The sequence below is a fragment of the Zosterops lateralis genome, assembly GCF_965231275.1.
Source record: "Zosterops lateralis genome assembly, chromosome: 7".
NCBI classification, from domain to species: domain Eukaryota; kingdom Metazoa; phylum Chordata; class Aves; order Passeriformes; family Zosteropidae; genus Zosterops; species Zosterops lateralis.
In genome coordinates this window covers 6,618,448-6,762,626 of record NC_139767.1, presented here as the reverse complement: position 1 = coordinate 6,762,626, position 144,179 = coordinate 6,618,448, and the positions used below count along the sequence as shown (strand labels likewise).

At 40.3% G+C, this 144,179-nt stretch overlaps 3 protein-coding genes across 3 annotated transcripts; all 3 read right to left on the bottom strand.

Moving 5' to 3' along the window:
• Window positions 1-16,400: 16,400 nt before the first annotated feature.
• Window positions 16,401-53,442, bottom strand: FAM171B (family with sequence similarity 171 member B; the record flags this gene model as incomplete). Its single annotated transcript, XM_083865636.1, has 8 exons — window positions 16,401-24,282; window positions 24,555-24,678; window positions 25,206-25,322; window positions 28,840-29,007; window positions 30,803-30,958; window positions 31,248-31,340; window positions 32,043-32,276; window positions 53,283-53,442. The coding sequence occupies 8 exons, from the start codon at window positions 53,440-53,442 to the stop codon at window positions 22,947-22,949; spliced, it is 2,388 nt and encodes a 795-aa protein (XP_083721762.1). The 3' UTR covers window positions 16,401-22,946.
• Window positions 53,443-57,536: 4,094 nt separating this feature from the next.
• ITGAV (integrin subunit alpha V) lies at window positions 57,537-103,204 on the bottom strand (the record flags this gene model as incomplete). Its single annotated transcript, XM_083865680.1, has 30 exons — window positions 57,537-62,961; window positions 63,329-63,451; window positions 64,464-64,571; window positions 64,665-64,778; window positions 65,080-65,193; window positions 66,174-66,332; window positions 66,955-67,060; window positions 67,974-68,054; window positions 69,781-69,860; window positions 70,879-70,971; window positions 71,310-71,457; window positions 72,616-72,683; window positions 73,194-73,331; window positions 74,785-74,939; window positions 75,951-76,009; window positions 76,728-76,829; window positions 77,365-77,410; window positions 77,524-77,715; window positions 79,701-79,903; window positions 80,293-80,345; window positions 80,738-80,794; window positions 80,883-80,926; window positions 81,099-81,143; window positions 81,839-81,964; window positions 83,467-83,512; window positions 85,055-85,116; window positions 86,374-86,488; window positions 86,997-87,088; window positions 99,146-99,273; window positions 103,038-103,204. 30 exons carry the CDS (start codon window positions 103,202-103,204, stop codon window positions 62,866-62,868), a joined length of 3,120 nt encoding a protein of 1,039 aa, XP_083721806.1. The 3' UTR covers window positions 57,537-62,865.
• Window positions 103,205-115,027: 11,823 nt separating this feature from the next.
• Window positions 115,028-126,291, bottom strand: ZC3H15 (zinc finger CCCH-type containing 15). Its single transcript, XM_083864809.1, has 10 exons — window positions 126,166-126,291; window positions 124,535-124,636; window positions 121,576-121,687; window positions 119,935-120,087; window positions 118,779-118,870; window positions 117,534-117,716; window positions 116,704-116,850; window positions 116,404-116,508; window positions 116,045-116,171; window positions 115,028-115,823 (listed from the first exon to the last, which is right to left on the bottom strand). Exons 1-10 carry the CDS (start codon window positions 126,241-126,243, stop codon window positions 115,630-115,632), a joined length of 1,293 nt encoding a protein of 430 aa, XP_083720935.1. The 5' UTR covers window positions 126,244-126,291; the 3' UTR covers window positions 115,028-115,629.
• Window positions 126,292-144,179: the final 17,888 nt, after the last annotated feature.

The window sequence follows — 144,179 nt, the reverse complement described above, 5'->3', positions numbered from 1 at the left end:
CAGTTTTCTGTTTCTGAGAAAATGGGATAAAAGCACTCTAGGATTCAGGAGCAATTGTGCTTTTACAGAATATTTTTCATCTGTCATCTTGATAGTTTATTTAATTCCTTTTATATCAGCGTGGGGTTTTTTTTGTTTTTTGTTTTTTTTTTTTTTTTTTTTCCCCTTGCTTGTAGATTAAACTTACTAACACAGGACAAATCACTTGGAGTTTCTGCTCCCCTGCATGGCACAATGCATGCAGGGCCCAAGAGCCAAGTTCCTAAACCCTGCAATAACACCATGAAATACCACTGACAGTCATCAGCTGAACTGTATCTCCTTGAAGAACACGCTGCATCAATGTGGCTTAGAATGAATGACAGAACAAGGTGAAACTGAATATCACAGCCCACCTTCAGTGTAACACTTCGTGCCTTGATTTAAAAGCTGTGTTGGGTTCTAGTATTTAATGAAGCGCAGCAACTACACACAAGTTTTACTGAAAGTCCATTTACAGTCAGAACAGCCATGCTGTAATGATGTGGTTCTCCATCAAGAAAAGCATCTAGCCAGAATTACAAACATGCATCAAATATCCTACAGTTGGAGGAGGAGGGAGGAAAAAGAAAGCCCTTTCCTTTCTCTGTCTGGAATATTAAAATGTAAAGCCTTTAGAGCCAGCTCAATCTTTTCAATATGTACTTGGACAGTGCCCAGCACAGTGATCCCGAGTCTCCAATTAAAGTGTCTGTTCTCCGCCACAAGAGGAATGAATATGTATTGAACATATTCAATAGGCATTAATTCACCACATAGCTTAGGGTGATATTTCTGTTTCCTAAAAGAAGAGGAGAGCTCAAAAGGAAGTCACTTGGGCTGTAAACAGAAGTTTATCATATTCCACTTCCTTCTGTGATGATTTTTCTTTTTATGGCTACCTGATTTATAGCACCATACAAAACTCAGCTGCCAAGTAAAAGGGAATCTGAGCAGCAGCAGAGGCTCCTCTCCCAGATTTTAACTCCATTCTCACTATGGCCCACAGTGGCCATGCAGCAGCAACCAAACCAGCCTGTAGATGGAATAAAGGTAATCACAGCACTCAAGTGTGCACTCAGGAAAAAGACACTGCTTTCCCACATTCTGAGGGTGTGCCTTCCCAAAGAAACAGGAACAAACCGCAGAAGCAGCACCTCTAATCCTTTTCTCACTCCAATTCTATGGTAGGAAGGAAGATCTGGTTTATGCCAGTGTATCTAACATCTGAACTTTCAACTCACAGCAGCACGAAGGCACCTCTAGCCTGATCATCTGCATTGCTGTCAGATAACAGCAACAGATGGTGATATTTGATACAAACTAATCAGCTAACGTAGCAAAGAGTTGAGTATACATTTTTATAACAAGGTATCTGATGAGGCTTGATAAATAAAATTTCCCATGGGAACAGAATACTGGAAATACCACCCTTAGAATAGAAAAATAGAACTAATTCAATAAAGAGCAAGTGAAGGTAACCTTAATTATAGAAACCTCAGTGCTTACGATATTTATGCTACTGGAATTACATTTGCAAAATATAATTGCCAAAAGGTGACTTTCCCACAGCTAATAAATGTCAGCAGAAAAATCAGTCATGAATGTCCTGTTCTTTTCCTAGAGAATCCTTTTGCAGTATTACAAGCATTATCAAATAAAATAACTGGAACTAAACTAGCCAGTCAGGAAATTTTTATTAAGTGCTATTCTCCAGAAAGTACTAATTTTTATTATCTTTATCACTGGAGGTTTTGGCAGAGAAGACTTGATTGATTCACCCCACTGCCCCCCCCGCCCCCCCCCCAAAAAAAAAAATACCCTAACCTGAAGTGTCCAATTTCTGTGACTTTGTCACAAAGAAGATTAACTCATCTTTTTTTATTACTTTTGGCTGTCAGAAGAATAGTGATCTAAATATTTTCAGGGTAACAATAGACAGCTTTGCTTGCTGATTTTTCATTTTAGAACTTAAAAATATTTCAGAGATTATTTTTACCCTTCCTTCTGAATGTATTTATACTTAGGGAAAATATTAGAGCTATTATAATGGCATCTCAGCTGTGCTGAGAATGAGCAAAGAAGTTTATTTAGCAGAACAGGATACAATAAAACTTGCTTTGTTTTGTCTGATCTCTTGCATATGAGAGGATATCCATTATTGACCAAGAGCCAACAATGAGTTCAGCTATAAACTGAGTTAGCAGCTAACTCTGCACATCTCAGAAAGCTCAGCTTTTTTCTGTGCACTCTTTGAAAGGGTTTTCTCACTCCTGACTGAGCAATTCATATTTTAAGGGCTATTTGTATTATATTCCAGAGCAGCTTAGATTGTTCTTCCCACAGGATATTCAAGATCACTGGGTAAAATTGCTTTGGTGTCACTGCAAGTTCATGAGATTCTGGGCTGAACACTTAATTGTGCCACTATCATTCTAGCTGGTTCATTGTTCACACTGTAGATAAATTTCACCTGAGAAAAACAGGATTTCACATTGCAAGAGCTTTCCTGTCTGCACACAACATGAAAACAATAATTACACAACAGGAGCAACAGCTGACAGGTCCATTTGGTGTTTTATCAGGTTTACCTGTCTAGGATAAATGGATTTCTTATACCATGGAGTAACTGTCATTAGCACAGAGTAAGAAAGTCACTAAACTGGAAGGAACTTATGGTTGTTTTGTAGGCAAACTTCCTGCTCAAAGCAAGGTCAACAGAAATAACTGTGTCAGCAAAAATATATTTGTCTTAAAAGATAAACAAACCTAGTAGGTTTCCCTGTAAAGTTTTACCCTTTGAGCCTCTTTAAAACTTGATATCTTTGATATTGAAGACAATAAGTAAACTAACAGCATCAGTAGAAAGGTCTTCCAAACAAAATGCTATTCTGCTTGACCATGTAGTATGACACCTGTTTCTTTGGGCTCATGTACCAATTTCTCAGCAGGAAGGCAGGAAGCAGAGGTATGTTTATTTGAACAGCTGAAGAGCAGTGCAAAGACTTGATGGGAAGACCATGACCTACGAGAATTTCTCTATTGCCAGCTGTTTTTAAAACCTGTATCGAGTTGAAACTATCACATATAACAAAGAACTAGGAATTTCTTACTTAGTGAAGTGAAAGATACAAAGTCTCTACCTGATGCTTTGAAGAAAAATTAAAACCAAAAATTTACAAATTTTTTTTTGTCCTCATGGATCTTATTCTTATCAGCAATAATCCCCACCAAAATAAAAAGGGGTTTTAGCCTTCTTCACATCTTTCAGCCAGGGATCAAAGTTACTACAAAAAAATAAGCTAGGAGGAGGTAGATGGGGTGTACCCTGCAATTCATGGTAGACAGCCAGTGCCTACCCTTACATTTTGAATTCTTGGTCACAATAAAGTGCTGAAAAAAAAAATCTTCATGTTCAGGCTCTCTTCTAAATTTATAAAAAAAGCCCACTGTTGGAAAAAAAAATAATTAAAAAATTCTACAGAGGAGATTGCAAAAGAAAGAAAAAGTATTTCTGACTTGAAAACAAGAGGAGGAAAGAGTCCTCATTTTACTGACAGAAACATGACAGAATTAATGACAGTATCTCATAAAACTCCAGTTTATGAATATTATGTGTCACATTTCAACATAAAATAACACAATGGACATCAGTGAGCACCAGAGAGATTCCTTCAGCTGTGGGAAGAAGAAAAGTGTGGGAAAATACAGATGGGAGGGGTAATGAAACTAGTGCTGACCTTTGTTCAAAGTTCCCAGGAGTAAATACAAAGCAAATCATAGCTCACACTGTGGCAACCGTTTATGGTGCCCTACATTTGATTTGTGAACTCTGCTGTACCCAAGAACAAGCAGAAAAGAATGAGGATATAATCCCTCTTCAATTCTTCAGTAATTCTAAGACAAACCCCACTTAAGTGTGAGCTATTTACCAGTGCAATGCCCAAGAGATCTTTTTTCTGTTATTATTTTTTTTCTCTATTTTTTTTCCTTTATTCCTTTTATTCTCTTTTTTTTTCCTATTTTGGTTGCAGTTCTCAACAGAATATCAAAATGAACTAAACAAAGTTGAAAAGTTGTACTCTTTTTCAGGAACAAAAAATGGGCCTCCATTATGCTGTTCCTCAGAAGAGATGCATGCAACCTCCTGCCTATATGCTTTCACATGTGTTAACAGTGTTTAAAAATTATTCTTCATCATTTTGCATTCATTAAAGTAGTGTTTCTCAAAGTACATGAGCTGCTACCTTAAAAAACATTTCTCTCCTATACTGTAAATTTTTTGTGTTCTATTATTTTAGTTCTAAGAAAACTGACACAATAAATATTTTCAGACACTGAAAACATTAAGGCATAAAATGAAAAAGCCACTGCCCCCACCCTGAAAAGGCAGTCAGCTGTGTACAGAGATCTTCCAGGAGCATTGTTGGTGTTTTAAAACAATTGAATTGCTGCCAGATGTGCAAGATAGGAAATCAGTTTATTGCTGCAGGGTGGGATTTTCTAGAGAAAAGTCCAACCCTCGTGATGTTTACAGGCATTTAATACAACACAATAGAAACTCAGAATGTGACTAATGTAGATATGAACGAGAAAGGTTTTCTAAGAACTAAAGCATATAAATCAGTATTTCAAAGAGAAATTACTAAGCTCTTCCCAGAATTGGAAAGAACAAGAAGGTTTCAATTTTCTCACAGACAGAAACAGGACTTCTACATTACCTTTCTTGAATCATAATAATTCAACACTGATCAAACAAAGACTTTGCAATCATTTACCATTTTAGACAAGTTTTTGTTTCTCTTGTAAAGGTGGAGACTAGACCTTTCCAGACCTTTTATCCATTATATGTAAAAGACACCACCTCCTCCGTCACATCAACCTACTCCATTGGCAAAAGTGGGGACTCAGCCATTCTCCCAGCACTGTGTGCTATGAAATATATTCCTCCTTCAGGGTCTGCATGCTAAAAGGTGAATGTGTGAGGCAAGGATTTACAGAATCATCCAAACTGTCAGATCCTTCTGAGATTATCTACCCAATAAAATTGGATCTAGAGTTCTACTACTACTTTTTCCAAAACTTGCTCACAGTTAGCATTCCAAAATAGGCAATGATTTTGTCACTCCATTACAAAGCAAGCACAGAGCCTTTAAAAAGGATGCTGGCATGCTAAAAATACCAATAAAAACAGGGATAGTGTCTCAAGAGGACAGAGCATCATTATTTCATTTACTGTAGCTTGGATAGCTCATGGCTTGGGTTTACTTCATGATGGTTCCCTAAAGAAATACAATTTCTCACCGATTTTTTTTTTTTTTCACAGCTCCTATTTTATGAATTTCACTGCCAGACAGTATGACCATGCCCAAGAAGCTTTTTTTCATCATTATTTTTGCAATTATGTATTTGGCATCAAGGTACAAAATAAAAACCAGAATAGAACAATTGTTTTCTTAGTAAGTGCCTTTTGTTATTTAAGCTTTTCAATAATTTTTGAGTCTATTCTTGACAAACAGTACAATCCAACAAAAAACCCATATGAGGACTTCCTTTATCCTCACAAAAAAAAAAAAAAAAAGGATCAACCAATCAACTAGAACTCAGTTAAAACAGATCAACTTTTAGACATTGCAAAGAACTCCAGCCCCCTCTTGTGACAAACCATCAGAAGACAAGCACAGTTTCATAGTGTGACACTGCACAGTTTGAAGCTGTTTCCATTCCAATAAAATTCCTTTCAAAAGACTGTGAGCCTGGAAGGAGATAAATTGGCTTCCTGTAGTCACAATCCTCTCTACCTTAACTTAGGTAGAAAGGCAACATTCAGATAAAATTGCACCAAATAAGAACAAGAAGGCTTCTGAATTCCTTCCACCTCTTGTCACTTAAAGGCTGCTAAGCCCACTGGATATAAAAAGTAGTTTTGGTGTAACATCTCATTCCAGTGGTGCATAATGAACACAGCTTTCAGGACCACAACATTAGCAAATCTCTTTGATCAGAGCACTTTTAGCATAAATTCTTCATGAGCATGGTTGGCACAAGGGCAAAGGACTAAGAAAAGAAGAACACATGGCAAAATGCCCATTAAATTTTGACCTGGTCTGATGTATCTCTGTATATGCATCTGTCTAGATACATACACATAAAACTATTGGTAGACTTTGCATCTCATAAATTACAGTTCAGCAGTGAAGAGAATTCCAGCCTGAACTGCACTGACTGACTGACTCTACAAATGGAGCAATTCAGCACTGGAGCATTGGGAAACCACCAGCAGCCATTTTCACTGCTGTAAAGGACATTTGTGAAAGACCTATCTAGGGTATGAAAAAGCTAATAACATTCATGACTCAGGCAGGATCCCAAACATAGGGTTAATTATCATAGTTCAAAAGGATTGGATTGACCCTCCCTATGTAATAATTTCTAGTCCAGGTATTTTACCCACAGGTAGGTAAAATACATTACAGATATTCTGCAGATGCAGAGAAGGGGTTTGTCTCTGCTATGCAGACTTGAAGAAGCATTTGGGGCCTTGAACATGACCAATGTTCATGGTGTGAACATGACCAATGTTCAATGTTCTGGTGTGACAACACACCAGAGCTGTGATGAGCTGACAACTCTGTAAAGACATACAGGTCCGAGCTAACAAACCTTCTACTGAGCATAACTGGGAAACAGTCCATTGCATCCAAATGCGCAGCAACACTTGAAGTGCAAACCACTTTCTAAAACTTTTCCAAATACAAATGCTCTGAACCACTCCCTCAAACACCGATGGTATTTCAAAGTCATCAATATAACTCTTCATAACAGACACATTCATTAAGACAGAAAAGGCCCCAATTATTCCCAAAATGTATAGTCAGAAAAGTGCAGGCGTCAGATGTGTTTGAAAACCTTTTGTAGTTCAGAACATCTCAGTAGCTCCAGCTTGCATCCACATACAATGCAGGGTTTCACTGGAGGCTAGAGATCTGTATTAAGCTACACAAAGCTTTGAAGAGAATTGCTAAGAATCAATCTTCTAGAGTATCTGAACTGGAATTGTTTAATGCCATTTCCGTGAATTGCAGATAGACAAAGATCAAAAGTTTCAGATTAATTAAGATGATCAGTTGTACACACAAACAGGCTACACCTCAGACAATATCAAAACTAAAGTACCAGACCTCAGCAGTTCAACTCAAATGACTCCATTGACTGGCTTTGCTCAAAGACTGAGCAGACAAAAAAATTCAAAGATGGCAGAAGAAAAATAATATCCCTCATGTGTATTGTAGAACCAGAAGCACAGTCCTCCAAGTACCTCTTCTCTGAGTGAGCCATCTGCTCTGAATAGGCAGTTTAAATGCCAATTCACTAAAAGGTTTCTCTCAGCCTCATCTCTTGTTTCTCTAGTTTCATCATCTGTTTAATTCTGGTCACTTCCACACTGACACATTTTATCTTTTACTCTGTCAATGAGCACAGGTTTTTCAGCACTTGGACTGTAGTTAACACAAAGGGATGCCAAGTATGACTTATAGATTGCTGTAGCAATGGATAATTCAGTTTGAAGTAATGGAAAAATGTATTGGTTTAATTCAAGTTTAAAGCAGATGTGTAATGACATGGCAATATGCTTGGCTAAAGCTGTTAATGCCATTTAATTTAATTAATCATTCAATACCCTATCTTCAGTTCTGTAGCCTGCCCTTGCTCCTACCTCTAGCCATGCTTGTCACTGGTACAGGTGCATATCTACTCATCATGTCTGCACAGCCTGGAGCTCTGAAATGTCATGTGATGTGATGTGGTCACACATCTCTTTTCCAGCTGATAGAAAATATTTTATCTCTTAGCAATCCACTTCCTCTCCCACTTCTTTTCCCTCCAGAAAAATCCTGACAAACCTTTCTGATGTGATGTAAACCCAGACATTTACATATACACAAAGTCTGCAGTACTGATACAGACCTTAATATAAAATAATATGAAATCACTCAAGCACTTTCACTTTTAAGTAAAACAGAAGAGATTGACAGGATTATAGCAGGATGTGACAATGGCTAGCTTCTATTCATAGCAGTAACTATAGTGGAACAGCAAGAGTTACTTGCCATAATGGTTTATTTCAGGATTGAAAGCTCAAGTATTATTGTTACCCCCATTCTCCACCTCAGAGCAGTGACCTACAGTAGTGCTAAATGCCAGGAGTCTTTAGGGACAACCTCTGAGCCCAGCTGCTGCCATCCCCTGTGTGAGATGAAGAGCTTTACCAGCAGTGTCTCTGACCTGCTGCTGCTGTGAATACACCATTCCTTGCTCTTGGTGCCCCTTGCCAGATAAACAGCTACCTTAGGAATGCAGAAGGTTGTGTTTGAGTCATAACATGATCCTGCTTACTCATCTCTCACACCTCTTCACTAGACTTTCACAGCTGCTTGCTGTTTCCACCCACACTGGGCTCCAATGTGGCAGGACACGGGCACTGGAAGAAAAATCCATACTTTTGAATGGAAAAAGCTCAAGTGCTGGTTTCTCATTTAAAGTAATCTAGTGATCTCAGTAGAGGAAGAAAACCATTTTAAGGCCCTTCTGAAAGTATATTTAGCTCTTGGCATAGTCACTGATGGTGTGAAAACAGTGATACAATAAGTAGAGAGATGGGACAAGTTGCAGTATGGCACCCACTGGCACTGTCACCAGGCTAAAGAGCCCATTCCTGACTCCCCTGAAGGCATGGACAAGCAGTCAACATCACTCTACTACTCCAATACTCTATTCCCACAGCAATCTGTTGTGTTATTTATGGTGTGGCCCAGAAATTCCAGGTAGAGGCAATACATCATAGCACAGCTTGAAGTGGTCCTCAGAGACAGAAGCTGGAACTCAGTGTGCTGACCTGATTTGTTCTGTGCTGGGCAAAAGCCAGAGGATAGGAACTAATATAAAGTATTGGGAAGACTTTCCTGAAGCAGTAAACAATGTACCGGAAGCATAAGAGAAGCTGCAAATAGACCCAAATTTAACACTAATCACTGTGGTTCCAAAACACTGGACATCAGTGCTGAAATAAAAGGTTCTCTGAAGATTCCAAATTTCCAGAGAGGTGGAAAACACACTTTTCCCAGGACTGTGCTGTCATGACCCACAGCATTTCACAAGATGAGCTTGCTAATATATGGTGCATCATTTTAATCTCGATACACATCACACTGCATGTTAAAATGAGGATATCCAGAACAAGTTTAAGGCATCTTACATCCTGTTTGTTAATTGACACAGTGAGATTGTGTCTGATCAGATGACCTTCATGTTCAATTCTTTACCCTTTAATCCCACTGCAGCTTTGCTCTTTACTAACCAAGCAATTATTCTTCTAAAGCAATGCAGCCCAACCACTGGAGATATTAAATGGATACCTGTAGTTATGTTATAACAATATTAAACCAATCAGCAATAGATAAGCACCCTCCCTTGAACTGAGACATCCCCAGCATGGGATTGCTGGGTTGTATTAGCTCTATACTGCTGGGTTGTATTAGCTCTATACTGCCTTAGCACAGCTCCCTCAGCTTTTAACCAACCTGACGCTCTTCCTGCATTTGTCCTTTGTTGAACACAAGCAGGCTCACAGCTTCCTGTGTGATGGTGATAACATATGTCTGACTTTGTTGTTGTCAGCTGGAGTGAAGGGGAAGACAATGCCCTTTGAACTGTGAAAAGCAGTATAAAGCTTATCAGATCCTCTCCAGATATCACTGAAGGAAATGGGTTGGAAGAGTTGGCCCCACATAGGAAATATATTTAAAAACCTGTCAGTACTAATCTTTCTGAAATGTCATTAAAACATACTTGTGCAAATCTGGGTCCTTGCTAGACAATGTCACTTGTACAAAGCAAACTGAAGTCAAGTGGAGAGGAAGAGCTGTGCAGCACACATTAAACTACAGCACATATCACTCAGTAGTCAGAAGTATCAAGACCACTTCATTTTATAGTGCCAAAATAAACTGCTCTTAGTGATTATTTCTCTGGTCCTTTTCTGAAGTCGAGCTTTAAAGGTCATGTGCTGTATAAAACATTATACACAACTTTTCCCACTAAAAAAAGTTTTGTTTATCTGCAAAGCCTTCTAGATGAACTGCAGCAAAATAAGATCATGAATGACCCCCACAGAGTCCCCACACATAATAAAAAATATATTTTCAGGCTAGTGTTAGGATATATGTCCTTACTGTCCTGCCAGATACTGTAGGCAGCATTAGCATATAAAACTTTTAATATGAACCATGCAGTTTTATAATGATAAAACACCTATGTGATTTACCTTGTACTGCATAGTCACAAAAACAGTTAAACAGCACAAACACAGAAGTTGTAGAAGAAAAAAAAATCACTTGGACATTTTTATATGATAGTTGGAAAAAAAATACAAACAAAATACTAATAACAAACACAAGATGGAAAAGATTATGAGCTGACATCCAGGAAACTCAATTCTTCCTTTTGATGTGCTCCCTTTGTGTCTATGACAACACCAGTTGAAAAGCAATTTTTCAGTATCGTCACTAACTGGGGAATATTTCTAGTTAATACAACTGGAGATGAATACAAGGGTAAAAAAAGGTATAATTTCTATTGCTCAATTTAGGTAACTGCAAGAAAAAAAAAAAACAAACAACCAAATCTGCAGATGTCAGGTGAAGCATCAGCAACAGGAGTGCTTCATTCATAATCTTTTAATAGAAAAGATTTTCATTTGCTGTGGGGTTTTGTTGCCCCTATAGCAGCATTCATACACAGTATATATGAAAACCTTGTGTTTCACACTCAGGACACTTGCTCTCTTAAACAGTGATTAAATAATTTAGGAGTCATGAAATGCCACTGGAGATCATTCTGATGGTTTCTATATATGAATGTAAGCAAGAGTAAATATTATTCTCCATATTATTTAAAAACCTATTTTAAAATAGCATCCAGGCAAGTTTATTGGCAGGGCTGAACACACAACATTCCACTGCCAAACTGCCCCAATTTATCAATGCTGTTCTCTGTTCCAGGTCTCTGTCACAATGCAAGTTTCATATTTCCTGTAGAAAGGAAAAGGAGAAGTCACTTTTTCGGATACGGGGTCTTTGTTGTTTTGTTTGGGTTTTTTTTTTTTTCCCCTTGTATTTATAGCTTTTGAAATTATGTGGAAAGAATGCAGCTGGCTGATGTCAGCCAAAGACCTGGACCCATGTGGCTTTGCTCAGAAACTACTGCCCAGTGTCAGGAGCTGAGTGTTCTACTGGATGAATCCAAATCCCAAACTCAGGACCATTGCTTAGTGATTGTCAGGGAAGCAGAAAGCAGCTGATCAGAACTCCACTGTGTCACTGCCAATACATCACTGAGACCCCTGAACTCTGTCTCCTTGAAAGGGGGGATCAGTCTGTCAGACCAGGCAGGGAGGAGGAGAAAGGAAACACTCCTGGGAGGAAACTGAGGCACTGAACTGTTTTGCTCAAGGCCCCTCAGGAATCCTATAAAAGATCCAGGATGAGCTTCTCCTTAGTCTTGGTCTACCACAAAGTCATCTTATTTTTTAAGTCTCACAATGCTTAGGTTTTTTCACCACTAAGTTGCTGTCTCTGACAGGAGTTATATCTTCTGTTTTCGTTATTTGCAGGAGATTTCAGAAATATCAGGATTACATATCTGTTTTTTGCTTGCTTGTATTTTGTTCAATTTTGTTTGCTTGTAGAGACTTTCTCAAAAAAAGTCCAAGTGTTCACAGAGCAGTATATAAAGTAGCAAGGTAAAAAAGTCATCTTTCTACTCTCTGGCCCAATAAATCTTGACAAGGCAACAAGAGAGGGGTGAAGTTCCCTTTCCTGTATTATTTCACATAGCTTAAATTCTGGAAATCAGAAAATAGAGATTTGACCTTCCAAGAGGGGTGGGAACTGATTTTTTTTCCTACTTTCTATTTCAAAATGAAATTCAAAACTGGGATCCCACAGTATTCAAAATTTCATCCCATGAGGGCAAAATAATCCACTGTTACCTGGACACTTGATGGTAACAATTTAGAGAGATGAACACAGACAGCTGATGGCACCCAGCTGTACCTTTTACATAGCCAACAGATCCTAGGGGTTCAGGAAGCTTTTGTGCAGTGACACTAAAGGTGAACCTGTCATTGCCTTAAAATGAAAAAAAAAAATAAATTAAAAGGCTTGTGCCATCTCAAAAAAAAAAAAAAAAAAAAAAAAAAGAAAACTCGGACAAAATTAGGACAAAACCTACAACAGTTATTACTTTCAGACACAGTTATTTCTAAAGAGCAATAATGACAGTGGATCCTGAGACAAACCATGAGACTGCCCATACTCAGAATATGCTATTCAAGCTCTGCTGGGAAAAATCAGTAGAGGCTGATCTGCTCCAATGGGGAATAAACCAGAGTAATTTCAAATTCTGTAATGTTATAAGGAACACTTGTACTCTGAGGCCAGAAAAGCCAGACAGAACAAAAAGTGAATAAATATCAGACCAGCTCTGGAACAGGAATAACTCAAGAGGCAAAGAGTTAGTAAGAGCAAATTGATGCATCTTGCGTCATGCATGTAATTTTGTAACTGCAAAAGGGAACTGTTTGTCATGTGTTACATATAATAAACAAATTGAACAACATTCCCTGGGTTCTCACTAAAAGGGCTGCCTATACAATGACCTGAGAAAAATGTGTCCAAAATATGCTCAACACAGCTGTTAATCTGTAACATTTACTGCAACAGCTTCTTTCTGAAGCTCTTTTTGTGGAGAAGTTTGAAATAATCTGTAACTTAATCCTTTAAATATATTTTTAATTCCATACTTCAAAACTTTTGCAAGGTACAAGCATTGTTAGGTACCATTCTCAACCCTAGGATTAAGAATTGTATAAATCACAAGATCATGGATTGATTTTATCCACTCTTAGGATTCCTCTTCCTGCACAGCAGGTGCAAAACATTTCTGCATGGCTGTTAACTCTATAACATCTCATGCCTAGCAGGGAAAGAAAAGTGAAAGATAACTTTTTATTGACTCAAACATGATTCAGGAGAGATGACACCCTGGTAAAGACAAGGGAGAGAACATGAACAAGCTGATCCAGGAGATTTGACATGAAGTCTGTGATACCTAGCTGAAAATGGTACCTTGAGGACCTTGCTTAAGACTGTTGCACCTAGGGACGTTGTCTACTGATCTTCTTCCAGCTCCCTTCCCGTTATCCTCATTCTGCTGGCAGGATTAAAGATTAGATAAAGTTAGATGAAAGAATTAACCCAGAGGACTATTCAGTACACAACTTAGATAGAAACAGCCACTTCAATTGTTCCAGTTTGAGCTGACTCAAGTGACAGCCGTGACCAGCTCACCTGAGTTGTCCCCTGTTGTGGCTGTATCAAATCCCTGTGCAGTCTGTGCCTTTCACACCACACTTCTCTCTCACTCAGGCCCGTTTCTTTCATGAGTGAAGCAGTCAAAAACCTTTCTGTCTCAGCTTATTCTCACCTCTGCACCGATCTGGATCCTGCAGCTTGATCAGCTTTTCTTCATCAATGCTTTTCCTTCAGCATCTGGCACAGGGAGGGTTTATCAATTTTGGCATGGCACAGTGAGTCCCAGAACCTCACCCCACCTGCTCTGGCAGCCCCGAGCCCCTCTGCTGACCCTCCCTGCCTGCCTGGGAGCTCAGCTCCATCTCTGTCCTGTTCCAGCTGGACTCGGCCACCTCTGAATCCAAAGGGCACTTCAGAGAAGCCAAGCAGAGGGAAGGAAGAATTTCTTATGCCTTAAAAAACATACATGGGACTGAAACCTCCGTTACCACATTATCATAGAATGGTTTGGGTTAGAAGAAACCTTTAAGGGCACCCAGTTTCTGCCATGGGCTGGGACCCCTTCCACTATCCCAGGTTGGTCAAACTTTTTTCCAACCTGGCCTTGAACACTTCCAGAGATGGGGCATCCACAGCTTCTGTGGGAAACCTGTGCCAGGGCCTCAGCACCCTCATAGGGAACAACTTTCTCCTGATATTATACATATATATATATATATTCCTAATGTTATATGTATTTATAATTTACACGATACTATAGATATTATATGTTAAAATACATATTATAGTATATATTAAGTATACTGCAATATATTATAATATAGGTGTTATATATAAATATATAGATATAAATAAAAAATATATTAAATAAATATATTATATATATTTTTATATATAATATATATGCAGTATATAGTATTCCTCTTCTATTACCAAAAGACTCGTAACTAACAAGTGTTTGAAGAATCGTGTCAAATATTTAACAGAGAGGGTAAATAAACGAGTTTTTGCAGGCTGGAGGGGTGCAACAGCTCCCCCTGGCGACCGCCGCGCAGAGCGGATACCCTGCTGCGAAGGCTCCCAGGGCGGCTCAGCCTTTAAAAAACACGGAATGAAACAGCTGTATTACAAGCGTATTCCGAACGGAGCGGGGAGGGCAGAGGGCAGGACGGGTGAGGCGGTGTCCCCTCGGTGCCCGGTCAGGCCATGGCCCGTGAGGGGAGCGGTGTCCCCTCGGTGCCCGGTCAGGCCATGGCCCGGGAGGGGAGCGGTGACCCCTCGGTGCCCGGTCAGGCCATGGCAGACGCCCGCTGAGGGGGCCCGGAGCTCCGGGATCCCGCGTGTTCCCACCGAACGGAGGCTGTGCCCGTCCGTCACTGTTCACATCCACCGGGCTGCGAAACTCCTCCGAGACCAGCGAGTCCAGGCTGTGACCAACACCAGCGTCACGTCCCGAATTTCCTTAAACACCTCTAAGGGGCAGTGACGCCTCCCTGGGCGGCCCGTTCCAAATCTAATCCCCCTTTCTGTGGAGAAATTCTTACTAATGTCCCGTCTCCATCTCCCCTAGCGCAGCTGAAGGCTGTGTCCTCTCGTCCTGTCACTCGTTACCTGGGAGAAGAGCCCGACGTCCATCCTTCCTTCCAGGGTGTTGTAGAGTGACAAAATCTGGATAAACAACCCCAACTCCCTCAGCTGCTTCTCATCACCCTGGTGCCCCTGTGCCGTCTCTGTTAAAGTAATAAGGATGTATTACTTACCTCAAAATTCAACGGGATGAATTAAAACCCAGTTTTAATCAACAGCAAATGAGTGGGTTTGGCCAGGTTAGTTTTTTTGGCAGTCCTGGAGAGCAGGATCAGGTCACTGAAGAAATCATTGACAGGAATATAAGCTGGGAGGGGGACTAAGCCCTTGATTTAAATCTATTTTTAAAAACAGATTTAAATTTATGAAACTGAATTTGCTACAGTAAGATCACTCAGCTTCTCTCATATAATCACACAATTAATACTGCCTCTGTAAAACAGTTTAAGACTCTTACAAGGAAGGGAAGGACAGATGCATTGATCAGGCAGAAATTGACAAAGAGGATGTTTGTCCTATATATCAGTAGATGTTATTAAGGAAAATATTTCAGCTCCCTTAGTACAGGTTAGGAATAAAATTAGTTCTCTGACTTGCTACACTTCTAATGATAGAATAAATACACAAGGAAAACTACCTGACAGTTGTTACAGCCCTTTTGCAATCTGGGAAAATGCGGCAATCTTAGGAGCTAAAATGTGGGTGGAGAGGAAGCAGGGAAAGAAAAGGGGAGACTATTTAGTATTGCTATGTGATTTTTCTTATTTTTGGAAACTGGAATTAATTTTCTGTAGATACATCTGTGGTAATGCTCACATTAAATACATAAAACTTTGGGTGGACCACCAAGATGAACTGGAGAAATGGCTCTGCAATGAAATGTCCACTTTACAGAGAAAAACACGCACTTCGTATTCTCATTCTAATAGAATTTAGAAACTAAACTTGTGAATGCAACAGAGAAAACAAGACTGAACAGCTACCTTGGAAATCCTTGTAATAACTGCAGAGCATTTCCAGCATAGGAAAGTGCTACAATAAATATTTTTAAACCAATATTTTGAGTCTTTGAGTGTATCTTATAGTTTGTCACTTACTTCTCTTATTGTAAGTAACTGACTTTGATGCCTAAAATAACAAGCCAAACAATATTAAATGATAAAAAGTGGTTACCTTCAATGAAGGTCCTTCAGGTGCAAGTGTGGCAAAATGCACACAAATACAGGGCTCCAACAATTTTAAAGGTTGAACAAATTAATATACTTAACAGAAATCACCCAGCTGGAGGAACAGTTAATTAAGTAACCCCCCCTTTTCGTTCTGCCCCCCACTGAAGCCCCCAACATATGGCTTCAAAGACACTCAAATTTCAGGCATCAATAACTTTTTCAAATTTTTTATTATATTGCATAAGCTGTAACATTTTACAAATCTTAGTTACATTTTCAGCAACAGATACACTGATACTGTAGTAAATAGAGAGTTGAAAAGACACCTCTGACAAAATATAAAAAGGTAGAAATACTTAAAACCAGGATGCCGATATCAAGAATGTTTTACATAAACAATATCCATACTAGAGTTTTTGAAAATAATTGCCAAGGTCATGAAGCTTTTGTTGAACATAAGGCTCCAGAATCCAAGGCGGTGAGCACAGTCAGTGCCATGAGTTCACCTGCCTTGCAACATCCAGAGCCAGGCTTTGTATGAACAACATGCTCTAGTGAGCACTAAATTCTGCCTTTCTACACAGTGACATGTAAAAATAGTACTGTTCTAACATGGACTGAAGTGCAACAAGTGCTTCAAAGGAACTAAATCAATTACCTGGGGAATAAAGTACCAGGATGTTTTGGGGATAGGGAATACAAGAATGTTCAGTAAGTCCTAAAACTGACTGAAAAAAATCATTTGGTAAAACAGTTTTCAGGCTGAGGGTGCTAGCACAAGAAGTAATGACAGAGTTTTGCCCTGCCAGCCTTAAAAAAAACCTGAACCTATTTTTTTTTTTTTTTTCAGAATACAATGAATACTGTTTTTAAAAGAAAACAAAGCTCAGATTCTAATCATTGGAACCGGCTTTCATATAAATTCTTTAACACAAATGTAGCTGCCTACTGTTAGAAGTGTGGCACAAATTAGTACAAATTACTATCAAAGAATGCTCATCTTTAACTCCGTAGGCATAGTACTGTGTTTTCATAATATCACTGAATTTAAAAAAATTAAAAAGCTATTAAAAAACAATGTAGGTTAGGCTCCAAATTGAGATAAAAATCGGTTCGAGAAAATAAGAATTACGTACCCATCTCCATACACTTTCTGCTGCTACTGGCAAGCAAAGTTAGCAGCTGAAAAAAGGACTTCTATCATTATAATAGTGTTTATATATAAACATATATTAATTTCATTTTTGAAGTTAATATCCCAGTCAGTTTCATACCTGTAAATCCAGTGACTTCAAGATGCTTGTACTTGACGTACAAAGTTGAATCAGATCCCGTATGCACATTTTTAAAAGACACTACTGTTCAGATTGCTAAAGATATATTTTTAAAATTTCTTTTCAAACATAAAGTACAAAATCCAGGTTTTACAACAATTACCATCATCATCAACATGCAGAAGTCAGTATTCCAACATAAAAGCTACTAAATCTGCCTCTTAAAATATTATAAAAGCTACATAATTGTATGAATTCAGGGTTTCTTTGGCTAACAGAAAAAAAAAACCCATAATGTGCTTTTCGGGTGTCCCACTGATAAAGTAAGTCTGATGAAAGAGAAAGGCACTTCAGCAGGCTAATTTATCTCCAGGTTTTCCTAATGTAAAGTACTAGACAGCAGATGTAATGCACTGCCTTCTCATTTGCACAGTGTTTGATCAATAGTGTTGTGAAACTTTGTCACTTTCTAACTAACAAGAATTTAGACTAGTGCCCATTCATTTCACCCTCTTTGGTACAAAAGATTGCATAAAAACAAAAGAGACAACTAAACATTTCTAGATCCTTTCTAGATTCTAGATTACTAGATCATTTCTAGATTATTTTTGTTGGGTCATCTCTTGCTTTATAGTGGTAAATAAATGTCCCTAATCAACACATCATTTTTACTTTCAGGTTTGTAATACCACAGTTCTATTTTCTGACTGTACTATAAAGATTTTTTTTTCGTCTTAACCAAAATGTAATTTTTAAGTGATTCCCCCACTTTTTTTTTTTTTTTTTTTTTACCTATAATATCTAGCATTTGCTAATAATCTAAAATTTACTGTCAATTCTCAAGGTAAGCAGCCTCCAGATTCAGAGAAGTCAAAATCTCTGAATGTTTCTCCAGCCTTTCCAGGAGCTGTGTACCACAAACCCTTGCTAATTTTTGTACAGGCCTAATTCTGGCATCAGAATTTTAACAGTCTGTTAATGCCACAAAGAACAAACAGGAAAAAAAATCTTAAAAAATAAATTCAGTGATTCCTATAAATTCACATGTTGAAATCATATAGAGAAATATAGAAAACCATTCATTTGACTACCAAAACAAACTTCACTGTGATGTTCTGTCTTCTTCACATGTTACACATCATGTAGAATTTTTTGTGGAATTAAAATTTTTAGAGCTCAGCATAGTCAAACTCCTTTTTTTAATGATCTAAAGCCAAAAAGAATTCTAACCTCTAGCAGGCAATACAGGTTTTTCCAGTGCATAAATTCCAACATACAGCTGGAACCTGAAGACTGAGATAATATATTCTGAAATATTCTGTATGAATATAAATCATAATCATAATGATTTTAGAGTTGGATTTCTAGTCCTTTTTCTTTGATGACCAGATAGACAGATCTTCGTCAGAGAATGAAAACAACGGAGTGCCAAACTTGTTTCCTTTGAACTCACATAAATAAAGCCATTTACTGTAGTCTGTATTTTTTGATGGTACAAGTAAGTTTGAGAAATTAAGTTTTTTTTGTATATACAATGAAAAATCCATTTAAAAAATCTGAAATATTACTGCAGGTGAACAAAATTTAAGTAAAGACATATCAACTTAGTATGAATTCCTCAAAACCATTATCTTGTTAGGGATTTTCTATAATGTTCAACAGAATGTATAATAATACATTCTGTATTGTATGTATGTGCATATGTGTATGTATAATTCTTTTTGAAAAGGGAGCCAGCAGAACCAATGCAACTCTGCAAACAGGGCAATGCTGAACATCAAAAGCAGCTTTCAGAAGAAATGTGAATATATAAATCGATTCCTACTAATGTATACAACAAAGCAAAGGATGAAATGATGATATCTGGGCCTAGAAAGCCATATAAAAAAATCCAGCAGAACAGCACATAAAAAAAAAAAGTTTTGTGAAACTGTATGTGGTATTGGACAACAAAATTCCTGTTACCTAGAAAGAGAACCAAAGGCATGCTAATAAGACAAACCATCTTCACATCTGAAATAGGTGAATCATAATTAAATCTCTTTTAGGTTCTTTAGGCCAACTTAATTACACACTTGTTTACACACTGTAGTGGTTTGGCCCTGGCTAGATGCCATGCACCCAGCAAAGCCACTCTGACCAATCCCTTGCACAAAGTGGACAGAGGACAAAAAATACAATGAAAGGTTCATGAACTGAGATAAGGACTGGGAGAGATCACTCACTGAGTACTGGCATGGGCAAAACAGGCTCACTCACCTTGGGGATATTAACTGAACTTATTACTGACAAAACCAGAGCAGGATAATGACAAGTAAAATAAATCTTAGAAACACGTTCCCCCTGCCCCTCCCTCTTTCCCAGCTCTACTTCCTCCCTGCAGTGACACAGGAATGGGTCCGTTTATCACACGTGGTTTCTGCCACTGCTCAGGGACACAAGTCTTTCCTCTGCTCCAGCACAGGGTCCCTCCCACAGGAGGCTTCTCCAACTTGAGACCTTCTCAGAGGCAACAGCTCTCCACAAACCGCTCCAACGTGGCTCACTCTTCTACAGGGTGCAGTCCTTCAGACGAGTCCCCCACAGACCCACAAGTACTACCAGGAAACCTGCTGCAGCATGGGTCTTCTCTCCACAGGCCCACAGGTCCTGCCAGGAGCTTGCTGCAGCACAGTTTTCGCAGGGGTTCACAGCCTCTTTCAGGCATCCTCCTCAGGCTGCAGGTGGATATCTGCACCCTGTGTGAATTGCAAGGGGGACAGTTGCTTCACTGTGAGTGCTGGGTTTGGGTAGCCAGATTTTGACAGTGAGGGGGGTCTACAGGAGTGGCTTCTGTGAGAAGCTGCCAGAAGCTTCCCCAATGTCCAGCAGAGGCAATGGCAGCAGCTCCAGGACAGAGCTGCTGCTGATCAAGGCCTGGCCAATCAGAAAAGATGGTAACACCTCTGTGGTAACAGATTTGAGAAGGAAAAAAATTATGGTGCAGTTGGAGTTGTGGCCAAAGAAGAGTAGAGTGAGAAATGTGAGAGGAACAACTCCGCAGACACCAAGGTCAGTGGCAAAGGAGGGGCAGGAGGTGATCCAGGCACAGGAGCTGAGATTCCCATCTGTGCTGGTGCTGCCCATGGACACTGGGTGTGGCGGAGCTGGAGTTCCCATAGCAGCCTTTGCAGTGCTGTGCTTTGGGACCTGGAAAGATGTTGATAGCACCCCAATGTTTTGGCTACTGCTGGGCAGGGCTGGCACAGCATCAGGGCTGACTCTCAACATTCCCTGCCAATCAGCAGCCTGGGGTGGGCAAGATCCTGCCAGGGGACACAGCTACGCCAGCTGACCCAAATTAACTGAAGGGATATTCCATACCATGTGATGTCAGCTCAGATATAAAGGCTAAGGAAAGGAGGAGGAACTGGGGGCATTTGTTATTGACAAGGTTTGCCCTCTGGAGGAACCACTACACATGTGGAAGCCCTGCTTACCAGGAAGCTTGCTGACACACATTGCTCGCTGACAAGAAGTAGAGAACAAACCCATTTTTTTTTTCCTCTTGGTGCACATGCAAACTTTTACTTTTGTCTTAGCAAACTGCTTTATTCAGTCTAGGAGTTGTTTTCCATCTTCTTTTCTCTCCCCTGTCCAGCTGGGGAAGGGGAGTGATAGAGCAGCTTGATGGGCATCTGACATCCAGCCAAGGTCAACCCACCACACACACACCTATCTCAAACTTAATTTGCACTTCCGTACTTGTGAACTCAATAGGAACATTTTGTTCACGAAGCAAATTCTCAGTTTGGATTGATGCATTGCTGGTACCATCCTGGCTACCTTCCATAATCTTCTAGAAACAGCACTAGACAACTGACAATCCCAACACAACAGACATATTTCACAGTAATATTTCCTGAGTAAACATTCCCAGAAGCCCAGCTGCATAGGATCCTTCCCAACTCTTGAGTGCACTGCAGGGCAGACAACCAAGCACCCCTCACATCACAATTCAAATATAGGCATTGTATGTTTGGGTCTTGGTACAGAACCTAAACCAAGCTCTAAGGGAAATATTCATAAAGCCTTTTTAAGGATGATTTATAATCAAACTGCCAAAGCCAAAATGCTGGAAATTATTTCACCAGGGAAACAGCCCCAAAGCCACAGAAATACATTCCGTTTGCTATATGAAGCACATTAAGAGATGCATCTATTTTTCTGTTAGCCAAAGTTGAAATGATCATTTTGACAAGATGAACATTAAAATTAAAGAATATTCTGATGGCCTTTCCTTCCTCTATACATATCTTAGTTAAAATTCATGCATTCATGACTTTTGGTAAATTTAACTCTAAGATGAGTCATAAATAGTATTTATATTGCATTATAGACCAAATTTTGCAATCTGCTGTCTCATGCTCATAAACCCTCCCTCCCAACTTTTAAAGCCTGTTTAACTCCTCTGCAAACCTAGACAAAAGCAGCTCAGGCTGGCAAAATATAGGCACATAATCCTCAAATGATCTCCCATGGTTTTAAACATAAAATAAAAAGCAACGGTGCCGATCTTTCCTGCTCAGGAAACTATTTCCAAGGCATGATTTGTCTAATCTTGCACACTTCATCATGGGCCAAACTCTCTCTTGTAAATATGCAGAGATTCAAGGCTTGGAGCACAGCTGGCCCAACAGCATGCAGAAGAGAAGATGTTCACTGACAAAGAAGCCAAGACAAGACACTGGGATCAGGGGCAGCTGCAGCTTCAAATGGCACCAGGACCGGTCCTTTTCTGCTGGATGTGGACCCTTCATAGTGATGTCAGCCTTCAACATCCACATGGGCCACAACAAAGCAGATTTAAACAAAGCAGATAGGCAACATCTTTAAACAGTGGGGACCATGAACTGCAGCAGCCACACTTGCACACTTCCCCTTCCCCCAGTGTTGCATGGAATTGCACATGGATGGGCACACAGGGAGGGCAGTAATGCTATAGAGCTCTGCTGATAAACCCAGCAGAGCTCATCTGCTGGTGTCGTGGGACCAACACATGAAACATTTCACATTATACAAAGGAGTAGTAACAGATCCTTAGAAAAGTTCACATATAAAATACTGTACAGATGGTCTCAATTAGGAACAAGGCTGAGGAATGGCTTTAACTAGGCTACCATTGCATTAGCAACAATACAAAAAAAAATTAAATCATGTGCCTACATTTCTCACTGTGCATTCCCAAAGGTGTGTCCAAGAATGACAGGCTAAGTAAAATGTGGGCCTTCCCCATACTGCCAGTAAAATTAGGAACTGGAAAAGTTTAATAGTATTTTTATTAACATTTCCCTATTTTCAATTCACATGGAATATCAATCGCCCAGCTGAAGTTTGGTAACTCAATCTGTATGTTAGAAACAATGAAACTTTTCTTGATACTAGAAAACAGCATTTGCCTTGTAAACCCAACACTGCAGAATTACAGAAGCAGGCAAGAGGTCAACAACCAGCAGGGAGAGCAACAGCACAAAGCACATTGTGTTTTAATTTATAGGAATAAGCGGCCTCTCCTCTCTTTTCTTCCAGATATTGGTTTTGCTATCTCTTTTCATGAGGGGTGGTCTATCCCTTTTTTTAGCAGAAGGGATACCAGATTCATGACTTCCTGGTAGAGATTTTTTCCTTAGACCTTCCTCATCATGCTGTTCTAGGACTGGCCCATTCCCTCCTTCCATAATGTGTCTCACAGCCTGGTCCTCTGGAGTGCAAACAGTGGTCCCACTTTCACTGCTACTCAGATCCAAATCTTCCAAGTAAAGAATCTTAGAATGTGGCATACTTTTAATGAAAGTTTTCTCTCTCTCCAGTTTCCTGTTAGGATGATGCTCATTCATGTCCACACCAGAGTCCAGACTGGTATCATTACTCTCAGTTTTTTTGCCCTTTTTCAGATCTATGAAAGAGTGCCTCACTTGAGCAATTGGCTTTCCATCCAGGGACACAAACCACGCTCTAGGATGTGGAGATGGTTTTCCTTTAGAGAGTTCCAGCAACGTTTGTTCTGAAATCCCCTGAAGTTCGGATGAAAACGGGGTCATTACAACTGCTTCATTCAGCGTCCCAGGAACAGAGACAGATTCCAGTAAGCTGTTGGTGTAGCGGCCCCAGTTGGATGCTTGGGAAGATAAGCCCTCTTCCCCATCCAGGGCACTGCCTTCATCTCTGCAGGCAGAAGGCTGGGGATGAGAGTGCACTGGCATTTTGGGGAGTGTCTGCATGTAAGTGTCACGATTCATGGGTTCCATCATGGGGCCGTATACCAGCTGCCCTTTCCTGGGCAAAGTTGCAGATTTAGCAGGATGCAGTTGCTCTGGGGAGTGGAAAAGGTCTGAGGTTTGAAGAATAGCAATAGGCTGGTTGTAAATGTGCATTAGATGTTCTGGGATATGAGAAAGCCCGTACATCTCCTCTTTCAGTGAAAGGTATCTGTTCTGGTCTGGAATGTCCCTGGGAGCCTGGGAAACAGTACTGTTACTGTGCTTGGCCTGCTGTAAAAGCCTCACTGCAGCACCAGGCTCCACTGAATGGGCTGAATTTCCTGCCTGACCAATCTGACAGGATGACTGATAAGAAGCATCCTCTGAGTAGATTTTAAATTTGTCTTGTGATTTTCCATCTTCTGTGTCTATGGACAGCCTTCTTTGGGGGCTGTATGAAGAAATCTTCGGTGTATATAACTGTGACTTATCCTCCAGCTTTAAAGACCCTTTAACAGCATTGATATGATTTATGTGAGTTGTTGATGTTGTCTGGTCTTTTTTTATGACCTCCAGCTTGGTTGTGTTTTTTTCCTTCTTCTGTGTCCGACGACATTTATCCCTATGCAAAAGAGAAGCAAGGTGACTGCAGGGCGTATTAGGAAATACTGGACTGTTGACTACCAAAGCAGAAGGTTAGACTTTGGTTAAGAAGCTGAAGTGTAATTTGACATCACAAACTTAAAATGAAGTTCTGTAACAAGTGTGATTTAAAAATAAATATTAGGCTACACATTACAGTTTAGCTAAGAAAACAAGTCTTAACCTCAAAAGACTGTTTTATCAACCTCAAATTCCACTTATAATGAGCTCACTGGAACTTCTTTGGCTTACCTGCAGTAACAAAGAAGAACAGCAAAAAATCCAATGATAATGACAACAGTTCCTCCCAGTATGGCCGTAAGGAACACGGTGTGATAGGCTGTTATGTCCTTGGAAACAGCACTAATAATGGATTCTAGATTATCAAACAAAACCAGACAAGCATTAGTTCTTAAAACCAAATGATTCCACTTGATGTGCAGAGCTAATAAATTGAACGGTACTTTTCCAGTGATTTTGTGTTCCAATGGCATTATGTTCATCCTTCCCTTCTCACCTTGCTATTTCAGCAAACTAGAAAATATGCAAACAGGTTACAATATAATGACAGGTTCATCTCAAGTACTAAAGCCTTACCATGACATCTACTTCCTTCCAGACAAGTTATATTTGTATTAACTGTCCAAACTACCTTAGAAAAATGGTTTACATTTTCTACTTAGCACTCTGTCAGAGAGTGCTATCTATTTTTGGAATTAGCCACACTGTTTCTCTGATAGATCCCTTCACAGGAATTTACAAAACATGCAAGAAAATCACTATAAGGACTCAAATAAAAGTTATCCAAGTGGTGAAGTTGCATGCCACTTCCTCCTCTCTGCTGTTAAATGCAGCAATCAAATGCATGGCATTCAGCAATTGTTTGGGCAGTTGTTGCCATACCTCTGGTTCCAGGCAGTGGAGCTGCTATCCAGTAGCCCAAGTGCTGAGCAGTGTATGTCCATACTAACTGACCATCCACTTCCCTCACCATGCCTAGCCCACGGTTCACCCAAGCACCTGGGGGGAAAAAAGGACAAAACATTGCACGTGCCATGCAGGATTCTTCTGTACCTCAAACCATCAGCAATTAGATCATTACCAAAAATACACAAGGTCACAGGAAAAACTGACACTTCTGATCTAGCCACTGTTTATTACACAGCTTTAGCTAAACAAGCAAACTTCCTCTCCTGACAATTTCATTGTAAATATCCCTTTGTGGCAGTTTACTTTGAAACAAAGCATCAACGTTACTTACCAGAAGTAAACTTAATATGATTCATTTTCTATTAATAACTGTCTTTCACAGATATGCACATAAGTAATCTGAAAAAGCCCATTATATGACCTTGAGCACACATGAAGGACAAGACTAAAAAATGAGGGAGCAGGTAACTGATGCAAAAACCCACAAGTTTAACATCAGCTAGCAGAACTTAGTGGGAAAACATTTTAATCTTATTAAGCTGCAATACGATAAACAATGTTTGTCTTGAATGTTTCTCTCCTCCTCCCTGCCCTGAGGCTGTAACAGTCCAGTTAGCCCAAGGAAGTGCTATTGTTAGGACACAGATTCCACACCATCTGTTTGGCAAGGCAAAGGAAAGGCATTATGGTATGCCAGCTTCTACAATAATAAAGCACCCATTAGGAGACAGAGAACTATACTTAACTCACTTAAAGACATTTATTGAGGGCCATTTGTGAAATTCTAAGAACAGAAAACAGCCTCATGTAACCAACTTTACATATGCAACCTGCAAATACTGAGAGGCAGAGAGAACCACCAGCTTTTTAAAAAACACCAATAATCGAAGTATGAAAACAGTATAACTCCTGTCAGCTGGAGCTTATATGATTTCAATTTGATTTTCTTCCAGGACCCTTCTTTCAGCAAAGAAAGGATCTCCCAGCCAGGAGGTAAAGGTGAGGATGGATACCTGCCACAGATGTCACAGGCACACACAGAGAAAATATCATTTAGCAGTAAAACATGCAGCCTTCTCCTGGTGCTTGTGAGGGCTGGCAGAGGAAAAGGCAGCAGCAACCACCTAGAGCTCTGAAAGTGCTTTCTCAGCCACCTGAGAGACCTTGTCCAGAGTCAGGAGCAACACCAGCAAACACTGTATAAAAGGCAAAAATAATTTCCAGGTCTCCAGAAGTTCTATCTTGACTGAAAAAAATCCATAAGAAGCTATACAATGCTTGCTGTCCTTTTCAGCAAATTACATCTTCCTCAATATACTCCATAGAAAATACCTGGTATTAAGAAAAAAATATTAAAATGTGATTCAGGAGTAAGCCCATTTTCTCTATGGTTTACTGCCATTCAAGCAGAAGGATATAATTCCCAATTTAATGCTGAATGTAAGCTTTCTGGGTTTTGTAATTCTATTAAAATCCACAAAGTACTTTTAGTACAAATGCAGCAAAATATTTCGTAAGAAAGAAGCCACACTCAATATAGAGGAACAAATTCTGCATTTACAGCAGCTAGAGTACAATTACCAAAGCTCATTTTCCAGGAACAGCCTCAGTACTACTCCACTTGGAGTAAGCCCTGGGAACACTGCACAGGCAGACCTGTGAAAGCAGTTTCTATCTTTTTCCTGCTGCATATGGGTCAGCCCACACCACATCACACACAGACCTGTTCCCTTGCCACTATCAATGCTGACATGGGAGCTCTGATTACCATCATCACACATTACCCAAGGACTTCAGAGTTTAAAATTGTGTCAGTGTCTTGCTGGGGACATCCCGCATGCAATGCCTTGGAGGCAGAGCCTCATTACTGAGTGCAGCAGGAGCTCTGCATTCAGCTCAGGTGGGGGTCTGCTGCTCCTTATGGATGCTCTGGAATGCCTGCTGCAGAGCTGAGGTGTTCAGCTGCCCTCAGTCACCAGAACCTTGGCTAAAACACGCCTTGCTATCACTCAGTTACCTTGGGGAAAAGTCATTTTGCGTGTGCCAGATCAAAGGTAAAAAAAACAAAAGAACATATTTAAGAATAAACATCCAGAAAGCGAATATAGTTGCAAATTTTTACTGTTAGAGAGGAAGAAATGGGAGAAAAAGTACAAGTTCAGTTATGCCCCAAAAGTTGCTGTCCTTTTTCACCATCCTCCTTTTCCCCTCCTGAGGTAGCAGAAGCAAATAGTACACCTCAGAGAGTATCCCTTACAAACAACTTGCCTTTATGGAATCTCTGTAAAGTTCATCCCATTGGAGAGGAAAAAAACAACTGGTTTTATTGGGGTCAGGATCAGCATGCCACGCTCCTGGGTCCTGTTTTACTTCCAAGGCCAATGTTCCTCTGTAGGGACCCTCAACACTCACATAAACACCTAACAATATTCTAACCCGATCCTGTGCTGCTCCAGTTCTGTCAACTCCTTGTTTTAACAGCAGTGTTGACTTAGCTTTGTTTAGGGAGGTAAAACAGCTCAGCACAGGATGAGCATAGGAGCTGGCAAAAGTGGCTGTGGCAGTAAGAAATTTAAACTCTGAGTGGTATTTTACCACTTCAGACTAAAACCCTTTCTTTGAAGAAAAATGCTCTTTCCACCAATTACCCCTCTAAAGTCTTTTAGGTGTATGGTCAGACCTAATCTTCTATGCCAAAATTTATCCTATTTACTTCTTCCCCACAAAACAGCCTAGCCAGATTTTATTGGCACATTCTTAATTCAAACCCACGTTCTTCAGTTTTGTTTTGTTTTTTTTCATTAAGGTGATCAGTTTCTTGAACATGTAAACAAGAGTTTGTTAGAGCTGGTGTCCCTCTCCTGTACTTCCAACCACTGAACAAAAGATTTTTGCCTTGATAAAGGAGCAAGATGTGACCTCCTCACCCACTTGCACATTTCAAGCTGAAGTGTGAGGGGCAATGTAGGACAATCAGGACACTAATGCACCCAACACCTAATACAGGTCATCTAAATGGGTTACGTGGACGTAGCTCATTACTCACTCTTGACTAAAATTAGATGTGAAGGGATGACAAAAGGTTTAGAATGACTAATCCCCAGCCTCTTCTTTGCACACTGGAAGAACTATGTTGTTCCCTTGGATAACTCTTATTTCCCCTTCATTTCACTTTCTGAATTGTTTTTGTTAACTGAAGCAGTCCCAGTTCTAGCTCAAAGGATCTTTAGAGCTACACTCCAGGAAAAGCATCCAAACCTTCAGTTCTGGTTTGTTTTCTTTTAAGAAGGAATTCACAAACTACTAGGCTTCAAATTTAACATCATCTGAAATATATGTTCTGTGAACACTCGGGCTCCCATGAAAATAAAAATCCAGTACACTAAATGCAGGCTAGAGGAATGCTAATGAACTTTACCAAAGCTTTTTGAACTAATGAAAGCAGGGAAATACCATTGAACAATTCAAGCTAGTCCATTAAGAAAAATGATCATCTATTGACCATCACCTCATGGAATAGTGACATCACTGTTTCATGACCCACAGTGCCATGTGCCCAAACCTACAGGAATGTGCTAGAAGGCAAAATAACAAATAACCCACTTACCAATTTTCATATCAAATGTCCAGGCAGGTACAGCATCTCCTGATTTTATAGTAGTTGTGGGGAGAGGAAGTGTAACCTGAATGGGACCATTTACATTCAGTTCTTTCCCAGCCAAAATAACGTTTACAGATACGGCAGCAAGAGGAGTTAATTCCATGCTTTTGAAACCTGAAGGCAAGAAAAATTAATGTAATTCTCCATTCACAGTTTATTCAAAAAGAAATAAATTAAGAATTAAGCTACTAAAGTCAAGTCCTCATCCACATCCAGCTACACAGTCAGCTGTTACCAACTTGGTCAAATCAAAATTAACATTACTTTTCTTCTGAACTTTTAATAACTGATGACTAAAACAAAACACAGCCATTTCTATACCAATGCTCTGAGAGAAATAGATTTGTAACATCCAGGTTCTATGCTGACTGTAGAATTAACAATGAGGCAAAACGTGGTTTGGGGTGCGGGAGGAAAGGTTTTTCCCCTCAGGTAACCAGATTACAAAACTGATGTGAAATACAGATCATACAAGGATTTTGGTATAATCACAATGTACATAACATTTAATGAAACTGAAGGCATATGGAACCTCTCCTGTAAGGATTAATTTCCTAATTTGGCAGCCAGAATTAACTGAATAGTTAGTTAATCATGAGGCTTGTCAAAGCACTCAGAGGAAATGTTGCATTTACAAAGCAGCCTGAAAGTTTCTTTCCTTTGTTTTCCTTTCACCAGTTTGCAAATGCTCCAGAATGCCCAGTATGACAGCATAGAGAAGTGAGAGAAGCTGAAACAGAATTACTAAGTAGCAGAATAATGTTAAATCTATGCGGGCTGTTAGAAGCTGGTTGTGAGAGAACTCCTGGCACATCAGATATCAATTAGCTTCCACCTGCCCTAAAAGGAAGTCTATTCCTTTAGGGGTATATGAATAATTTAAAACACATGCCAGACAGATTGAAGGGAAAACTCAGAGAGGATAAACACTGCTTATTCTCCTAGGCTTCTTTCCTTCTGCCTTCCATTTAAAGAGGTGAAATACAGATAAGAAAGATCTTAAAATATCTATATCAAAAGATCAGTATATATACTGCCTTTAATGGAATGAAAATTAAAGAATAGAGTATGATGAATTTAAATAAGCCATGTAGTGCCCTGTTCCTGCACCAGGATAAATTTAAGAGCCTCATGGCTTCAGATCCACTGGGAATAGAAAGAAAAGAACAAAAGATGGAACTGCACGCGGTACAACGTACCAGAGATTACTGTGCTTATGCAAATTAAAAAGCTATCTGATAGAGTGACAAATGCTAAAAAAATCCAATGGTGTAAGAGCAGAGTTACAACTCATGAACCCACTTAGTGCCTCTCCAGTGAAACAGATGCACAGAAAACATTTTTGCAAACTCTGCTCTGTACACACAGGGACCACTTGGTCCCAAACTAGCCCAGACTGCCTGACTGTGAGCCCTGCAGGGGGCTCCATGAAGTCTTTGTGCTGGCTGTAACACCCTAGAACCAATCACTCCAGTGAAAATGCAGAAACTCCACAGCTGAAGTCAATTGCTGCTGTTCACTGATTTCTTCAGGTTCACTTACTTTACAGTCTGGCTATAATTGCATTTTTAAGGTGCTTACTAAACCAATTCCACAGTCTTATGAAATCCTGAGCATACACACATATACAGATATATAAATGTAAAAAGCAGACTCTGGACTTGTATTTCACTGCAGAAAACTATGTTCCATATTGCGTGGACCAAAATAGAGTAACAACACTGATTACTCACCTGATGCGTTTATAAACTCACTCCTGTGGAACAAAGCTTTCTGAGCTAATACAATGGAAGCAGGTTCAGGCCCCTCTTAAATGAAGCATATTTTCTTCTGAAACACTGTGCACTCATATGCATTATAATATTATAATCTTTCTTTACAAGAATTTCTAATCATCATATTCACATACCTGATTTATTTAGAATAATTCCTGTTGTATAGAGAAAGCTGTCCACTTTCAAAAACTGCTCTGGCACTGTCAGGTAGGCTGTAACATTTGCAATATGATTTGCTGGAAGCTTTATTAAAGATTTTGGAAACTGAACACTCGGTTGAGATTTGGCATCTGTAAAAGAGTAATATTTTGTCTTAGCCCCAGTAAAACAAACAGTGTTTTTATTACCCTTCAGAAATCCACTTAGCCTAACAACCTGTTTTCACCCATTTTCTCCCTGATTTGTGTGTTTCCAGTCTAGCACTTGTCACAGCCCTCGTACAGCTACATAATTAATAGAAAATCTGGCTTAAAGTAGATAGGTATTATATGAGAATGAGATGATGCCTAATTTTTTTTCCATGTAGGTACAGATGGCTATCACAAAGCTACAGTTACAGTCTACATACACAGAACTTACCAGACAGTTTTCCAGTAATTAAGACAGTATCTTCAAACAGCCATATATTAGCTTGACTTTGTGGGAATAATGAGAGCGTCACGGATGAGTATACTGTGGAAAGTGATAATATCTGTTACACTGTGCAACCAAAAAAAAATCCTCCAAGGCCTCCAAAGCAAAAGAACTATTGAACAGAGCAGTTAATAAACCAGAGAGCATATGAAGACTAAATAAATTTACTCATGTTATCCAGAGCAGCAATTTTAGTGTTTAGGCAGAAAGATCTCTGTTGAATGTTTGCTACTGGTTTATACCTTCTATGGATAAACAAATTACTAGAATTCTTAAAAGTCTGTTTTTTTTAAAAAAAAAATCATGTGCTTTTTTAAGAGCATGCAGTAGTTAAACAAGAAAACCTATGAGGAAACACTGTTGAAGCAGAGCTGTAACATGTTATACCTGTCTTAGAGGACAAAAATCATTGGCACTCCAAGAATCACTCAGGTCAACAGGATTTTTGTCAGAACACATTAACAGCTCTTTGTTAACTCTAGGCAAAAATTCTCTAAGAATTCACTGTGTGTCACAACATAACCCACTTTGATTTCCAAAGGGCTATTTTCTGGTTTAGAGCAATCAGAATTTTGACAAGTTTAACGGACCGTTCACCCTTAGATCTGCATTGACAGGCACCACCTCCCTTGACCGACTTCACTGAGCTGTGCTCAGCGGACAGCAACTACCCAGACAGCTCAGGAGAGAAATTTACTGCCAGGTCCGGTTTAATAATAGGGCTGTAAGACGCTTACGCACTTGGCATTCTCGCAGTCTTCCAAGGCAAAGGTGTCAGCAGGTAGCCATCCTTGTATGAGACTATAGTTAAGCTTAATCCTAATTTGTAGGGGACTTTGATTAACACTGCTCCATTGTTTCCAGTAAGAGTAGAATTTGTCAGGGTGTAGTTAACAAACACCTCCACCACGGCTTGCCGCAGGTACTGATGACTGATGATGTCATTTACTTGAACTTTCAGTGTGAAAACAGATCCTATTGACAAAAAGAAAAACAGGAGGTCATGGTGATACATCACAGCTAAGCACCATCGTTTTGTAAAGAATCCTGGAGTTCAGGTCTTTGCTGTTCATCCAGTGCACACTGGATCTCTGTCTCTGGCCAAAGGCAGAGATGTAATTGCAATATATATACAATATATATGCAATTATATGCCCCAGAGAAGGGGGAAACAAAAACCTTAAGAGGGGGCAGAAAGGTATCAAAAAGTGTTTATCAAACTCAGCAAATATAATAACTAACCAGTTAAAAAAACCCAAAATAACAAACAAACAAACAAAAATCCAAAACCAAATTACAAAGTAATCTTCACCTTTTTGTTTAAGCTTGCAGAATGCATCTGTGACAGGGTGAGATTTACTGTGGTCTGCAATATCACACTGATCATACAGATGGTCTTGTTATCCAGCCCTTGGCTTGGACACACAGTTCAAGATGCACCTTGAGTTTGTAAAGGCAGAGAACCTGATGTCTACAGACAGTGGGTCTGTATACCTTCATATTTATTTTGGGGTCTAAATATACCTTTATATTTACATGTGTAACATTATTATAAAGGAACCAAATGAATCCAGACACTGTTTTAAGCTACCATCTCCCACCAGACTTGCACTGGGCTACTTTTCACCTTCCTACATTGCAACTTCTAAATAGTATTTCTCTACTCTAATTAGAGGGTCTGATAGTTCCTATCATACCCAGTGTCTTGCAGAGATCATAACTACAGTGACTAAAAAGTATGTTGAAAATAATAAAGCCACTTGAACAACAGTCTCAGTGTGCTCTGAATCACATTAAATTTCTCTCCCACCCGGATGGCAAATAAACTACTAGGGAGTCTTTTCACAGTATGTGAAAAGGGACAATTCCACATTATTTCCAGAATAGAGTTGATTTCTTGTTAAAATATCTATGGATCACTGTTAAAAATATTTTAAATAACAATTTTTTTGTACAGATATACTTCTATGCAATATCAATGCACTACTTTGTATCTTAATACTTTCGAATACATTCATCATGAATATGTATTTCTATTTAGGTCAAATGTCAAGTTCAGTTATTTGAAATGTATCTACCCAAAATCATACTTCAATTTCATCAGGTTATCCCCATTATAATTGAGATTGACACTGCACCAAGAGATTACTGCCACTGACCTTAATTTAAATGAATAGGACTTGAGGAGCCGAGTGCAATCCATCAAAAAACCCCAGTATGTAGTGGAAATGCCCTCCATGTTGGGCCTCTCTGAAATCAGTATTTATTTAGATCTATTGTATGCATGGAGCATATTGTACATTCATGTACAAAAATGACCTGCACACAACAAAAGCTAAGCTGGCCTCATTTATTACTGTTTACCACATACACAGCAAAAACTTACCAGCTGTGCCAGATTGATTCTCTGCAATGTTATACAAAAATCTACACCTCCTTCAGCAAATTGATACACATTTTCAGTAAAATAAAAACCACCCAGTGGCACTCAAATGTATTTGACAGAATTAAACAGAAAATGGACAATAATCTTTGAACAATGTAATCTGGTGGGGTTTTTTTCCTTATGTAAGATATTTCGAGAATAAAATTGCTTTAAATTGCTGTGCTAGAGGGGTTTTAAATCATGTAATAATGGGGGGGGGGGGGGGGGGGGAAATTATGTCATGTCAGCAAATTACAGGCTCCAAACAGCTCCTGCAGGCATTGATCCAGTTACACAGATACCAGCATCATTCCAGTGGCTGCCAAAACTTGAAAAACAGGCCATTTGCCCCTGGCCAATGACTAGTTAAAAGGCTACAGAGGAGAGGAAACAGGCTGTGTACAATATTATTATCCAGGAATCATTTGGAAGTCAGGAGTCTATCATGAAATGGTACTCAAAAGTAAGAAATACAGTGGTAGGAAATTGAAGCTCATGCCAGTAATCAGGAATACCAGAAATGCCTGTTATAAACTGATATTTTAACAGCTGGAATCAAGTCAGGAGAAAAAGAGCCTAGTTTTAACATCTGATATAAGTCATAAAAAATTAAAATGTACTCAGAAAGACAGAGTCTTTCAATCATATCATACTTCTAATGAGTATTTTCCATTTCCTGCTGACAAAAAGCCTAACAAAAAAACACAGGAGTGAGGGCAAATCCCACAGCCCTCCTCCAGCTGTTGGTAAATTCAAAAGCAAAACTGTTTCTTCCTCTCATCTCCTTCAGTTACAGCCATATTAAACCCCACTTTCTTAGAACCTTTGGGTTCCAAAAACTAAAAATAAAAGACTGTAAAACCACAGAAAGCTGTGCTATTTTCACTCTCTCATGGTGAACTGAAGAATGTCATTGGCTGTTTTTAGCCATGCTGAACTTTGATTACTTCCTTCTCTTATGGGAAATGCCACAACATTTCCCAAAAGTGACACTTTGCCTGAAGGGGTGTTGAGGAGACACAGAGCCAGGCTGGAAATGCAAATTGAAATCTCTTTGGCTGAGACAAAGCTCTCCAGTGGCAGCTCTGAAGAGTCCCCACCTATGTGACTGTCACACACAGGCAGCAGCCACTCCACAGGAGTGTTCACTTCACGCCCCTGAACATCCAGACATGGATTAAAGGAGACTTGAGCCCAGCTCTCTCTCTGTGCCTTTGGCTTTATCTTTTGTGCTAACGAGAGTCTCCCTGACAAGAGGGAGTTGTGTCCTGCCTGCACTGGGATTTGCTAATAACAACTAGAACAGACTTTGCCATCGAGTCACTTTAAACTCCCATGCAATGGTTTTGAAGAGACTTTAAAAAAAAAAAATTCTTTCCACTCCTCAACAGTAACAGCACAGGAGAGAGGACACATCATTAGGCCTCCATCCAAATGCTTGTGGAATGATAACATGTTAAAAATCCAAGTGAAAAAAGAGCCAGAATCCAGCAGTAACCATTTTCCACTCACACAGCCACATTCACCATAGTTTTGCAGACCAGTTGTTACAGCCTAGTCAAAGGCAGGACATTCCCAGGGCCCCAGAGCTCACTTTGTAGGCACTTCTGGTCCTACAGCACTGATCGTTTCTTTCCAGCCTTGAGATCCCCTGACCAGCTCCCTCCTCAGACTCACTGCCTCACAACCCTCAAATGCATTTAATGTGCAAATTTATCATGGATTTAATGGCATTCAGTTATTAACAATGTCAGATTAGCATTCAAGACACCTAATTTTCAAAGAAAATACTGCCTTTCTTTCTCTTTTTTATAAATATCTTAATTTACAAGCCTTTAAGGACAATTTTAAGTCTCAACTATCATGGAAACTGCAGTAGGATATTTTAGTCACAATAAAATATACCAGAAAAAAACAATTCAAAGAAAAATAACCAACAGTTGGTTCACTTTTTAACAAAAGCAAAGCTGAAAACTTAAACAAGGGATGAACCTTGTGCTTTTTTCTGGTCACTGACACGTGCCAAACACAAGTGGGTCAGCTGTATCTCAGCATTAAACACATTTGACAGAACTCCTGCAATTAGAAGAAAGAACTCAGTCCTCGCTAATTTGATTTGTGCTGCCTCAGAGGAAGGGATTCCTCTCTTGGCAGGTCCACTGGAAATGGCAGCTCCTACAACATTAAAATGTTTCTGATAAACATTCATACAAGTGCAGCAGTTATTCAGAGAAAGGGAAACAAAGCCTTCTACCACATTTAGCTACTTCAGAAATGTCCTGGTCAGTAAAACTGATGACATCTCATTTCTTTGAGAAAAAAATATCTAATGGCTGGAATTTGGCTCCACATCACTGTCCTAACTCAGAAGTCATATCACAGACTTAAGCCAAAGAACTGCTTGGAATTGTAAGCTGGGTACAAACCTAACAGTCAAAAAAAAAAAAAAAATCTCAATTATGGTCCATGTAATTTGTTCTTAATTCTGCAGACAAGCATCTCATCTGGTTACCATTTATGTGAGATTTAATTAACATGGTGAAGGCCAGAGCCCTCACAGGCACCAATATGTTCCAAAGCACATATATCATTAACTGAGAAATGGTGGTGAAAACACACACACAGAGGAAGAATTCCTACAGATTCTGCAACTCAGCCCTAAGTCCCTTTCTCTATTTATCACCCAGTTCCTACAGCCAGAGGTTCTGCACCTGGAAAGAGACAGTTACTCCTCTCAAACACACAGACAACTACCCACTTAATTATCTTATGGCAGGAACAGTAACTAAAACCAAATTATTCTTTAGTTCCTTCCTTCAGAGGGGACTCCTCTCACCCTTGTCCAGAGATGTTTAAACCCATGCCAGAAAAGGCACACACTGATACGAGTTCTGTGGCAACTGACTACACTAGGCTCCCTGCTAACCAGGCAGAGAAGACTGGACTAAGACCATTTCCTTGGTCTTAGCTGACTGAACAACCCTTTTCCCACCTTTTACATTCACAGAACACCATTTTTTTTTTTTTTGCTTAACACAATTAGTGAGATGAAAAGTGCACTGATCTGTAAAGAAAAAAATGTGTAATAAGAGTTAGGGGTATTACTACACATCCAATATTGCTATGGGTATTGCCACAGGGGGTGGAAATCAATGAAACATAATCTAGACAGCCAACACACATCTGGCTTCAGTGAAAAAAGGTCACATAAAAGCCATCCTCCGGCCCACAAACACCAACCCTTGCTTCTTAAAATTTCCTTAAAACTACAGTAATAGCAGTGACAAACTGCAAAAGCATAGACTGAAAAAGTAAAAGACCTTCAGTTCATTAAAAATCCACACTGATAAAGGGGAGCTGTGGCAGCACCTGAGGGCTGTGGGGGTGATTTAGTGCAGGGCCAAGGCCCCTCCCCACAGGGCCCCATCCATCCCTGGGTACCTTTGTTCTGCAGGAAGGGACAGAGCACTGACACAGGACTGAGCTGGCTGCCTTGCACTGTGCATTAAAATGGCATCATAGGTGACCCCTAAACTCCCATGACTATTTTATGGGGGTATTGTGAGAGTTATTGTCAGGCACCGGGGTGAGCTCCCTGGATGGTTTTCAATTATGCTTCTCATGGCTATCAAAGAACCTGTAAATCTAATTAATAACCTCTACAGCCAAATGGAGGCTTCATTTGTTAGCTATCAGTGTTCTTTCATCCTGTCATACTCCATGCAGTAATTTATAGACCCTAGTGCAAATGGGCATATACATGTATAAAGATCTTTCTAACTCTACACAAATCATTCTATCTATTCCAAATTGGTATCACAATATCTCATTTAGAAACTAATTACGTGATTTTTTATAAGGATGTTTTGTATGCTGCTCCTCTGATTTAAAACAGTAGCAGAAAATAAATAGCAGAACATTATTTTTCCTCCCTAAAACAGAACAGGAATACTGCTAAAATAATAAATACACTGCAAGTGTTTTGGCCAGTGCAATTTTAACATTGTCTTTATTATTTAGTTGTAAGTACAATCTGCATATTTCATTTTCAACAAGTTATGAAGTGAGAAGCAAAGAAGCTCACACTGTTCACAAAAGGGCTGAGAAAATTCAGCAAATCCCCAACCAGCTGTAAAAATCAATTCCTTGGGAAAAGAGAACTTTAGATTTAGATAAGAACAACAAATGCTTAGGACAACAAATACAATTATTCCACTTGGCTGCAAAAAGAAAATATTTGGAAGTTGACAACTACTGACAGTCTCACTCTTGCACTTAGCGGGAGGTGAAGTTTGTACCACTCCTCTCCAGAATCACTCTGGGAGTTAAAACTTTCCAGCCAGGGACCCAACACTAACCCCAAAGTGATGGGTAAACAACAGGGCACATAAGGACAGACACAGACTGCAGCAATTACTAAAAATTGCCTTATTTAGGTTGATCTTTAAGCAAAGTGGCAGCATTATGGCTCTAATTTTAAACTAAGTACAGGCTGCTCCTTGAAATGCCCTTTGGAGAAAAGATATTGATGGTTTGCTGCTCCATGTCAGGGGTGCTAGTCACTACTGTTCAACTACAGACACAGAAAATTGCTTTCAGATGAGACAAAGACTGTAAAATAGACTGTAAATATTTTTTTAAACAAACTGAAGCACAGAGTTGATCAGAATTTGTTGCATTTGTATATGAACAGCCAATGCACATAATTTGTACAGTACAGTGCTGTAGCTCTGCACTCCCTTAAAATATTTTAATGCAAAATGAAACATTAGGATGTATATTTAAGAGAAAGGTTTGGCAAACATCTTTTCAGTGACACAGAACACATTACCAATTTCCAAGGACAAAGCAGCAAAACAGGCTCCAGGAAAGTAGGACACCACAGAATTCCCACTGCCCTATTTCTGGTCAACCAATTTCCACAGAAGGCATCTACAAAATCTCAATTAGGAGTGAGTTAAGGGTAGATCCTGGGGGGAACAGGCAGTCCCTTTTACACAGAGAAAGGCTGTTACAGTCATTGTTACTGTAGGAGGCAGTTTAACCCAATCTAGTCAGATCTAGGTGCTCTCACCAAGCTCATGCTTCACAGTCAAGAAAAAGTGTAACAGACTAGAAATTTTTTAAAAATTAGCACACTGTTGCCTAAGCTTTGTCACACATCAGGATACTCAAGTGAGATTTTGCTGGGGAAAAAAACCCAATTATATTCTAACTCTGAGAGCTTTTCAAACTAATTCTTTTATATTTGCTTCAAATAATACTTTATTTCAGATAGAGGGAAACACTTCCTTATTTCACCAGCATAGCTGTGATAGGCACCTGCAGACCACAGTGCCAGAATTATCAGGCATCTGTACTTGGGTTAAGAGGAAATGGAAATTATTTACTAGAAGCTCACTCATGTCAATGCATGCATCATTTCAGCACACACTACAATATTCAGGTGACCCTTCCTCCCATCTTACTGGGAAAATTAAAAACAGAGCCTAAGAGCACCTTTCACACACTATTCTGACTCAGTGCCACATCGGGGAGGGGCTGCATCTCTTGAAACAACTGGATACTTTTGCTGTTAAGAGCTGAACAAAACAATGCAGGAAGAGATGTAAACCCAAGTCTGCCGCCATCTCAAACAAAAATACCTCTGCTCTCTGCTCATTCACTGTGTTCGGAAAACTCCCTTTCCCACTTCCTATTTCCCCCTGCCTTTCATGGTGTCCTCTTTCCTTTGCTGAGCTCTGCTCAGTCTCCTTCCTCCCATAGTTCAATCCATCCTGGGGTAATCTCTGTGATGAGGAGTCCCTGTAATATTTTAGCCAGTGAGATCATTGATTATGAAAAAAGACCAGTACTTTTCTAAAGATGAGGTTTTCTGCCAGCCTCACGCTAAAAAGAGTGGTGAATTTATGACATGAAATTACATGCACTGAATCAAACCCATCAGGATGAGCACTTTAAAGGGACACTTCTAATCTAGCAGACTGAAAAACTGCCAGGGGTTTGCCTCTGGGAAATTAGCATGATCCAGAGAAAACTTCAAGGTTCTAAGTAAATTAGTAGGTCAAAGACTAATTATTCATTTAGTTCAAAACAGACCCCAAATGCAGTTTCATATTATAATAAAACTGTATCAGAGAGTAGGAGGAAGCTGATTGCCTACTGACCTACTGGAGCAAGATAGGAACAAAGCCCTTTTCCCTTCTTAAAGGGATTTTGATTGGAAACAAAAGTAAATGAAGAAAGAAAAAACCCCAACACATCAGCAAAATGGAATACCTTGTCCATTTTTTCCCCAGCAAAAGTATTCATAGGCACCAGTTTTTATCTAGAATTAACACTGCATTTTACTGTGCTTTCACAAAAAAAAAAAAAAAAAGGTTGTTAGTTGCATTACTTTACTGACAACAATTTTGTTTCACTTCAGTAGAATAATTATTTTATTTCACTTTAACAGACTAATTATTTTCCTTTTATACCAACCAGGGTTGGTAATAATAAACCAGGGGTTTATATTTTGTATGGAGTTGTGTGCATACATAAATACAACTCTTAAGCAAACAACAAGAGGAAAAGGAGATCTGTTTTTTGAAGAGAGAGGTAAAGAAAACTGCAAAATATTCTTACTAAAAATCTTGCCCTGGAATATTTGTTGAAAAATATTAATTTACGCCTCATCAGTACTTAGGCACTGAAAGAATTTCCAAAGTAGTCAACAGGCATTAGGTCAGGGTACACCAATAAACAGTTCTCCCCACAACTTCTGCTTTTTCCAAACTTTTCCAACTTTTATTTGTCCCAAATTCAGACGTAACTTAAAGGAAAGATAAAATTTCATCGGGACTAAATATGGCCGATATTCACCTCTGGCAAACTTGAGCTGGCACATTTTGATGGGATATTTGCCCAGCATGAGGTAATTTCTTACACATGAGAAAGACTTTAGACGCTCCTAGTACTTCCCAACAGATTCCCATCCCATTTAATTCCCATCCATTTCACTCCATGACACACTTGCCCAGGTACTGATTGCAGCACTACCTTGAGTTCATGTTCAAGAAAAAAAAAAAGGAAAAAAAAAAAAAAGGCAAAACCCCCACCACATTTAAAAACAAAACCACAAACTTCTAATGCTTACAATTATTTTAATGTATTTGGATTATTTCATAGTCCAGATGGCCTCAGTATTCAAAATCTGTACAATTGCATAGACAAATTATAGCTTTTTCAATTTGAAGATGTGCTGTATATATGAGAGGACTGATCTGGTGACTTATTTGAAAAAAGAAATAAAAATAACTATTTTCTACAACCAGATGTGTTCTGCCATTCAAAGTAGTTACACCTCCATCCAAGCTCTCAGATTCATGAACAAACTGCACAAGCACAATAATCATCCCACATATGTTGACAGCAACCAAATATTGATGAAATTAAGGCTGTGCAAAATTCAGTAAAAGAAAGCAGATGATCATAGGCTGTATCCCTAATGATTACTGCTGCATAATCAATGAGCACCTTCCTGGAATGATCCCGCTTGTAAGAAGTGCAGCAGAATGCCATCAGGCTAATCCATAAAGCTGCTAACGACTCACTCTGCTACCCAGTGGGAACACACCCCCAAGCACTTTGAAGTGCTCCTGGTGAGATACAGAAAATAGAAGGAAAATTCCCCTTTATATATTTTTATGGGCTACCTAAGCAAGAGGCATAAAATTCAGACAGGAAAGCAGCCATGAAGGTTAAATGGGATTTTTTTTCCCCTGTATTCCTTTAACACTGCATGGCATATATATGTCATTTAAAAAATTCACTGGAATAATTTTAAGTGCACAGCATGTACTGCTGCAAGGTAGTCATTTGTTAAGGAGTTGCAAGATGTTTTTTCACCATTAGCTGCCTTCTTCACAAATTAAAATCAGACTGTGTCATCACCCGAGCCAGAGCATAAGAATTCACAGGACACAATAAACCTATGAGAATTAAAATTACCATAGCAACTTTGCATTTTGATTTGCTGCTATTTTGTTGAATCAGCCAGCCTGGTTCTCAGAGCTGTGGTTACTATGGAAGACTGAAGCAGAAATTCACCTTCCTGGGGCAAGGGAGACAGGCAGCAGACAAGATGAAATGCTGCAGCCTGCAGAGCTTCATTTATTTAGGAGTCATTTATTTTGAATATCATCTTCTGTAATTTGAGATAAATGAGATAAATTATTAATATTACAAGAATAAAACCTTAAATAAAACTTTCCTTTCAAATTAAGATAAATTTGCAAGTGGAATAGATTAAAATGAGCAAGTAAGTACTAGAAAGAGCTCCTGAAACCTACAAAATGAAACAGCTTTGCCCAGGCATTTCAGAGGCCATTTCTAAGGGGTTTATTTTCATGTCAGTTTACTCACTGGCTAATACTAAACCTGTAATGCTGCTCTTTCATTTTTTTTAATCACTGCCAGTATCATTTTACCTTGCATGAGAGTTGAGGGAATGAAAATATGAAAGATACACACTTTATTACAGAATACAGGGAAAAAAAGTACAAAGGGAAATATTACAAAATCTTCATAATGCCCTACTTTAAATATGAGAGGTTTATTTAAATACCACAATATACTATACACCTTCAAGAAAAATGGGCAAATGCCTATTAGAGGATAAGCCAACAACATGGATTTCCCACTCATGAACTTTACAATTAAACCCTCAGCATTTAAACAGCAAAAATGAATCAGTCAGCAGCAGCATCTTGACAAAATGCAACCATTTCTTGAAGAGAATTTCTAAGGACTTGTCAAACCGGCCCTCTACCAGTCACTATACATGGACAGAAAGAATATTCCAGTATCTTTGCAACATGAACCTCTTATTTTTTTATCCCAATGGGTCAGGTACGGGATTTTTCTTGTGGAATTCCTAGTGGTGGTTTGTGAGTGGAATTGGCTGAAAAAAAAACCCTGTGCAATTTCAAACAAACCCTTAATTTGACAGAAGGAAGAAAGAAAAACACAGGAAAACAAAGCAGCACCTGTTTAAACATGACATTTAATGCTGTGAAACCCTAAGACAGATATGAATCCACAGACTCTGTGGCATAATATACCCCACAAACCAGAAATTCAAACATCAGTGCATGTTACTCACTAATTGCAAAGGACAGCTACTGTTGGATTCGGAGATATTTTTCAATAACAATGTGGTCACTACTCTTGTCTGAAAATACTTTTCCTCCCCTAAAGCTGTAACATCTCATATTACACCTTCAAGAAAGATATTTGTAATGCCGCAGCAGCAGTGTCTGTCTTTCACCTGCAGGAAAAGATCCTCTAATCCCTTGGTAGAAGGCCAGTGTATAAAGGCATATAGGGAGAAAATATAATTTAAAGTTTGCAGGACATTTCCTAGGGGTAGCTCTGTACATGTGGAATGGGAATTTTTTATTGCAAGAGTTAGGAAATCCATATTGCAGCAACAAAGCAAGAGCACCCAACAAGCTACAGCCTCTTTCATATAGGAATTTTCATTTAAGTTGAGTCTCATAAAGTGAATGACCAAAAATCACTAAAAAAACAAGGAATACAACATCGGGTATTAGAAAAATGCAGATTGCTCCTCATTTAAGTAACTCCTCAGAGTTTAAAAAGGTTTTAAAAAAAGGAGAAAGTTCTGTCAAATCATATCACAGGCTAAAGCAAAACAGGGGCTCAGGACTGCACCACAGTGACATAACTGCTCTGCATCCATGGATGGCATCCAGGGGAGTGTCAGCGCTGCCTGTGTTAATGACTCAGCCGCTGCTGCTGGCAGTGATCACCGCTGCCCACAGCTCAGCACCAGGGGAAGGGCTCAGCAGCCAGCTGAGGGCCCCAGCTGTGCCGTCTCCAGCACTAACACAAGCTCTCCCTCCTCAGCAGGCAGCCCAAGTCCTGTGGGGGACTAATGGGAAAACAACTTAGCACCATGGAAACCTCTCTAGGATGATGGAGATGGTTTGATTGACACCGAGGCTAAGAATGGGGCAGTGAGCACTTTCTTCTTCCCCCCAAATACTCAAAATTCATTCAGCATCTCTGAGATTGTGCCAGCTGGACTGGGGGGAAACAAATCCACTTAAGTATTTCTGGGACAATCTGTTCCATGGAACATGAAGAATCCAGCAGACAACCAGTCCCTCGACAAGCCTTTCTCTACTGTGCTTAAGAAAAAACACTCAACAAAAACACAAGAGCGGGAGAAGGAACTGACCACTAATTAAGAGGCAAACAGCCATGGCAGATTCTTTTGCCCAATGCTGCTCCCAAACTATGCAGGATCTCACAAATGCTTCCCTGGGTCTCGCTTCCCTGAATTTAATGAGAGGATTTTCTCAACATCACTGGTCTGTAATCCAAAGAAACTCTCTACTGCAGCCCAGTGAGAGAAAGTTTTCTCCTTTGCTCCCAGAAACAATGAAGTAAGCTCCTGTGATATTCATCACAAGCCATAATTGATGTTATTAACAATTTTTATTGTTCCAAACACACAATCTACCAAAATCCTGCATTTACCCAACATAAAACTACTCATTTTGCCTGTTCAGTCACTTAATGAAATGCTTCAAAACAGAGGAAAAATATTTTCCACAATTACATGGAAAAACTTCTTTAAATTCCATTAGAGTCCATAATAGGTGGAGAGGGCAAGCACATCATTCTCCACCCCAGCAAAATGGCCAATATTTTCAAATATCTTGACATTGTTGACCTTCTCTCCAGTATAGCTCAGATTAGGACGTAGAAATGATCAAGATTGGCCACCTCACAGAAAATAACTTTCATGAGGATGTTCCAATCAGTTTCATTTGGGAGTCTTGCTCATGCAGAGTCATCAATAATAAATAGATTTGGTGTTTTGCCAAGTTTCATAACCATGCTACACACTAGTATCTATTTCAGCAGACTGAGCCAACTGTGTGCATCATATTTATGAAACAGCCCCAAATCTGCAGCAGAGGAGGTAACTCCACTCTGTCCTGATTTGCACGCATTAGGGGAAGACAGGAACCTTGTTTAACCTCGCAAAGGAAAGGTTTTGGGTGCCCTAAAAACCAGCCTTCCCTCAGCCAGGTGTTTACCAGGGAGAAAGAGCTCTGGGAAATGCTTGGCAGGGTAATGAGGGACAACAATCACCAACTGCAAGGAAGGATTTGAGTGGACATGAGGGATTTGCTTCTCTCTCTAAGGATAAACAATTGTGGGAATAGGTTGTCCAGAGAGGTTCCCCAATCCTGAAAGCTCTCATGGCCTGACAGAAAAGAGCTCCCAGGTCTGAGTTCAGTGCCAACCCTGCTCCAAGAATGCCCCTGATGGCCCCTCCAGCCTAAACACCCACCCAGTTCCAGATCCTCAGTTACTCTCAAATCACAGAAAATAAAACCAATAAGGATCACCTTCACTTGATTGGTTTATTTCAGCTGCTAATTTTAATACATTTAGCAAATCTGTCTGGAAGTTTTTACCTGGAGTACACCATCCTGTGATAAACTGGGGCTCACAATTTGATGCAAATTCCATGCTTCATTATGGAAATAGGGTGAAAAGATATACTTTATTTTGCATGGCCTGACTCGATAACTCTTGCAGTAAATGAAAACAGTAATCCCAATGATTCTGAAAATAAAATCAGTTTGAGTAATGAAAGGCTTCCTCAGACCTGAAACTAAAATAACCTACAACACAAACCCTGAAAGCTACATGCACACTCAAGTGGGCAAGTTCAAGCATTAAATACAGGTAAAAGATTAATGAGAAATAAAGAAAAGTATGTGAAATACAAGAAAACATTTCAGAAGAGGCAGATGGACTATTAAGGACCACAGTGAAACAAACACACCCAAACAAAACCCACCTAAATTCAGCTCTTTCCTCCAAAATAAGCTGCATCACAATGAGTCAGTGCTCCGACTGACCTGCCTATAACCATGCTGTGTTTAGTAAAAACACCAAAGCCAACACTCAGAGGCATAGGCTGGAGCCCTCATCACCTGAGCAACACCTCACAGACCTGAGAGCACTGTTGGGTGCAGTGGTCACATCAATAATGGCTTTCAACCACAGTCTGCTGGGGACATGTTGAAGTGGTTCTCAGATTCTCTCTACTGTTTCATGACCTCCTAATGCACATGGTGCAATACATGCCTCACACTCACATCTATAAGCACTGCATCGTGTTCAACACGCACAAAAAACCCCCAACTTTCCCCACCACAGCTGCCATGCAGCTTAACCTGTATAGCTGCCCATGGTTCAGGTAAGACCCACACCAAAACCAGCAGCTTTTTCAAAATGGGACAAGGAAAAAATCACAAGGTAGAGGGACAAAATTGTTTTTTGCTCTCTAACCCACTACAAGCCAAAATTTATTTCATGTAATCTCAATGAGAGGCCACCTCTTGCCTCCTCCCTTGATAGAACTGCAGTTTCTTAGGCACCTGGCACTATCAACAGTGAATGCAGAATGCTGGAGAAAGGGTCACGGGGAAGTCCAGCAGGAGGAACTGACCCTATAACGCATCTCCTGCAACTGCCTCATTTCCACATTGTGACAACTGTGCTCTGAAGTCTGACTTCTTTCACACAGCAGAGGCTCTCTTTGAGTCCATGTGATGAAGCACAATCAGGGAAGAGAAAGAAGGACAAGAAATTGAGGGGAAAGAGTAAGGGCTCATGCCTGCCCTTGGTGAGACTTAGGGGGCTTATGCACACACAGCCAGGCAAGAACATCACTCCCAGGCATGTCCACCCCAGCAGGGCACACAGATGGCCTCCAGGAGCTCCATCAGACCAGGCCACACATCACCAGGGTGATGCCATGCAAGTGCCACGAGCTGCAGACCCGTCACTGTGGTGTTTACAAGAATGCACAATGTGCTTACAGCCAGAGGGAAAGTTATGGCAGCTGGTCCAGCTAAGACGGGGAGACTTTCTTCACATCCTCTACAAACAACTGACAGCTGCTTGTGAAGTTAACAGCACATGATTTTATTAGTGGACAGAAGTGCTGGTGCCACACATTCTCACAGCCCTGCACTGTGGCTGAGAAGCTGTGTAAAGGTGAGTGGTGCTTTGGACGGTCCTCCACACACAGGACTGTCCTTGTTGATGCTGATCTCGAGCAAGAACCTGCTCACACTACACTCCGTGTGTGCTGTGTTCTATGGAAGATCTCTAAGTCATCCCTTCCTGACCTAAATCCCCCAAATGACAGCAGCAAACTGCCCAAAGGTACCCTCTGTGTGTCTGGTGTGGATGTGGAGGGGCTGTAGCAGCATGTGCTCTGTGCTGCAGGCTCAGTTTGGAAGCCCTGCCCTGTCCCAGGAACCCAGCTCCGCTGAATGGATCTGCAATGCCTACTCCGAGTTCACCTGGAGTGAAATCTGCCCTACTAAATACCAGGCTCAGGGACCTCTGCAAGGTGAATTCATCCTCTTCAACTTTCCAACCCCAAATTCCCTTGCACAGGTTCTCTCAGCAGACACATTCCCTACTGCTGCTCATAAAGCTGTGCTCACTCACATCCTCCCCTCAAACGTGTGCTAGCACAGAAAAGTGTTCCCAAATCTCTTGTTTTCTGCTACAACTAGTGCCAGAGAAGCAGGGCAAGAAATCTAACAGCTGCTTTGCAGCCTGCTGAATGAAACTTCTTGCAGCCATGTGTGGAACTGGCTCCAGTTTAGGGGCATGCAGGACCTGTGCTGGAACACCCCTGGCAAGCCAGGATTAGGCAGGAGGAACTAGACCTGGTGGTTTCAACCTACTGAACACAGAAGAGTTATTTGAGAGTAAACTAACTCTGATGCTTCAAGGGAAATGGTTGATCACAGAACACCAGAAGCAAAACCTGTGAATTAGGAATGAAACACAGAATCAGGAGCAATAAAGAGGACACAGTTGCTCTGTCACATTGTGCCTCAAGTCCCCATTCATTACAGAAGGATCCAGTGATGTAAAAATATGCAACTTTCAAGACAACAAAGTAACCTGTGCTGTTTTGCTAAGTTTGATACACCTAGAATTAAGTTTATTTTGAATAAACTTTCCTCTCAGATCTTTGCCTGTGTCTTCAAAGACTTCATCTACTGAGCTAGTTCACAGAGAAAGCATGCTACACATCCCCAGTGACCCAGATAGCAGCTGCATTCCAAATTCTCAACCTGCCTTTTTCTCAGCCTGACAGGAATTCTGTGAATGTTTTTACATAGCAATTGGCCTTTGATGATGCACTTTCTGCCAACTGATTGACAGGAAGCAAACTTTAGCAAAACAAACAAGAGCTGCAAAAACTACCACCTTGCAATAGGTAGCTTCCTGGCATCGTTAATCCCTTGTTTCCTGCTGCTTCTGACCATGTAACCATGGGCCCTGATTCCATGAATGCTAAAACACATTGGCTCTCCCAGTTCTTTACCATGAAAGCTACGATCAAGGCAAGTTTCTTGAAATCAAGCTTTCTGAAGTATAGAGCATGATGCTGTATAATGTACTACAGTGAAAGCAAGCTTTCAGCTCAGGAGAGATGTCTTACTCTTCAGAACTCCTCAGTACCCCTGTGCTTATGCAGATTCTCTTCCTAAATTAAAAAAGTACATATTTTTTTCATGCGTGCTTTACCATGAAAAACCCCAAACTCCTCTTTTTCTTGTATTAGCAACTAAGTGACCTATATCCTGGAACATGTGCATCTCTGAATATTTCTGTTTTTCCTTATTTATTCCCATTTCAAACTGCAGATGCTTTATCCTCTCTCAGCGTCCTAATGCCCACACTGATATTTTGTTGCATTACTATGTCCTAGAACAGCACAGAAAGCTCAGACACTTAAGAACAGCATCTCCAACAAATCAGGACATGTCTAAACCTTGCATTCTTTCTCACCTAGCTGAGAAGCCATTGTTGTAAATACCAGAGGCTGGGAATCCTGAGAAAAATGGACAGCAAATCAAAGGCCATTTTATTTCTATAAGTGGAGTTAGCTTGCTTGCACCAAACCATTTGGCTGGGGTGTGCATCTAACACTTCTAACTTGAAAATAAACCTTTTCCCTGACACCAGTTATATTCCAGTATCTACAGGATAAAAGGGTTGTGTTGCTGCTGGTATAAAACAAACAATGCCAGTTCTGATCAGAAGTGTCTGCTCAGACAGCCCAAGCTTCTTGAGCTGGAACTGTATCCTACATAATTGCTGAGGCATGAAAATGACTGAATTTCCTTCCTTACTGGAATGCTAAAGAATCTCCCACACAGTTTTTAATTCTTCACTCATTTTCTTGTGGTATCTGACTGCAACAAAAGCTCTAAAACAAAACTGGATTTATTGCTGCCCTACTAATCTGCAATCCAATGACTTTGGAGACAGTAAACCACAAGACTGTTCCACCAAGTGACAAACAAGACAAACAAGTCACACTACACCATGGGGGTTTCTTTAAGTGCATTATTATGTATTACTACTCAAATTCAAACCCAGACAAATGTAACAAGATATCAGAACCAAATACCACTCTAAATATCTAAGTATCAACTATGCACCAAGTCGTTAAGAAAAATATTCTACAGCAAGAAACATGGAACACCACAATTAAAAAAGCAGTGAGTCACATATATGTTGTTGTTTTGGAGAAATATTTCTCTTCTGGTATCTCAAATAAAATGGGAGCATGAGAAAGTTTCCTCCTTCTGGAGTGATTAGGAAGAATAAGACAACATACAAAAGAGTTCAGAAAACTCTGAAGCAAAAAGGAATTATCTACAACACAGCTCCACATCAGGCAGCCACTCATCATCACATGCAGGCAGACAGGGCTCAGAAATGGGCTCAGAGTCAAATTCCACAGGCAGCATCCAGGCAGTGAATTTCTTTCCAGCAGGTAAAAATGTAATCTCTAATTTTCTTCTGGGTTTGTCAACAATCACATATTTATCTCATCTGCCTCAACAAACAGGGGTTTGTGTATTAACAAATAAATGCACATAGTAATTCCAAATCCCCCCTCTCCTTTGTTCAGCACCACTCTTAGCTGCTACAGCTTTTGAATTTCACCCTGCAGAACCAAGCTAATCTCCCCATTGCATGTAAAGCCCTCAGCCTTAAAAAAAAAAAAAAAAAAAAAAAAAAAAAAAAAAAACCACCAAAATAAACCCCTTTTTCCCTGAATTCTGGAACGAGAGGCAGATTGGGTACGGTCTACAACAAATAACAGGGCAAGGTTTTTCTTGTTCATGGTGGGATTACAAAAGGTACAGGGACTACCCACACTTGAAAAAAACCCACCTATTTTAAAACATGGTTCAAGTCTAATTTAGTGTCTCAACATGGTAAAAAAAAGCCAACAAGAAGATGCTGTATGTGTAAAGTGACAGTTTCCACTGACACAGCTGCTTTTCCTGCAGGAGCATGTTGTTCATTCAGTACATGTCAGACCTGCCACAGATAACTATCACTTATTCAATTAGTGGTCTCTGCTCTATTTATAGCACAATATCTGCATTATAAAGAGAATAATAATGCCCCACATCAGGCTATCCCAGGCCTCATGAACATTAAAGAATGCACCTCAATAAAGATAAAGAAAGGGAACATGGAAAACAAAACCAGATTTGCCTGGATCAGAGCCAGGACTATAATTCACTGAATTCTGTGCTCAAGCCTGCTGACCTCAGTGATGAATATCTGAAGCTCCCAGCGGCTTCTCTTCAATTGCTCCTGCACACCAGAGCCCAGATTTCCAAACTGCCACATGGAAAATGCAAAAATCACTATGAATAAGGAGGAACCAAGGCAGGTTCTCCACTCCAGCAATCACCACCCTAACCAGAGAGGCCTGTCTCTCTTGCTCTCCAATGTTTTTATTTCCTTCTTTATTTTGGAAGAATGCCTGTATCTGTGAGATGAAATGAATCAGAATGAACTGGGTCCCCCTTGTATGTGTTCTCTGCCTTGCTACAGAATTCACTTACTTCTCTTGGCAGTGGTAAGTTTGTTGTTGTTTTTTTGGGGGAAAAGGAAGAGATGGACAAGATTCCCAGTCATGATGTGCCTCTACCTTCCCACTGCTGCACTCCCATGGCAGCACGGGGCGTGCAGCCCATCCAGCTCACACAGCTGTGCTGACCTGGGCATCCCTCCTCGGCCAGCACAACAATTACAGCGGCAGGAGTCAGTTAATCCGGCAGGGAATTGATCTGTAAAACGCTGTAATGAGCTTCGACAGAACAGGGCCATCGATACAGGGACAAACGTCAGACCACAGCAGGCTGTGAACTCCAGCCCCAGCTCTGCACCTCCCAAGCCAGGCGGGATAAGCCTCCTCTGCTGGGGCAGCGCCGGGGTCACAAACACCCTGAATTTGGGTCACAAACTCGAATTCAGACAGAACCCTCCTCACTTTTAGAAGGCAGTGCCTGCCTGGCAGTGCCCCCTGGCAGGACCGAGGGGCCTCTTCAGAGCATTTCCCTGAGGGATTGCTCTGCTGCCAGTCTTGTGCAGCAGCCATTTATCCTGCCCACCTATCAGCTGTAAACCATCAAATGCTAAAAAGACATTAGTATCCATTATAGACACATCTGGAGTCACGTCCTCCTTCGAAAAAATGTCAAAAATGTCAATAAAGCAAAAAATTGCTTACATGCTTTGCTGAGATACCACACAAAAAAATAAAGGTGGTTAGTAGCTTCTTCAGAATAATAAAAGTTTCAGAGCAGTAATTAGCTTACCTTTTTCAAAGTCTACTATTGGCTTTTTTCAGTTTTTATAAAGGAAAAAATTAATCAAGATCATTTAGAAATCCAGCCAGCAATAAAATCTTTATCTATATAAAGATTTTATCTTTATCTGAAATAAATCTTGAACTATATTTAAGCCTAACATAAACCAATGCTGACAACCAGCCCAGATGATAATTTTTAACATTCATAAATGGAGAGTGATTATGAAATCTGTGGACTAGAAGATACTTTCTGGACTCTCATACCTCAGAACCTATGATGCCAAATGAGCAAATAAAAGAAAGCAGCAAGAGCTGGGCACGTGAGTCTGCAACAACAACAGCAAGCCAACAGAACAGGCATCAAAATTCTAGTTACCAACAAAGACCTTGGCCAGGGCAGAAGGAGATAAGGTAACAGAGCTTCTTGAAAAGAAATCAATACCTGAAACCAAAGAGGATCATTGAATTAGAAAAACTGTCCTTCTTTTTTTTTTTGCCATTCAATTTTTAATGAGCAAAATGTTCACTGCCCAAGTCAGAAATGCTGCCAATGCCTTTTAAGTGGTGTTTGCTGGTGATTAATGGTATATTCTACTGAAAGTATGATAAGAAGCAAACTAATGAAAAATCATCAGTGAAAATTAAAAAAAAAAACAAGGACTAAGATGTTCATCAAATGCTCTTCCTTAAAATGCTACAGTTTTAATGTTTGGAAAATAATAAAAAACACAAACCCAAACCCACACAAAAAAGACCTGAAGAGCAAATCAAGGCATTTTAAGAGTGTATAAAGAAAAATTTAAGACTGTTCATTTTCTACTAAATCTAGTTACTTGTCCTACATCTTAAAGAAGTTGCAAGCAAATTCTGCAATTTAATATCTTTGCTAATATTTCCTAATTAACAAATATACTTCAGCAGCTTTGTAAATTGGCTTCAATTCAGGAAAATATTAACCATCTGCCTAAAACCAAGCACATTTTATACCTTCCTGAAGTCAACTGGAAACAGAAGCATGCCTATATGCTAAAAATGAAACATATGCTCCAGTGATATGCTGAAAGGGAGCCTTGGTGTTAAAAGATCCCAATTCATGTTTGATTTGAAACCATCTTGAAATTTTTTGGTGAAAGGGAGCATGTCAAGAAAAACACTGGGTTTATCCTCATTTGAGGCACTAAACTTCAGACTATACACATCTTTTTTAAACCCTATGACAGTACAGACACCTCACCGTTTGCTCTGGTTCTGCAAAGGGCTGCCCCTCAGATATTCCATTGCAAACCTAAGGCCTGAAGCTGAAATGAGCACGTTATTCTCGTGGTCTCGGATAAGCATCTGCAGAGGGGATGCAAAAACTAACGAGCTCAGCAGCCCCCATCACTCATCTGACAGGCTCAAGATGCTCGCACACGTATCAGCTGGTTTATCTTTAAAGCGACACAAATACACACAGAAATAAATACACGTCTATGATGCACATATCTATATACACATATATATTCATATTCCACGGGCGCTCGGCTATCTCCCTGAGGCGACTCCTGGCCTCAGCTGCCAGCAGCAATCCCCGGCGCCAAGGCCAGGCCGGGGCGGCCCGAGGGCTCAGCCCGGTGCCGCTCCCCGGGGCGCTCCCGGCCGTGCCCGCACACACACCCGGGGGCTCCAAACACGGATCCCGCTCCAACCGAACCGCACCCGCTCCTCTCGGGCCCGGGACCGCCGCCCGCCGCCCGCACAGGCCGGGGCTGCCCGGGGAGAGCGCGGCCACCCCGCGGGGAGGCAGGTGGGGCAGGGGAGGGCTCGGTACCTGGTGCCGCGGCGGGGCCGCCCCCGGGCAGCGCCGCTCGCTGCTGCTGCTGCGGCCGGGTGGCGGCGGCGGGAGGCGGCCGCCCCGCCATCAGCATCACCAGCAGCGCGGCCGCCAGCCCCGGCAGCAGCGCGGAGAGGCGCCCGCAGGTGCCCGGCATGGCGAGCAGCCCGGGGGCAGCGGAGGCATATTGCGGGAGGCCGCCACAGCGCTCCGCGGCCCCGGCAGCGGCGGCTCTGCGGCGGCAGCGCCCGCCCGCCCACAGACGTGCCGGGGCGGGGCCGGGCCGGGGCGGGGCGGAGCGGGACCACCGCCCCCAGGGGCCGGGGGCAACGTCCTGAGAGCCGGTGGGCATCAGAGCCCGCCCTGCCGCCCCAGGGCCCGGGGAGTGTCCCCTCAGAGCCGCTGTCTCTCAGAGCCGGCCCCGCCGCCCCAGGGCCGGGGAGTGTCCCCTCAGAGCCGGCCCCGCCGGCGTGGCCCCCGCGCTCGTTCCCGGCGGTGCCGGAGCCCCTCATGGGCCGCGCTGGCCGGGGCAGCCCCCGAGGAGTCGGTGAGCCTCACACTCACAGAACCACAGAACCGACTGGGCTGGGAAAGACCTTCGAGGTCCCCGAGTCCAATCTACGACCCAGCCGTGTTAACCAAACCACCAAACCATGGCGCCGAGTGGCTTTCTTGAACACCTGCAGGGATGGCGAGCCCGCCAGCTCCCCGAGCGGCCCGTTCCAGTGTCTAATTACCCTTTCTGTGGAGGAACTCTGCCTAACATCCAACCTAAACCTGCCCTGGCACAGCTAAGACTGTGTCCTCTCGTCCTGTCACTGATTGCTTGGAAACAGAGCCCGACCCCCATCTGGCTCCTTCCTTCCCTTCAGGGATTGCAGAGAGGGATAAAGTCTCCCCTGGGCCGCCTTTTCTCACAATAAACACTCCAGTTCCCTCAGCTGCTCCTCGGCACATTTGTTTGTGCTCCAGACCCTTCCTCCGGCTCCGCTGCCCTTCCTTAATTAAAAAAAAATATGTTCAAGAGAGCTAAAAATTTTTATTCTTTATATTGTTGATGAGTCCAATGTTGGATATGAGAAACTGCTAATTGGAGTAAACATGTATGTAAGGCAGAGAGATGGCTGTGTGTAGAATCAAGGCTTTAGGAGATACTGATGTCGTTTTAAAGATTGTCACAGTGACTGGAGCACACACCTGTGGGGAGAGGCTGAGGGAGCTGCGTGTATCGGGATTTTTCTGTTTTTCCATTTTTCCACAGCCCAGGGTGGGGTAATGGAAAAACCACCCTGTTGGTCACAGAGATAAGGCCAGGAAAAAAACCCCAAAACCCGAGGAAAGGCAGCGCAAACCAATGTCATGTCATGCCGTGGTTTCAGTGAGGCCAACATCCCATTCACTGTAAGCACTTACAGAACAGGCTAACACTAAATTTTCAGTGTTTAAATAATGAATAGATACTTCTTTGGAAAGTATAAAATTACTCGAATTGCCTTTTAACAAAACAAAGATCAGTCAAATAAAAGGTTTGTTTTAGACACTATAACATGCTAGGCCAAATCCTGTTGTTTTCAGATCACAGAAAAGTTTTTCAATGAAAGACAAACAGTCACAAACTATACCGGGGTATAAATTTGCACATACTGAAAGGAAGAACTGGCAGATTACTGTGCATATCTTCAACATATTTCTTATAAAATCTGAAGAAAATCTAATATATTTTTCCTTATGCCTCCATGTCATTCTATACAGTACAATGTAACTAATTCACTGCCATTAACAATGGCTTGAAACAGATTTGGGATTGACATAGAAAATACAATTTGCTTTTATTGCAGTTGCTGATAGTTCATTGGCACCATTTTGGGACAGTCACTGCTTGCAGGGTAATGCTGCAGTGGGAAATGCACATCCTCCTCAGCAGGTACTTCTCAATACTATTCTTTTTTGTCAATCTCCTTTTTCTTCATCAGCACCAAAAAAAACCCTTTGCCATGAAAACTTAATTTCTTTTGACAAGACCTTTCTTGAAACAAAGCAAAGGACCACAAAACCCATACAAATAAAACAATCATTTATTTGATGTGAAACTCCTCCAGGGGCTCATAAAGAAAAAAAAACCCTCTCTTTTTAGTTTAGCAGACATGCTCAGTGCCTATTTGCTTAATTAACATCCTCTCACCCAGCTTCCCATTTCCACCTTTTATGTGGGCACTGTGAAGGGAAAGTGGGTGTTCCTGCACAGCCACTCTCAGAGCTGAATTAATTTTGGATTCTCTGTGTGGTCCCAGGTGGAAAAAAGGGGCCTACAGAAAAGTTGCTGCTGCTGTGAGCTTCCTTTGTTCAGGAATTTGTCTGGTGGCTGAGGGTGTGGCATTGGGAAAGGGCAGATCACAAATTCATTTCCAAATGTTTGCAGACGTGAGCTTTTAACAGGATATAAATTATTTGGAGTGGAACAGTTGAACCAACTTGGCAGCTGGAACATTTTAAATTAATGTCGATGGTAGGAATATCCACAATTATTTATTTATAAAGTTCTAGGGGGAAAAAATCTGTTAAATGTGTGATAAAAGCTCTCTTGGAAATGGCTCCAAAAGGGGAATAACATGTGGAAATTAATTGTCTGTACTACATTTAGAAAAATTAGGGTACACGATAACATTAATTTCAGCAAAAACATAATCGCAATCAGGATTGTCTTCTTAAACAAATTTGCTTTGAAAAAATGAAGGTTTGTAATAATTTATTTCAACTACCTGAGGATTTTCTTGAGGAATTGTGTCCAGCAGTAACTCCTGCAGTCTTTAAAGGCTGCTACACACTCTTCAAACTGTAAACAAATTACAACCATTGTCATCAACCACTGAAGATGGCATCTGCTGTTCTGCCAGAGCTGAAAATGTGTGACAAATGACACAGAAATGTCAATCTTTATGGACTCTGCAAAACTCTCCAAAGCAGTATGACACAGGCCTGGTCTGCATGTGAAATTACAAACACTAGGAATGATGTATTTTACTGTCAATAGTCTTCTGCTTCTCACATTTTCAGGATCTGTGCTGTGCTTCTGTGTCTTGTAAACTTAGTCTTAGCATGTCCTGGATGTTTGTCAAGAGGGGTAAGAATTCAGCACCAAACTTTCAGAACGTTTATCAGGAAGATGCAGTGGAACAGATTGATTGTGAAATACCTTGTGAGAAGATGGGTAGCTGATAGCACTAACTCTAATTCTTTATGTATATCAAACAATATATTGATGAGAAGTTCCTATAAATATTTTTTCAAAGTGTTTCCAATTGTTGACAATGTTCTTGAGAATGCTTGGACTCGTGATTTGAAAATATTAATGTACTAATATGCAATAAAGTATGAATGCATTAGCAATTCATTTACAAACTAACTAATGATCCAAGCACACAATAAAGTATCATTGAGGTGTTCAAAGAGTCAAAGTACAGCAGCACAGCTCCAGTAGAGATGTGTAAATACAAATTACTGAGAGACATGGACCATCATTTTATCTGAGGTGGCTAAAATGGGAATTCGAAAAGCCCCTCTGTTGCCTTGTTCCTGTAACAACACAGCTGTTATCACTAATTTCTCAATATATTCATACTCTCTTTAGGTTGACAAATTCTCTACTACCAAGCCAGAGAACTCACTAGTTTGGAGCTTTTCTGAACTGTTCACGAGCATTGACATTTACTTCTCGCTGTTTGTTTTATCACCAAAACATACTCATGTGTGCCTTTATTGTGACACAAAATATTGCTGTCACCCCACTCACACAGGTGAGTATGACTGGTAATCAGAAAAAATGTAACACTGAGATAAAATTAGACTAATAATACAACAAGAAAAGAAACTCCACCCAGCTCTCTGAGAATTTTCCTAACCTGAGGACAAGATGTCACCAGTTTCTACAGCAATGTGGCACCTAGAAAGTCTAAAATATTTATTTGTGGTATGTAGAAATTTCTGTTGGAACTCAGTTTTCTGGTGATAGAATATAGTCTGTAAATAGATCATTTTCCTTGCTTGTGATTACAAAATTTTTTGACTCCAGCTGCCACTTGAGGTGTGAATTTAAAAGTTGTGTAAATGTAACATTTTTCAATTTAGCACATAATTGTGGAGTACAAACATGTACTATGAAATATTTTCTAGTGAATTATATGCATTTTCAAAAATACACCTAAAGAATAAAAAAACCCAAAACCAAACCTACAACAGAATTTCTGTTGATTAAGAGGTATTTTATTCCAAAATTCTAAATATCAGAATCAAATCAATACTTACATTTTTCAGTTTACCCAATCATAGTATTTTGAAATTGAATATATACATAGAAAAATACAACCTAATAAAAACACTCAAATTTGCATTAGAATAAAAAGAATGAGTTAAAAAGCAAACCATAGCTTTAATAGCTATATATTTCATATCAGTACAAAATTACTGTGCCACAATACCCACTTCTTTGCACAATTTATAATTTAATACAAAATAAGGTGACTTCAAATGTATATTGCTCTCCTCAAATGTACCGAAGACCTTTGAAAGAAGTTCGTAGTAAGTGAAAATATTCCCATTTATGCTGCAAGTATTTACTGCATGACAAAGAAACATAAAATGCAGCACTCACGTTAGTATGTTAATTTTCTGCTTGTGCAAATAATGCTCTACTGATTTAATGCACGAGCAAACACACAAAAAAAAAAGGCAAAAAAATACATTATGAAGAAATAAAATGTTACATTTTCAGCATATCATAGCAAATACAGGTTTCCTTCATGGACTAGAAAAGCAAAACCTGTAAAAGTTTTTTGAAGATGTAAATGCTACAGGAAATCTTCCATTACTTTGCAAAAGCCAAGGGTCAAGTTATTCACCTTTAATGCAGCATTATCTGGAGAAAGTCATTGCATGAAAGTTTAGATTTCCTGTGTTATGTTACAATTCGACATTGGGAAAAAATAGACCTAAATACCACAATCACATGGAACAGTAGTAGTACTACAGACTCAACCCCATTTTTGTATAGTCTCTAGTCAAATTTCCCACCATGGACTTAAAGAAGGTGGTACCACTTCTCAAGCACTCAGGAGTTAGTACTGGATACACTTCAGAATATACACCAAGCTTCACCCAATGTGGGTGGTCAAAGACTTCCAATTAATTCATCACCTCCAGTGAGCACGCTGGCTGTCATGCCCTCACCAAAAGGGAAACACCACAGCCCCCCTTAGGCCAGCAAACTGGGCAGAGGACTTGGCAGTGAACCAGGCCAGACCATGTCATATTGCACGTGGGGGTTTGAGGCTAAAGGTTCAGTACCAAAGAGTTCAGGTCCCACTCACAGCCCCAGGAGTTACCAGAGCTCAGCAATAGCCACGATCCCAGCTGGGACAGGGGCCACTGCCAGCCCAGCACTAACAGCTCTGCACCTCCCAGAAACAAACCAAAATCATCTCTTTGCTGTAAGGCTCATCTGGGCCCTGCCATTACCTTCTCTTATTTTTTGGATTCCTGTGTTTCCTTTGACAAAATACTTTTTGTCCAAACTCATTAACAGCCAGCAGCACTGGACACAAAGGATCACGTTTAAAGGGTCACATTATTCTGGACCAAAGACAACATCTGCCTTGATTTTCACCAGTGTGATGCTGCTCTGTGACTGTTTGGGAGGGTGCAGGAAAAAATACTGCAGGGCTCTGACAGGGCAACCAACAACAAACCCCAATGCTGCAAAAATCTAAGTGCAGCAAGATTCCTTCAAATCACCAAGAGCATGCTGATTGTAGCTGAAATATTTTCACAATACCCTTTAAGACTATTTAAGCATGGACACAAGTTTAGAAACTATTAAATATTTAATACCTTTGCTTGGAATAAATGTTTTATAAAGAAAGAGCACATGTAGTAAACTTTAGGAAGCTTCCACAAGCATTATGTGAATTAGAGATCAATGTGTAAATCAAGATTTAAAACAGAAAAAGCCCTGATAACTTGGCAAACAATGTTGGCAAACTTACTCAAAGATTTCAAATTACACTGAGAAATATAGCTCATGTTTGACTTCACAGTCATGCTTAAACAAAAGCTATTTCCACAATTTCATCGTTTCTTGAAAGAAATGTAAACCTATAAATTAGGTTCCTTGCTTTACATTTTCTAAATATTGTCAAATATAGCAATATATAATATGCATTCTGTAATATAAATCACTTTTCAGTATTGATCATGAGATGCTGCATTAATTGCAAAATGGAGTACTTACATAATTTCATATTTCGTTATAAAATATATAGCTCTTTTAAAATGGTTTTATTGTCTAAATAAGTACATACCTGTTGATTTTATATTCGTAAAAAATCTGCTCCTGAAACATAGCTCTCAAAAGAAGACTAATTCTCTGTTACTGTACCTGTATTTTTTTAAAATGTTTTCAGTATGCATCTTATGCATATCAGTTTTAACTCAAAGGCATTAATTTCCTTCTAAAATACCTTTTCTAAAGTTTCTTTAAAAGCTTTAACAACATTCTACAGTACTTGCTGTAAGAATAGATCAATGCCTGTAAGTCAGTATGAAATTTATATTGACACTAGTACATACATAATCTGGAATCTTATTGCTGAATCTAGAACATACTATCAAAAGTTTCCTGCACCCCCATTCAGGAAAATTTCCAGTTTGGAATCTCCCTGAAACACAAATGTTACTTTAAATTGGATTTGAGGTGCTACATCTATGCTCACTAAGTAACCTGTATACTCCATTTACATATGCTACTGTGGTCTTTTTAACCAAACTGGAAATTAATGGAAGTGGAAGAAACAACTATTTGCTTTCGTTCTCCAGCAGAAGGCAAGAAATAAAAATCACTTAAATAAGTCTTTCTTTATGTAACTTCAAAAATGGAAGATACTTTCCATAGCTACAGTAGTTGTACCAATAAAATGTACCTTCTTAACCTGAAAATCAGCAAAATGAGAGTTTCCAGTTGCCACAGTAAAATTAGGATGCAGTTAGCACTGACATTAGCAATGCTATGGTATCCCATCCATGTGAGCAGGAGGGACCTCGACTGTGCTTCTTTTAAATACTCTTTTTTGTCTCCTAATAATGCCTACACATGCAAGTAGTCTAATAAATTTCAAGTCACCCTGGAGTGTACATGTAATGAAAGCACACATGTAGGAATTAGAGCTATAATCTGTCTGGCAGTCTCTTAAACCTCTTACCCTACTGAGATTAAGACTGGGTAAAACCAATCTCCTTGCACACAGATAATCAGCTGACAAAGCGTGAGAACACAAGCCCGTGTAAGTAACTAAAAATGCTGTTCTATCAAAGTCACATTTTGAGGCCAGGATCAAAGCCTGACTCCTGATTCTCTACTACATTACTAGTAACAATGCTAAAAATAAAGACAAAAATAAAACATTGGCCACACCGAAGACCTTGAAAGTTCAGTGAAAGCGGAATTCTGCCCCACACCCTTTCATGTAAACTAACTTTATCTAAACTGTCTAAACCCAGTCCATGTAAATGGATAAATATGCAAGCCTATATCTGGTGAACATACTGCCCCCTCAGACTCTGTGCTGTCTCCCTAAGGACTCAGATGCCATCATGGATCAGCAAGTAAGAATGGACTTAACAAAAGCCACTGGTGGACTTTAAATCTCTGAAAGGATGCAGAAGTAAGAGTTGAAACAAACTGCTCATTTCAGAAAATTCTGGGTTTAGTGAGCACTGCTGTATTTATGGTGGAGATGCAGCTATGAACAAAAACTCCAAGGTACAAAATCAAACCATAGTTTTTGCCCTATTAAGAGCCTGTCTGCATAGAAGTGTCACTGGTGTAAGTACAGTAGAAGTCTTCCTTTGTGTACCTGGCTGCATACAGGGAGTTTATGCTGTAATTTATTCCCTTTTTGGAAAAGAGAATAAACACATCTCATAGAAGGCACCTTAGTAATGTTTTAAGTATGTCCACCCTAGGATCTGTTCAACCTGTGGTTGCAAGCTGAACAACCTCCTGCTCTGCAGTTACTTGTCTACTGAAATGCACAGACAATGCTCTTGTGTCCATCAGTGTGGGAAGCTTCCTTTTACTACACCAGTGGTGAGGGAAATAAGCTGAGAGTGATGTAAACCTATGGCTTTGAACCACTGACCTTTTGGTATGTTCAAAAAACAACAATGAATCAAAATGCTTAGTGTCTTTTCTGGTAATGAAACGCATTGAACATAATGAAATGTCTTGTGCAATGAAATGCTTTGTGCAATGAAACATGCAGTGACTGAAACAATGAATGAATCAAATGAAACAAGCCAATGAAACAATGAATGAGTGAAATGAAACAAGACAAATCAACCTTTGCTTTTTGAACCCTTGTGCAATGCCAGCTCTCCCCTGCTTCATTTGACTCACTGTTCTCTGAGGGCAGGAGGTGAGGGAGATGTGAGTGTGGGTGAAGGACAGGTGTAATCCCGATCCATGGATGTGGCTGGCAGAGAGCCTAGTCTAAACAGCCCCTGTGTCACTCCATCCTGCACCTGGGCATGGTCGAGGAGGGAAAGTGAGGATTAACAGCTTCCCTACTGAACAGCTTCCCTTCCCTTCCTTCCTGAAATACAATCCAAGTAATGTACAGCCTTCCCTTCAAACCCTCCAGAGGTTTGACTGGTGGACATCAAGAGTTTTCTCAGACATGTCTGCTGGCAGCCACAGCCCAGCATCTTGTCCCTGGCAGTGCATGAATGCATCCATGCTGCCAAGAACTCTGTGGAACACCTGGATCCTGCGCTGAGGAAATGCACATCAGAGTCTTGGAATCTTGCCCTGAATCTTTTCCCCAAGTCCCACAGAATGTACATCAGCCCCAGATTTCTATCACTCACTTGGTGTTTGTAGGCTCAATCCCTACAGTAAAAGACCTGGAGAACAGTATTTGTAAGGTCTAGAGGGAAACCACAAGACAGATGACTGAGTAGGCAGGGGAACAAGTATCAAATTCCACTGAATATTTCCTATTTCTTGAGCAGGAGAAAGTCATCATCAGAGCTAATGAGTAAAGAACATTCTTCAGCACTGTAAACCAAGCTACATTCATTTCTTTTTGTGCAACTGATTTGCAAGAGCTAGGCAATGAAATGTAGTGTACTCCAACGAAAACCAACCAAAACTGAACGTGTAATCCAGCCAGTACCTCTGGAGGCTGTTGGCTCCAAGAGCAAACACAGAATCTGTGTGGCAATTCACGGAGAGTCAGTAGATGAAGCAGAAAAGATGACTTTTCCTGTACCCCAGTAAGCAAAATGCCAACACTGCTGTCGCTTGATTTTGTCACACAGGGTCAGTGCAGGTGCATTAGTGGCAGGTAGGAACTGCATTAATACAGGAGGGAGGATTGAAGTGTATTGCCCTTGTTTTGCACGTGCTGATGTCTTCCAGGACCAGCAGCTCTGCAGTGGTGAGTGTCTGTTCATGAAGAGGGAAGCCAATGTTTGTAACCAGGATGTAAGCAAGTGTACATTTCAGAATGTCTGACAGATAAAACTCTGCTTAAGCTTCTGATGTTCCTTCCCCATTCTCGTGCGGTTGCAGTTGTTCCCTTTCTTGTTCTTCCTGAGGTGGCCTCACACGTTTGAAAAAGCCCATCTGTGATTCAGAGAATAATTAAGAAGTTGCATTGTGATTTGCAAAACACACACACATCCTTTCTCTTTTCTTCATCAGATCTTAACTGATTAAGCTGTCTTTTCATTCCTACTCTTTTCCCTCATTTGTGACTTCCAGTAAATATCAGTTGAAAAATTAAACTGAGTTCAGCACTATCACAGACATGCTCTTTTATTCAGCTTCTTCCTGACAAAGGTGAACAGCTTTTACAGTTATCCCAAAAACTTAAAATTATTCAGATGATTAGGGGACCAAGGCATTTCTGCAAAGTGCTGGTACTGTATGAAATCATACATCACTAGTAGGGAGAAGCAAACGACAAAAAAACCCCAGACACAGAACTTACCCTGTACATGACAAACACCAGAACAGCCAGGAGCAGTAACCCTGCTAGGACAGCCAAAATTATAACCCACACTGGCACAGGCATGGGCTGTGGCTGAATGCCCCATGTAATATTTGTAGTAACCTGAGAGAAAAACACAGTAAATCACAATTTGCACCACAGTGACATGCTGACTTCATCTATGCAGTTTAAACCTTCAATACCTTTATCCTATCATGATTATAATCTTAATCCAGTATAAATTACTTTTTCTCTCCAGAATGAATCAAAAGTCACAGATTCTTGGTGACTTCACTGACCCAAATTTAAAAGGATTTTAAAACTGAATTATAATAGGGGGTTGGGGATTGCTTTGCCTGGGTTTGCTTTTTTTGAAATCAGTAACGGCATGGCAATATCTTCTGTAATTCTTGATGATTTTCACTAAAACTGTAGCAATCTGAAAATATTCTGGAATTAGAGAAAAATAATGAAAGGCTTTTCCTTTTTTTTTTTTTTTTTTTTTTTCTTAAAAGGCAGTACTCTTTGAAACAAAAGATCAAGTCCACAATGCGTGGGAAAGAAAAAACCCCGTTAATAATAGGCATTAAAACAATTTTAAAAAAATCAATCATAATCGTTTTCTACCTTTTCCTTAAGATCCCTTAATCCTATGAAGTTTACAAAAAAATTTTCAATTTGCCAGCCCAAACAAGTGGCTTATACCTTGATTTCTGTTTGCACCCTGTCTCCTTCCCTTTTGAAACCCTCTGGGACAGAAGGTCTTTTTGTTCCACCCTCACATACATAGTGCTTCATATAATACAATGAAAGTTCATTATTTAAGCTGTAAGTGCTACTACAGTTGGAAACAAATTTCAAGTAAAATATTTCTCTAACAACAATGACATTAACAGGAATATGAGGACTGTTCATCATAATTTTTTTTCATTTTCAATTAAGTCTTTCAAGCCACAAATATTGTCAAAACCAGTCTGTTTTACCCTCAACTATGTGTACAACTGAAATAAATACATGAAACAAATAACTGATAAAATTAAAATTATACCAAGCCATAAAAATGTTACACAATTGTCTTTGCACTCATTTTGAAGTGATTGTATATGGTAACTCAAGCTGGATGCAAATGACTTACCTCTGTAGAATTGTGTATATCCTCAAAGGAAAGGTTCTTATATGGGAACTCTATAACACTGAAAGAAGCAGATGATTTGAGAGAGTAGGAATGATTCTGATTTTCTTTCTGCATAAGAAAAACAAAATTAGTATTACATGTGGGTACAAAAATCGCTTTTAATGTTTCAGAAACAGTGACAAGATATTCGCAGTCACTCACATTCATGAAAGTTTGGGTCCAAAGGCGTGATTTTAAATACAATATTGCACTCTTCCCCCTTTCCAGGTGGCCAACTTGACAGACAATCTTTAAACAGTCAGCAGTTCCACAGCCCTGTGTATAAAAACAGGAAGGATATTCCAAGTATGAAAATATTTGAAAAGTCCTCAATGGCATTACTTTACCCATATATCTACACTGGCAAAGCACCATAAACTGATAAAATACATTAAATACCCTCCAGTATTGGATAATTACTTATAGTTGGCAGCTAAAAACACAGTGCTATGGTAATATGTTTATTTCCTGATACAGGTTATTACCAATCATGTTTAGAAAGGAAAAAAATCTTCCTTACATTTGTTTTTAAGGCCTTAGCACAGGATTTTAGGTGTGTTAAGTGCTGAGAGCTCACCAAAGTGTGCACGTCCCCCTCGGCGGCAGCTACATCCCGTCGGCTGATGCGGTGCCCACGATGGTCTTCCCTGCCAAGGGTTTCATTCCTCTCATCATCCTTGGAAGCAGAGATCTAGGACACACCAAGGAGACCAAACAATGGTTTAGTTAATTGCACACTTCAAACTGAAGGTCAGGAAAATACCTAATTGCAAGTTTCTCTCTTTCTATCCTAGCTGAAAATAAATCATTACAAATTGTAGAGCAGCAGTACAAGAACTTAGTATTTACAATATATTATATATTCACTGAAGTTGCTTTTTGGTTATCAAAGATAAACAGGTATTCTTTGTTGTTCTATACACTGGATATCTTCCCTCAATCCTTTTGTTGCTCAAACTCTTCTTGAGCTAACTGACTTCTACTGACACTGCTGACTTTTATTGCTTGTTCTAAACTATCCTAGAAATATCTATACTCAATTAAACTTGCTGAGGTTTATCTGGTGTTTCTTTGCCTAGTCCAGCCCAGGAAAAAGGAGTTTCTTTTGCTCTGTAAATACCATGTTTTGCTGGCAGTGATAGCTAACCCCTATTGTCCTTTGGAAGGATAGTTAAATAGATAAATATAATATAAAATTAATACCAGATAACAGATAAATGTAATATAAAAAATGATAAACATAATATAAAAAATAAGAAACAAACCCCAGATAATTTAGATAAACAGTGTGGTATGTTTTAGGTTTTAATTCATGGCCACATTCATTATAATTCTATTGCGCTGGACTTAGAATTCATATAGAACAGCCTTGAAGTAAAAAAAAAAAAAAAAAAAAAAAAAAAAAAGAGAAAAAAAAAAAAAAGATGAAGAAAACCTCACAATAAAAAGAAATAGACAAACTGATCTTTGAGTTGAAAATTTTGAGCTGCTGTTTACCTTTTATTCCACCTGCTACATACCTTTATATACTGTGGAAAAGTGTAGACTAATTCATCAGCCACAGATGAAAAACTATCTCAGTTTGTCATACTCTCAGGGATTTGGCTATTTTGAGCATTTACAAAACAACCAAACATACTTCCTTCCACTCAAAGGGAAAGTCCTTCTTACCTTAATTTTCAGTGGGTTGATTTCCATGTCAGAAGTGCAGTTCATGGGACCATCAATTTCATACTGCACAATGTACAACAGTGTGTTGTTTTTATATTTGTAAGGCCACTGCAGAGTCATCATCACCTTGCTGAATGCACTTGGACCATTGTTTCTCAGCTGATTATGAATATAAAATTTACAGATATAGAAGAATTAATGCCACTTTCTCTGTTAATGTGCATATAGTTGTTACTTTATATTTGAGCCACAAATGTGATACTGCCAATTTCCCCACCCCCAAACACTTATGGCAACAGCATCAAAACTTTACCTAAAAGTGGTAAAACCTTTAACTATTGTTATTCACACTGCTCTCTTGGTAAGTTTTGCTTAATTAAACAATCTAGATTAAATCTGTGATAAATCTTTTAAGGAAATTTTAAATACTTAAATTTTTTCACAGCAAAAAACTTCAAAGCAGTGATTCAGAACAGATAGACTACAATAATTTACAGCCATAAGCCATTTCCTCAGCTCACATTACTTCAAATGCTTTATCTAGATTTCAAAAGGCAATAAAATAAAATATGTGTACATATGTGAGCAATCAACCCTTGTTACAGTAATTGCAGGCATTCCAGCCCTTCTTGAATATACCAGTTATTTATTGGCCCAACATTAAAAAATAAAATCTCTGCTTACAAAAAAATCATAATTTATTCCAGAGAAAAGATACACCAAAAGATTTATTTTCATTTGTCACAGAACCATGTCACTGACATCAGTAGTAATTCCACACCTCATAGATATGCTGAACCAGGGGCCCAATGTCATCCTCTGTTTCGGGATTCTCCTTCGGCTCCCAGTTTGCAATGGGGAGGAATATGTGGTCAGGGGACGACACACTATAAACAGCAGAGCAAAGGAGGTTTCATTAGCAAGTGTGAAACAATAAATGGGATTCTCTAGAGTGTCTAAAGAAAAAAATCAACACACTTAAAAGACAATCTCCACTTCTTCAGCCTCTCTATAAAACCCAAAAGAACGGGAGTGGTTTGAATATTGAATGTTCAGTTCTGTTCTCTATCTTAAAAAAAAGATAAAAGACACACACGTCATCCAAACAAAACCACAGAGAAATGCTGTGATGATGAGAAATATTGGTGATGTAGAGCCTTGGCAGTACAGTCCTCAGACTAATTCAGCCCTGCAAACAGTGAAGGTACCAATCATGCTTTTCCAGTGTGCCATCCCCCACCTCTCAGATACTGAAAAAAATCGTCATAATAATGAACACAGTGGAAAATTTAAAAAATTATATCTCAGAAATCCAAGTTAACTGGCTAAGCAACAGGACTTTTAGGTGGGAAGTAGAGGTGATGGAGTACCAAGCCATTACAATATTAATACTGTGCTTAAGACTGAAGAAGGTGAGGACATTACAAACTTAAATTCCACAGAATCTTCAACTTTGGTTTCAGGGGTTTTCAGAGGAAACCCCAGTCAGTTTGTGGGGGAGAAAAGTGACCTGCAGAAATGTAAAATTGCAAACAAGAGAGGTGATTTTTAATTTTTCTAAAATATATCTCTAGTAATGGAGGCACAATATTCCTTTTTGGAATTAATTTTGTAATTATTTAGAATTATTTAAGATTCAGAAGTCCAAAGGCTGGCTACAGAGCACCATATTGTCTTTATGATTAAAAATTCCCTAAACCTTCCTGAGAACCTATGCAGACCTGAAAAGAAGTTCAGTGAATATAAAGAAGCAAATGTGCAAAGCTCCTTAAAAGTGTTTATTAAAATAGTATTGCTTACCCTCTAATTTCAACAGCTGCTAAAATTGCAAGGTCAGCCTGATAATATGCTACTGGGCTCAGGTTGTCATACAGGTTGGAACTGCAGGAAAAATAAAAGGGAAATTCTTAAATGAAATAATCAAAGTATTTAATAAAAAACCCCTCCACGCTTCAAAGTAACTGTATGTAACATTCACAGCATGACTCCTGAGCCAATGTAGGAAAGCACGATTGCTAAAAACCAGATTCCAGCAAGAGATCCTCTCACCTAAATACATGGAAGTCCCACCCTCTGCACAGCCTGGGGGAGCCTCAGCAGGGAGGGGTTGATGAGGGACACAAAGTTAATGCTGACTCTGTTACACAGCTGTCATGTAAGAAAGTACAGGGGACACTCCCCCCTCAAAGTGGTGCTGGGAGCAGAATCCTGATCTCCTTTGACACATCTGGTTCTTTTGTCTCCCTAACCAAACATTTCCACTTACAAAGGCCTTCTTGAATCTTCTCATTATTCTTCACTGCTGCTGTAATCAACAAACATACGCAACAGTGTTTTCCTCCTGACCTGTAAATACCTCACTCTTTTAGAGACTGGACCTGCTCTGCTAGGAGCTGAGCCAGCATTGGAAATCTAGCTTTGTGAGTTTAAGACAAGCAGTGTGATCCTTAAAACCTCTCCCAGAAAATCCCCTGGTAATGCCTGTCACTCTGAACTGTGATTACTGTGTTCCATTGCACCACCCTTCACCCTTCTTGCACCCACAAGTCACGGAGGGAATTTTCTTCCATAAAAGGCCTAAAATACAACAGGAACTTCCCTTCTCTTCCATCAGGAGACAAGCATGACTTGAGCAACCCCACAGACTGTTTCTGACCCAGTGGCAGTGGCAGGTGGCTGCTGTTAGCCTAAGGAAGGTGACAGACACCCCAGAGCAGATCACTTCCTGCAGAGCATTCACATGCCACTGGCACACCTTACCAGCTGATGGAGAAGGGGAAAAACTGAACAGACAGAAATGGAAAATCAAAGAGGTATTTAATGTGCCAAGGCCTTTGATTGGTATAGCAATCCACTCTATCATTAAGATACAGTGGCAGCTTTAATCTTTCCTAACTCCCATAGATGACAAATTCATATGTGGATGAGATTAATTTACCCACTACATTATAAAAAAAGCCCTTAAATGGAAAAAAAATAAGTGCTTTTGGTCCACCATGGGGAAAAAACAAAACAGCTGTATTTGTACTGTCCATTAAAAGCAACATAAAACTGCATTAGGTAAATATACTCCTAATGATCACATCTCCTACCTTAAATATCATCTCCAGAAGTTACCAATTCAGATTTATATATCAGATTTATATGACAGTGCTGTGCTCATCTGATAATTACCAGGAACACTACTGTTTTGTTCCATTTAATTTTCAGGTTCTTTTAGGCTGGCTGCTGTGATGGTTCACTGCATGCTGCTTCTGCTCAGACTACCCCATACATTGCCTGCCCTGAAAGACTCTCCTCCTCTAAATACATAAAATTCTGGCCTTACATCAGAAGGAATTCAGAGTTCAAGCATCAGGTTTAAAAGAGGGTTATAAACCCAAAGTCATTCTGTGGCACCACAAGTGTCAGCAGAGCACAATATGCACCTACAAATATTTTTATGCTTTTCCCTCTGTTTTAGGAAACCCAAGCCTGTGTGTTTATTTTTCAAGCCACGATGAGGCAAAGACAAGAGAATTAGACCAGAGGGATACTGTGTGGTTTGCAGTCTATTTACTGAGAGTGTCTTCTCCCAGGTGAGGAACATACTCAGAGATTTCCATACCTCCGGATTTGCAAGTCAAACTTGACAGAGGTGTCCATCTCAGACTGCTGGTTCACGCTGAAACGCAGGCCAGCTAAGAGCTGGGGGGGGAAAAAAATCACTGTGGTTCAGTTGGAAGCACAATAAAACACACAATAAAATCTTCTCAGTGCTATTAGACTACAGTGAAATTGCTTGAGACTCCTAGTGATGAGAGAACACAGAGAACTGGCAAATTAAAGTTGTCCAGTTCATCCAGGCTGGAAATGTACTGGGCTCTCTTAGATTACAGCCAAGGCATCACTGCCATAAAATACAAAAGAAGGATTGCATCATGCTCCCCACCCTTACTTCAGCCATTTCTGCACAAAACTGAGCCTCCCCAGGCACTGCAAAAAGTATTGCAATGTAAAGAGCAGGGAACACATTAATGATTCACAATTAATTCCCAAGGTTTAGTCTAAGTCAATTCATATTTGCTTTAACATCCACGCAGTTCTGCTCGATACACTTCAAAAGACTTTGGAAGTAGAATTTATTCATCTATACAAGATGGCTCTTGGAACAAAATTATAACAATGAAATTGTTATAATTGTGACTGATTTTCACTTCATTTCCTCAGAAAATAAGACTTCCTATGTCATATCACCTTAAAATCTGCCAGGTCTCCCTAATAATATTTTAATTCTTCCCATTTCAGCTACATTTGGTGGAATTGTAGTGGTTTCAACTAGACAAAACTCTGTCCTTCCTCACAAAAGTAAGCAGAAAAGAGATGAAGTAAGAGAAAGAAGTGTTGTGAGCTAACTCTTGATTACATCCTAAAAAATACATATCAGATAAATATAAAAAATTCATGAGGAACCAAAGTCCATTAATTTAATGAACGACTCATTTTGAGCTGCATCATAAAACTCACAAACGCTCATTTCAGCCTTTAATTTAGCTGAGGAGTTCAAACCAACTACCGCTGTACTAACCAACCGTGGGCAGCTAAATGCCAGATCTAATCTTAAATCCCTGTGAGAAAACTTCCTGCTCAAACACTGCTGTGATTAAGGAAAATGCCACCTGCCCTCCTGGGTGAGCTACCAGACACCTGTGGGGCCAAACCTTACCTTAGTTCCTGCTTTCATGGGATTTCCCAGGTCACAAACCACCATGCGAGTCTGATTCTCTGTTTTGAAAGCACATGACAGTCTGGCTAGAGCCTGCAATAAACCACAAAGAAACAATAAGGAATGTCATTCTTTACATCTGAACACCTGGAGGAAAGTCTGGAGAGAAGTCCTATTAATTTCAATATAATTTCTCAGCCATAACACAGTCAAGTATTAAAATGAAATAAAATCTGAGTATGGAAATCTCCAAGGAGACAAAAGTTTTTGATACAAGACAGATTTGTTTTCAAGGTTATGAAAGAGAGGGCTTTGAAAAAACTGATCACTTTTTCAGTAGGTTTTGGCCTAAGACTGAAATAATAGAAATGACTACATATTTCTACAGCAGCACCTGAAATATGACTCCTCAAAAACAGCTGGAATTTTACCTCGTTGTTCCGAACAACTCCAATGAAATCTGCTTGGGGTGGGACAACGACAAACAGTTCTGCTTCATAGGCTCCCTCCCCCTGGTTCTGAGCACTGACAATGAGGGTCAAGGGATTGTCATCACCAATATAGATCTGCTTCTGATCACTACAAAAAAAAAGGGTAAAAATGAGCTCTGAATTTGAGTTTTAAATTGTATTGAAGTGGCTGAACTGAGAGAAACAAGAGATATTCTGAAATTTCACAAAGACATTGGAGAAATCTGGAGGCAGTACCTTTTCTTCAGGAGTGTCAGGAGAGCTCTAAGGTACTTTTAAAAAACCCTATGTGTGTAATCACAAATGGAGCAAGTATTACTTGTTCTTTTGTAAGAATCTTTCCTATAAAATGCACCACAAAACAGAAAAAACCCACAGACACCTTTTTCTCACAAGGAACAAACAATTACGAGCAGCTAAATCCCTGTGTACAGTTTGAATTACAGGCCCACTTTGCAGAGGTACAAGCATATATTTGTAACAAAACTCAAAGAAAGGCTCAACTACCCAGAACAGAGCCAAGACCTCTGCAAAACCTCTGGTTCCAGATACAAAGAGCCTATCTTTGCAAACAATGTATTTTCATTTCACCAACTGTAAGCAAACATCAAGGTATCTGCACTGATGTAAGATGTTACTGAAGTGTCTGCATGAATTAGAGCTTGTGATGTGTCCTATCTACACACAATGTGCATATGCTCTAATGCATTAAAAAACAGATTATGAGATAATACAGTAAGAGAGGTTTTAGGCCACGCCAAGTACAAAAAGCTCAGACTCATGAATGAATTACCACTGAAAACTTGTCTCATTTTTTTCCAGGTTTGATAAAAGAGACTATCAATACCAACAATTTTTTTTTTTTTCATACATGTGACAAAAGAGCCCTACTCCTCCCCTTGCTGGATGAAATCCCTCTTCATGTGTCTACCTAATATTAAACAACAGAACAGAGATTACAATGACATCTAGCTGTGGTTTATTCTCACTGTACATGTCCAGCTTAGCAAATAAATAAATAAATATGGCCTACTTGTAGTGGAGGCTGGGGTGGGAGTGGGAGTGGTGCATTACATGCTAAAAACATTAGGTTACAAGGCAGAAAATAGGTTTTCATTAAAGCATATAGGCCTGAGTTTAGATCATATACAATGAGGAGTCCTACTTATTCAACACATCCCTTAAACAAAAATACTACTAGCTACTGAATTTTAGACTTCAAGTTGGGAAATTGCTTTTCCTTGTTGTCCTTTTGTCATGTATTTACCTTTCTACTGACACCTCCAGCTTTGGTTTGCAGATATTATCTTCCCCACAATCCAGCAGAATATGGGCCTATGCAAAAAATCAAACACATAGTGTTGTAATAATTCCTTCATCTGTTCTAACATACATTTTCAATAAAATTGCTTCACCACCACATAAAAAAAATTCTACACAGCTGGTTATGAAATGTTTTCATTTCATTAGTCTCAGAAGGGAAAAAAATGAGTTTTTATATGTGGGGACACTGTGCCAATTGCAATTCTAGGATGGATGTTTACACTTTAACCATCTTTGTGTACTTTCAATAATCTTGTCATATTAAGTTGCATCTTCACTATCCTCTTTACAAATGAGTATAAAAATTTTTAAAAAGGGCAGAAATAGAAAAACTATGTCTATTACCTTTAGAGAACTATAGGGAAAAACATAATGTACATAGAGTAGCATAGCATGAGAAGGGATGAAACACTCCAAGCCTTCAATATTAACACTTCCAGTGCTGCTGTAACTGATTTTCTCCCTAAGATAAACCAAAGTATGTTGTGAGTTCTCTCATCACAGGCTGTGGAAGCAGTGTACCTGTCTGCTCATATTAGCAGGGGTGAACTGGTTGAGGATAGGGTGCAATCCTGTTGCATCGGCAGCTGTTCTGTAATCCAGACGATATTCCATAAAAATAGTGATGGGAGTTAGCTTGTCTCTGAACTCAGACTCATCCTGAGGAAACCAAAGATTTGAATCACAATTAAAATGTATTTAATTTTAATTGAGAGGCATTAAACAGCATTAAACCTCTTTTCAAAGTAGAAAATCTCTTGTCAGTAAACCTGCACAATTTTAGCAGTAATATGCCTGTTTAACAAATGAAAAACTGGAGAACACAGAAATATTAAGTCATGGAAATCCAGTAATAAGGGGCCTAACAGCAACACAGCTCTGCTCCTTCCTGTCAGACCAACCTCAGTCTGCTTCTAAGATCCCTCAGAGATACTCATCTTTGGACTCACAATTTTTTCTTCCTAAATTTTTTTCTTGGCGCTTGGAAGTTGCTGACTTTGATGTTGTTCATTTGAAATCATTCTGTTTATCAAATGTTGATCCTGCCTTTCAGAGGACTTACAAACCATATCTTAGCTTTACTTTAGCCACAGATTTGCTCAGTGTAAACTCTGAGAGTAATGAAAACTACTGACTCCAGCACAGCTCACTTCAGGATCTTATTTCAGAACATGTCTTCTGTGGGCAGAAACTTATTGATTACCTATAGTTTTAAACTGGTTCTGCACCTCATTTATGATCATTTCATATAGGTCATGTGTCATTACTCTCTTTGAAAATGGGCTAAATCTTTGCTAACCCTGAGATCTGAGATGTCTAATTCCATATATAACCCACTCACAAATGTCAGGACAAAGAAAGTATTACCCGCCCTCAGTGAATCCTTAATGATTGCTAGCATTTTTATTTGGTGTGGGGTTTGTTTTTGTTGGTTTTTTTTTTTTGGGGGGGGGGGGTTGAGGGGTTTTTTTGGGGTTTTTTTGGGGTTTTTTTAGTGGGAAGGAAGTATTGTTTATATTTGATTTATAAGTGCTCAGAGATAAATCTGAGCTGCACAGAACTTACATAGCTGCACACAGTGTTTCTTCTACTTATTTAAACTCTTTAATTGTGTGAGCATCTGTTCGCATTTGTGGGGATGAAAACAGAAAGACTGAGAAAAAGCAAACTTAGTATTTCAGCTTTCTCCATCTCTTCTGCTATTTGCTTATTTTGGTTTGTCAGCTGCAGGTCTGTATTTTTCTTCAATTTTTAGCCTCCAAAGTAGATGGGACAACCTCTGCTTATTGACTTTCATGTTCCTTGGAAATTGTAACTAATTTGATGCCTGGATGACTTACCCAAGAAGTTCAGAACAAAGTTCTGAATTGAATTTCCAACGCATTTAAGGACCAGGACCTTGGCCACAATAAGATTTATCGTTCATCCTGCGACAGCAGCCGTAATTTGGGACAGACTTATGGTTTTAGTAATTTCAGGTCTATCCACTGAAAATGAAGTTTCTCTAGTATTTTTTTCTTGGTTTGGTTTTTTTTTTAACACCTAATACAATGAACTTATAATAGACAACGCACCAAAACTTATTTGCCTTAAAACATTAATGGCTACTTACCCTCAAGAAAGCGTCAAGTTCCTCACAGTTCATTTTGCCCCCCTTTGTAATTGTCATGTTCTTGGAGTGGCTGGGCTGTTTGCTGTGGAGGAAGAGAGCTCTCCTGATAGCTCCTTTCTGCTTCAGTTTATCCAACAGCAGCTCCACCTGGAAATCTGGCCAAGCCAAAGGGGTTGGGTCAGGGATATTTCATTCCATTAAATGCAACACAGATTGCCCTCAGAAATGGAGCTGAGCGCTGATTTCAACTACAATGAAAACCTAGTGCTTGCCCCTCTTAAACTTCCAGTCCTTTCCATGTAAAATCTGTCACTACATTAGCTCTCAAGCACTGCTGCTGTCCTAAATTGGATTCTGCTTTTTCCTTGAACACTGGAAATATGTAAGAACACAGATATGTTTATAATTTATAACTGCTATAGAGCTGCAAGAAACAAAGTTAGAATTTTTTCCCCTAGAAAATTTAAGGCAATCTTGCACATAATACTTGCATTTTTAAATACTATTGCTAATCTAATTACTTGAAATATTTGATATAGATAGTGAAACTTAAAATACATAACAGATATGCATATGAGCCTTCCCAGATCACACCACCTCTGTATGTGCCACAGAAAATAAGGAAAAGATTTTACAATCAGTAGACAAAACCTGATTGCAGCAGGCTGCTTGCCACACTACAAAATCTCTTGGAGCTTTTAAAACTTGAAAACTTCTTTGAAACAATCTTTTCCTGATTCTGACCCAAGAATCTGATGAAAAAATGTCAGTGATGTCAATCAGAAAGTCATGATCTCAACAGGATGTGACAAGTCCCCTGTGACTTGTCTGTATCTCTCAGGCCTAAGGATGCACATACTTGAATACTCTTGTCTAAAACTCCCCTCAATGACAGTTACCATAAATTCTGTAAAACACAAAGGGCTTTCTTTCCATGACTAGTTAACCACATAGTTGAACATATATTTAAACTCTTAGGTATGGTCAAATGATTTCTATACTACAACAGCCAAAAATACCTGCTGAAGAGCCCCATAGATGTACATGCCACCCAAGTGGCAGCAGTGTGCTGCAAAGGCACCCAGCTGTTTGTCATGAAAATAGAGATCAGTGCTCGTGTCTGCAAACAATACAAGACTTCCAATTTTTAAATGAGCAGAACTTACTGAGTGAGTTCGGGAGCTTTCCTTTGCCATCCGCTTTTAAGCAGAACTTGACTTTGAAGCTGTTTGAGAAGGGAAAAAAAATAATTTCACACACTTTTTCCCTCATTTTCTTCTAAAATTCCTCGCTATTTATTTCTGTTCAGATGTATTCTCTTTTTGAGACTCTAGCTCATTCCCAAAAGCTATTTTCTACTGATGGAAGAGAAACTATAATCTATTAGTAAGTAGACAGAATTGCAGGCAATGCAAAGCTTTGAAGTCTTGATTCATCTAGGGACAATCACCTGTGGACTGAAATGTTTATTTCTGTAATCAAATGGGTCTTATTTTTAAAGCTATCATAGTGACCCTGAAAAGAAAGTTAGCAGTAGGAAGGGAAACCAATGGGTTTGGATAATATCCTGGGAACCAGAAGCAAGATCAGTTTACAGAGCAGATCACTGCCCAAGTGCGTATGTACATAAGTGGGTAAAAACACTGCAAATACTCTGTGATGTGCTGACATCTTGGGAAGACCCTCCTCTGCTCAGCAGGGACAACTGGCAGTCTCTGCAGGTTTGGGAGTCAATCTGGCATCTACTAGAGACAGTGCTAGTCCTCCAACTTCTGTCAGAGAGTTCTTATGTTGTTTCGTCTGCTCTTTCAGAAAAATCTGTGTTTGTCTCTTTTCTTCAATTAACTGACTAGTCTTCCTGAGACCTTTCAAAATTGGAAGCTTACAAAATTAAAACCCAAGAAGACCCTCCCCTCAAAGGAAAATATAGATACTCTTCTTACCAAGAAACTTTTATATCTCCCAGGGAACAGGCTTTGTTTTCTGGGTTTAGAATGGTTGGATTAACTTCCAGGGCAGCATTTACTCTAATAACTGGCCTAGCCCTGCAAAAAAAACATCCTCTTGAAGAGCATTCAACACCATGTTTGACAATGTGCAATATACATCAAACTGTGCAATATACACAAACACAGAATATTTAGTGAAATCACAAGAAAAACAAATAACCAGTGACTAGATGAAGCTTTTCTGTGCCCTTTCACTTCCATCAGCCACAACATGGACAACTGTGTAAAGAGGAAGTCCTCTCTATTTATAGCACAGACCAATATATTCTCCCAAAATGAGCAAGCTGGGATGAGAATATTTGGATTGCAGCTGCTGTGTCAGAATCTAGAAAACTGTCACTCAGAAAGCCTTGAAGACAGCTTGCTTATGTTTTCTCCTGACTACTTATTATTGAGAAAGATGAATTTTAGACAGCAGATAGGTTTACTCAGTAAAGAAAGTAGTACAGTGTTTTTTAACCTCCAGAGGTTTTGGACAGCAGATTTTCAGACTTCCCTGACCCTGCTTTCTTTTGTAGCTGCAGAACTCCACTGAGCTTTCATACAGGTACAAGCACAGAGGGATCCTTACCTGTACAGAACAGCTGTGTCAACACCAAAGGCTCCAACAATCAAGTCTAGAAAGAGAGGAGACACATTACATATTACAACTTGCTTTTTGAAATAAGCTGTTTCTCAAGAGGTAAGACTGCTATTGAGTTATTGTAAAGTGCCATTTGGAGCAGAGGACCTGGATATCCATTTTTGTCCACATCTGTGGCTCCTTTCAGCGAGTACCCAAAGCTGGGGGGCATAGTGCGAGCAGCCCACTGCCCTTCCAGGATCTGGGATGGGATGGTATTCAAACCATTGGCTCCTCCATTGTAGATGTACACAAGTCCTCTCTTGTCCTCTCCACCATATGGTGCAGCAACTGCAATATCTAAAACCAAAAGAAGAATCATCAACATCTGCAGACACAAACTAGAACATATTTGTGCTTACATCAGTCAATAATTTCTGATATTACAGTTTCAAGGTGTGTCAGTAGGGAGGAAGTGCAACCAACCTTTAAAATGCTCAGCAACATTTGTTTGTTTATTGCTCCTTTTATTTGTTCTTTCTGTTATTATTGGATGCTGTTTGTTCTAGAAAGTATAAATGTTTAACAAGAACATGTTGTAGCCTTTTATGGGGAGAAGAAGGAGAGAAATAGTGCTACAAACACTTGTGCACTTTAGCGACTGACTTGCAGTAAAATCATACGGATTTGGAGTGCTTTTGAGCTTTTTATTAAAACAAGCAGTTAGTCACTGTGGGTGCCAAACCACAAAACTAAGTGTGACTCTCTTTCCATTTCATTTACACGCTCATGTTCCTCCAAAGGGTGGGACATGTTAATAATTCTGGAAAATTTAAATCATCCTAAACCAATGGTAAATATTAAAATCCAGTCTATCCCAGTCATGGCTTGGCAGCATGCTTTATGGAGAACCTCCAGTTACTGCAGTTATTCTATCTCTTAATTTTAAAAGTACTCTTAATGATTAATAAACAGTAAGAAAGAAAATGCTAATTAGACTATCTGTAAGGACAGCTTTAGAAGTGTACACATGATCTAATTTCAACATTTCCACAGACAGTTCAAGGACCAAGCATGAAACACTACCTGGAATAATTCCTTCCTCTTTTCTGAAATTTGGGGAAGTTTGACGAAAAGAATAAGGACTCAAAAGTTTACAGTTTTGTATTTTTGACTTATTTACAAACTTCATGAAGACAGTAAAAATTCTTATCTTGCACCATGCTGTGATGGAAGGCATTTTAATTAACACTTCCAAAAATGAGGCAGAGCAATAAAACCCCAAACAAACAGACGAAGTAACAGCAAAGCAATTTAAATTTCAAATGTTAAGTATGGTGGAAGCAAAAAATGTTTGGGATAATCTTATTGAGTGACTGGAATTTGGGCTATCAGCTGTCCAATGTCTTCTGTAAATAGTTACAGAATATTGCATCTTCACACTGATTCTACATCCAATTAGCAACTAAAAAGGTCCCTTCCAATTTCAACTACTGAATTTATGACTTCATAAAAAATAAATTAGAGCTACCTGGGAATTTGCAGTAACCATCTAGTGTAATTTTTGATCTCACAGAAAATAGTTAGCTTGCAAGCAGAATGGAAAAATGAAGATTTTTGGCAGAACTCAAATTCCCACTTTAGGCAACACTGGAGTTTAATGGGAATTAAAAAGTGTTCTCCCTAGAAATCTCCATTCTAACATTATATGCTTCTTGTCTGCTTTGTTGCTCTTCATTCCTATCAGAAGGTAACAAGAAGCTCAGGCAAGGGGTTTGAGAGTCCTCAGCTCCAGTTGTGTCAGACTCAAACCTCTCTTCCTATTACTCACTCAAGACACTCAGCACTTTGTACATCTGGCTGTGGCTGCTATGCAGTATTTCCACCAAACTCAAAACCTTTTTTATATGAACATTTTTAACTAGCAGTCTGAAACAAAAACCTTCTTTTCTGTCATCACTGTGTTTCTAGAGAGTGAAATGGTCTTAAAACAATGAAAAGAGGAAAATGATATTGAAGACATCCTAACAGGTCCCAGTGGAAAGTCAGGTAATTTATTGAAGTTTCTATTGTGGTCATGACTCAGAAAGCAATCAAGCGGTGAGTGTAGGAGCTAAGCAGTCCATGCTGTTGTTTCAAGGGTATAGTCTCTGCTCGATGCATCCATGGAACTCCTGTTAGCATTCCTGGGAGTAGCATACAAGCATCGAAAGGAGTCTAGACCTCAGCGTCCCACACTCGCTCAGGGCTACAGCGCTGAGGGTTTGTGTGCAGAATCCACACTCTCTGTGCTGCCTGGGCTCCCTCTACAACCAGGAGATCCTGACCAGGAATCCAGATCCTACCATTGAAGCCATCCTGATCCAGGTCCCCCAGGGGCGCGATGGAGCTGCCAAATCTGGCGAAGATCTCGAAGCCGTTCAGCTTGGCCGTGTGGAACCCTCCCGAGGCTCGCTGCAGGCAGATGGTCACCTGGCCCACCTCCTGAAGCTTCCCATCTGAGCTTCGATCCATGAAAAGAGGGGCTCCAATAAACAGGTCTGTGTAACTGGACCAAAAAAGGACAGAGCTCTTCAGCAGCAGCATGAAAATTCATTCTCTTCAGCACCTGTTAACTCAGCACTGAAGTCAACACTCAGATGAAAGTTAACTATCTCTAAATTCAATTGAAGGCAAATATTTATGGACAAAGTAAGCACAGATATACAAAAATTTAATGGGCTTTAAGCACGTGAATATACACACTTATTTATGTAGACAAAAAACCAAACCTACAAATGTTAAAACAAATGTGGAGTGTTAGCAAAAGAGCTGTGCAGATGTGTTAAACCAGCAGAAATCTAGATTGTGGGAAAGACTTTTTAACAAAAGCTATTTTTTTCTTTCCAGAAACAAGCTGGGTGGCATGGGTGAGAAGAGGGAGAAGGGGACACTTACTCGTCCCCATCGATATCTGTGGCAGCCACCGAATACCCAAAATAGGCGGCCATCTGGAAAACAAAATTCAAACCAAACCTCTGAGTTGTAGTGATACAAACATAAACAAGTTTACACAAATCTGTACACAAAATACATCAGGGAGATGATAATATATGCCACAAAAGTTTTTTTTTGTTTCTTTATTTTAGTTTCTCTTCCACACTCTGTTAGAAAGTAAACCCATCCGTTACTATTTCCCCTTTCATGATCCAGTCTCTTTCCCAGCTCGCAAAACAGGCAGTACTTCCTTTATTTAAATAAAATAAAAATATCCTCAGACTTCATAAAATTTTGCTTTGGCAATCAAGCCAGTAATATACAGACTATTATCTAGTCCCCTAAACACTGCTGCAACATAGGAAAAGCTTCCTGATCACCCACCACACTCAGCCAAGCCACGCACCTGCTCTCCAGTGAAGTTGTACATGGAAGACATGTTTTTCCCATTGTAAATGGACACCTGCACATGAAGAAATACACATTACAGCATACCAGCAATAGTCACTTTTTTTATTTATTGTAAAGTTTAATGTTTCAAATATTTTTACCATGCCCAGAGTTCTTGCTGCCCGTGGGACTCCTGATACAAAGTCTGAAACATAAAGCAAGACACAGATAACAGTCAGGTCCCAAAGCACAGTGACTTTGCTGAACAGAGCAGCTCATTCCTAGCACTTGATGCATTTCCCCGTGCACTGTACCATGGATTTGAAAGATCTGCCCAGCCTATTAAAAGGATGTTCTTACTGAAGCAAGGGGCTCACCTTCAATGCCATCCCCATTGAAGTCTCCAACGGCCACTGAATAACCTGCAGAGACAAGGTGAGGCTTTAAAAACCTTATTAAACCTTTCATCACTCTTTACACTTTTCATAGGTGTCTCTGTGCACAGTTCTCCTCATCTTAAAATGCACTGGTATAAATACTGCCTCGAAGCAGCTTGGACTATGAAGAGCTCCATGAATGGCTATAATTCATCCAGCAATTTGAGATCAGAAGATGAAAATTTTAAAATTATCATCTTGGGAATTGTCCTGGTATATCCTTGCTTTTTTCCTGAGCCTGGTTAGACATACAGGAAGCAAGATGATGATTTCCCACTCCTCATTGTTTTTCTTCCAAAACATAATTCTTTAATATAATATATTTATTTTGTTTTGGTAGGTTATTTTGAAATAGCTGTTTTTAAATAACAAACAAACACCTATGTGACTAACCTGTCATATAAAAATCATACTTTTGCCATTCCCATATTCAGCCTGAATCACAGAGCACAGAAAATCATGAAAATATTTCCATTTATTTTGTCATCAGGTGCTTTTTGAGTCAAGCCTATGGCAAAATAACTACAATAATAATTACAATTCCATCATATATAAATGACTGCATTTTCAGGAATTTGTTATCTGTTAGATGTTGACTTATTAGTTGTATGATTTAGATGTAAGCATCAATAGTGCCAGGGAGTGTTCCAGGCAGAGGTTTCTCATTTCTCACCACGTACCCAAGTAGCTGTCATCAAAAGCAGCACTGGCAGGTCTGGTTGCTAACTGGTCATCATACTTGGTGCTGTAGACTTTGGAGTCATACTTTTCCACAATTTCTGTCACTCTATCAGAAATAAGCTGGCCTAAAGAGAGAGAAAACAGCTTAAAAGCAACAGCAGAATTTGTGAACTTATTCACTGAAGTGGCTCTTTTACAGAATTCTGCCCTCAAAAGCAGTAGATCTTCCACAAAACCCACTGGAAAAGGACCAACTGCAGCAGTGCCAGGAAGGACACAAGTGAAAATATGGATCCTACTGCAGCAAAAACCTGTGCGCATATTGAATCACAGGTACACACAGGGTTCTCACTGCAAACAGAGGCCAATCCTGCAATAAGGCAGGACTTAAAAAGCAGTGCTGAGATATCATGTGCAGAACTGAGCCTTTTGGGTGCCTCTTGCTCAATTACCACAACAGAAGAGCCTGTTTTGGCAGACAAAAAGCCAATAAAATGAACAAAAATGAGATGAGCACAGTGTACTGCCATGTTCTCCATTTTCACTTCATCAGCCACTAGGTGGTGACTCCATTACATTCCTTTTTCTTTGAGTTTAAATGAAAAGTTGATTCACCAAAAATCCCCATTTAGAATGGCACTCACTTCACATGCACATATTCATACGTGTGTGAAGTGAAGAGAAAACTCCTCCTCCAGTATCTCAGGATGTGGAATAAAAGTTAAGGATGAAAAATCTCATTTTCAGGAGTTTTCTTTTCAGAGCCAAGTGGGTTTTTTTGGTTGTAGTAGAAGAAAATAAAGTTGTTTTGGCAGATGAAGTGTCCCTTTTGCCAAAAAGCAATGAAATGAATGCAGCAACCTAATTCATATTGTATCTGCAGTTTAGCTTCAATCATTCAATTTTGTTCATAATTTAAAACAGAGGACTGGAACAGGCCTCCTGTGCTGTTGCACCTACAATGTAGTCTGGCTTGATACAGAAAATCTATTAATAAATGTTAGAAGTTACAATAACAAGCAGGCAACAGAGTTTGGCAGCTGTGTCCTGATTACAGCAGCATCCTCCTTTGAACAGAGCTGCAGTTAAAGGCTGAAAAATCCTGCAAACAATCACCAACTGAATCCCACGTGAGCAAAGTACACAGGTAATGCCAGGTGGAGGTGAAATGTGCCCCACGGCACAAACCAAGTAATACAAATGCAAAACATCTTTGTTGTCAGAGGAAAACTATGAAATTCTCTTCAGAGGGGATATTTCTCACTGAAAATGCACACTTTGTGTGGGTGTCAAATTATAAAACATGCAGACAGCAAACAAAATACACTAAAGGAAACTTATCCTGCTGATGAAAATAAATTCCATGTTCCAGGGAAAATGCCTTTGTAATGATCATGGAATTATTTAAAACACAAAGGACATCTACATGTCCTTTATTACTACAGTCTTTATCAGTGGTTGCCCTGATTATTCAGGAGATATTCTTAAGGACAAAGGAACATTTCTATCAGTTTTCTTACTGACAAAGACTGACAGCAGCTGGAAGAGTGTGGATCAAAGTGACTAGGAGGATAAAGAGAAAAATCATAAAGGTCAACTTCTTTGGGGCTTAAATGATATATCTCACCTTGCCAATAAAAACTTCCAGGTCCTCCAAGCAGCACCCTGTCCCCCTTGGAAGGGAATAAAAAAAGGAAGCGAGAAAGAAAAATTAAAAACACATGAAGCATATCTAAATCCAGATAGCACATCCTCTGTTTGTGGGAAGAAATCCCAAGCATGTGCATCACTGTAGCTCTGCTGACCACCACACATTTTCCTTTTTGAAGGAGCGATGAATAAGAAATGCATCCTGTAAAATGCTAACCAAAAATCTTCAGTGACTATTTCACCCATTTAGAATTCTTGGCAGAATTCTGTTTTTATTGTAACAGACCCTTCTTCCCCCATAAATGTATGGCAACAGGAATACAATTAGGAGAAAACTTAGAGAGTGTTACATCATGTTTTTAGGTCAGTACACAAAACAGTGTCATCTTCTGCCTCTGCCATTTTCTGTAACTTATCCTTAGAAAAGCTTAATTCAGAATAACTGTGATGTAATTCCCTCACTCCATATTTCTTGGCACAATTGCAATTCACAAACCATTTTATGAAACTTTAACCACATTAGCTGTCCCAGGGTTGGGAATTTGCTCTGTAAGTATTGAATTAGGCCATAGGCTTTGCTGCATAATTAAGCCACTTATTCAGGTTTTAATCCTAAAAACTCCTATATTCACCACTCAGAAAAATCTAGGTCAGACATTTGGAGATACACTCTGGCTTGCCCACTCTGAGGTTTTGGATTAGAGCCCAAAGTTGGTTTTAACTGGGCCTGGAATCTGCTCAGTGACCCTGAGGGTGTGTGCAAAGTAACCCAAACACTCACAGTCCTATCCTGCACTTGGCAGTTTTCTCTGGAGGAAAACCAAGAGTAGCCTTGGGCAATGAGTGACAGGACATGACCTCATCCTGAGATGTGAGAACCCAAAAAAGGAGCCACATCACAAACAGGGTCTTAACACGTCCTGACTCTGCTCAACAATTTCACTGGACAATATAAAACACCACAGTACGTCCTCAGATCTGTGCACAGTTTTACTGCGTTTGGATTTCAAAAGTAATTGTGAATTTGAAAAAAAACAAAAGAACTAGAACAGGCAGGGAGAACACAGAAGTAGAAGAAACACAAGTCAGTAAAAAGCCCCTGTACTTCTGCTAGCTGAGGAGAAAATCAAACATGATTCACAAGCACATTGTTTACCAGTTCCCTGAGTTGTTATTCCTCAAGAAGTAACACTAGCTGTGCACCAACCCCATGTCTCAAAAATGCTGATTATTACAGCTGAATTCACTTGAGGACCAGCTGCAGCAGAGGGGTATGGCAGGAACCTGGGGAAGCAGATTATTTGTTCAGGACATGGCTCCTACAAGAGGTGAAAGTGTGCTGCTGTGAAGATGTAGGAAGAAACAGGTTTATAAAAGCTCTTTGAGTGGTTTCAAGTTATTTTTTGGTTTATTTATAAATTTTGTTTGGTTGTGGGTTCGCTCTCAGCCAGGAACAGTAACATTTGGTTTCATAATAGCTGTGCTTCTAAGTGCTCTGTATCAGGAGTGTTTGCCAACTTGCAGCTGTCTGCTGACCCACAGAAATGACAAAAAAAATCACATACCTTTGTAAAGTCAATGCTAAAGCCACCTTGACAAAACCCCTGTCCATCTGCATCGATTGTTGCTACCAAAGGAAAAAAGGATAGAAAAGAGAGAGGAGAAAAATAAATAAACAAAGTATTATCAATACTCAATCAGTTGATTCTGCGGATACTTTTCAAACCATCTTCCTATGTAAACTTCCACTCCTAAACTTGAACCTTGGAACACTTTTCTCCTTAATCAGTGTTTTCTTTTTATCAACAACTCCCAACCAAATGTTGTAACAACTTTAGGGCTGGCCTAATAGACATGTAACAACATCAGCACATGTTCTAGCCTAGCACAGTCAAAGCAATCAGCAATCCCATATTCCTTCGTATTTAATCTTCAAAAGTCTTCGGGGAAATATATTTGCAATTTCTATACAAGAAATAAGATATCTGGAAAACAGGGGATAAGTTTCTCTTTTGGTATGGAAAAGAAAGCTGAATTGGCTTAAAACAAAAAGAGCATAGCTGGCTGAAAAATACCTCCATAGTGACACTCATTCCAGCAAGAATTATTATGGCTGAATCAATTTTAGGATTATACAGCTTTAGAGCAGAAACGCTGGGAGCTCCTTAACTGAAAGTGTGACTGCTTAACTAGCATGATTTAGTTTAATATTTACTTTTTTAATTTCTTGTTCCGCTGGACCAGGGTGGATTTTATTCCTGCTGTTCACAAATGATTTTCAGCAAATAAAAAGTCAATCCTAACTTCAACATTTAAGTTTTAGGTTATAAACCTCTGAATAATCTATCAGCCCAACTAGAGGAAATAAATGCAAAGCATTTGGAAAACAAGATTCCAAATATCCAACAGTTAATATAATTTAAACAATGCATCACTACATGCGCATGTGCACAGGGACATCAGAACCTATTTTTGTAAAACCTTGTCTTCTAAAATGAGCTTGCACATTAATGTGCTTGAATAATGATAAAACACTTGAGATTCATAAAAATTCTAGAGTTGGTCTTTGAAAAAGCACTTGCTACATAATTTTGCTTCAGTGATTACTACAAGAATTGGTCCCTTCAACAACAGAAGTCCTCAATTCCAACGATACTTGGACCTAAGATTTTCCTCTGGCTTACAGCAGAGGAAACAAGGCCTGAATCATGAACCTCAGCTGGAGGAGGATTCAGATGTCTGGGTCTGGTTTTTAAGTTTTGTTTTAATTGCTATATACATGGAAGGGAGAAATAGCTATAAAACCTCCTGCTCCAAAATGTACACAAAATGTGACACAATAGGAATTCCAAAGAGAAAAGGAGCATAAGAGCCCTGTACTTACTTGACCTGCAGGGAGCATATTCCACAAATTTTGACCCAGCAAGCAGGTAACAAGTTCCTACAGGTTCTCTCTCTTGTTTTGTTTCTGTTCTCCAGTGGTACAGTGGGGCACAGGCCTAGGGAACAACACACAGCAGTGAGGAAACAAACTCCTCTTCAAAATGCTGGTGGGTATTAAATAATACAACGAAATTCCAATTTTCTACAAAAAGGCAACAAAAAACCCCAAACTGGGAGACGTATCTTGTGTTATTAGAGGAGATTTATACTATCAGCAGTGGGGCAGAATTACCACCAGCTTGTATTTTATAAATAACTAATTTATATTGAGAATTCTAGAAATAATATTTTCTTAAAGCAACAGCTGTGAAGTGTTTATCAAGAATTTATAACACATTTTAACCTCATCAAACTAATTTTATTATATTCCTTAAAACTAGAAAAAATGCTCCTACTTTTGTTTATAAAGTGTTTAGGAAAGCCTAGCTAAGAAATTCTGAAGAAAAGACAATTCATGCTGATTTGTGGGATTTTGTTTAAATTCTAAGTTATCTGGATCTCTTAGAATTTTCTTCCACTTCAGTATCTCAGTACTGATGCATCTGAGTGGCATCAAAGACCTACCAGAATTTTATCATTTTGAGATCTCACAGAGGCTCCAAACCACTGATGAGACTTAAATTCCAGCGGATCATCAGGAGCAAAGTCTCTGTTACCTGCAAAGAAAAGAAAAAAGAAGTATAATTTCACAGGAACCTGTACAGTAAAACTGAAAAAAACCCCAAACTAACTAAACAAACACAAGCCACTGGTTTTGATGCATACTGAGAAAACCAGAAACAGCAACATTGGAGAGTATCACTCTTTGATGAAAACAGGCTTTAAAAAGGATTTATTAGTGTTTTTTATATCAAGGGCCCAAAGCAGCTATTTTTGCACACAGAGCATCGGTACAATTGTGATTAGTTGTAAGAGCTCAAGGTTTATAGCATGTTTGACAGCCACACAGTAAATACCTCATAGTTGAGATATTTGACTTCCAAGCAGATTACAGCACTGCTCAGGAACCAGAGCCAAAGCCTCGTTAGGACCAATGCTTTAAAAAGAAATATTGCCTCGCTTAAATCATGTCAGCTTTGGCTAGAATCAGGAATGAGATCCTTCTCCTGATTCTACCCAGCGGTAACATCTCTATTCTGAGTGTCACTGCAATGCACAAATGAGGGGATTTGTAAACCTAAAAGACATGGGGAGAGGGAGGAGTTAAAGACTGAGTCATTTGCATTTGTCTGTTCCCTGATGCTGGCTGGTAGAAACAAGCAGTATCCCTGCAGGTGTGAATGTGAGAAGTCATAGAATTATTTGGTGTTTCTTGTGTACTTCCATTGGCAAAAGGAGGGAAACTTTGCCAGCGTAATGAGAAATCGATGTAACACTTTGAAAAACATACCTTTTCTAAAAGTTCCCTAAGTGGCTGGTTTATAGAGCCTAAAACTACAGGAATTGTTGAGGCAACAGCCACACATCACTTCCAGAGTGCCAGGGAGATCCCCAAACCCAGCCCTGCTATGAATCAGAGACTGTGGACACTTCAAACAAAACTTGCCTGCTTGTTTTACACCTTGTAAAGAATGTTTTGTCTGCAGAGATTGTGTTACTTCCTTTAGGAAAGTCCCATGAAAAACACAAAAGAGATTTTAATCTGCCGAGTCAGCCAAAACAAGCAAGAATCTGGACTATTTTTCCTCTCAGATTAGAACTACACAGAGACCAATGCCAAGTCCATTACAACACAGAGAACTATTGTGGTTTTTTTTCTAATGTCATCAAAGGCGACAAAAACCCCCACCTCCCTTTGTCACCTCCCCTCCATCTCTTACTGGACTGGTGCTAAAGGTTTGGAGGGCCTGATGATCAGCACATCTGCACAAATTTATGGACACTGAACCATTATACTCTCACCCCAGCACAGGATAAAATGTGCCTTGGAGACCTGCAGGGCACCTTTTAATGGCACAGAAAAACAAAACCAGATCAAGATGTTTTCCAAATAGACAAGTATCTTTGGCACACACAGAACTCCCTGGTTTTATCACCATTTTTTCTGTTCTTTGCCTTTAACAACGAAAATCCAGCCACAGATAGTTTTGCTGAAAGGTATGACTGGGTTCAGATGAAGCTGCCACCCAAAGGGGCAGCAGTTCCCATTTGCTCCTGTCCATGTGTTCATTCCTGCTGCCCATGTCTCTCTGGGCACTCCTGGTCCATGGCCACAACATGAACTACCTAAGAATGAACCCTCCTAAGAAAGTAAGGAACCTCACCAGGATGAGGTTCCAACCCCAGCAACACAAGGCTGGAACAATATCCTTTTTGGCACCAACAGGGATTTAGAAGTGGTTAATTCATCGTTTAACCACACCCAGGGTTACGTAGCCTGGAAAGACAGATTTGGCTTCTGCCCTCTGCTTGTCCAGCTACTCTTGAATACAAAGAAATGTCTCAGCTCTACTTGCCAAGCACAGCTTTAAACAATGTAAAACTTGGGGATAGTTGCAGAGTGGCATTTTATACTTTACTGTTGGATACTTATAGAACGCTGTGTATGTATGGCAAAAATGAAAGCTGGTCCAGCAGTCCCATAGTGTAAAGCAGAATCCTATTGTCCTAGGTACTACAAAGGTGTCTAGGATGCAAACCTCCCATTTAAGTTTGAAACAGCAGACAGGAACAAGAAGGAAGGTTGTGTTGCAATAGCGAGTAAGCAGCCATTCTGCATTACCAAGAACCTGATTTTATCTCAGCTGTTAAGGAAATTAGTTCCTTCAAGTCTGGGCTGAATAACAAGGATAAAAAATACAATAAAAAGCAAACCAAGTATTGGTTACTGGTGCCACCTGCCCATGGTCTATGCTGACTGCACTGGAGAAGGGAGGAGACAGCAGAATAACCAGCACAGGCTGCCAAAACAGTTCCTCTCTGCCTCTTCCCTGTGCACTCTTCAGCTGCCAAGAAGGATCAGTGTCCAGGACAGCATCTTCCTTAGTATTTAGGGGACAAAAATACTTTTCTACAGTATTAAAAAGCCCTGATTCAGCTCTAAATTGAGGATAATATTAGAAATCTCCATGCTTTCTGATACAACCAGAAGCTGGCACATAAAAAACCCCAAATCTCCAAACCGGAAAGCAAATGAACATGACCACAAAGATAATTATGTGCCAAATGTGGTTCATGTGCCAGATGTCATGACTTCAGAAGCCAGCATCATAATTTCTGAAGGCCTGAACAACAAATGAAGAATTCTTACAAAACTCCACCACCCCACAGAAAAATGTGTTCCATTAGGCAATTTGGCAAAATGGATTGGATTTATTTATAGCACACTGCTATTGTGGAAACATATTACAAACATCTCAGTCAAACGGGCCCGTGTCAGTGCAGACACACACAACAAACCAAGATGTGCTACAAGGCTAAGATGCCTTAGATTGAGTTTTTTCTTGTATTCAAAGCTTCTTTAGGCTCTGTAAATGTAAAGCTAAGTGGGGAGGTCTTAGAGAGAGGGCCTTGAGTTCAGCTTAGAAATGGCTAAAACACTGAAAAGTGGATGAGGATAGAAGAGCTAGATCATATAGAAAGTATGTACACTGGAAACACTGACACATGTCTCAGGTAAAAAATTGATACAGGCCAAATCTGATGTTAACTTTCCATTACAGAAGAAAAGTAACCTTTTTTTACCATATTCACTCAAAATTCTCCCCAGGAAAAACTGTGCAAATAGATTATGAGGTTTTCTCTCAGATCCAAAGAGAAACTGATTTTATGGGGAAATCTGGAAAACACCCATTCAACAAAAATCCCCTCACTTTAAACAAGAAACCATTTGAGTTTTTCTTCATGACTGGAAAAACAAACATTCAAACACTTAAATGTGAGCCCTCACTGAAGCAGTTTTAACCACAGTTAAATGCTGAGCTATACCACAAGGTAGATGTGCCATGGAAAGGTACAGGACTGACTTCAGCATTTCTATGTTTTATTACAAAGAGCCTGACTTGATTATTATTTTATCTTAGTATAATTTTTAGCAGTAGCTATATATATATATATATATACACATAAAATTTTTAAAAAACAAAAATAAGCCTTCCCCCTTACCCTTTAAAAAACAGTAACTACCTTAAATGAACCAAACTATTACAGGTAAGATTTAAACATCCAGGGATTTATAAATCCAGACCAATGCTTTGATGTATTATAATCAACCTTAGTACTATAAGGGCTCTTGTAGCCTTTTTGTATTTCTTACAGCCTTTTCTTGTATTTCTAAAATTTCAGAGTATCCCAAAAATACCATACACATGTCTTTAAGCCAATGATGTACATTTTAATCACAGAATGGTTTGGGTTTGAAGGGACCTTAAATGTCATCTGATTCCAACCTCTCTGCCATGGGCAGAGACACCTTCCACTAGACCAGGTTGCTCAGAGCTCCATCCAACCCTGCTGTGAAAAAGCCTTTAAAAAGGCATTCAAACAAATATATCTAGGCAGGACAAACTATATTCTGACTAGATTTAGACAAGAAAACATTCAGAGGTTTTTATACAATACTATTTGTCAGACTAAAGTGCAACTGCTACAGGGACTTGTACTTGATGGGTCATTAATTCCAGGATTATGTCATATGCCCATGGGGTATTATTTCCTATCTGTAAAGGCAGCTTATGGCCTGGTCTTTCCTTTGCTGCTTCTGATTTTAGCACACATCCCACGTTGATTTTACATGACTCTTCTCTTTGAATAGGGAAAAAGGGCTGACATGGCAAGTCAACAGTGCTGTCTCACAAGGTACCTTCCAGGTGGAGGGATGGGATAGTCAGGGCAAAAACAGAATAAAATTAAAAAAAAAAAAAAAAAAAAAAAAAAAAAAAAAAAAAAAAAAAAAAAAAAAGAAAAAAAGGCGTGTTGCTGGTGGACCAATGGAACACTGTATCTTTACTACATTTCATAGGATTTGAATTTATAAATGAAAATTAATGTGGAGAGGTGCTGGGTAGAAATTGCAGAAAAAGAAAATAAATCCATCTTCCAGGTATAATAAAAAAATCGCAGTTTTTTTCAGTGATGGATTTCTTTTAACTATCACCTTTGGATAGCCGGCACCTTCTTTTCCCAAGGTAAACGTTATCAGTTCCAGGAACAAAGGAGTTACTAGGAAAGTCCTGCCCTTGAGTACGTGGATCCCGTTGTAACTTGCAGCGCTCCTGTTTTTATGGTAATGAGCAAACTGAACTAAAACATTTACCCCCATCTTCAGCCAGACCTAGCAGAGGTGATGGTGAGTCAAGAGGCACCGAACTGATGAAACCTGGTTCAGTGTCACCATTCTAAGAGCACTTAAGGAGTTGCGAAACGTAAATAGTCACCCAGTTCACAGACCTCTCTCTGAGGTTAAAATAAACCTCTTTGTGGCTATGCCGATTCAAAGCGAATGAAGTTGCCCCGCTAGGTAAAAGGGAACTATGCAGCTAGCCAAAAGAAAGACAAAGCTATAAAATATGCAAGAGCCGTCTTTTCATAACAGGAGAACTCTGTGCGGTGTAAAGTATCTTTCATCTGTCGTTACAACCAAAATCGGAGCGATTCAGCAGGAGCAAGTGGACAAGAGCTCATCCTCACTTGGAACTCCCCATGCTGGGAGGCAGCCGATGCTTTAGCAATCTCGGCTTAGCCACAGTGTTTTGCAATGACTCAAGGAGAAGGGAATAGAGACCTTCCCACTACTCCCCTTCCCTCTTCTGAGGTATGAATCCCGCGTTTTTCCCCGGGCGGTGCTGGAACAAAAGCATCTTTTCCCTTGCCTAATATAAGTAAGCCGCCTTTTTTTTTTTTTTTTTTTTTTTTTTTTTTTTTTTTTTTTTTTTTTTCCAACTCGTCATAGCCCTGCGATCCAGCCAGATCCACAGAGAGCCAAGAACGTTCACGCAGGAGGCGACCTAATCAGCCAGGCATGAGCAGCTCTGTGCTGTCAGCCCCAACAACAGGCCGGGGAGGCTCCATGGCTCCTGCTCTCCTCTGCATCCCCAGGCACGCTCCAGTTACCGGGCACAGCACAGGGATAATAACCAAACTCCAGGAGCACTGAAGAGATGAGAGGTTTAGCCAGATAAAAATCAATCAGCCGCGCTCCCGATCAATGAATGGTCTTCGCAAGATTTATTGCTTTATTGTTGCCTAAATCAATGGCCTTTGAGATTGAAATTCCCCTGTGGACTCCATGGTGATACCAATAAAGCAATCGGCCAAAAATAAAGCAGCACTTTGCTAAAGCAAGCTATTTTCAAAGAATAACGACCTATCCCACACTTCCTTTACTTTTTAAGTGGAAATGATGGAGTTTTGAACAATTGGCTGTTTTGCACAAACGATCAAAATCTCCAGGAGGGAAATGTAAGCTCATGGCACCCACTCCAGCCATAACTTCATCATCACCAGCAGATCTTACCGGTGCAATGCTACAGCTCAAAGCTGCCCGAGGCAGTTAAAATACCCACTTGGAGCTAAATAGGTCACAGATAGATCCAGCCAGGCCAAACTGGTGCTTTAGGCTTCCAAACAAAGCCTTCTATTGTCTAAAACCACCCACTTGGGGGACAAAGGAAAACAAATCTGCAAACATAAGGAGGAATCAGGAGAGTTCTTACAAGGGTATTTCCTTTGCAAAAGTCTCCTTCTCTTTTAGCGCAAAACAAAATATCCAATCTCCAAAAGAATTGTATCCAAAAGCATTTAAGAACAAACAGTTTCTCTAAAATTACATCGTTGTATCAAAACGTGGGAAGGGGGAAGAGGGGGGACAGTACAACTGTCCCTGATAAAACTTTCTGCACGCAGAGGCCACACTGAATTCTTTCCTCAAAGCAGTAAAAACACACCACACTGAGCTGAAAACATTTGAGATGCTCCTAGTTTCTAGTATTCAACAGCTTCTGTAAGTCTTCCCAGTCTTGAATTTTGAGATCTGCTAGAGAGAATGAAAGCAGTAGGGAGAGCTTTCCCAAGAGAAGGAATGACCATTCAGCCACGCATCCCTGGTTTACCACAGGTCTCAGAAAAGCAAAACAATCCATTGTCTGAACAAGCCAATCTTCCCGGGATAAACACGAAAGCTGCTCAAGAAATCTGCAATTCATTAGCATAGAGGTTCAAATTGTTTTTATGAGCATATTTTCCTTTGTAACAGTTCATAGAGCTGTCTGCATTTCATCAGATGATTCTAAAGGCAGCAGCTCTTGGGGCAGTCTCAGGACTGCACTTTCTGCTGCTGACATAAAGAGCTACAGTTTCAAGCATCTTCGACTGCAGCAGATACATTTCTCAATTAAAATTTTCTTGAAACAAGCAGCAGATAATAAAATAATTTGGTTAAACTTCTCTGAAAAGCCATAGACACATGAGAAAATGCTATTTCTACCAACCCACTTCCCACTGTTCTTGACTGATGATGAGCTAGGACCCCAATAAGAAAAATAAAATAATATAAATAATTATGAAGATTAGGGTGTTTGGGGTTTTTTAAAACAAGCACACAGGAAACTTCTGATTTGTATTAATTTGCCACGTGTATAACCTGATTAACTCCAACCGGTTACATGGGTCTCTGAAGAATTTTTTGTTTGTTGAAATGAAAACTCAGAATGATCCTCTAAAATTCCAGGGGCAAATAATGGAGGTACTTATCTAGATGTCAGACAATTAGTTAAGTGTATCAACCGTGCCATTCCATGCATGCCTAACTGTAAAACACATAAGTAAAAACATAAAGATGATGTGTTCATTTTCCTAAAAAGCACATTTGGCCACCCCTCTGCTCACTGGTTTTGTTGTCTGGCTCAGTGAACTTTTGATCTTCCTGTTGCACAGAAAAAAAAGTTTAATTTTATACACAGAAAATGGACAACTACACAAAATAAATTTAACTTGTGGAATACCCTGTAACTTTTCAAGAATCTTTTTCCTGAGGAAGATTATGGAAACACTGCTGGCAATATCTGGTACTGTCTATGAAAAATTTGCTGTGCCAGCCTGTGAAGGCTGTGGAGATGAAAAAAGGAGAGGGAGACTGATACATCTTTAAAACAAATGGGTTTGGATCTTGGTCTCAGAAGTGATCAAGGCTGCATTCCCTTCATGGTTTACCCACAAGAAATGTGTTTTTCCTGGAAAAAGTTGCTAAGCAGCTGGCAGAAAAAGCCAAGTGCTAAGCTTTTTAAGAGAGGAACCACGTCTCTGGTCAGTCTGGTAGAAATGGATCAGCCAGGTGTAAAAGCAGATTTTCCAAAAAAACCCTATTTCAATGGATTTAAACAAATAATAAACTGAATTTTCAGTCACAAAATTACCCAGTGTGGAGAACAGATAAGAATGACTGAAGATAAATATTTACCTTGAGCTACAACATGGAATTTTTGTAAATATAACTATGCAATATAAAACATCTTGCAGAGGAAAGTATTTATTATCACTGCTTGTGCTTATGAAAATTTTGAAGAATAGGCTAGCTTGAGAATATGAATTTCCCTTCAGTGCTTGTCCTGAAAAAATAGGGAGGGCCTCCTACACATTCTGAAAGTCTGAAAGTTAACTGGGACAGAGGGGAAAAATTCCAAGTATTTGATGTAACAATTGAATTGAAATTGTGGTAATACTTTGTCACTTCCAGAGAGAAGTTCAAGATATAGAAGAAAACCAATACCAAAAATTTTAGTTTTGTGACAGAGGTATGTTTACTGCTGAATTAACAAGGTAAACAGGAATGGGGTTAAAAAAGTGCTAAAATCAGACCTGTTTCTATCTAGACTTGCAGGATAACCTGTTAAAGTAACAGCAGCACTGCTTCATATTTCAGTTTTGCAATAGGACCAACAGAGGTATGCAGGTGAGGAACCTTGCTCTGGTGCTTGGGTCCTTCTTAACCTACCACCTTTATGTGCTCCTAAGAGCAGAAGCCAGCCTGAAACACTTGCCTGACAACATTAGAAACCCTTTTTTTTAAAAAAGTATTTAATTTCTAGCCCCTGACATGCAGCACAGCCACGTGCACCCCTGAACTTCAGGGCAGATTCCACCACACACATCTGTTATGCCACTTTCACAAAGTCATAACTGCGTTAAATCAAAGCCAACTGATGTCACTGCTGAAAGGCTGAGAAGCCCCACAGCAAAGCATTTTTACATTTGGGAAGTGTTAATGTGCCATGTAAACATTTTGCCTTCCAAAGCCACCATATACACCAGAATGTCAAAAGCAATTAGTGTAACGTGCACAGAAACACACAGACACACACGGACAGAATATTCTCCAGTGTATTTTCAGTGAGTGTAACCACTGTGCTGAGAGATCCAGGACAAGGGGAGATTCCCTTTCACAAATTTTGGCAGGGGGTGGGAACTGGGTTGTCTTTAAGGTCAAACCATTCAGTGATTCCATGAGATACACTGCTATTTTAAATGAGAAAACATGCTGCAAAAGAACATTGTTTTTTTAGTCAGAGGTTTAAAAATGATAATAACTGCTTTTGTTTGATTTTGGTTTTTATGTTACAGGCTGATGGGAAGAGCATGAGAAAGAAGGAAATACATTTAATTTGAGCATGAGGGCTACATAAATGACATTGCACAAAGGGACTCCTACTGCCCAACTCCCATCCTGACAGAGTTGAGTGGTCACCCACAGGAAGAAATAAACCAAGTAGTAAATTCTGTGGTACAGGAACTGTCAGCTTAATGACTTATCGCTTTCCTCCAGGGCAGCTGGGGTGAGGGTAAGTGCAAGTAAGCAAGCAATACTGCTGCACCATCAGGGCTGGATCAACTCTCCCAAAGATTATCCTCCAGCAGCTGGTACCTTCCCTCCTGGGCTCTGGAGCAGCCGTGGTGTTTGATCACAGAAATGACCACGCTGCTCTGCAAATATTATGTTAAAGCCAAAAGCAAGAGCTAGAAAGTAAAACCCAGCCCTGTCCAGCCAGGGAGCTCAGCATGGCCTTGGTACAGATGGGGAAGATAAATGGACCCATAAAGCTAGAGAAAAACTTAAATTAAAAACAAGAAATGTTTAAGAAGAAATATTCCTAATTAATTTAGTGGAGCTGTTAGGGTTGGGTTGGACTCAATGATCTTTGAGGTCACTTCCAACCCAGTGATTCTGTGTGTGTGTGCATAGTAATAGAACAACATATAGAGGAAAAAGCCTTACTTTCTGGACCTCAGTAAAACCCTAGCCTCATATTTATTTGTGATACAAGACAAAGGGACAAACACAACCCCACACAGTCAGAACAAGGCTGGCTCTTTCCTCCATTCCCTTGCCACGTTCCCAGCACAGGAGCATGGCCTCTGCCCTGCCCTCACTCTCTGCTTGGCCTGCTCTGGCTTTTCCAGCTGTGCTACCTGGCAGAAGGAAGCAGGAGCAGAAATGGGGTCATGACTCCTGTTAATTACGGGGCATCCAACTCCACATTGGGAGTTTGGTGTCGACAGGCAAACAGAGGAAAGCCACAAGTACAAGCATTCTCATTATTTTCACAGGTCAGATTTCTCACTGGCTGTAAGTAATTAGAAAATAACTCCGAAGAAACACATCTAAGTAATGATGCAGAACACACTTTTCTCAGTAAATCCAGGAGGCAATAAAAAAATCTGCCTTGTATCACAGGGCTAAGCAATACCTCTGGAGTTACAAATGGTGTTGCGCAAGTGATAAGCAATGAGGGATGAGCCTGGCTTCCTGAAGAGGCTGCAGTTAGTCATCTACAAAAAGCTCCTTTGCATCAGCACCATAAGTTAGTGGTCAGACCTTCCACTTCCTGTTTCCCCAGAGTGGGTGACAAGTGTCCCTAAGGAGGCGGGGCAGGGGCTTGCAGTATTGGCAGGGACTTTGTCACCACAACACAGGGAATCAGCATTGTGTTATGCACAAAGAAAAAGACATTTTTTTTTTTGTCTCAGGGCGTTTATTATTTTATCAAGCTGAAATACAATGCCCCTTTTCACCAGGAGAATAATTGACAAATGCATTATTCCCCCATTCATTGCCTCAAAGCTGGAGTGAGTTAAGGCCTGCCTGAAAGAAATCCTCTTAAGCTGTTATGACCTGCTATTTTTGCTGGTAAATTTCAAGCACAGATTAACAGGCCTCTTCCTTAAAGGCAAATGATGAGCAGAACACTGTCTGTTTGCCCAGGAGCACAAACCTTAAGCACAGACACCCAGTGTGGCCTCTATGTGGCACATGGAAAAGCCTACTGCAAATGTTCACAGTAAACTCATAAATGCACTGTAATTCCCATTAGAAGGTGTGTCTAGAATCTACATGTGTGGGTCATCTTTCCCCACCAGAATATTTTTGGCTATGATATTAATGATGATTATTAACTAGGGACATTGAGATTCTTTCTTAGAAGTACCCAAACTAACAAAACTACACTTGTATTCTAACAAACAATAAGCCCAGAGAACGACAACAACAAAAAGATAGTTATAATCTGGTTTTGTTGTCTTGACACTGATGCAGACAAAAATGTCAGACTTACTAGAGATTTTTTAGCAATCTGGCAGATATGCTTCTATCGAATTATATGAGAGAATGATAAATGAGTGAAGCAATGATAATGACTTGGGGTTTGTGGGTGCCATTACATACTTTTTTTTTATTTTTCAGTGGAACCGGTGACATTTAAATACTTTTTTTGTTCCAGTGGAACAGGTGACACAGTGGTTTTCACAAAAAGATATGAAGATTTCAGAAACCTGAACACCAACCACGTTTTGTGGCATACCATGACAATGGAATTGGAAGAAGGGCTTCTCCACTCCACTGCACATGATTTAAAAAGGCTGCATCAATCTAGCAACTTTTAGGCTGCCAAGTCAAAATCCTGGCAAGAGGCAAGAATGAATTACAACCAACCAGACCTTCAAGGCACAGGTGTTTCCTCTGCCCTACACCACATGGGTCTTGCTAATCCCCTCCCATGACATGGGGAGGTTTTTCTGCTGCTCTGAAACATGCTGTGGAGAACAGGATTGAGCTCCGAGTGGCTGGAGCAGAAAAGCACAGGCCGTGCATTCTCATGACCTGCCACAGCCTGTGGAAATCACTGTGTGCACCAGAGCATGAAGAGTGACTGAGAGATTTCATGTCCACACTGCTGCTGCTGCTGCTCAGCTCTCCTGTGCTTCAGAGATGGGCAAGGAATGCCTATGACCTGAGGCACCTGAGTGCTATCATAGAAAAAAATTTAAAAGACATTTTTCCACTGTTTTTAGTTCACATGAACTGGTTTCAGATGAAATTTCTGGGTATTTCTGCCTGTACCACCTTTGCTGATATTGGAAAGCATCTTTTCCTCACATGACACGTTCTTAATAGGAAGAAAACCCCTCGGGGTTCATTGGGAATTAGGCTGCCAAATGTTTTAGGATTGCTGGAAAGTACAGAGGGGAAATATAAATAGGTTAAAACACAAGAAGAATAATGTTTGCTCACTCAGGCTTTCAGCACATACCAGGGACAAGAGAATTCTAAAAGAGAGGAGAGGAAAAGGAAAGCACAAGCAATTCTTGACCAGCTGCCAGTCAAAAACCAGCTCCATTCACACTGACCATGAACAAACCCCACAGGGACCTGAATCCCTTCTGCTTCCCCAGAGCAGCATTAGAGCAGGGACATTCCCTGTGCCCCACAGTGACCCACACATTACCTGTGGCATCAAAGATAATGGGCTGGCAGTTCCTGTTGGAGTTCCAGTTACATTTGAGCACCTGCCCTCCTTCCACGATGTTGTGCTGGGTAGTGTTTGCTTTTGGAGCTCCCACCAGAAGAAATGTCCTGCAGGAAAAACAAGGAGCAAAAACAAAGGTTTCAACACCTAAGGCACAGGTGCTGTAACTTTATGACATCTGAAGAGTTAATAAAGCAAAAATCTTGCCTACTCTAATCTAAATCCAACTGGAACTACTCTCAGTTACAGAGAAATTCATATGAGGTTCTCTTTTCTGCATGCAAAAGCATGCAAACCCCCCCACATTTACCAAAAGGAGAGAGAGAAAAAGACGTGATAAATTTAAAGTATCCAGGCCTCCTTAGGATTAGGATATTTTAAGTGAGAGAAACACCTTTTGTATTCTTCCTTTTTCCTTTCAAAAGTATGTACACGTACAGCAGAACAGGAAATTGTGCACTTCTCTACCTTACAAAAGCCATCAGCTGGCATCATTTCTGGTTAATTTTGTGAGTAAGGGTAACTCAGGGAAGTCAGTCAAAAATGGAAACAACGTATAAACAAAGCAGCAGCGGGCCGGGAGCTCAGCATGTACTGAACGTGATGAGTCAGCCCTGCCCCAGCAAGTGCTCTTGTAAAAACAATCTCCAAGTGCCAGCCACTCTCAGCCACAGATCTGCATGTTAATGAATCGTTACCCACATTCACTGCACAGTCATCATTTTATTATTGGGATCTGCTCTGCTTTTCTGCATCTCTGCCTCTACAGACACTTGTTCGGTGCACTCCGGGCAGGAACTGCCAGGAGAGTGGCACAGGTGGCAAAATTCACAAGTGTCAAAGTGAAAAACAGACTGAACAAGGCTCTTGGCATCTTCCAGCACCTTCCAGGAGCCCCAGCACCTCTGAGACCCACTTGACTCATCAGCACTTGGCTGAGAAAGTCAATTTGAAGCATGAAGTCATGCTTAGAAGACAAAATCGAGTGCTTCCTTTCATCAGAATCACATTCTGCTCTGTGGCTTTCCTTTAGACTGCTCTAAGAGGGAATGCAGCTTGCAAGAGCAAGTCTTGTCAGGCATTACAGCTCTCTAGTTTGGAAACTGGGAGAGCTGAATAGGCTGCAGGACTGGTTGGAGAGAATGTCTACAGGCAGGCAAATCCAGGCTTATCAAACTTGCTCTGCCTTTCAGAGTCATCTCCGGGCTCCTTTTCAGGAAAGAGATAAGTATAGGTGTAAACATGTAGCACCTCTTCAAAGCTCAGTTCACATGAAGACCAACCAGTTTTCAATTTGTGTGAATTTTCAGAACCTTAAAAATGCCCTGGCATGGACCCTGATAGAAAATCCAGGCTAAATGGCAATCTATTTGTTTTCCTTAGTTGCCATTCACAGACTGTCTGGATTTCTAGAATAGGAATTTGAAACACTTCAAACAACTTAAAATCAACTCTCCAGGCAGAACAGAAATGCTTAAAAATAAACATTATAATGCCAAGTAAAGAAACACATCAATTATTATAATTACAATCTATTAAACAAGTGGTAGCTTACCTCCCATTTTACTCTTGTACCACTGACTTTTGAGAAGTCTCCCAAATGAAACTCTTGTTTAAAAGATTTAATAATACCCATTTTAATTCTATATTTTAAATTTTTCTTAAGCTAATATTTGTGATGAAGTTTATGAAAAAGATTACAAATAAAGTAATCATTATGTGGTTCCACAAAAGTCTTTTCCTCAAATTAAAGAAAAAAGCATTTTTATCATCAGAGACCAAGCAAGCTGATTTTGTCACAGCTCTTACAACAATATGCAAATTATCCAAATACTGAGAGCTCCTAATCCACTTACTTTGGGAAAGAGGGAATAGAGGGGCAATTGTATTTCCATGGGAATACACCAGCTATGCTTTGATACTGCCAATCTCCTGAATCATGTTCCTCAGCCATCCACCCCAACCCAGTGCTGGGGCAAGGCTGGGAGTGTTCTGCTGTGCCTGCAGGAACAGCCTCTTGCTTCCCAAGGCCAGCAGAGAAACTGGGGCTTCCATGGAGGCGAATCCTGGACCTGCCACATCCTGTGACATCCTGCACATCAAGTGCCTCTCCTCTGAAACAGAGGGTGTGTGAGAAACCCGTTTCAGAAACAGAGAAACCCCCTGACACAGCACCACCACTTCCACTCCTGGAATGGGACTTCCATGCTGCACTTCTGAACAGGCTCCAGTCTGGCATCCAGCAGGTCAAAATAGACTGTGAAACAGCAGCTTGAGCACTCAGGAGCTAAAACCATGCCTTTGTTGTCAGGCTGGACAATCCAAAGGGCTTTAGCCCAGCAAAACTGATGTAATATCTGGTACTTATGTATAAAACAGGTGATAAAAAAAACCTCACCAAAGCAAAAAGAAAGGCCATGACACCCCACATGCCTGGACACTTCATACAAGTATTTCTGGCTATTTCAGGAGGCAAAATATCAGTGCCCATAGGCAATAAACTGAAAGTCTAACACCACTGGAATCTGTTCCTGTAAAAGTTGCATATCTACTTGGTTCTGTTAAGAACTTTAATGTAAAATAAAGTGTTTAGCTTAGCAGGTACAAACAAACTTTTAGTGATGACAAAAAAAATGGAGGAGACAATTCTCCTGTAAATATACAGAAGTTTCTCATGCTGCCTCACAACCACACTGTATTCTTTTACAGCAGGGCTATTATAAGAACTATTGACTTTGAGGTCAATAGTTCTTATAAAAATAATGGAAAGGTTCCAAACAGTGATTTCATGGAGAGCTGGGTCACATAATTCCTTATCAGAAGGCAAGGAAGAAAGTTTATTACATGCATTTACCAATCTCTTGATAACTCTGCAGCCACACATGCCAACGTAAAAATAAAGGATGGGACAAAAATAGAAGCTTTTTTCTTTTAGTACCAGGACTTACAGGATTAAGATAGCAGAGAAAGATGGTGCAACATATGCAAGTTAAGACAGGATGGCTTCTAATATATGTAGGCAATAAAAAATGCAAACAAGGCTAGATGATGCAGAAAGACTTTCTCAATAGCTGTACAATTTGCTTATAAAGTTTTACAAGCAAAGATTAAGGGGGGAGGGAGAATATCCCTTCAGCAGGATGAAAGCCAGCACTTTTCCAGTCTTACAGCCCGTTCTTAAGATGAGAGAGGAGTGGAGGAAAAGTGACAAAAGCTGGGTGTTACTGTAGCCCTCATTTCAGAACCAGAGCCTGATCCATCCTGGCAACGCCGAGGGCTGTGCAGTTGGTGACACGAGGATCCAAAGGTCTGAAACGCAACAGCGACTACACTGCCTGATCTTTAGCGTGAAACGGGAACACACTCAGGAAGCAGACGTGCAGGGCGCTTACAGGGAACTTCTCCTTCTCTCGGCTCCTCGGCACTCGGTGACTCGCACAGGCTCAGCACAATCCAAACACAGCACTCCCGCAAAGCACACTCAGAGGGGGAACAGCAGAAACGCCACGGGACACAGCTCCGGGACCCGGAACGCCGTAACTACATCTCTCTACACTGCATTTACCACCACCATAATTCGCGTGAGAGCAGGCTGTGCAGAGAGATGGGCTCCGGCCCCCGGGCAGGGTGTCCCGGCCCCGGCGGGACAGGGATGCGGGGCGGTCCCTGCCGGGGACAGCCGGGGACAGGCGGCGGCTCCATCCCCGCCCCGGGCAAAGCCGCGTCCCCCCGGGAGCCGCCCCGGGAGCGGGGCAGGGCTCGGCTGCTGCGGGACCGGGGGCTGCTCCCCCTCCTCCGCCCGGCTCTGCCGGGACACCGCCGCTCCGGGCTCGGGGAGCGGCTCGGCGGGGCGGGCGGAGCGGGCACTTACGAGAAGGGGTCGGGGGCGAAGAAGTCCACGGCGAAGCCGAAGTAGCTGCCCGCCGGGCCCGAGTAGACGGCCGGGCGCTCCACGTCCAGGTTGAAGGCACGGCCCGGGGCCAGCGCGGCGCCGAGCAGCAGCGGCAGCAGCAGCGGCAGCATCCCCGGGCGCGCCATGGCCCGGCCCCGCGGCTCTGCCGGGACGCGCCGGCCCCGCGCCTTTCCCGCGGGGGGCGGGAGCCGAGCAGTCACTTCCCCTCTCGGGCCGGGACGGGGGCGGCAGGAAGGAGAGGCGGCATCATGTGGTGCCGGGGGCGGGCCCTGCTGCTCCGCGCTCGGGCCCCGCTCTCTTCCGCCGGGAGCGGGCGGGGAGCGCCCGGCACCGCCCGGGGATGGGGATGGGCCGGGGCTGCGGGCCCGGGGCCGCCCTCGCCTCGGGCATCCCGCCCGTATCTCTGCCCCAGCCCGAGGCCGGAGGAGATTGGCCCTTGTGACGGCGGTGGAGCCCCGGCACAGACTGCCTAGAGGAGCTGTGGCCGCCCCATCCCTGGAAAGTGCCCAGGGCAAGGTTGGACGGGGCTCGGAGCAGCCGGGTCCGGTAGAAGGTGCCCATGGATGAGATGATATTTAATGTCCCTTCAACACAAACCACTGTACCATCCTATGAAGGAGTGCTGGAAATCTGGGGACACGCCCATGCCTGGTCTTACCACGTCTGTTTGGTGAAGCCGTTCTGAACAAGGCTTTCAGCAGAGCTGTTCAGCAAAGAGTGAAGAGAGTGCCAGTGTGGACCCAGCCATGGAGGAAAAAACCCCTGATTTTCAAACTCAAAGGCTATTAAATGAAGTAATTTTAAATCGTAGCGTCTCAGCATCTGCCCAGCAGCAGGTGCAAGGCTGGGAGAGTGAACCTTCGAACCCTCCCTGATGGAGGGGTCTGCTACTGTTGCACCCCTGCACTACCCAGGGGAAGAGTTACCCAGTGCAGTTTGTATCCCTTGTATCATCTCTCTCTGATAACATTTTAGCACTGTATCCTGGCTCGGTCAGCTGTAGGCTGCTGTCAATCCCCTGGAAGCTTTGCCCTCCTCAGCCAGAGTTCAACATCTGCTGGATATAGCAGTGTCTCAGCTAAAAGAAAACATGCTGAACAAAGAGCAAATAATTCATATTAATTAAGAATATTATTTTTGTACAACATAACAGGACTGGAGTTTATTGCCACCAAAAGTCTAAACTTTTTGCTTTCCTCGTGTGAGTGTGATACAAAGCAACAGAACAAACACTGATGTTTCAAGCCGTAAATAAAAGTTAAAAACACCCCACATGTATTTACCAAGGGACTGATTTAGTCTAATGGGAATCCTAAAAGAAAAACAATAAGCAGAGGAAAACACAACCAGCTACTCCCATGTTCCATTCACTTGTTCTTGCTCTTAATTAATTATCATTTCTTCAGGAAGCCACTTCAAAAATTCTGTCAAGAAGGGGAGTTTCTATACCTAAACTTGATACTTGTTGCTAATTTTTCTAACTTTGCTGCCTCCTCAACAGGTTAAAAAAAAATAAATAAACCCACCCAACCAACCAAACACAAACCCCACATCACTTTTATTGTTATTTACTGAATTATCTCAGAACTTTTGTACTACAGCCCTGATCAAAGCAAAACTGCAGATGAGTTAATAAGTTCCCAAACTCTAGTAAATAGGGCAATAAACTATAAGAGTGGATCATGAGTACTTTGATCAGTAAGTCAGTAACTCAGGGAAAAGGAGGATTTATTTTCTCTACTTGATTGTACAACAAAAACGTCACACAGGCAGTGAAGGATAAGTTATCTGTAAGATACTAGAATTTTTTTTTTGCTTCCTAGTGACTGGCTGGGCAAAGGCAGCCCACAGGAGTAACTCAGCCATTACAGAGCCCGGGTTCCTCACCCCACTAGGAGTGTTTTTTGCAATCCCTTTCCTCCCTCCCAGACTGTCTGGCAGCTGTTCTGTGCTTGCTGCCCGAGGTGAGGAGGCCGTGCCTGCCCTGACTCAGCAGCGGCCCTGAGTGAGTCACGGCTGCGGGCGGGAGCCGCCGGCTGCCCCAGGGCACAGCACGAGGGGAGTCAGTCAGTCTAGACAGCCCCAGAGCCCAGCCGAGCTCCCTGCAGGCAGCACAGCCCCGGCCTCCACCTGGGGAAAGCAAAGGAAGAGTTACACGCTTGGGGGACACTCCCAGTCAAAGCCAAGCTTATTGTAAATCAGGGAAAATGCTTCTTGTTGCAGGAGAGGCCGAGTGGTTGATTCCACTGCTTGCATCCTGCAGCTACCCTGGACAGAATTCCGTCACAATCCTCGACAGAGGAGTGAAAGTCAAAACCAGATTTTGGTGTTTATGTAGAGCACCCTTCCAGTGAGGATGTGATTTTTCTTTCCTGGTTGGTTTAGTTCTCAGCGTGACTAACAAATAGATAAGGAACAGCCAATGAGATCATATTACAGAATGTAAACAACTTAATTACGTGTTTCTATGTTTACCTGTTACCTGTAGCTTTCAGTTCTCAGGCTAAGATATCCTCAACAACTAAGAAGTGGGCAGGACTCAGATTCCTTCTAACACACCAAACTTCTTGTCTGTATTCAAAACAGAAGGCAATTATTTTGGAGCTGACTCTATCCAACTCTATCTAACTCCAACTCCATCCAACAGACCAAACTCATATTTCTGTTACATATTACTGGTCTTGTCAGGTTTTACTCAGACAATGAGCTATTAACACACCTGAATAAAATTTTGCAAGATGCAAAGCACTTTTGATAAGCAGATATTTTTTTTGCTATTCCTGAGTGTCCAGCCTGTAACACAGAGTATTTCAGAATGTTTTTCCTTTGAGTCTCCACCTCATGACATGAAAGGCAGCAGCAAGAAATGGACGAAGTGCCACAATTGGGTAGAAATCACAAATGTGCAAACCACTGTGGTCCTGCTTCAAAGGGTCAGCCAGGGGTCCTGTGTGTAAGCAATAAACTTCAGCCTGTAAGTGGATTCAGTCCTTTACAGTACCAGCAGAATGAATATCTGGAGCAAAGAAAGGATCACCACTCATTTGTTCATGGAGACTACTGTTAGTCTCCCAGAAAAGCCTTCATCAATGTGAGAGCTTTAGTAAATATTTTACTCTTGTGCCATGCAGACACTTGGACTTTTCAAGAGGCTTAGGTGCTCTGAACAGACCTTTTAAGAAGTAACTCAGTTTCTAACAAGGCAGTAGAAAACGAAGTAAAAGATGGACTTCACATGTTAGTTTGCTTTGGTCAGTTTGTGCCTTTTTATTTCTATTTTGTTTAATATTACCTTTGCTATCCATTGGGAAAAATAAAACATTACATCTGAAAACTGTGGAAGCATTAAGTGTCGAAACACAAGGAAACCACAAGAGATGTTTAGGCTTGATTTGCTGTATCGCTGCTCCTATGAGCAATTCAGCCAAAGCTCATTAGGTTGTTAGCAAAAGCTGTCCTTAGCCCGGGGCTATGGGGCAATGTTTCCACTAGGACAACAAGGGCATGGCCACATTTGTTAAACCAGCTCCTAGCATGGAGTCTGGAATCTCCCAGATCTAAAGGAAGTGAGCTGTACCAGGGTTTTTTTCTGATTTGTTCAATACTGATAGCTGTATTACTCCAGTGTTAGTCAAAGTCTTTCTGCAATACTCTTTTTGTGTTTTATAGAGTGCTCATTACTCACCAGGCCTTTTTTTTACATTAGGATTCCATAGGATCAAATTCAGGGACAGCACTGCTTGATTTACCCGAGGATTCATATTTCTTCAGTCTGACAAAGTTGGTCATTGTAAATCACATGTGACTCAGTTTTTGCTTCACAAAGCACTTCAGCAGATTACCAAACAAATACATCCAGATGCTGCTCAGTAACACCCCTGAAGACTTAGATATCCTTCAAAGACATTTTTAAAGAGTACTTTCTCCCTAAAGAAAAGCTTTGACAGGAAATAATGTAATTATTATTACATTATTGTATTATTGTAATGTATTAAAATAAGGCAGGAATGGATCAGGAAAAAACCCAAACAACAAGCTCCATAATACTCTCTGCAAACGTTTTCATAATATGCCTGCATATAGAAGTTGTAACAGAGACAAAAAGCTAAATCCACCCTGCTCTCTTAAGGAAGAGGGTGTGGGAACACACGAGCCCAGAAGGAAAGGCCCGGGAAGGCACCACACCTATCCCCAGGAGTGCAGTGCCCTTGGATAATCACAGTGACAGTGGCTGTGCATTTGTCTCACAAATGGAAGTTTTGGGTATGGAAGTTCTGTACTCCTGCTCCTCCCATCCCACTGAAATGTCTGTCCTGGCACAGCAGCTGTGGAGCCTATGAGATGGAAAACTCCAGCTGCCATGTGAGTTATTCCTGCAGTGATTGTTCCTTCCCAAGACAATTGCATCACACGCACCTGCACCTGGACCTGCTTCCTAACCCACCCTTCTGCCTGTACCCAGCAGAGCTTGGTACAACAGTCACAATTAATATCACAATTAATACCAGAGTGCCAACGCTACCCTTGATTAAACAAAGAATCATCCCTCCTATCTATTCATCACTCTCCCCTCCACTTCTTTTTTTCCTTTCCTGGAAGGAAGGTACATTGCTTGCTAGATGCCATGAATTTTAACTCAACCTTTTTATGTTCACAAAGACCCTCGAGAACATGCTGCTTTTATGTAGTTCCCTGAAGGTGAGGAAGAGATTTATTATTTATTCTGCCATCATCTTATTCTCATTCCCCTTCCTAAGAACCATTTCCTTCTTTTGTCTGCCACTGTTTTCACACTATTTTAAGTACTGTCCCTTTCTGCTGAGACCATCATCCATGGCAAGTGTGCACACAGGATTTATTTAGAAAGTGGAAGTGCCTATGTCTGGCAGAAATTCTTATGGAGCAGCATTCTGCTGGGACAAAGAGGAACAGAGCACTTCCCTGCACACAGGCTCTATAGGCTCAGAAGATGAGTCTCTTTCTAGTTTATTTCCATTTATGGAAAACTTCCAGATGACAAGAGGCATTTCCTAGGTTTCTTACATTCTTGACTGCTTCTGGTTATACAGAAATACCAGTGACCACTGCTTCCTGTTGTATCTCTGAGATACTGTTATCTCTGTCTTTAGTGCAAATCAGCTCCTATTTACTACAAATGACAGCTGCTTATGGACAGCTTTTAAATCTTTCTCCCAGAATTTCTGGGTTGTTTTTGTTTTTGTTTTTTTTTCTATTAACTTTCTGATTTTTTTTTTCTATTAACTTTCTGATTTTTTCTATGAGGTTTTTCATCATGCATTTTCAAAGGAACCTAACAAGGATCAGACTCAGAGAGCAGTCCTGTTGGCTTTTTAATTGATCATTCCAGGCACACAATGCTACATCTGCCATGAAGCATCTATCCTCTAGTGCTCCTGTATTACAGTAATGCTTCCACATTCCTGCTGAAGGATTTGGAACAAAAACAAGTTCAAAACTTTCAAATTCCCTGGGAAAGGAATAATTCTTCAGGCTGCTCTGTGCTTTGTAGCAAGCTCAAATTTAAAATGTATTGAAGACTTTGATAACAAAATAATAACAGATGCAGAGCAAGTAGGATTGAAAGTGAAGAAATAGAGGCAAGTTCCTTTCTATCCAATGCTCAATATTCTTTTACTCAAATACAAAAGCACTAAAAGGTGGTGATAACAAAAACTGAGACTGAAAGAGATATTTCCTTCCCCTTGTCTCTCCAGAAGCATTTCAAGTGTTTGAGCTGGGCATTGTCCACGTTGATTTGCCAGCTCAACCATCCGCTCCAGCTGATGCCTTCAGAAGACACCTCACCCTCTTACAGAATGCCCCACAGCTCCAGCTTCCCTCCTCTTCCCTAAGCAGAAATGGCCCTGTCTCCCCAAAGAACCCAAACTCACCCTCACCTTGAAGCCATTGTATTTTGATCCTCCATGTCCAAAGAATACTGTCCTGTAATTAATTAATATTAAGCCAAAGCATGTCCTTATCTATAAAACATTGTACTGGTGACTATGCCATTGTTGAGTAAAATAACAAAGATTTCCCTCAAGGAACAAAACTAAACATAGAGCAACACATAATCAGACCTTTATCCATTCTAACAGAGGCTTTGGCCAGGGGAGTGAGGCGTGGGGGTGTTTGGTGTGGATCTGTTTTGTTTTTAAATTTGTCCTCTTTGCTTCTAAGCCATCAGCCTGCCATTGCCAGGGGTCACTCCAGTGGAGTCCCAGCTGAGTGCTGCTGCTGCTGAAAGAACTATTTCTGCATCTATCAAACAGAAGTTAATGCTGACAACAGTTATCAGTGGTGGAAACTACAGACACTTCCATGCCCTGAATAAAGAGCACATTTAAGCTTTTCCCTTTTTGCCCTCTTGGGGGAAGATTCCTCATTCCACTTCTCCCGGCTGCCCGTACACACAAAGAATGGGCAATTATTCCTGTACAGCAACTGTTGTGCAGAACTGGGACTTGGTATTTCTGTGTGGAAGGCACCGTGTGGGAACTGCCATGCACGAAATACAGACTGCTATTGATGGGAAAACGACTGGAGAGCTCATGGTGCAGGGCTGATGGCACTGACAAAGTGCAGCTCTGGCACCTCCCAGGTGCTTATTGAAGGAAATAGTTCACAACGGTGAGACCCTTACAGTTCATAGTTCCCTCTAATTTTGACTTTAGTCTGTCAGACATTTGAAGAAATTATTTTTGCTCTATTCCTTCTGACCAGCTTTCCTAATCCTCCTTGTCTCCATTTGATGAAGAAATCCCTGAAGTGTTTGGAGTCATGTTAGGGAAGCACAGTGCTGAGGATGCTGTGCCTGGCTCCTGGTCTGTGCAGAGCGCTCAGGGAGAAGGCAGCAGCTGCCCTCACAAGGACTGCTGGACTTTTGATATGGATTAGAGAGTCACAACAGTCTCCCTTCCCCAGTGGTTTTACTCAGCAGAGGAAGAAGACAGCAAAAGAAAGTGATGGAGAATGAAGACTAAAGGTTTCTTACCCAGAAACTTGGCTGTTTTGTGATTTTAAGGAGGCATTAAGTTGCAACTATGAATTTTTTAAAGTAGAAGTCAATCTTTTTCTGAAGCAGCCTACTGCTCCCAAATCAAAGAACTAAACTGCCTGTCATGTCAGAGATCACTAAGACTGAAAACAGAAAACAGTGACTGCGAGCTTGCAAAGGATTTGTGTTACTGTGAGAGACCAAACTACTACCTCCTCTTTGATCCCATCTCTGCCTGCCTCGTGTTCAGAGCACAAGAAGGGAAACCAAGGAATGAAACACAAATGGAAGTGGAATACGAGGAGGACAAAACTTCTCCTGGAGGAGCAACCCTGTCAAAATGTATTTTGCAGAGACCTGAGAAGTGTCAGTTTTAAGGTGATATCCTGCAAGAGATGTGCCACACCCATATAATGTGCTGACAGATTCATTCAAGCACAGGCCCAAGGATGCAGCCTCCACAGAACACATTTCCCTAATGGCTGATGGTACAAAGAACACAGTTTTACCTTGGGAACCTCCTGTAGTAATTTACTCACCTCTTTCCTTCAGGATTGCTTCTGTTTCTTCCCTTTTCTAAAAGAAAGCTGTAATGCTCCCTTTTCCATGTTTTCTTTCTTTCCTTTAGGAGTCCATCTCATTTTTGAATTCTGATTGGGTAATTCAGGGAATTCCTCTAAGTTTTAAGCCAGCCTTGCTTAAAATTTAGGTCCAAATGTATTACAACACTACATTTTCAACCACTAATGTAAGATAAAGAGATTATCTCCCTAAACACAGATGAGATGCTGCTGCTGCTGCTATTTTGATTGAAAGAACTGATTATTTTTGGCATTCACTTCAATAATGTGCTATGAAGGAGCCTATTGTGGTCGCATATTAGGGCTGTAACATCATAAATGAATAAAACATCTTGGCCTTATTGCTAACACCAGCAACAGCTGCTCTCTGTAAAAAGACAGAGCATCCATTGAAAGGAAGAAGTGAGTGTGACAGGCAAAGCCAAGGTCACTTCTCAGCCTGCATGGCAGTGTGGGAGGAAAAGAGAAGGGTTATGTGCAGATATCACAGTAAAAGCACTGAAGGTGATCACAGCCCCATAAAACACACCTGGTACCTAACCAGAAGCAAAGACTTCATTCAACTGCTTCTTCATTCATGAAGCATTCTGCTTATTAGAAGCCCATTTATAGCAAAAAATCAAATATGTTAAGATAAAGCTTTTAATTTTTTTTTAAAAAAATCTTTCTAGCACTGAAGTACATCCAGACACTGTGCTCTTCACAACTGAAAGACATCAGCTTCTCTTTTTACACTCCCTTTCTCTGTTTGGCATTAGGTCAAAGCAAAGCTAGGCACAGGACATGACCTCCTGGAAGAGCCCAAGCTAGCAGGAGTCATGTTCTGAACAAGATGTAGCAGGGATGTGGAACTCCAGAGTTTCCAAAAGTTGGTTAGAAAGTCAAGAGATTCAAGGCAGAAAGAGGGAATGTACTCTGGAGAGAAAGGCACCACAGGCTCCACCTGGTAGAAGAAATGTTCTAGATTAAGAATTGTTGGAAGGTCTGTAAGAGAATGACACCTGGGCAGTGCACAGGCTTGTCCTTCTCCTACCTCTTTGTTCCTCAGGTGTCTCTTCTTGGGAGTGTCACAAACTCTTGGTCTGATGCAGTGCAGCTACTGTTACATAGGGTTTTGCAGCTCCTCTGGCCTTCCCCACTTCTCATTTTTCCAGTTCTGTTCCAATTCTTATTCATATTATTCAGGGGATAATTTCTCCTGAGACACTTCAGGTGAATATGTACATGACATCTCCATTTGAGAACAATCCCTTCCTCTCAGCTTAGGGCTGTAATAATTTCACTGTGAGGAAAACAAAGACTCAACCTTGTAAGATTTTTAGTTTAGTTGCTTGATCACTCTGCAGTTTCAGTAAGTTATTACAAAGCAGCACATAGAACAGGAATAACAAATGATGTTTATGAAACCTCCAAGTATGTTATTTACAAGATAAATAAACATACCAAAATTATGCCTTCATTACTTACTATATCGAGGTAATTCTTAAATGGGGCATTAGCATTGCAAAAGGATTAGAATTCAGCATTCAGAATGTCTTGAATCCAGGACTTGGAACGTAAGTTTTTGAAAGCTGTTATTCCACATCCAACTAAACTGTGAAAGAAAACACGAATAAAACCACACTGATTTATACTGATATGTGCACATTCTTTCTAGTTTAGTGTGTAACCAACACACTAAACAAACACAATCTATTATGAGAATACTGAATTGCCAAGATAAAGTACCACTGCTTGGTCCAAAGTTTTATCAATAATAAAACCTCCTCTTGATAAAAAGAGTTGGGGAGCACTTTCCATTAAGAAACGGCAACACTTCTATTACAAACAATTCAGAGATAATGTAATATTTAAGGTCAGTCCTGAGAGTTAATTTAAAAAATTTTCCAGGCCTTTTTGAACAGTGGTCATTACAAAGGAAAAGTAGAGAGCTATAAGTAACAAAATAAAATTCGATCACACAGGCTTTAAAAAACTCCCAGAACTTAAAAAAAATTAGGGCCAACCAGTTTGTATGTGTGACTGAAATGGGATTTTAATATCCATCAAAATTTAAAACCAAGCAATACTCTACTCCCACAATGGCAAACACCAGGAAGCAAAGACATGGGTTTACTGCAGCACCTTTAACTGGTTTTGCCCAGTACCAAAGGTGCTTTCAGGGCAGTGCCACACAAGTGTGGTCCCTCAAGATTTGCTCAGCCACAGCCACCTTTCTCACACAGTGCTGGTGTAAGTTAGGAGGAAAACAAGGGGATACCAACACTGGCCCAGGCTGCAAGGGCTGGAAACCAAGGTTATTGCAAAGGTGTTTCTCACCTGGTTTGTGATGCTTTACACCATGATCTGAACCCAGCAAGGGTCCTGAACCCTGCCTGCTCTTCTCACAGTGAAATACTGGACTTTTGACCCAGACAGGCTGGGTAATCACTGAAATGAAGACACCATTATTTCTGGGTTGAGATTGTATCTCATTGCTCCAGAAATGACTCACTGACTTTTTATCAGAGCAACTTCAGGAAATGTGCATCAGTAAGAACAGCTTAGTGACGTCACATCCAAGTGAACTCCCTTCCATCACACTGCTCATTTCCTGAACATTAATAATTCATCCACCCCAGGCCTTGCCATTCGCTTTCAGCTGAACATTTATTGACTGAAGCCCCATTAGCTACAAATCCAAGGTGCCTTAAATGAGCAGATGAAGAACTTTCAGCAGCCCACGTGAAAGCAGAAGGAACATGGAGCAGCCTGTGGTTCTCCACCTGAGAGGTCTGAATGCTCCCCTGAAGAGCAGCCACCCTGCTCTCATGGCTGGAAACCTGGGCAGAGCCAGCCCAGCCAGGAGCTGTGCCAAACTGGAGAGGAAAAAGAGTGAAAACCAAACAGTGACAGCCAGCTATTGTCTCCTGCCCACACGAAGTCATCTGTCAACAGCTACTGCCCAGGAAAATCAGGTTTTCTTCAGCTAACTTAGAGATGTTCAATGGATTTCAGTGACTGAATGTTCAAATAACACCTCTGCAAAGGAGTTGTGCATCACAACCATCCTTTTAGACCCAAAAGGGCACACAGGCACTCTCTGCCTACCCATCAGTGTTTTATTAATGAGCCACCCCGACAATCCTCCACTATAAAATTCAAGTTACATGAACAAAATGCTGGCAAAGATTTTAAGCTATTCACATCAGTAAAAGAGGTAACTATTATCAAACTATTATATATAATAAACCAACCTCTAAGACACAAAACATAGAAAGCCATTTTCATCCTTGATAATGATTAAATTACTTTTATTCCCATTTAAAATATACAACTTTGAAAAATTATGCAACATACATTCAAATGAACTGCATTCTTAAGTGTCCTGATAGCCAGGTATCCTGGCCAGTATAATACAATAATCCATCAACTCTTGTTTATTTATGGCCACAGGAGAAAAATCTGCATAAATAAATATTTATATCTGATAGTGCAGCTTTCCCTTAAACACTTACATTTAGGAGTCAATTTCAGTAGGCCTCTTTGTCCCAAGCACTGCTTCTTGTTCCTACAGGAAAAAGCGAATTCCACCAAGATCCCAAAAAAGGCCAAAAATTCTAAGCCTGCTATTTTAGAAATAGCATTCATGATACAAGAGTCAATTCAGCAGTGCCAGAAACAACCAGTAAAGCTAATATTACCACTCAGAAGCAGTTTCGGGAAGGCTCACTAACCATACCATAAGTCTTATTGGTCTGGAAGTTTAAGAGCTTTAGAAAAATCCATATAAAGGGTATGATCAGTAGAGCAGAACTGTGGCAGACACCACGGGGAGGATATGGCAAGGAGGAGCAGCCTATGGCCCCTGGAAAAGCACCACTGCTGAGAAATCTTTATGGCAGAAGGATAAACTGAGTTAAGTGCAGTCTGCAGGGTACAGCACCTGAGGGAACTTACCCCTGTACAACTTGCTGCTATTTAGAGGACACCAAAGGGATGACAGGCATGGCTTGGACTGTAACATCCCTGCTCTGCAGAGCCTCAAGTCTTGGCTAATCTACAAAAGACAGTGGGGAGAGAATGAGACTGGTGTAGCAGTCAGGGATGTAGAGCAGGTATTACAGCAGTTAAGGGGGGGGGGGCAGGGAACAGAACAGCAAGGGAGAAAAGCTGGCTGCTGAATTTTACACTGCATCAAGAGCAGACAAAAAAATTGCAACTGCAGGTAGCCCAAATTGAACTGAAGCCAACATCATCACTTCTGGATCAAGACTGCAGAGAAAAACATCTACCACTCTATCAGAAAATCCAGGTCTTAACAGTTTGGTATGATATCCTAACTTAGCAGAGAAAAATCAACACAGGTATTTTAAAGTTGGTAATTTTTATTTACAGATTTATTGGCAAAAGGTGGTGGGAAAGTTTAAAACATTTTAAACAAGGGCACCATACTGTATTGTATGAAGTATCAGTTCACAATCTTCAGTATCCAGCTGATCAAATAAAGCTAATCACCACTTAAAGAAGCATAATCTGCATCAGCTCCATTAGAGTACCCTGCCTAAAAGCCACTTCAGGCAGTTTCTAAATCAACACAATCACTAATCAAAAATGCAGTTTTTGCGAAGAATGTATACTTGGGGTTTTGTACTGTACCTGATGTCAAACTGCCCACTTGCATACTGGCAAAGCAGTTACACTTCCTACTCTTAGGTGAAAGGTATAACCTCACTGTCTGCAAATTCAGCTGTCAGGTAATTCTGAACTACTCTGAACGTTTTACTGTGAGCATAGTCAAGACTGGAGTAGATGAGATTGAAGGAAAACATTCCTGGTATATCACGTGCCCATCATATTCAGCTGCATAACCATAAACATCTTGTTTAAGAATTCTATTCAAAAAGGAGAAAAAACGTAGTCAGTTTTCACTTTGTCACATTGGTTTAATTCCTTGCTGGAGCTCTTTAGTTCATTCTTCTAAATCAAGAGTGTTTAGTTCTTCTTCTAGTTCATCCAAGTCCTCTCCAGTAAAGAGATTTTCATCAACTGGAACTGCATCAATTACTCCATTTTCCAATTCCCCATCTCCATCATTATCTTCATCTAAATCATTCTGCTCACTGTTGTTTATATCACCACCAGAGGCTTCACTTAGTTTATTATCTGAAAATAAACATAATTTTTAGGCATTTCGGTGTCACAACTTTCTTAATTACCAATTGAATTCACAATCTTACTAAACTTGCTTTCAAATTTGGAAACTATGAAGAAGCTGCTTTATTTGAAATTCACACTGATTATTTTGGCCAAATTGCATGAACCTGGTTAATATGCAAGTCTGGCTAATTAACTCTGAGAACAGGTTGGAGAAAAGAATGACTTACCATCTTTTTCTACTGAAGTGTATGTGCTGAATCGCTCTGGACTGGCCACTGTAATACCAGTCTCCTCCACTGCCTTGGGGACATACAGGTTCAAATCTACATCATTTATGCACACAGGGTCTTCCATCTGGAAAGTAAAGCAAGATGCTCTGCATGAGTCACTTTTCCACAAAAATCCTCACTTCTGCAAGATTTCTACGACATTTGTCACCTTCAACAGGAACCTTCTGATAAAATATGCTCTGGGGCAGTATTAAGAACCAAGCTTATTACAATTTCATTGTTAAGGCTTTCAAGTTGACATTTTTCAAACTTGAATGCAACTGGAACATTCCTTGACTTAATCCTGTTTCCTTTACCTCATCATCCTCTCCTGCTCCTTGAACATAATGGGTGTCATCTGCTTCTTCATCATCTGCATCAACCAACTCCGGCCTGAACTCGAACACTTCACGTCCACTGATCTGTCCACAGGAAAAGAAACCTTCAGTCATCACTTCATGGAATTTATATGTTTACAAAAACACAAACAAACAAATCACAAAAAGGAAAAGAAAGGGACACACAATAATAAGCAAAACAATTTCAGACCAGCCACTTCTTCACAAAACTTTATTTACTTGTTCTTTTTACATTAAGAACTGGACTATAGTACTTACCACCAATGCTTTGCCAGCTTTAAAATCTGCTTTTCTCCTCTCCATATCTTGTTCAGCCTTATCAATTTTTTCTTGTCTTTTTCTTCTCTTCCATGCAATAAAACACTCTAGAGTAATTTTGGTAACGTTTGGTCCTAAGGCAGCACGCTGTCAAGGAAAGAGACTGATTAATGCTGGGAACTCTTTCCAAAGGCTGTAACAAATTGGATATTTAATTACTCTCTTCCAGAAACTAATTGAAAACATTTCTTTCCAATTCTCCTTAGACTCTTACACTGTTAAACATGCATCATCTTCTTAACATCTGTCTCAACGGCTATTTTCCAGTTAGTGAGAAGAGTTGGCATGAAAATTATTGGGAAAAGTGGAGGAGGAAATAAAGGAAAGACAAGAGCTCAGCTCTGCTCAAAGTGATACTGCCAAGCAATGGTGACAGAAAGAAGCAGAGCAGCAACACCTTCAGAAGGCCTTGTGCTCTTGGTGTTTGTTACTGCTTCATTAGAGAGTTAAGGGAGAACTAAGGGGACAGTGAGCAGGGGATGAGTAAAGCCACAGAAGCACTTGTAATGGATAAATGAGAAGCAGCAGTTAAGAAATGGAAGCCTCCTCAAAAAGGGTAAGCAACAGCTGCACTAAGTATGCAGCTACAGTCAATTCTATTCACTAGGTAATAGTTCCTGAACAAAACTATGAATCAATGCTATGCATCCTTTGCTCTAGCTCATACACCTCTGAAAACATCTAATAATAATTATAAATTAGCAAATTTTTTATGTCTCTCTTCAGAGTAATGGAAACAACTACCACCAAAAGGTACCTGACAACTTTACCTCTTTTTCTATTAGATCTTCTAATGAGATTTCATCTTGCTTTTCTTCCTTCTTTTTGTCTTTCTTTAACACAAAGCCTGGAGGGAGGGCATGGCGGTACATGCAGTTGTCTCCTCCTCCTGGACAGACCCAAAACCATCCGTATTTGTTGTTTTCAATGGCGTCAAGGAAGTATTTGCACACCTGGATAAAAACAGTGGTTGTTAGCACAGTGTCCCCTTTCCATCCCCAGCATTTTACACTCCATGTCACAAGTTCAGTAGGCCCAAGTCAGCTGTGCTCAGGACAGAAGCAACACCTGAAATGCACTGCTACTAAAAACAGCAAAGTAATGCAACTGAGTATCTAAAACTCACTTAGTCAACAGCTTTTTCTCCCTCAAAATGATGCCAATTAAGAATGACAAGATGACAGAGGACTGGCAACTCTTGTAAAGCCAGCAGCACCTCTTTCTGCTCATCAACACTGGTAAAGTTTTAAACAACACAAATTGCATCTGCCTCAGATGTTGGTAAACCTTCCAGCTCTGGATCCTGAGGTGAAGATGCCATTCTAGGATCTTTAACAAGCAACTCATAGTTTACATTTAGCCACAGCAATGTTTACCTTTTACAAATTTAGGTGATATCAACAGACTATTTATTTACTTGGTATTGAAAATAAGGTGAAATTGTCTCAAAGAATGAAAAAGGCATTAACCCATCATGCCTTTTAGTGCAGAACTAAAAATATTGTTGTACTTAGAGCCCATGACTTACAAATTACTCTCAATTCATAAATTAGGAGAAAATTTAAAAGCTTATAAAGCTTGTATGTCACCCAGTACATAGGTAAGTCAATATATACCACAGTCACTGCAATAACAGACTTTACTAATCACAATAATTGGATTTTCTACGCAATTAGGATGCATTAAATACATTACTGAAACCTTGAGCATTTTTATCAAGCACTTCAGCTACTCTCCATTTGTAATGTACATGAAAAAACTTTTTATGGACTTGAAAAGAGCAGTTGAGTTGTGGCTTTCTTTGTGGTTTTGGTTTTTTAATTTTTAAAGATATTACCAGAAATACTATCAGTCCAGCCATCTACTCAGAAAATTATTATTATAACATTCCATTCTAAATTTTTACCTAATGATAAACACATCTATATGCCAGACTGCACTGCCCTTAATTCCTTCTAGTACAGCTCAATTAAAAAAAAAAAAGGAAAAGAATAAAAAAAGATAAGAAGACATACTATTTGGGTTTTGGGCTTTTTCTTTTCTGCCTCACCATGCTTCTTGTTCACCACTTCTTCTAGCTTCTTCTCATCCCAGTTGTCCATCGTATCTAGAAAAAGACAACAGATGGTTTCACAAAAAATTCCAAATACTGAACATTGCCAGCAAGCTGCTTTTTTTGCCAAGTAACAGTTTCAATATGCAATTCTTACATTTTAAGTAGCTTATACACAGGAAAATAAACACAGGTTCTTAAAATACTGTTTTCAAACTCTCCTATGCCACTCAAAAGACAATTACCTCAAAAGCCCTAGAAATTTTAATTCTGAAATGCATGAAGTGTGTTTCAGTTAAACACTCAATAATGTGTCATTCCACCTGTACAGAACTGAGGGTGGACAAGGGAAAAGAAGATAAACAAGACAACTGAATAAAAGAAAATGTTGGAGGGCAATATCCAGAAATATAGCTAATCTAACTTGAGGCTTGAAAGAGAAAATAGCAAATGATCCGTGTTGAAGTTAAAAGAGGTTGCACCAAAAGAAGCAAATCACCAATGACAACATTAGCAGTGAATCTGTGGGAACCCATCAGATACATTTAGAATGACAGAAGCTAAAATTCAAATAAAGACTGAGACGTGAGGAAATGGGAAAAAAACCAACTTCCATAAAATCTCTCATCCCTGCTAAATAACAGTAAAATCCAGAGTACTCAGCCAACAAGTCATTTGGGGAGAGAAAGCCACAGAACAAATTCCCAAGTATCCTCAAATGTAGAACTGTGCACGTTTGGCCAAACACCAGTAGCAGTTCTGGTTCCTCACTGCACTTCCTCCTTTTCCCTTCTCCAGAGCTTAAGAGGGAAACAGCAACCGCAGGAAAGGTCAAATACTGTTCACACAACTTGTGACTTGTGTGACAGAATACGTGACACTGCACAACTGAAGATTATAACTGAACATTATTAGCAGGTCATACTTCTTTTTCTAGGTGAGGTCTGAAGAACATCTGAGAGCACACTTGGAGGAAGTTTCAGTGCTGCTCAGAACTTGGAAGTTTGTGGGATGGGTTGCCTTAGTAACTGTTTTTCAGGATCATAACCACAATACAGAAGACTCTTAAAATTCCAGTTTCAGAATAGTTTAGCAGTAACTTTCTACAATAATTATACCTTTTTCAAGGTCTTCATCTCTTGCATCAATGTAGACACTTCGTTTTTCACACTTTCTTTCCAAGGACAAATCATGAGAGAACTTGCACTTGTCTCCTTTAGTGCACTGCCCTTGCTTGAAGAAAGCACAAACTACAGATTTTGGGTCAGCACCTGAGTGAAGAAAGTTTTGATACTTTAATATTTATTTTAAGCAAAAGTGATATATTAGAAATTCTGAGAATATCAAGGGTATATAGAGAATGAAAACACATTTTAAAAATAAAAGTTTTTTGAAGTGTTCATGGTAAATACACAATTCATGTCCTGAAGATGACAAATATACTTTTATTGCATGGCATTTACATTAAGTATCATAGCTGTCATTAAACTATTTAAAGAAATATGGTGTGCCTGAACAAACTATTCATTTGTGTATTACAATATATCAAGGAGATCATTCTGTGCAACTCCTTCCCTCAACATGAAGCTGTTCTTGCCTCTAGTGCACAGCAAAGCATCTCCTGGATGTCAGCCTTTTCACAACACATCAGCAACACATTACAATAAATAATAATTTATCCCACACTCACTCAAACACCTTTTTCCTTTAATTATAGAAAGAAAATAGCTGATCAGAGACCCCAAAATCAGCAACTGTTGTTCTAGTATGAACTACGCAACCACCCTGACTTCAGTTTAAGTGAAAATCATCCCACTAAAGAATCATTTGACCATGAAGAGGTCATTAAGAACAGCAATGAAGAGAGTAGGTCTAAGTATATTTATGAGACATGACTAAATCAGAAATACTTTACTTGTAGTATTAATTAAATTCTCACAGAAGATTTTAGGCTTGAGTTTTTCATGTGATGATTCACTTTTGGTTGAACTGAAAGTGATTTCAATATGTACAGCAACACCTGTTTAAAATGTGATCTAAACATCTGGGTAATATTAGTTTTCTGAAATAAATCAAAGTCAAAAACTGCTTGATTTAGAGAAAATAGATACAGAAAGCTGCAGGACACAAACAGAGAAGTGTCCTTTGCTGATCAGTGCCACAATGAGTGAATACCAGGTTTGCTTTAAATATATGAAAATCACACTTCTTTAGTAAAAAAATTATTGCACATAAGTTCCAGAAGATTGTTAAGCAAAACGCGACAAAATTTGTTTGTTCAATAACCAACCTTGAGAGAGACCCAAACCAAATTAGCTACTGCTAATTATGAGATCAGATACAAATAAGCGGAAAGTTTTCACTGTTCTGATTTGAGTAGAAGTCTTCTGATAAGACAAAAGTTATGATCTTATGTTCTTTCTTTGGATGTTCACACTTCCCTGGGGAGACAGGATGCTTTAAACAAATACCATCACACAAAAATCAGGCCACACATCCAGAAGCATCAAACTGATGAATCAGAACACAGCCAAGGATCTTCAGCTGTGCTGACAACATCAGTGCAGCTTTTGATATTCTAATGATCAATTGACCCCAGAGGACTTCCCAAAACACTGTCAAAATACTTGGCACACTACATGGAGGAGGAAATACTCACACCTATTTCATCAAAATATCAACTGGTGTTTTTGAAAGGGTTATTATACCTTAAGTAGTTACATGAATAAGAAAACATAAATGAAATCAGTTAGTCATACCTTTGCTAATTTTCTGTGCAGCAACCACAGGCTTGAAGAGCTCATTTAATTCTTGCAATTCCTTTTTCTTATCTTCTTTCTTTAATTTCTTCTCACTTTCTGATTGAGCAGCCTATATAAATATAAAACCAGGATGTCAAGACTCACTTCACATGAACTGCACATTAAAACAGATTAAATCATTCAAAAGTAGTTTACAAGGGCAGGAAAGAAAGAACCTGCGATGCCTGGAAGGCTCGGAATTGCTGCTCTTGTGTGGGCAGCTGGTGCCCTTTTCTGGCACTGACCAAATGTCCTGGGGTTACTTTATGGTGCTGGAATCCCCACTTGTGCTGTGTTTATGCTGGATATTAAATTCTGCACCTTTAAGACTGGTTCTGAGAGCAAAGAGGGAGGAAAAAGAAGGGTGGAGTTGATTTTCAGAACTGCACTTCCTCCCCTGTACTCATTTTCTGTCTGTAGCAGGAACAGCAGCAGAGAGCTCTCCTTGGCTTTTGAGTTAGTATTTTAGCTAGCTCAGCCAAAATCCCAGGGCAGGGATTTGGCAGGGCCAGCCAAAAGCAGGACACCTGTCCCACAGGAGGGACAGCACATCTGCCAGGGAGGAGAGGGGCTGACAGGCACCTCTGGTGCCACAGTGACCCCTACTGCACCCTCACAGCCAGGAAAGGCAACGAGAGGCATTGAAACTTCTCTTTCTTTGCAACTACTTCCAGATCTGCACAAAAAAAGTCCCCTACATGCTGCTTTACTCTTTCATCTGATCTCTACAGGCAGAAATTCCAGGAAATCTGTCCAGAGAAGTTGGAAGTGCTTTTAAAACATTATTTCGACTTGGATCAACTCAGCATATGAACGTTTCACTGCTTAACTAAGCACCAAAGACAGGAAAACAAGCTCATCTAGGGAAGGAAAACTGCATTTATAAAGGAAAAATCCCTGACTCTGCCTCACCCTTTTTTGGATAAGCCAGAGCAGGTGTGTGTGTATACCAAAATGGGATGGAACCACATAAAAGAGGACATGGGAGAAACACTCTTAGATCAGATATGAAAGGAGGTTTTAGCAAAGTGAGGCTCCATCTCTTTCTCAAGGTAACAAGTGACAGGATAAGAGGCAAATGGTCTCAAGTTACCCCAGACAATGTTTAGATGAGATTTTAGGAAACATTTCGTCACTGAAAGGGTGGGTCAAGCATTGGAGGACTCACCATCCCTAGAAGTGATCAAAATGTACAGATGTGGCCCCTGGGAACGTGGTTTAGAGGTGAACAGGCAGTGCTGGGTAAATGCTGCACTCAGTGATCTCAGAGCTCTTCTCTACCCTTAAGGATCCTGTATTCATTTGACTCCTGTCCTTAGGGAAGCCAGAGAGACTAACACCACTAACAAGGATATGGGGCACTGTTTTCTAGAATACAGTGTAATATTAAAAAGGAGCTTTGTTCTTACGGTGAATTCGGCAAAAATACACCAAACTGTTTTAGAAAGGAATCATCAGCTTGGCTAGTTTTCCTACTAAAAGTTCACAAATGCTATTTTAAATAACACACAGACCCACATAAGTCAGCTACAGAAAGTTGGACTTTAAGAACGCTTTTGTTTCTCTTCAGAGCTCTAAAAGCTTGAAGATGAAGCTTGTCTTTAAAAAAACCCCAAAAACCCACAAACAAACCCCCCCAAAATCAAAGAAACAAAAACCCCAAAGAAACAACGACAAATCAAAAAAGGGAAAAAAAACCCCAAACCAACAAAAAACCACCCACCACCAAAGCCAAAACTGACAGCATTTCCATTTTAATGTCATGACATGAGGAAAATTACTTCAAAAAGTTCCTTCTCAGGGACAGTCCTAACTGAAAATTATTCTATAAGGTAAGAGAGTATAATCAGGTTTAAATATTTGGTCCTGGCATCCACCAGTCAACAGCCACCAGCATTTAAGAAATAACATTATCTCAGGCTGGCTGTTTTACATATTGGTATTTGTATATATGCCACAGATCCAGGGATTTCACACACAAGTTTCAGAGCTCTTTGAATGACACCCCCAAAAAATTTATTACATTTAATGACTCAAATACCAACTTTGCTTTTCAAGCTGGGCTTGCCAGGCTAGTTCATCCTTGTCACACCAGGAATGTGTCATGACATCATGAACTGAGCTAACACAAATGTAATTATTTTACAGACTTATCCATAGAACAGAAAGCTGTGTAAACATTTAACAGCCAGCTTTCCTAGCACTGTAGAAATAAGAGACCTGGATCATTTCCATCAAATCCATGCCTTCTGACTGAGTAGAATGTAAACATTGTATCTCATTTCATCATGCAGGAGAGCCAAGTTGCAGACAACGGCTCAAAATTTCAAGATTTTTGACCAAAGAGTTCATCAAATAGATGGAGACTTGACAGACTTGTGTCCACTTAGAATTGTAATAACTACTTCTGTAAGCAGGAGAATGAGGACATATAGGTTTGTTATACTTTTATCTTCTTCCAGTTTTATTAACAACTATTAATTTGAATTGCTCTCTGCTTCTCAAATAAGGTGGGAGTTAAAGAGAAAGAAGAGAAAGAAGAGAAAGAAGGTGGAACTGTACTTTGCTGACAGGCAGTATCTACAATTTAATTTCAGGTGTCCTCAAAGTGAATTATGCCACTATCAGAATGGAGACAAAGGCTCACCCTGAATAGCTGAGTTTGGATGGGATGCAGTTCTTTTTTCACAACAAAAGCCAACCAAACAGCAAAGTAAAAACCAACAACCCCCCAGACCCCAGACTCTGCACTCCCTGTACACAGGTACATAATTTACAGCTGGACAAGCTTTGCACAACAACTGCCAGCCAGATGTGTGCAAGGAACAGCTCAGGAACTGTCTTCTCCCTCAGCACCCGACCACCTGAGAGATGATTTGACTGTGCAGTGGGAAAACATTCCCCAATAAACGCTTACCTGGCGTGGATTCTGCTGACCAAACTTCACCTGGTGAGTCACAGCCTTGATAAACTTCTGCTGCTTTGCACCTTTTTTATTCTTTAGGCCAAATGTTTTGTCCTAAATCAAGAGATAAACACAGTCATATTAATTAAAAAACATCCCCACAAACCCCAAACCACCAAAACAACAGAAACTTGTAACATATTACTTTTTATTTTCAAGTGTTGGAAGCTTTTCCTTTTCTAACTGTGCTAATTTGAAGTTAAGTCTTTATCCTACATCAGGTCTGGGCAGGTGTCTCTACTTCCTAAAATCCACTGCTTGAAGTCTCTGTTTACTGCCTGAACCAATTCTTCCTCTGTGTCTTCAGCTTTATTGTTAAGGAGGAGTTTCTATACCAGATCGATGAAAAATTTCTCACAAAAAACCGAAACAAACCAAAATAAAAAAACCCTAACAAAGAAAGAAACTCCCCCCAAACAGGTTACTTTCACATGAGCAGCTGAGGCAGAAAATATTTTTTATAACTAAAATACCTGCCTTAAAAACTTATCCATGTCTTTGACTTGGTATCAACATTTTCCTCCTTGAAGGAAAAAGTAACAGAAGTTAACATATCTCAGTTCAAATATGGGTTTGGAAGCCCCAGCAATCAAAAAGTATATTACAAAATAATTACAAAATAAACAGCTCCAAGGTTCCAGACTCTGCTATTTTCACTTACAGCCTGTTCTCTATGAACAGCAGCTTCTCTGCTACTTGGTGCTGACTGGAGAAGTCACAACAATTAGTTGGGGAAGAACATTTATCATCTACCCATTTGATTTCCACTGTAAATACATCACGGAAAATATAATCCCTGTGTATTTGATTTATAAAAAAAATTATTGTTAACAATCAACGCCAGCTTTTCCCCTCCCAGCTATATTTCTTCTTAACAAAAAAGCAGAATTTTTCCGGGGCAGCTGCCTGCAGCAAGAATCTCATGAACTCCAACGCAGAGAGAACACAAGACCAACTGCTCTATCCCGACCTTTCCAAAAACCACAGAAACAAAAATCTGCAACCTCAGATGCAAAGGAGCACACTCACTGCACGGGTATTTCCCCTGAGCAGCATCTTTCATGACAGCAATGCAGGCAAATATTTCAGTTTCTGTAACTCCACCGCTTGTACTCAGCATAAATTCACACACAGAGCACAGACAAACACACACGCCCCGCTAACAGGTGGGGTTTTTTTCAGTCTGGTCACACGAGGGTCAAATTGTAACAGAACCCACCGCAAGTCTGAGTGAGGAACCACGGAATCACTAAGGTGTGAAGGGATCTCTAGAGATTGACAAACCCACACCGCAGCGAGCCCAGCTCTGGGGAACACACGGACCCCCGGGATGAACAGGGAAAGGGCGGGGAGAGCAGACAGCACAGCGCTGTTGTGTTGTCACATCCTGCTCAGGCCCGACACCGGCCGGGCCCGGCCATGCCCCAGCTAAGGCTGGGTGCTGACAGAGTAGAGCGGCCGGGGCCTCCCCGGGAACAGCGAGGCCTCGGCCCCGCGATCCCGCCCTCGGGACACCGCGGGGAGCGGCGGGGCCCAGCGAGAGGCCGCGGCCCCAGAGCGGCGGCCTGGGCCCATCCTCTCACCTCGATGATCTTCTCCTTCTTCTTCTGGTCCGCCTTCTTGCTGCCCCCCGCCGGCTGCTGCTGCTTTTTGGGGGGCATGGCGGGGAGGCGGGCTGGGGCCGGGCCGGGAGGGGCCGCCGGGGCCGGGACGGGCTCGAGCCGCGCCGCCGCCGCGGGGGAGGCGCAACGGGTCCCGCGGGGCACGCTGGGAACGCGCCGCCGGCCGGCCAATCGCCTCCCGGCATGCAGCGCGCGCCGCGCGACGTCACCGACGGCGGGGCGGGGTCAAAGCGTCGCGGGCGAGGCGCGTGACGTCGCGCGAGGGGCGGCGGTGGCCGGTGGCGGGAAGGGCCTGAGGGGGGGGGGGCGGGGACAGGGACACCCCTCTGCCTCCCCAGGGCGGGGCTTCCCCCGTGAGGGAAAACGGCCGTAAATGTCCTCACAAGCCGCTCCATCTGAACGCACCCCTCAGGTTCTGGGCGTGCGGGTCGCGTTTGTTGCAGAACACAGCGCAGTCTGAGCGTTTGAACTCCTAGGAAAAATGGGCGGGCTTGATAGATTTGCGAGTATTAACTTCTTCATGCAGAGGGCGCTTAAAGCTGATTTTGATGGCCGTGCGATACACGATGCGGGGAGGGTACGTGTTCAGGGAGAAATATGCAGAAGGCTGTACCTTCATAGCGCCTCTGACACTGGGAAAAGGACAGAAGGGAATTAAGGGTTAAAGGAATATGTGTGCTCCAGAAACTCGGGAGAGACCCCAGAGGGGTATTGCCCAGTGGGCTCTCTCCCTTTATTCCAATAAAATTGATTCTTGCAGTATTTCTCTGTCTCCTTCGTGGACACTGGCTTTTTGCAGCATGATTTTCCACACGCTTGGGATCTATTGCATCCTAAAGGACACAGAAAACAATTAAACGTCAGGGAGAAAACCAGCATCTCCCAGGCTCCATTCACCACCAAGTGATAAATAAATCTGAGCTCAGCTGGTCATCTCTCCCTGAGGGAGGGCTCACAGCCCCACGCCTGGCAGAGTTCAGGAGTGCTGGGACAATGCTCACAGGCACAGGGTGAATTCTCCAGGATTCCGTGTCAGGCTGAGCTGGGATGTGATGATCAACCATATTTATGGCATAAAGTAAAACACCAGAAGTTTTACCTCAACAAGAGGAAGAGCGTCTTTACATTGAGAGCACTGGAACAGCTGCCCAGGGAAGAGTGTGGAGTCTCCCTCTCTGGACACATCCCAAACCCACCTGGATGTGTCCCGGTGTCACCTGCTCCAGGTGACCCTGTCCTGGCAGGATGTTGGGCTGGGAAACCTGCTGAGGTCCCTGCCAGCCCTGACACTTCTGTGCCTCTGTCATCCTTGTCAGTCCCCTCCAGCTCACAACACTCTGGGGTCTACATATGGCCATGCCAGGCATTTGGCACACATCACTGCTTATAAATTCCAAAAGGGTGGAATGCTTGGGTTCTTCAGTTTGGATTCTAGATAATCTGCATAATACTGGAAAACAATTTCAGATTTTTTTTTCTTTGTGACTCTTTTGCACAGTCACAACACAAAACAAGGGGAGGTCTAGGAGGTTACCTGGTTTAACAGGCATACTTGTTTACATTGGGTCAGATTTATAATAATTAATGATTTCTTGATCCGTCGGTAAAGACACAGTAACACACAGTGGGGGGAGCCTGACACAAGAGGAAATTAGTCTAAAAATGAGCCCTTTTTTTTGAGTTATTGGGACAATTGCTGGCTTATGTCAGTCACGCTCCTGCTAATGTCTCTGTGATTCCAGAGCCATAATGTTTTCTTCTGTGAAACTCATTTAGTTTGTGGCATAATCCACTGTATCTTCCAATTTAAAGGAAGAATTATTCCTGTGTTGTTGCTTCTTTCCATTGTGATCTGAAAAAAATAGAGAACATGAAGATTATCATAAATAAAACACATAATTAAAAGATTAAGCCACCTAAGCCTGAAGAACAGTATTTTATTTCTACTTTCTAGAAATTTATGCAACTTAGTTGTAATTTGCATCCAGCATTAGATTTAGAACTAGCTGAGGCTAGAATTATGAGCTAACACAAATCAGTACTGTCTACAATATTTCATTTAACCACAGAAATATCAGGCCTAACATAACTCAAACTTCTTGACTTTTTTCCACCTCCTTTGCTATACCTCAAAAATGAAGATCATTACTCTAGTTCTTACAAACATTGATTATGTCATGAGTAATTGAATAAATGACAAGTGGGTGGTCCAAGAGCTCATTGAGCTTTACTAACATTGTGTTTCACTATGGTGCAGGTGCATCTTCCACAATTAAAATAAGCCCAGTTTAATAAATTTTCCTGTTCTTACCCCCCAAACAAAAACCAAGCCATGCATTTCTGCCAAGTTAGAACATTGAGTATGAATCTACAAAACCACAGCCAAAGAATTGCTGCTTGCATCCAAATTGGAACAAGGACCAGTATCCAGATCCTTCCTTCTCTGCCACAAACCAGCTGTAGAGTTGTAACTCCTACTCACCTGCATATTTCTTTTGCATTTGAGTAATACAGGCAAGGACACTCATTTCATCATCTCCCCAGCTACACATTTTCTCATTTGTGAGAAAACAACACTTTCAGGCTCTAGCCCTCTGACAAAGATTGCTGAAATTAGGAAGGTTTAGCCTGGGAAAAAAAAAAAAAAAAAAAAAAAAAAAAAAACAACAAAAAAACCCCCCAAAAAACCCCCAAAAAACCAAAAAAAAAAACCCACAAAAAAAAAAAAAAACCACCCACAAACGGGGGGGGGGGGCTCAGGATTATTAATCGCTATAGCTACATGAAAAGAGATTGCCAGCAGGGGAGTTAATCTCTTCTCTTCCCCCCCCAAAAAAAAGCAATAGGACAAGAGAAAGCAGACTCAAAATGTACCAAAGATGATTTAGTTGGATATTAGGAAGAAATATCCCTGCTGGAACAGGATGCCCAGAAGAGTTACCTTCCCTGGAAAGAAATGAAAAATGTGTGGATGTAGCACTTCAGGACATAGTTTAATGATGGACTTAATGATCTTGAGGGTCTTTTCCCACATAAATGATTCTGTAAAACTAAATAAAATTTTAAATATCTTGGAAAAAGCCTAACAAAGACAATATGAAATCACTTCTTTCAATAGGCTGCCTCTATCTGAGCATTAAAAAGAAGAATGACCTATTAAAGCTGCTACACTTTTCCTCGAGCTGCCCCAGTCTCCAGTGGAGGGTTTTGTAGGAGAAAACCTCACTTAATTGGTTAAGTCAGCTGGAAACATTCTGGCTAATGGTGAGAGCCATCTGAAGAACATTATAGATAAGTCCATTTCCTGACAGAAAGGCAGGGTGTTTATAGTGCTCTTGGGAGACTGGTAGAGTTCTAACATCTCTGCTGGAAATGTTGTGAAAAGTGAGTGTTGCTGTGCTATTTTATGTGTCAATTTCTGTGGGGTGTTTTTTTTTTTGTTTTTTTTTTTTTTTAATTGTTTATAGGTGAGACTTTCTGAGGACAGGCTGAACTGGGTTTATTCGAGTCCAGGAGGCACCAACACATTTCCATTGCTGTAGGAATACTGGGTTAACTGTGATGCTGTCCCTGGCACTCCCGGGGATGTTTGGGTCAGCCTGTTGCTATGGTGACAGTGGCTCACTGGCTGTGTTTGGGGTGTCTGCTCTTTCAGGGCACTCTGCAGAGCATCTTCATGGCAGAGGGAGGCCTGAGGAGGCTCTGGAGGCATAAACTGCTTTTGGTAGCACTGCCTGTGCTGAGGAACTTCTCCCTGCAAACAGGACTGTGGTGATGGGTGAGTTACTCATACCCTGTGACCAAACTAGAACTTAAAACCTCAAAGTCTCTCTTTTTGCCTCCTGTTTACCCTTAAAATTTTTAAGATCATTATAGGAACAACCTCAAGGTGTCACAATTGTCCCACGTTCCAAGTATCTGTCCCAGAAAACAGTGTAATTTGTATACTCAAACTCTGCTGTCATTTGCTGAGTGGTCACAGGGGTTCACAAGTTGCAAATCAAGGTGTTGAAAAGATGTTTGGTTGCCATGTACTTGTGTATCAATTCTGAAATTAAATTAAGTTTTACAAAAGGTCGTTCCACATCAGGCACAGAAAAGAAAGCGGAGAGCTTTTAGTTATATAAACAAGGTAGAGTGTTACAAAGTAACTTCAAAAACTGCGGGATTCAGGGAGAGGTTTAATGAGGAAGAGCCAAAAGGATGTAAACCTGTGCTTTATCCCTCTTGAGGGTTTTTTCAAGTATTATCTGCTTGTAACAGCGTTTACTTGTATCTGGGACAGGACTGGTGCCCATAAGGAGATGTGGAGGAAAAGTGTATCCAGAGACAATAGCCTGGTTTTCCCTGGATTTGCACGAGGGGAGCACCAACTTTTGTTGTGGAAGGAACCATAAACTTTCTTCTGGGAGTTGTCCATGTTGTAGCCTAGAATTTCTTAGCAATGCTGTAATGTGTAGTGCTGCTTTTAATATTTGTGTTTGTACAATATTTGTGTTCTGAGAATTTTGTATCTCTGCCCAGTGAAGGGATGTGGTGTTCTAAGTGTTCTCTCTATGTATTAATCTGGATTTGGTTTCTTGGAGCTTGTACTGTGCCTGCAGAAGAATCCTAAAAAGTTTGAATCTCTCTATAGAATTGAATGTTACTAATTCAAAACTGTATTTGAAGTTAAAATTCCCTAAATATAAAAGAATAAAAAAGTAAGGAGGTACTTTGAATAGGCACTTACATTATTAATCAGTCTTATAGTTATTTATAGGCAAGTTATTTGGATTTAAGTTAGGAATAAATGGTATCTGAAATAGATGTTATCCTCATAGACATGAAGATAATTATTTAGCTGTAAATGAAGACAAACAGAACTTAAATAAAGAATATCAGTTAAGAAAAGTCAGATTCTTATGCATAGGAAGATTAGGGAAATGGTTTGCTGGACCTCAGCACTGTTCCAATAATGCTGCAGAGTCATTGAGGAACATGAGCAGTGTCACCAGTTACACAGCACAGACATCCATGGATATTGAGTGTTTTCCAGTTCTTCCAGCATTGCATAGAGTTGGAAAGGATCTCGAGGGCTTGTAGCTGATTTAAGAAAGTAAATAATACCTTTTACTTTGTTGTACTTCTAAATCCTTTCCAACAGTGTGGTTGGCTGGTTGGTTTAAACAGAAGAGCAGAAGTCTCACATGAAAGTGGCATTTATTTGCTTTTATGTGCAGGTTGATCCAAGCAACTGTCTTGTGTATGTTAAATACCTATTCTGAAATGGATGGGAAAAGAAATTGTGCCTATTTCCCTTTCTCGTAGTGTGCTTATATTTCTCTTTCTTTATGCAAACAGAAGTTTTTCACATACATTTAAACACTGGAATAAGCCATCAGAGTCTCATTTAAAACGTATTTTATTTTTGGAGCATTCAGAGCTTATTTGTTAGTATGAATTAGGGTAACCTGTAACCACCCTTCCAAGAAAGCTGCAACATGCCTCTTCTATTAACATAGAACATGAATTTTTGAGTAGTTCTTAACTGACTTTTCTTCTCACTATTGAAATGATAAAACAAGTATATCTAATAGCGGTCTTAATGTGAAGTTGTTGTGAAGTGCAGCAGGTAGATCAGTGGTGATAGCAAATTTTTTTGCTTGGAGATGCCATTTTATAGTGTTGTAAGATTGAGGTAACAATATTAATTCCACTGTAATTAGCTCTGCAAATGCTTCTAATAAATAAAAAGGCTTCCTCTTTTCCTTTAATACTGAAAAAGAAAGCTTCCTCATTTCCCTTAATACTGAAAAAGTTGGAAGAGGAATGTCCAGAGAGTAATGAGGGGAATGAGAACAAGTTGGCAGCAGATTGAAATTGATGGGATTTTGGTTGAATTTTTATCAATAATAAGGGTAACAGTATTCCTAGGTTCTGTGTCCTGGTTCCCAGGAGGCAGCAGTGGGAATGTTTGGGGCTCCAGGCTGTTGCTGTGCTCACAATGCCTTGCCTGGGTTCTGTATCCTGTTCCCAGGAGGCAGCAGTGGGAATGTTTGGGGCTCCAGGCTGTTGCTGTGCTCACAATGCGTTGCCGCCCGTGGAGTGTTTGGGGCGCCGGGCGTTGCCGTGGCCCCGGGGTGTCCCTGCAGTGTCTGGGCTCAGGGGGCAGTGCTGGGCACTGGCCCTGGGCAGAGCAGCCTCGGGATCAGCTGTGCCAGGGGAGCCCTTCTGCAACCAGGGGAGCCCTTCTGTGGTGATGGGTGAGTTACTCGTACCCTGGGACCCAACCAGAATGGAAAACTCTTAATCTGCAGTCACACCTTAAAGGAGGTTCTTGTTTCTTTCTAGATGATGCTGGAATATTGTCCAATTGCAGTAAGCCATGTCTGTGTTAGAATATGCTCCTTTCTTCATTGTTTGACCCATGTTACTTTTAGTGCAATATAATTGTACCTATCAAAAAGAGCGTTCTAGAAATCAGTTGCTTTCATGGTGCAATGCAGTTTCTAAATTGTGTTGCAGGTACATGAGTCATGTTCTGGTAGTAATGATAGTTTTTCCTGAAATGATTCCTTTAGGGTTCTTGTAGATGGAAATAAATGTTTCAGCTTTAATGAAATGCTCTCAAAAGGTGGTGTTGGGCCTAGACAGGCTTGACTTGTGTCAGGAGGCCTTTCTGGGCTGGGATGCACTGCAAGTGATAGCATTTGTCATTTTCCTCCTAATTTCTGAGCCACAGATTGGGCTCATTTAAAGAGTTTTAAGGAACAAATGGGTAAGACCTGTACAGAGTTATTTTGCATTCTGTCTGTGATTGTTTGCAATGATCAGGTTGTGTTCCTTACCCCCAGGAGAAATGGAAAGTCTGTAATTGCACTGGGTTGAAGTATGCTTAAGGAAGTATTGATAATATGTTTGGTGAACCTTCTTTCCATGCAATGACCTCTGGTTTTCTTTACTGAATTTCTCTGTTGGGAAGTTCCATGATGCTGTTGTGACATGTGCAGTGAAGTCTGGATGTAAATGAGTGTGAAAGAAGTTATTCTCCAGTTGGTCAGGATTTGTTTTAAGAAGGTGTAGTTTGGTCATATGAACAATGATTGCATTCCTAAGCAAAACTGTGGTGAAGGTGATGTCTTAGCCAAGTCTTGGAACCTAAAGCTTGTCCTGAATTAGGTCAATCTTGTTATGCTAAACATGGTGGTTTTCCCTGGTTTGTAACTATTGTATAGAATGGCTTTTTTTCTTAGAAGTTGCTTTTCTATGATGTAAGAGCAGGTTGGTGCCTCTCTAAGCAATCTGATCTGAGTCTTTTCTGTCCATGACAAAAATGCCTGGTTAGGTAAATGAGAGAGGTGATGCTGTCAGGTAGAATATCTGGGCCATTCGGGGAGCTGTGCTAGTACATACCTATGGAATTTTAAGGTTTTTTTTCCTGGAAACAAGAGTACTGGTTGTGAGCAGGAACTTTCTTAGGTTCCTGGGTACTTTCTGACCAATGCTCCCAAATTCAGTGTGAATATTTGGTGTGACAACTTGGCCAAACCAGACCATAGTGATGCAAAGGAAAGGTAAAATTTGGTTGTAGCAGGGGAGATATTTGGTACCTGTGCTGGTGAAGTCTCAGTTAAATGGTCAAATCACTGTGCAAAGCTTTTGAAAACAATATGAAGAGCATCAAGAAGGGCACGGAAATAGTCCAAAAATGGAGAAAATGTGTCTGTTTGAGAGCATGTCTGTGACAGTGGCCAGGTTGAAGTCTGGGTTTGTTCTTATCTTTAGTTTTGGCTTAAAAAATTAAGGGGAACTGAATGCATTGTGTACTTGCTTTTACATCCTGTGTATTGATATAAGATGGAAATCCAAGTTTAAAATGGAACTGTTCTTTGGAAAGGCTGGAAATTTTGAGCTAATTTAGAGCCTGTGTTTGTAACCAAGTTGAATAACACAATATTTACAGTAGAGATGCAGTAAATGGTTTTCAGGTAGATGTGGATATTATTTAGGGAAATTGCAAGATATTTATATGAAAGTCATTTGGATTGAAGTTGGAAATAAATGGTTTATGAATTAGGTTTGATCTTCAGAAGAAATATAGATGATTCTCTTAACTCAATCAGAGAGGGTTGGCAGCAGAATGAAATTGATGGGATTTTGGTTCAATCTTTATCTTTGGTAGCAATGGCAGCCTGTGTCTGTGCTACTGCTGATAAGGGTAACAGTACTCCTGGGTTCTGTATCCTGTTCCCAGGAGGCGGCAGTGGGAATGTTTGGGGCTCCAGGCTGTTGCTGTGCTCACAATGCGTTGCCGCCCGTGGAGTGTTTGGGGCGCCGGGCGTTGGCGTGGCCCCGGGGGGTCCCTGCAGTGTTTGGGCTCAGGGGGCAGTGCTGGGCACTGGCCCTGGGCAGAGCAACCTCGGGATCAGCTGTGCCAGGGGAGCCCTTCTGTGGTGATGGGTGAGTTACTCGTACCCTGGGACCCAACCAGAATGTAAGACTTATGCTCTCAAAAGGTGGTGTTGGGCCTAGACAGGCTTGACTTGTGTCACGAGGACATTGTGGGCTGGGATGCACTGCAAGTGATTCCATTTGTCATTTTCCTCCTAATTTCTGAGCCAGAGATTAGGGTCGTTTAAAGAGTTTTAAGGAACAAATGGATAAGACCTGTACAGAGTTATTTTGCATTTTGTCTGTGATTGTTTGCAATGATCAGGTTGTGTTCCTTAACCCCCAGGAGAAATGCAAAGTCTGTAAATGCGCAATGAGATCAATGAGATCAATGCGCAATGAGATCAGGCTCTTGTTGTAGCTCTTGTTGTCCTTTGTGTCATTGTTGTAGCTCTTCCCAAGCACAGCTGGAGTGTTGAGTGTTCTGTCTGTTTCCCTGGGTTTGGACTCTCAGGGCCTGTGCTGTCCCTATGGAAGAAACTGATTAAAATCTCTCTGTAGAATTGAGATCATAAGGCATATAGGAGTTATAATCTCTTTTAAGAATGATATATTACAAGTGCCAAATTTGTTTGAGGAAAACCTTCCCTAAACCTAAAAGAATAACTAAATAAGGAGGTATTTTAAATAGGAGTTTAAATTATTAATCGATCTGAATGAATGGATGATTTTATCTGAGCTTCACATCTTACAGACTGTTTGTCATGAAGCTCCAAAGGTTTTTTTTGAGTAATCTGTTTTAAGGATAATTGCAACTAGAAAATTGAATGCTTTTAAATTGGTCCTGATGCCATGTCAGTGGTGGTTGGTTTAGCACCTCTCTGTAGCACCGCCCTGTATCAGCTGATGAATTGCAGAAATAGTTGCAGTATTTCATGTTGCTAAGAAAGCATTTTAATAATGCTGGGGACATGGGGGTAAATTGTAATAATTGTAGGTTAAAAAACTATTCTCTAAGTGTTCATAGAGTAAATAGAGAACTCAGAGAAGTGGTGTGTGTGGGGAAACGGGGTGATCTGTCCAGGCTGGCAGAGCATCTCTATGTATGTTCATTGTTGAACCAGAAATAATGATAACATTTTAATGACGTGTACTCTGGGTGATAAAAATGAATGGTTTGGTAAATGGCAGAGATGACACTGTTAGGCAGAATAACGGGGCCATTTAGTGAGCTTTGCTAATACAGACCAGTGTATTATTACTCAGTGTAATTTTTTTTTCCTGGGAACAAGAGTGCTGGTTGTGAGCAGCGGCTTTCTTGGCTTATAAGGTACTTTCTGACCAAAGCGTCAAAATTTATTGTGACTCTTTGGCAGACAAAACCTGTGTGATGATAAACTCACAGGAAAAGTAGAATTCAGTTGTAGCAGAGGGGCATTTGGTGCTAATAGTGGTGACATCCCACTTAAATGGTCAATTCAGTGTGAAAGGATTTTGAAAACAATAGGAAGAGTTATTGAGGAGAGAGAGGAAAGAGTCCAGAAATGGTGGAAATGTGCTCTACTGAGAGCACATCTGCAACAGTGACGAGGTTGGAGTCTTGGTTTGGTTTATTTTGGTGTTGTTGTTTTCCCTAATTTTTGTGGATAAAATTCAAGGGAATGAGTTATGTACTTGCTTTTACATCCTATGTACTGATATAAGATGGAAACCCAGTGTACAAATGGAACTGTACTTTGGAAAGGCTGGAAATTTTGAGCTAAATTGGAGCCTGTATTTGTAATTAACTTTCAGCTGTGAGAAGCACTTATGGTAGAGATGCAGTAAATGGTTTTCCAGGTAATTGTAGATCTTATAGTGAAAGTGCAAGTTACTTATCTGCAAGATATTTGGATTCCAAATAGGAACAAACTCTAATAACTTGCTGTATAAAGGTCATGGTAATGGATTTTTACTTTCTAGCCCAAAGCTCACATCATCTCTTGTAAGCCTGGCAGCCAGACTCTATGTTGTACAGGTTATCAGGCTTCTGAAATGATGTCCCACTTCATAAGTGCAGCCAGGAACTCTGATCCATTATCAGTGTAGTTGCTCAGTGTCTTCATTGCAAGAATCTGTGTCTCTGGCTCTGTTTTTGCAGTTGTTCTGATCATAGCAAGAAACTAGTCAAAAGTTGTCTTTCCATTAGCTCTGAGCTGTCACAAATCTGAATTCCAGCCATGTGGAATTGTTCAGGCAATTGTCTCTTGTTACTATTGTTCAGCTAACGTTACTGGCATTTGGGTTTTTTGCTGCCTTAACCTGCTTTTGTGCAAGCAATGCTTTGCAATTTGCAATTAAGTAATGATTCTTTTCTCCCCTTCCCTGTACACTCTGCCCTCTGGATAAATACTGAGTTGGAAAAAATGTGTCGTATTTTACTGTGACCTTGCATTGTGTAGGTGACTCTCTTACAAGATTTGCTTCTCTGTAGTGCAGCAGGAATATTTTGTACTGCATATATAAAGTGAAAGTGTTCAAAATTTTCTTTTGGCCAACTTTGTGGTTGATTTCTGCCAGTAAATTGTGCAGAGAGGGATTTTATTGTGTATGCAAGTTTCAAGCTTTATTGTCCTGAAAAAATGGTGATTCTACCTGTATTAGAGTTCAGGCTGGCTTAGGTATTGTACTGCAGTCCATGGTTTCTTACAATATTCATGCCAGGCCTGTATTTTTACTGTATTAGAAATGAGTGTCTGTGTAGTGGACTGGAAACATTTGTTTAACCTTTTATTTTAAAATCACTCAGATCTTTGGTGCAGTTCCTTGAAGTTTGATCATGATTTTTTTTTTTTTTGTAACAGCAATTCTACACCCTGGTGTAATTATGAATGAAAAAAACTGGCAGAGTTAAGCTTGGTTTAATTCTACTTGTGGTAGAGGGCACTTGATTTCCTCCATCTTCCAGTATCCTTTGTACCTACCATAAAAACAAGGTGCTGTAGGTAGGTCAGGGTGAACAGGACTCCTGAAATGGCAGTAAACAAACACCTTTTCTGTAAGTGGGAGGGAAGCTGATGCTAATGCAAGATGACCCTGCAGTTACTGGGTACTTTGTGCTGTCAGTAAAGGAATTCCAGTGATAGGAGGATGTGTAAATCCAGTTTTCATAGACATAGGGCTGCACTTGAAGTGTTTCTTGAAGTACTGTGTGGAGTCTTTGTGTAGGGAAATTTCCTTTCTCCTAATGCATTTTTTATTTCTTTCAACACTAAAAGAAGGTTTTCACATGAATATGAACAGTGGGATAAGACACTAGGCTCCCATTTAAAATGAGTTTTAGAGCATTTGTCAGAATGGATTTATTTGAGAGCGTGAATTAGAGAAGCCAGTTCCCCAGTACCCTCCTTCATGAGGAAGCTGCAATCTGTCTCTATTCACTTAGCATCATAAGAAATTCATTTTCCAGCAATAAGCTTTTTAACTGACTTTTCTTTCTTCTCAGTATTAGAACAATAAAACAAGATCACTTAACATTCAGTCCTATTCAGATAGTAGTAAAGTGCAATGGGCACATCAGTGGTGACATCAAATTTATTCCAAAGGAGAGGCTGTTTTAGAAAGTATTATATGAGACTGTGGAAATAATAAAACATGAGCAGTTCTATTAAAATTTGCTCTGAAGATGCTCCAAAAGTATGAAGAGCCATCCCTCTGTCTCTTAACATGGGAAAAGAAAGGAAAGTTGGTAGAGGAGCTTCCAGAGAGTAATGGAGAGATTGAGAGCAAGTTGGCAGCAGAGTGAAATTGATAGGCTTTGGCTGACTCTTCACTTTTGCTGCCAGGGATTTTCTTTAATTTCAAGATGAACTATAGAAAATTCAGACTGACAGCTCAAAACACTGTTGCTGCAGGAGAATGACTGAGCATTCTTGGAAAAACTGATCCTAAAAACCAGAATTTGCAATTGTATCTAAGCCTAAAACATTTTATCTTCTTTTTTTGATTCAATTTATATTAATTGTAGTCATAAACCCTCGTGTACTCAGCAGAGACTATTTGAATGTGTTATCTGGAATATCCATTATACTTTCCTGAACAGGCCAACTGTAGAGCCAATGTCTCCTGCTTTTGGTGGCATTTAGGGAATATAAAAGAAGTTCTGACCAAGGCCAGGAGAAATGGTGATTTCTAGAAAATATAAACCAAAGGGAGTTCTGGTGCCAAGTCTGTTCCTTGTATACTTGTCTTGGAGCAGAATATGACAGTCAGCCTCCTCCTTTAAACCAACATAAAGCAATATTTATGTTAATCAGTGTATTTTTATTTCCATGAGTTGCAGTTAATGACAGTAATGTGTTATTATCAGAGTGATAATAACACAAATTATTTTAAAAGAAACCTTGTCATTAGTGTTATGCTGCAGAGTTGAGCAGGTTATGCTAAATATTTGTTTGCTTAGATGCAGGATAGAGTGATACTGGTCTATTATAAAAAATACTTGTAAATGTTATATATAACATAAACACTTTCAGTTGCTCAGTTCCATCAAATGTCTAATTTTCTACTGTAGCTGGAGAGTTCTTCTGTAATTGCAGAATGTTTAAATTGTTCATGCAGCCATTCACATGAAATTTCATCTATGGAGTACTGTTGTGAAGAGCATGTCATTAACAAAAGCTGTGGTGTGGCATCTCTTGATGAAAGCAGTGCAGAGTTGGCAGGGGTTGTTTGGGAATTTTCTTTAGTTCCTGGTTGTCTTTCTGCTGCATAACTGTACAGTCAGGAATACTGTCAGGGTCATTCTGTTCAGAGGTGTGTGTTGTGCAGTCAAAGCCATCTCCTGTGGGCTCTTGGCCAACATCAAATGTTGTCATGTTCTCTCTGATCCCGCTGTGGCCATCATGAGCTGGAGAATTCAACTTCATAAACCTTAGGAATCTGAAATTTGTCATCCTCCTTTTGTTACTTAGATTTAATTCTGGTCATGGAATATCCTCCAAAGCTAATATAGTTTAGGGAGAGTTGTTTCAAAAGATTTTTTTTTCTTCTCCATGTCATGTATTTTATCTATGGAAGGAATGCCTCTCTCAGTTGGGTCATTTAGAAGTCACATTAAATATTCTTATGTAAGAGGGAGAAATTAAGTATTTTCAGTCAGTTCTGTCAGCATGTTATTCCATTCCATTACTGAAAGGAAAATGCTCCATAGTTCACTAACCCGCCTGGATGCCGCCGCGGGAAATTAACCTTGTAAATCAGAAAGCATTCTCTGAAGCTATCTGATCCTGGATTTCCTCAGTTTTTTGTTACAAATTGCATGGCATGAGATCATCTGTAGGAAAAAATGTCTTGGGAAGGTGGTCCTGCAGCAGGAGTGTGTGTTTGCTGTGCACCTTGGGCTGTGCACACCTGGCTCTGCCCTCTGCACCCTGCCCAAGAGGGTCACACACCCACTGTGTGAATCCAACAAATAAATGCCACTGTATCTTCCTTATATAGGACAGTGAAGCCTGTGGAGATCATGATGGTTTCTTAGAGGGGCTGTAATCAGCTTTTGATGAAAAGAGAAAATAATGCCTATTTTTAGCTATTGCTTTTAGTTTTGTTTGCGTTGTCTTGTGTACTAAGAATTAAACTGTCTGCTTCAGAGAGTCTTCATTTGTTGTTGCTGTGCTTGTTCTGCTTGTGTGAATTCTTGATGGATGTTATTTAAATTTGGATGTGAAAAATGAAAAATACTGAGGAATCTTTTGGAAGATTTTTGTTAACTTACACTGATGTGCAAGTGAAAGATTGCATTTCTCAGCATAAATACTTTGTGCCTAGGCATGAATGTTTTCATGCCTGCTTTGCAAGGTTTGCTATGCATGAAATAATTTGAAATGGATTAAGTTATTTTATTTCCATATAGCTCTTGGGAAAAATTTGTGCTCTCTTTTTGCTTATCCATTTACAATATACAGCTTGGTTTCCTAGATTTTCTTAGTAAGGATAAATGAAGAATTAACAAGGGCTCATTGTCTTAGGAAATATGTGATTATTCTTGCTATGTTTGAGTCTTGCTAAGAAAACATGAGCTGGAGCTGCTTGTAAACCACACGGTGAAAATTCCAGAATAATTGTGGACTTGCAGGTGCCCCGTGCTCAGTCAGTGAGGTGTGTAGGCTCCTGGCTGTAAGCACATGAATAGTCCTGTTGCTTAAATTAGTAAGCTCAGTGTAGTAAGCTAAATTCAAATGTTAAATGCCTTGATCACTTTGAACAGAAGTATTTAGGGGGAACATCAGCTCAGAGGAAAAACTCCCATAATTTTCTCCTGTTTGGGGGGTGGGAAGTGCCTAATCCATTTCATAATACAGTGTGCACTGTAAAGAAAGGCAACAGCTGTATTGTGCTTGCCTCTCTATAGTTTATAATTTAAAATTTATAAGGAAATAGTTTTATTTCTATATTAACTTAGAGGCATACTGAGTAATGTAACAAAATCTGCTTCATTTATCAGTCTAACCAGAAAGTATTAAGACTGTCATACTGATGTATAGTGCCTAATCAAAGGAAGAACACCCAGTTTCAGATTAAGATCATTAACACTTCAATGTTTTGTATGACAATAAATCTTCAATGCATCCTAAGTTCTTTGATATTCCAGTGCAACAATAATCCCCTAGTGGATTTATTAGGATAATTTTATTATTCCTTTCTTCTCAAAGATGATTTGAAAAGCAAATTATAATTATTATCTGTTTTGGCATTACAATTAAAACAAAACTTCTGAAATATAACAATGTTTTGATGTTATAAATTGTTTCACATTAAGATCAAAATAAGAAGAAAGTCAAAACAGTATCTAAGGGCTAGGGCCTTCTTATTTTAATGAACATTTTCCAAGCCCTAGGTTGCAGATACACTTCATATTTTTTCATATAAGCATGCATGAACTCTTCTGTTGTTAGATCTTTGTACTCAAAACCTTTAATTTGGCACAAAGCATATTAGCTTTTGATGTTTCTCTTTAAGGACACACTGCATCCTTGGTATTTAGGATTTTGCAGTTCTAATTTCAACCCTAACATCAGAAATTCTGTGCAATGTAGGGTAACTCGGGCCCAGCAAAAATAGGACTATTGTGCAAAGATGTAAAAATCCCACTCTGCCCTTCATTTAAAAACAAACTTTATGAAGAGGTTTTTCTGCTTGGCCATACTCCTTACCATATTCTGACTGAGTCAGAAATCCTGTGAGGACTCTTCAGGGAAGTTACTGAGATGAGATTATATGCTCCTGATAGTTTATGGTTTGCTGGATTGCAAGAACATCATTTCATCCCAAGATGAAACATTCACTTACAGTAACCATCTCCCATTATTTGCATTGTTCAGTTCAAGTTTGCAGAGAAACTGTTTTCCTAGTTAAAATCATTTTGCTGTGAGTCAAAACCAAAAAAATTACTTTAGTTTCTGGTTTAGAGCAATTTAAGATATTCTTAAATACTTTTTCAAGTTCTTTCTCCTTTTATTTCCCAAGGAAGTTTGAGTTCTAAGAGGAGAATGTCGTCTGGTTTTCCTACAAAGCAAATTTCTAAGCCATGAATTTGAATTTAGAAAAAATCTGAAGCTATGAATTTTGTGCTAGAAACAATGTTTTATACATATCCTGTACACAACCATAATCTTTGTATCATTTTCGTAAGAGTATATGTAGCTTATCCAAGTAAATTACTGAGGAGTGAAAGAAAAATGCTGAAAGAGTTGGTGTATTTTGAGCTGGGTGGATGTGCAGTAGAATCTTAACAGAGGAAAGATCTTCCCAAGTTGCCTTACCTTCAAACTATCCTTGTTTCTTTCCAAGTATTGTTTTAGGTCAGACAGATGTTTTATGAAATTACTCTTTGGCTGACTCTGAAGGAGCTGAGGAGGGAAGTGCTAATTTTGGCTTCTTGTGCAGAGCTGAAGGTTGTCCAGGGGGTGTTCTCAACATGGTGCCATTGTAGTCAGCTACTCTGAATCTACAAGTCCCTTGGCACCACACATTTGAGTGTTTTTACTCATATATCAATGTACAGATGGTCAACTCATGGGGAGGAATTAAAAGAAGGCTTTTTATTAGCCCATATATAATTTTTTTTTCACATTAAAGCTATTAATGTGCTGTATCAAGATAGCCGTGAAACCTTTATAGACTGTTTATTCCCTGCTCTTTTTTCCCTGAAATCTCTTAAGGAGTTTTCACTATAGCAGAATCAGAATTAGCAGTAGGTGTGTCCTTTGCTGTGTCTCGGGCTACTCCATGGTGCACAGATGTTGATGAAGCAGCTGGTAAAACAGGATGCAATCTTCAGAGGTCACATTCACTTCTGGAAGTTTTGGGTTGATCTTTCTTATCTTGTGACTCTGTCTTGTTTGCCAAAATCAAACTGAAGGTGCAGTATAGATTTAAAAGGAAAAAGAATGTGCCTTTTAAATGAGTTAGTGGTAAAAGCTGATTTTTAGTGTCCCAACCCCCATGTTAATGACACTTTCTAGTAAAGGCTAGAAAGCCTTGATGATGGACTGCTTAAACAGGTATGTGCAGAGCAAAATATTGTGTGCTATGCACTTAACGAGAGATCAAAAAACTGCATTTTTTAAATGCAGTTCAGGCTGCCATTTTGCATCTGAGAGAATGGAGCTGTTCTCCTGAAGGATTAGCCCAGGTTTAAGGCTTTGAGCTGTGTCTTCTATGCTCAGGTAGCCATTCTCCTGGCACTGTAGTTCTCATTGCAAAGTTGATCTAGATGATATCAGGTTTTGATTTTTGGTGGGGGAAGAAATAGCAAGGGAAGAGCAAAAGGAACAACTTGATTTTGATGCTTAGACCAGAGATAAAGATGGGAGTGAGGAAAGCAAACATGCTTTTCTTCCTTTGCTTTTGGCTACAGAGAAAAGCTGTCTTGATTTTTTTTTTTTTTTTCCTGTTTTTGTGGGTTTTGGTCTTTTTGTTTGTTTGTTTTTGTTTTTTTTCTCCTGGCTTTCAGTAACTGACTTAGGTAAACCTCAGTCTCAATGTTGTGCCTAGCTAAAATACATGGAATAACTCTGGGATAACCAGATCTAAAACATGTCTGAAGAGAGCAATGGAAGACATTAGGAAATAAATAATTTAGAAGTGGGAATGAAAAAAGTTAATTCTGTGACATTGGGGTAATGACAGCAGGCAAGTTATAAAATTAACTGAAAAAGCTTTTGTATTTTAGACTTATTTCATTGAGTACTTGAAATGTGATCACTGGGTGAAGAATGCACTGGTTTCTCTTATGGGTAGATGATTTGCAGTATAAGACCATGTGTGATGAATGATAGTCAGAGGTGGAGGGAGGATTAAGGAAAAGGATAATCAATGACAGGAATAAAGAAAAGGACAAAACCAACAAGCATAACTATTAAAAGGGAATGATGCTGTAAGCTTGGATCCAAGGCATTTCTTTGCTAAGTTCTATTTGTTTTATTAAGTTTAAAGTAAACACCATTTGTAGGAACCATTCTCATTATGGTAAAGTATCTATTTTTCATTCATTAATAAGATTAATTCTGTTTATTCTCCTTTTCTCTATTGCTGTGCTTTGATTCTGGCTTTTTTGCACT

What these genes read in the sequence shown, in the direction of transcription:
- ZC3H15 (XM_083864809.1), bottom strand. Translation starts at nt 126,243, where the DNA reads ATGCCCCCCAAAAAGCAGCAGCAGCCGGCGGGGGGCAGCAAGAAGGCG. An exon ending in AGAAGGAGAAGATCATCGAG is followed by an intron (nt 124,637 to 126,165) that starts GTGAGAGGATGG and finishes CTCTTGATTTAG; the next exon opens with GACAAAACATTTGGCCTAAA. An exon ending in AGATGAAGACCTTGAAAAAG is followed by an intron (nt 118,871 to 119,934) that starts GTATAATTATTG and finishes GTCTTTTTCTAG; the next exon opens with ATACGATGGACAACTGGGAT.